This window comes from Myotis nattereri (assembly GCF_964212035.1).
Source record: "Myotis nattereri genome assembly, chromosome: 2".
Classification (NCBI taxonomy): Eukaryota; Metazoa; Chordata; class Mammalia; order Chiroptera; family Vespertilionidae; genus Myotis; species Myotis nattereri.
Genome location: NC_138076.1, coordinates 12,810,586 through 12,954,764, shown reverse-complemented (window position 1 = coordinate 12,954,764; position 144,179 = coordinate 12,810,586). Strand labels below are relative to the sequence as shown.

Sequence of the window (144,179 nt, the reverse complement as noted above, 5' to 3'; positions counted from 1 at the left end):
AAAAGAACAAATAATTATATTTTCAAAAGAAGCATTGAAGAACAGTCTAAAAGAAAAAAAAGAAATTATCTCAAAAATTCACAATTCAACTAACTTCCAAACACCTATGAGGCACATAATGTTCTTTAAAGTTTACTTGCCTATGAAAAACAAATTATAGTGTTGTTTTTAATGATATAAAAATATTGCAGATTCGAGTGGAGCAACATGCATATGTGCTTAAACACATTCACATTACACTTAGCAATTGCAGTAATAGATGCACTAGGCTTAGCAGTGCTTTATGTTAATACTAGAGGCCCAGTGCACGAAATTCATACATGGGGGAGGGGTCTCTCAGCCCAGCCTGTGCTCTCCCAAAGTCCAGGACCCCTCATGGGATGTCTGACTTCCAGCTGTGGCTGGATAGCCTTCTACTACTGCACAGCCTGCTGCTTGAGCTTCAGCAGGTGTTGCACGTGCACGGACTGGGCCACCACGGTCTGTCCTGCAGACACTATCGAGTGGGTGAGTCAAGCTTGGAGGCAGGCTCACCCTGAGTTCCCCGTGCTTCCCTGAGTCACTGAGTTGTTTAGACTGACTGCCTTCTACAGAGAATAGCACCGGGATTGGGCCTAAGCCTTCAGTTGGATATCCCTCTCTCAGTCTGAGACCCCTCAGGGGATGTAGCAGTGTGCCAGATGGCAGGCAGCCAGGGAGGAGCCCGAATCCGTGCTGGGCGCCACATGGCTCACACTCATCCTAGCCTGCTGCACCTGCTGTCGCCACTCGGTAGTGCTGTGCTCACCAGCCGTGAGCCCAGCTACTGGCTGAGCGGTGCTCCCCCTATGGGAGCGCACTGACCACCAGGGGGCAGCTCCTGTGTTGAGCGTCTGCCCCCTGGTGGTCAGTGCACATCATAGCGACTGGTCGTTCTGGTCATTCCGCCATAACCGTCACTTAGGCTTTTATTATATAGATGTAATGAAATTCATTAATAGGAGTTTGGATCTAAACTCTATAACAAAGACTGGAACCTGGCTAAATAACCATAATATGCTGGGTCAGCCGAAGGCAGTGTTTAAGATTAGGAAGAAATGCTTAACAGGGTGACCTGGATTAAGAAGTTACATGTCATCTTGACTAAAGTTACTATTTTTGTAACATTCATGATCATCAATTGACCTATTATAATAGAATTGATAGCCATACTGTGAAGGATACAAAAACAAAGTGGAAAAATAATTCAGGATATAAAGTAAGCTCCAATTAGGAGGGAATGCTGTGTTTAATAAAAAGTCGGAAGCAAACATTTATTAAGCCTCTATTGTAGGCAAGATACAATGTTTGTCAGTTTACAATTGTTAACTCACTTGAGCTCACCAGTACATCTTTGAATTAGGTTTATTTTCTCCATACTCTTCTGATACACTAAAAAGAGTAAAAATACTTGGAGGAATGGCCAAAACAAAATAACCACAAAAGTAATAGGAAAGCAAACCACACAGTAATATTTATCAGTAGAATCTTAGCACAGAGAATATAAGGGTAACAGTTTCTCACCCAGCCAAATTCTGCCCAAAATTATACACACAGTATTCACCAAAGCTGACACACTTGTTTTAAGAGAGTTAAAATTTTTTTAAAAAACCACAAAACTGAATTTTTGACATAATGCACACTTCCCATGTGCTTGACATGGACAATTTCATTCAATTATCACACCAACCTTTTTTTTTTTTCCCAGTGGTAAGATTTAAGATACAGTAAAACTTCAATAACTACACAGAATCCTTAAATAACTGCTCTTACTTTTCCTGAAATTTTGGGAGACAGTGGCCAATCTCACACTTGCGCGCGCACACACACACACACATACACTTCCAATTAAATTTAGTTAAAATATATCCTGGGCTCAGTATAAATTTAACCCCAAAACCTGTGAATCCTTTATATTCAGATTCATAAAAATCATCCAAAAGTAAAGCTAGCATGCAATAGATATAGCCTAATTTCTGGAGTCAGAGGCCAAGGTTTGAAACCTGGCTTTTCTGCTTGCTTGTTAAATTATTAGGCTTCAGTGTATTCATCTGTGGGAAATGGGAATAATCTACACTAATAAAAGACAAACATGCAAATTGACCATACCTTCACTACGCCTTAAGCCATGCCCACCAGTCAATCAGAGCAACTATATGCAAATTAACCCAACAAAGATGGCGGCCGGCAGCCACAGAGCTGGAGCAAGCAGGAGGTTTGGTTGCCCCAATGATGGAGGAAGCGAACTTTCCCGCCTGCTGCTGCGGGCTCTGAGCTCCACTCAAAGCAACAAAGTTTCAATTATAGAAGGTAAATAAACCCCAGATACCTGCTTTCAGCAGGCCATGGCCACGGAGCTGGAGCCTTGGGTTTCCCCTGGCGATGGAGGAAGCCAAGCTTCCCTCCCGGGTGGCTCTGAGCTCCACTCCAGGCTACAAAGTTTTAATTATAGAAGGTAAATAAATCCCAGAATAAAAAAAAAAAGAAAAGGAGGAGCTGGGAGCTTCCGTGACCGGGGGAGCTTGGACAGCCTGAAAATGGCCCTCAACCCCTCACCCAGACTGGCCAGGCACCCCAGTGGGGACCCCCACCCTGAAGGGGGCGTGACCAGCTGCAAACAGCCATCATCCCCTCATCCAGGCTGGCCAGGCACCCAAGCGGGACCCCCACCCTGAAGGGGGTGTGACCAGCTGCAAACAGCCATCATTCCCTCATCCAGGCTGGCCTGGCACACAAGCGGGACCCCCACCCTGATCCGGGACACCCTTCAGGGCAAACCAGCCAGCCTCCACCCATGCACTAGGCCTCTATCCTATATAGTAAACAGGTAATATGCAAACTGACCCTAACAGCAGAAGGACTGGGAATGACTGGTCACTATGACACACACTGACCACCAGGGGCCAGACGCTCAGTGCAGGAGCTGCCCCCTGGTGGTCAGTGTGTCCCACAGGGGGAGCTCTGCTCAGCCACAAGCCAGGCTGAGGGCTGCCAGCACAGTGGTGGTGGTGGGAGCCTCTCCTGCCTCCTCAGCAGCACTAAGGATGTCCGACTGCAGCTTAGGCCTGCTCCCCACTGGCAAGTGGACATCCCCTGAGGGCTCCCGGGCTGCCAGAGGGATGTCTGACTGCCAGCTTAGGCCCAACCCCCCGGGGAGTGGGCCTAAGCCAGCAGGTGGTCATTCCCCGAGGGCTCCCAGACTGCAAGAGGGTAAAGGGCAAAGGCCGGCCTGAGCCCCATCCCCCTCCCGAGTGCACAAATTTTTGTGCACCGGGCCTCTAGTGGGAATAATAATTACAGTATCTACTCCATAGGGTTGGTGTGATAATTGAATGAAATTGTCCATGTCAAGCACATGGGAAGTGTGCATTATAATGTCAACAATTCAATTGGTTTTTTAAAATTTTAACTCTCTTAAAACAAGTGTGTGTGTGTGTGTGTGTGTGTGTGTGTGTCTTAGAAATTTTTTGGTAATAAATGCAATCAAGCCAACACAGATTTTTTTTAATGAATGTACTCTAATCTGAAAATGTAATTAATTCCAAGACCATATTATACAATTCTCTTTTTCTTTAACATTTTTTTCTATACTGAGAAGCATATGTTATGGTAGAAAGAGCAGCCGTTTGAGAATCAGGTGGGTCTGGATTTAAATTTCATCTGTCACTTATTAGCTTGGTGACTGCAAGTTACTTAAAATTTTCTTATTTTAAATTTTATCTTACTTTGACTAATCCTTGATATAAAGATGAAAGGAGCTTGTTGATACAAAGTAGGTACTAAATAAATAGTAGCTCTTATCATATACAAATGTATGTGGTTCTTTACATGTAAATTTTTATTAGAGTACTAACTATTTAATTTTTGTCATAGACAAGGTTTAACATTAAAAACATGCAAAGGATATTTTAAAATCCTTTAATAAAATGTCTTCACCTTACTACCAGTTTTGGTGACTTAAAAGATCCTGGATTTAATTTGGAGAGACAAATGCTTTCTAGTTTGACAAATTATTGACATTTGTTGAGCTGTGTGGCCTTTATTCATAGGTGAGATAGAAGGAACATATGATACCTAGATGTTTAGGAAAATCAGTGTTGTCACAGGTTGGTACCGTGGAGCCCTAGCACCTTCCTGATACTTTTCCCACAAGATGCAAATGTAAGAGTTATTTTTCCATTTGAGTCATGTTCAGGCAAGAAAATAATTCAAAACATAGTAGATGTACTTTTCCACTGGATTGCAGAATAGCAATGACATATTTGGGCATAAGGAATATAAAATCAGCTCTGGCCAGTGTGGCTCAATCAGTTGGAGCATCATTTCGTACACCAAGAGGTGGCTGGTTTGATCCCTGGTTAAGGCACGTGCCCAGGTTGTGGGATTGATGTTTCTCTCTCTCCCTCCCTCCCTCCCTCCCCTCTCTCTCTGTAAGATCAATTAAAAATATTTTTTAAAGAATATAAAAATGATTATTATATTGTTTTTGGCTGTTTCAGAAAGAACCAAAAAGCCTGCAGTGAACTCCAGCAGTGATGGAGTTTTGAATCAACAGCTGGTTAACATTATCAGACTGAATCATGGCGCAGAAGTGACAGCTGGATGGGAGCCAGGTAGGCCAAGGCATACCAGAGATCATGCCTGTGTTTTAAAGGGAGATTTCCTTCAGTGCCTCTGACCTGGTGCTACATACATCTTAATTTAAAGTGACATGGTGTGATAAAAAACACAGCACAATTATAGCATAAACTCAAAGGACCTAAACAATTAGAAGTATCTTAAAGGTGGTATGTTTTCCAACTAGGGCCAAGCGTTCGCTTTGCTTAAGAGCTCCTGGCTAAACGCTAGAAATAATCTAGTGCCCTATTTAGAACCGTTTCATGTTTATTTTTTTTTTAAATAAGGAATAAACTGTATCTGTTTTTGTGGTCAAGTTAAAACAAGACTCCTACCTATAAGCTTGACAGGTAAAGCCACACCAATCTTTTCAGCTTTAAAACCAGTCAGGAAAAAAAAAAAATCTGTTTTATGCTCCTGAGACTAGACAACAAAGTTATGAGAGGGTTTCCCCTTCAGATTTAGTGTAGCTGTCCCCACCTGACACAGAAACGCCGAACTATCAAACAGGATGCTGCTGCTGTGTTCCACACCTGCGCCTTCAGAGCTGCCAACAAAGGGAGACGGGCCTTCTCCTGCCTCCACACCTGCTGGATGGGTGACGCCTTTGCCCCTGCTGCTCTGAAAGCCCCCCCGCCCCCCGCCCCAACCCAGGTGGAGAAATACAGTCTTCAAAGGCTGACACTGAGAGCAGGCGAGCGAGACTGCTCCATTACAGGTTTAAATGCTGATTACAGAATATGCCTGGCAGTGTGCTGGGGCGGGGCCATATATTAATAGGAAAAAATTAATTTGCTCCTAATGAATGCTCGAGATCGGGGGTGAGGGGAAGCGGGTTTCTAAAAACGCCAGAAGATAAACTATTTAAAGCAAACTAAACTTACGACATCTCGATAGGATTTATGGTAGCCAATTTTTGTGTTAGTATTAGGAAATGTATCAAGCAGAAAGACAGCCTATACATATTACTGAAAAAAATAGTTTTGAAAGACAAAGCGATCTCCCAAATGACAGACATGTAATTTATAGACTTTAAATGGTTGCATACTTAATCAGTGTAATGCCATATGCATTCACATTATTTACTTTTTAAGTGGTATATAATTGTTTTAGTCTAGTGAGTTGATAAGTAGATTAGCATGAAGAAATGAACAAATATAGCATTTGTTTGGGAAAATGTGTAACTCAATTACTTATTTTGAAGTAAGAGCAAAATTGTGTAACTTGAAGTATCACATTATAGAAAATCCAAAAGATTGGACTTTGCAGCACTGCTTAAAATGATAGTATACGTAAAAGATAATAAAGTATTGTGACTTTGTATATGTTAAAGCAATGAGGACTTAATCACATTTAAAAGTATTTTCAAACACTAGGTTAAACACCCATGTAATCAATCAAACAGCAAGATCTTTTAAATATCTCGATTTATACATAGTAAATATATATAGTAATTAAAAATTACTATATATGGTTTTTACAGAACAAGATTGTTGACAAGTTTTAATAGTTAATGGTTTGGATGCCCAGAAATAATTATTTTCACTGATAAAGAAGAAAAAACTCACACACAAAAACCAAAAAACGGGCATTCAGGTACACCACCCCCATTTGTAACTGCAATTTGTTTCAAGGCTTGAGTGGGGGGAGTGCAGAGGTCATGTGTGCGGAGCCTGTGTTAGATGTGGGCAGGAGCAGAATCCCTTTGGAGTTCCTGGAAGATGAAAGAATGAGCAACGTCCTCTCATGCTCTTTTCTCATCAGAGGAAAGTATTTGGGTAGGTGAAGCTCCCACCGACCCAAATACTAGTCTAAGTTCTGAAATTCTTTCCAAAAGTTATGAGTAGGTAAATTTTTAGTTCAATAGAGTAATTTAGTCATTAGTCTGATATCACCGTTCAAGAGAGCAAGTCTACATACCAAACCGGCACATCACTGCAACAACCCGCATTCCCGTGGCCGTCCTTCTCACCCAGGCTTGAACTTTGGCAGTAGTTAAAATTCAGATTGGATGGTCCACTCCCTATAAATGAAGCTAAAAAGTGCTGACAGAGTGAGGATAAGGTTCGAGCAAGCTAATGGTTTTAGTGTCTGAAACTTTTGATAATATGGCTTTAAGTGTCATGGGTCTTTCAAGGTGGATTCCATCTGTCCTGTAAAGTTATGTATTGAAACATAATGCACCCCTTTGATCTCCTTTGTGAAAACCCTATGAAGTCAACAAAATGCCTCCATCGACTCAGCAGCCAGATCCCCAACCTGTTGACATGAAAGATTTTCACACTTGTAAGTGTTAGTAAACAGTAAGTGAGCTGTGTGTTGAAAGCTTCTCAGGAAAATGATTCAGGGATGGGCTGAGTCTTGCACCAGCACAGGCTATCCCACTGATATTTTGTACCAAAATAAAACAAAAGAGCCCAGCTCAAGCCAGGATTAGGCCTGCAATGTCCATTGATATAAATTTTCAAAGTTATTTCCTAGTAAACCATTTATTTTTAAAAAGCATAATATATTTTATTCCCAAAGCACTTATGTTAGTGGGCAAAACTATTTCTACAACATTGGTGCATGCTATGGTAAAGAACATAAATAAGATATGAGTGTGTATATTCACTCATATATGTGTATTTATGTTTGTATTTATGTTTAGAGTTCCTGGAAGATGAAAGAATGAACAACTTCCTTTCATGCTCTTTTCTGGTCTATATATTTTTTGGTTTCTAATACTATGCATTTGTGTGTACATGTATATTGTATACTCAAGACAGGTGCATAGAGGCAACAGCATGCAACGCAAATTACATTGACTTTTGCAGTCAGGAAGATCCAGGTCCAAATACTGGCTATTAGTGTTGAGTGACCTTGAGCATTTTTCCTGTCTTTAAAATGAGTAAACAAAAGGAGACATATGTAATACTTTAAACAAAAAGGTAAAAAGGAAAAAAAGAAAGAATAAACACAGTGGCCTGGTAGCTCAGCTGGTTAGAGCATCATCCCAACACGCCAGAATTGAGGTTTTGATCCCTGTCAGGGCACATACAAGAACCAACCAATGAACGCATAAATGGAACAACAAATCTATGTTTCTCTTTCTCCCTTCCTCTTTCTCTTAAAAAAATAAGTAGTGCCTACGTTGTTGACTTTGGAATTAATTGAGACCAGCTATATTATGGACTTGGTAAATAGTAGCAATAAACAAATATTATTTCTCCTTTCTTTTCCCATATCAGCATTATAACCAGACTTAGGTCCAAGTTTTTAATGTAATTATAGGATTTATTTAGTCTGCTTCAGCATTAACATATGTCCTCAAATTTTTGAGTCATTGAACACAAACTCAGTCGGCTCTTTTTGAATAGCAAGGAAATGTGGTCTGTCTGAGGCCTGCAATTCCCTGTTGACATATCTCCTAACAAGGCAAAATCTTGTCCATCCTTCAACAGCCAGGTCAGATGTCACCTCCTCTGTGAAAACTCCCACAATGCTGCAGGGCAGCAATAATTAATTGTTCTTTTCACTGTTGTCCCAGAATTTGGCTCATGCTATTCTTGTAGTACTTATTAAATTGCATTATAATTAGTCCTTATCGTGTCTGCTTCCTCTTTGAGAAATTGAGTTTCATGAGGTCAGGATCTTTGTCTTTGTCTTCTGGCTACCCCCAGCATGTCGCATGCAGCCTGGCAGATATTGGCACATAACAGACAGGAACAGGGAAGCAGGAAAGGAACCCGGAGGTAATATTTGCCTACTTTCTTACATTGTGTCTTTGATCACGTACTCAGCAATGAGTGAGGCTTAACCAGAAATAAACAGTGGTCATGAACAGGAAAAAATAAAAAGCTGTGCTTTCCAATCTTGGGAATACCATTCTACATTATTTCAGCCTCTCATTCTTCAGCTGCCTTAAAATCTGCTAATTTCCTAACACCAACTAGCCAAGCTATGACAGATGGTTCTGAGATCCACACTGAATTTTTGTGTTGTGAACCAACAAATGTTCTATCTAGTGACATATGTGTACACATATTAACAATGTTAGATGCTTTGAGTTTGCAAACATCCCTGAGGAAATGTGAATTTGTATAAATACATAAGCCTTTTATTTAATTCAAAATTAGTACTTATTTATAGCTGCAATTTATAAGTTTATCCCCGTTTCTCATCTAGCTGGTCTTACTCAGCTTCCTTTCTGGGTATAGCTTTTTTCTAAGCATTTCCATTTACACACATGTGCAAGCACACGTGCACACACACACACACACCTATGTACATACATATGCATGAGTGCCACTTTTCTCAATCTTCTGCAATGATTGCCACCAAAGTGATATGCCTTAAGCTCAAATCTGAACATTTCACTTTCTTACCAGAGATTCTGTATCACCAATGATAACGTCTAAACTAAATATACATCAATTTTAAATATATTTTTATTGACTTCAGAGAGAGAGAGAGAGAGAAACATTAATGATGAGAGAGAATCATTGATCAGCTGTCTCCTGCACACCCCCTACTTAACTAAATATACACCAATTTTACCCAAACCATCTTCCCCTCATCAAACACACCATGCTTACTACTGTTACCAATTAGGGTTACCAGCTAGAACCTCAGTTCTTTTCATCAATAGAGAAAAGATTTTAAGGTCAACAAAAATAAAGCAAAATGGGGTTTATTGAAGATAAATTCCAAAGAGGAACAGGCCAGTCGAGAGAGACAATGGCTGGAGTCAAAGAAAAAAGGCCTTGGAGACAGGTTCAGGGAGTAAGCCTGGGATGAGCTGTAGCTGCCACTGCTCCCCTAGTTGCAAATCTCATGAGGTCCCTTAGAGGTTGGAGTATACGTGTCTGTGGGGGAAGGGAAGGGAAAAGGGAATGGCAAGGGCCTGCTTGCAGAGCATGTGGCCCCCAACTCCTGGGTTTAAAAGAGGGATTTTATTGGTGGAGACTTTTATTTGCATTCAAGGATGATTGACAGAAACTGTATTTCTTCTGGGCATGCCTTTACCCATAATGTATACAGAAAAACTCATGGGTGTGGGGTCAAGACTGAATTGCAAATTTTGTTATAATTAGTCCAGGGCCCTAGTAAGGTCACAATGGCATGAGGTCATGTTGTTTCCTTCTCAGCTTGTGCCAAGAACCGGCTGGCTCCGAACCTGCCTGCTGGCTGCCCGTAGAGAGGGGGTCTGAAGGCAGTGTTGGTCCGACCCCTGTCCAGGACCCCAGGGCAAGCCCCGCTCCAGCCACTCATGTCTAACTTCCTACCTAACATTTACGTTCCTCATTCCTATGCAAATATTATATCCTAATTCTAAAATGCCATTTTCGTGCTTCTCCTATTTTAAAAAAATATGTATTTCCTTTCCTCTTGGTTTTAGATCAGTTGTCAACTTTGCCGAAAATCTTTGCATCATAACACTTTCTCCCCTCAACCACTGAAGAGCTGGGTGCCCATTCACTGCCCCAGGACACTCCATGTAAATGTATGGACTATGACTCATACTAATGCATATACGTGTTTACACATACACTTGCCTCACAGTTCTTGAGAATAAGAACTAAGTTTTGTTCATTAATTGTATATTCATTACCTGGAACACAGCACATGCTTAATTATGTGTTAAACAAGTAAATTACTATATGGATATCGTCCATGAAGGATTCAGAGTAACTTCATATAAACATACAGGAAATTACAAAGTTTAAATAAAACACTGGGAAGTGTATTTGAAACCTTAGGGATCAGGACTGTAGAGGTTAGCAGATTAGAGAGGGATTGGAAATGATGTTTGAAATTGGATCAGGTTATTTTTATAAGTAAGATTGAATCATTTAGGAACCTTTACATATCCTTTTACTAAACAAGAATTTCCTGAGAGTTCCAGTTAATAGAAGACCCGCATGGCACACATTTTCATGGGGTGCATTTTTAAAAATGTTTTTATTGATTTCAGAGAGAGGGGATGGAGGCCACAACTGGACATGTGCCCTGAACGGGAATCAAACCATGACATCCTGGTTCACAGATTGATGCTCAACCACTGAGCCATGCCAGCCAGGCCATGGGGTGCATTTTTATCATCATAGCAATATTCAAATGCCATAACTCAGGGCAGCAAGACAATGGAATAAGCACAAGAGTAGAAGATAAAAGGTTGTCCCATGACTGGTCTGGGCCACTGCTGTCAGTGTCAGAAGAGCACAGCCTTCTCTGGCCTTCTGGGAAACCTGAAGCAGCAGCTCTCAGAGCAGTGGGTGTCCTGCAATGCACAGGGACAAAGGTTGGCACTAAACCATGCATCCCCTACTTCTGCCTAAGACACATTTTCTAGGTGTGGATGCATGCCATGAAGTTGTGTCAATCAGTCTTGGAATTACAGGATTAAAGGATTCACTGGATTGCTGTTTTGTCACAAGTTTATCATTTTTGCCTCCCCAAAAACTGATCAGCTAGACCAGAAGGGAAGTTAGGAACAGAGAGAGACAACCCAGGTAGCCAGCAGAGGAGCAAGACTGATTGGTTACTCCTAAGGTGTTGCATCTTTGGGGAGTGATAGAGAAAATAAATAAATGAAAACCAGGGCCAGTGAAAGATTATTCCCAGCATGGGATATAGAGTATAAAGTCCAGCATGCACCAGCAGGCTTGCTAACTGAAGTATCCCGGCTGGATTATCCTGGTGGCAGTGGAATTCTACATTGCTCATTCCGTCTATTCTTTTTTCTGAGTTTCCTAAATTCTCGTGTTTCCTAACTTTAAGTTTTTTATTGGATGTCAAGTTCTGTAAAATAGCCATCATCTCTAGTTGCCTTCCATTTCTGCAAAGGAAAACTCAGATCTCTGTGTCTGTGGTTATTGAAAGGTGTGTAGCCCACAATGATCTGTAAATAGTAAAAGGCTGTACATGTAGTTCAGCCACCTCATTTTCAGGTGAAGGAAGTGAAGCCCATGCAAGTTAATTTACTTGTTCTGTAGACCATTATATGCATTAAATAGGATAGATGGAACAATAGTCTAAGCCTGCTGATCATTTTCCATGACACCTTGCTTGTTCTGTGGGCACTACCAAATTAGCAATGTTGTTATGGTAAAAAGATTCTCTTTATTGTTCTAAACTAGTGGCCCGGTGCATGAAATTCATGCACATTAAAAGGGAATTAATTAGAGGAAATATTTTAATATTGCCATTTGCCCTTTCTCTATAATAGAAGTATCAGAAATGAAAGAAAATTAGTAAAATGTATATGAAAATCTTCCTCCCTGTCAGAGTCTGGGGCACGCCTCAGGACCCAGAGCCAAGTCCCCGCCCACCCGAGTGCACATCAGACCTGGCCGGCCTATTGGACAAGATCCAGACGCAGCTGGCCCCACCCTTGTCAAGCCCCACCAGGCAGGGGGCACAGCCTCAGGTCCCCCGGCCCAGCGGTGGTGGGGGTACAGCCTCAGGTTCCCTGACCCAGTGCCAGGCGAGGGACGCAGCCTCAGGTCTCCTAGCGCACCCTCAGGTCCCCCAGGCCAGTGCTGGGGCTGGGGGCACGACCTGAGGCCTGGTGCCTGGGTGAGGGGCACGGCCTGAGGTCCCCCATCAAGCCCCACCAGGCGGGAGGCACGGCCTCAGCTCCCCCAGCCTGGCACCAGAGCGGGGGACGCGACCTCAGGTCGCCCGTCAAGCCCCGCCAGGTGGGGGGGGGGGGCATGGCCTGAGGTCCCCTGTCAAGCCCCACTGGGCAGGGGGTGCAGCCTCAGGTCCCCCGCCCCGGCCTGGCATCATGTAGCCTCAGGTCCCTGCTGATCGCTCATTACAGCTTGTTATGGGAATCCCACCTCCGCTGTGGGCGCAGCCATCTTGTTACGGGAACCCTGCCTCCAATGTGGGCACAGCCATCTTGTGACTGCGTGATGGAGTGGGGGTCAATTTGCATATTACATCTTTATTATATAGGATTATTATAAGCAAAGAAGTACACCATTAGTTCTCTTGGAACATGTTCATACCCTTGTTACTTCACATCTGTATTATTTTCTGAAATGGAGTATGGAATGAGAGAATTCAGATTTGAACCTAAGCATTGCTCATCACTGGACTTCAGACATGTCTAGTTACACTACATTGTTCCACTGAATAAAGTGGTCTGGATTTCTTGCATAAAATAGTTTAAATAAATTAGTACTTCATTCCAAATACAAAGTCAGTCCTAACAACAGTGTAAGACACAACTCAGTTTCTACAAGCATAGTCAAGACTTTTGAATTACTTAGAGCAGTGTTTTCCCCATTCATATGACTTGCAGGTTCTTATAATTCTCAAAATCAGACTCCAGGCATGAGACAGGAAAAGAGTGATGAAGGTGAAAATAGAATTGAGCTTCAGGCATTTAAGTAGATAAAATAAATTATAGAGGAAGAAGGACCACTAGAGCAAAAATTTAGCCTTGTGGCTCTGTGGTAGAAACAGTAACCTCTGGGTTCATCATACCATGAGAATTACAATCAAAATGCCAAAGGATTTGGAATTACATCCAGATTTTTTCTTAGTAAATTCATTTGTAGATTCTTGATAAAAATATTTAGAAGAGAAGAGAATTATTTAAATGCATTGAAGTAGCCATTCCAGTATAAGGTTTGTTTTATCCAAGATGTTGATTTTCCACTTGGTATCTGATGCCACTAAAATTGTCAAGCAGAACACCACTGGATAAATCCTCTAAGCAAAAAATCAGCAAAGAAACATCAATCCTAAATGACTCACTAGATCAGATAGAATTGACATCTTCAGAACATTTCACCTCAAAGCCAAGGAATATACGTTTTTTTCAAGTGCTCAAAGATAGACCACATATTGGAGCACAGGCAAAGTCTCTTCAAATTCAAGAAGATAGAAATCATATCAAGCATCTTCTCAGATCACAATAGCATAAAATTAGAAAGCAACTAAAATAAAAACAATGAAAAAAATCTAACACCTGGAGGCTAAATAGCATGCTATTACACAATGATTGGGTTACCAAAGATCAAAGAAGAAATAAAAAGCATCATGGCAACAAATGACAATGAAAACACAACAATCCAAAGTCTATGAGACACAGTGAAGGCAGTGTTGAGAGGGAAGTTCATAGCTCTACAGGCCTACCTCAAAAGACAGGAAAATATGGTAATAAATAATCTAACCCTACAACTAAAAGAGTTAGAAAGAGAGCAACAGGAAAAGCCCAGCATAAGCGAAGGAAGGAAAATACATTCCTTCTTCTGATAAAGATCAGAGTGGAAATAAATGACATAGAGACCAAAAAAACAATACAAAAGATCAACAAAACCAAGAGCTGGTTCTTTGAAAGGATAAACAAGATTGATGAACCTCTAAGCCAGGCTTACCAAGAAGCAAAGAGAGAGGACCCAAATAAACAAAATCAGAAATGAAAGAGGTGAAGTAACAACAGATCCCACAGAAATACAAAGGATTATGAAAAATACTATGAACATCTCTATTACAACAAAATGGACAACCTAGATGAAATGGACATATTTTTAGAAAAATACAAGCTCCCAAAACTCAATCAGGAAGAATAAAGAACCTGAATAGGCTGATAACCACCGAAGAAATTGAAGCAGTCGTCAAAAATCTTCCAGCAAACAAAAGCCCTGGTCCGGACGGTTTTATAGAGGAGTTCTACCAAGCATTCAAAGAAGAACTAAAACCTGTTCTCCTCAGACTATTCCAAAAAATTCAAGAGGAAGGCACACTTCCAAGCTCTTTCTATAAAGCCAGCATTACCAATTCCATAACCTGATAAAGACATTACAAAAAAAAGAGAACTACAGGCCAATATCCTTGATGAACATAGATGCTAAAATCCTCAACAAAATTCTAGCAAATCAGATCCAGCATTACATTAGAAATATCATACAACATGACCAAGTGGGATTTATTCTGAGGATGCAAGGATGGCACAATATCCGCAAATCAATAAATGTGATACATCACATAAACAAATTGAGAGACAAAAATCACATAATCATATCAATCGAAGCAGAAAAAGCATTTGACAGAATCCAACACCCTTTCTTGATAAAAACTCTCAGCAAAGTGGGAATAGAGGGATCATACCTCAACATAATAAAAGCCTTATATGACAAACCTACAGCCAACATCATATTCAATGGGCAAAAACTAAACTCATTTCCCCTAAGAATGGGAACAAGACAGGATGCTCGCTTTCACCACTCCTGTCCCACATAGTACTGGAAATGCTAGCCACAGCGATCAGATAAGAAAAAGAAATAAAAGGCAACCACATTGGAAAAGAAGAAGTAAAACTGTCCTTATTTGCAGATGACATGATACTGTACATAGAAAACCCCAAAGACTCCATTAAAAAACTACTAGACCTAATAAATGAATTTGGCAATGTAGCAGGATACAAAATTAACACCCAGAAATCTATGGCCTTAAGAGCATACAAGGGAGTCAAGACAGTTCACCAATAATGAACTCATAGAAAGAGAAACTAAAAAAAAAAAAAAAAAATCCATTTACCATTGCACCAAAAAAAAAAAATAAGATACCTAGGAATAAACTAAAGAGGTAAAAGACCTGTGCTTGGAAAACTACAGGACATTGAAAAAAGAGATAGAGAAAGATATAAACAAATGCAAGAACATATCATGTTCATGGGTTGGTAGAATCAACATCATTAAAATGTCCATACTACCCAAAGCAATCTACAGATTCAGTGCAATCCCCATTAAAATACCAATGGTATATTTCAAAGATCTAGAACAAACTCTCCAAAAATTCATGTGGAATAAAAAAAAGACCCTGAATAGCCACAGCATCCTGAGAAAGAAGAACAAAATTGGAAGGATCACTACCAAATATCAAGCTATATTACCAAGCCACAGTTCTCAAAACTGCCTGGTACTGGCACAAGAACAGACATATAGACCAATGGAACAGAACAGAGAACCCAGAAATCGACCCAAACCACTTTGCTCAGTTAATATCTGACAAAGGAGGTAAGAGCATACAAGGGAGTCAAGACAGTCTCTTCAATAAATGGTGCTGGGAAATTTGGTCAGGTACATCCAAAAAAATGAAACTAGATCACCAACTTACACTATACACAAAAACCAACTCAAAATGGCTAAAGCACTTAATAAGAGGGGAAACCATAAAAATAGCAGACATATGTTGTAGCAATATCTTTACCAACACAGCTCCTAGGACAATGGAGACTAAAGAGAAAATAAACAAATGACACTACATCAAAATAAAAAGCTTCTGCACAGCAAAAGAAACCATCAACAAAACAACAAGAAAAGCCCACTGCATGGGAGAACATATTTGTCAGTGCTATTTCAGATAAGGGTTTAATCTCCAAAATTTACAGAGAACTCATACAACTTAACAAAAGGAAGATAAACGATCCAATCAAAAAATGGGCAAAGGACCTAAGTAGACACTTTTTGAAAGAGGACATACAGAAGGCCCAGAGACATATGGAAACATGCTCAAAGTCACTAAGCATCCAAGAGATGCAAATCAAAATAAAAATGAGGTACCATCTCACACCTGTCAGAATGGCTATCATCAACAAATCAACAAACAAGTGCTGGCAAGACTGCGGAGAAAAAGGAACCCTGGTGCACTGCTGGTGGGAATGCAGACTGGTGCAGCCACTGTGGAGAACAGTATGGTGTTTCCTCAAAAAGTTAATAATGGAACTCCCATTTGACCCAGTCATCCCACTTCTAGGAATATATCCCAAGAAAACAGAAACACCAATCAGAAAGGATATATGCACCCCTATGTTCATAGCAGCACAATTTACAATAGCTAAGATTTGGAAACAACCTAAGTGCCCATCAGCAGATGAGTGGATTAAAAAACGGTGGTACATCTACACAATGGAATACTACGCCGCTATAAAAAAGAAGGAACTTTTACTATTTGCAACAGCATGGATGGAACTGGAGAGCATTATGCTAAGCGAAATAAGCCAGTCAGAGAAAGAAAAATATAACATGATCTCATTCATCTGTGGGATATAATGATCGACATAATTTGATGAACAACAATAGATCCAGAGACAAATGGCAGGGAGTTGGGAAGAGGGGGTTAGAGAGCAACCAAAGGACTTGTATGCACGCATATTAGCATAGCCAATGGACACAGACACTGGGGCGGTGGGGACTTGTCCGGGGTGGGAATGGTTGGGGGTGGGGGGAGTCAATTGGGGAAAAAGGAGACATATGTAAAACTTTAGACAATAAAAATAAATAAATAAAATAAATAAAAATAGTCAAGCAGAGATATTTCTGTTAAACTAATTTTTAAGAATAAATGAGCCAATAAATAGTCTTAACATTGCAGATTATCATAATAAAAAATAATAATATGACCTTGTGGTCTATCAAATAAAGATGACTTTTTAAGATCCCAATTCTTATAAATGAGAAAATGTAAGATGTATATTCTATATATACATAGTTTAAGTAAGAAAAAAACTAAATAGAACAAACTCTTAGCAAACAAAAACCAAGGTTGAGAAACAACTTCCTGGGAGAGAAAAAATGTATGAACTAATATAGATAGCCAATATACTATGGAACATTTTCTAGTCCTCAGGAAATCCTTACATAGGCATAGCATGCATAAAATGACAAATATTGAATCCACAGTAATACTTTTTATATCCTATTTTTTAAGTTGTGAGGGGGTCTTCATTTAGTTGCCTCAGCATAATGTTACATAATCAGTCAAGATCATCGGATAGGTTTCTGTGCCTCAACATCTCCATTTGTTACAAAGTCCTTACAGCATAACCATGTCTATGGTCCTGTGAGATATTTCACGCAAGGTGGATTTTGAATGAAATCCATTGTGGTTCACTCCCAAAAAAATCCCAGCCCCAGGTGAGCTGTTCTTGAGTCCCAGGTGTAAAGAACAAAATATTGTCCTTGACTTGACACTCTCAAGTCGATTGCAAACTTTCCCTTTTAGCTTCATTATGGTAAAAAGAAAAATTACACATGATTTAGGTCGGTACAAGGTCAAACATGAGGTTTATTTTTGTAAATAAAAGTGTGACCCTTAAAATAATCTGTTTCATTTTCCTGTGCAAATGTTACTTGAAGTAAAGATAATACATTAGCAATTGATATATTTCCCTCTGCATCAGCTTTGAAAAAGCTTTAACAACAGTGGAAGAAAAGCAAATTTATGTAATTTATATTTACCTCATTAGATGGCAGCAAAACCTCCCAAACCAAAGTCTAACATTTTGGTGAGGAATAGATCTCTTAGAAGTTGTGAAGGAGAATGAAATGTATTGAACATAAGTATTACATGAGCTACCTCTATCATATCATGAAGGATTCATCTAAACTAAAAACTAAGTTTTGAAAACAGACTTAACATCACAAAACTACATGAACATTGATTAAGTTAAAAGATGTATTGAGCACCTATGCTAAGTGACAGGGACTATTCTAGATGCTTCGATTAAACATGTTCTAAACTAAAGGCTTCAGTTACACATTTGAATAAAAGAAAGACCTCTGCTTGCCCAGAGCTTACATTCCAAAAGAGGAGGGAAGGCATTTAATGGAAATGGAAATGATACATTAGTAAGTTATCTAGTTTAGAAAATTTACTAATTTTAGTAAGTTATCTATGTTAGAAATTTATTATGAAGGCCTGTAGAGAAAGTAATGTGGAGGAAGGTAAGGAGAGAATTAAGAGTGCTGGGTAGGAGGTCAGAATGTACCATGAAATAGGAAGATCAGTGTAGGTCTCACTGATAAAATGTCATTGAGCAAAGATTGGAGGAAGATGAGGAAAGCTGTCATGTAGAAACTGGAAGAGACTTTAAAACAGGAAATGGCTAATACAAACGGCCAGCATATTGCTGAAACAGACTGTAAATCGGTAAAGGAATCATAAATTAGATAAAAGAGATGAGCATGTAGAGAGAGGGAGCAAATAATATAAGGCCTTGTAAGTTATTAAAAGAACCATGTCTTTCATGAATAAAATGTGGATGTGTCGCAAGGTTTTGAATAGAGAAAAGACCGAATCTGAGTTAGATTTCCACAGCACCACTCTGGCTGCTGTACTGAGAATACATAGTGCAGCTAGGAGGTGGGGGCAAGTGTAGAAGCAGGGACACCAGTTAGGAGGCCAGTGTGCCATCCATTAACCAAAGGACAGTGACTCAGACCAGGAGTATAGCAGTGGAGCTGGTGAAGAGGAGTCAGATTTTAGATATAGCTTGAAGGTAGACCCAGCAGGATTCTGGACAGATTGGATGGAAGGTGTGAGAAAGTGCGGGGAGTCCAAAGTGAATACAGCGTGTTTAGCCTGAGTAACTGGAAGGATGGAATGGTCATTAAAGAAGAAGGCAAAGGCTGTGGGTAAATGTATTTTGTGGGAAAAAGGAATTTCGAACATGTTGAACTTAATATTTAAAAGGGAGTTACATGATTAGCCTGGAGTTCAGAGGGAAGATCCAGGCTGGAGATTTATGATTGGGAATAACCAACATATATGGATATTTAAAGCTGCAACAGCAGAAGCGATCATCAAGGGTGTGAGAGTAGAAATGGAAAAGAAGATAAATAAGGTCTTCACACTGGGGGCACTCTGCAATCAAAACGTTAGGGAGGAACCACCCTCAGGGCAGACTGAGGAGGAAGGATAAGTAAGGTTGGAGGGAACACAAGGGGGTAGGAGGTATTGATGTCAATGCAAGGAAGAAAATGTACTGTTAACTGGTGGGAGAAGCAGGATGAATGGAGTTTGTTGGTTGGGGTTTTAAGATGAGGAAATAACAGCATACTTGTGTGCCAGCTGGAGTGATTCAGTAGAGAGAGGAAATGATCATGCAGGAGAATGAGTCGAGAATTCCCAGAGCCATGTTCTTGAGCAGATGAGAGAAGATGAAATCTCATGCACCAGGGAAGACAGCAATGTGGAAAGTTCAAAAGGCAGAAAAGCAAAGAATTTAAGTGAAGATGCCAATAGGTGGAAAAGGTGTCTAAGAGAGTGTGGTAGCAAAGGCGCTAAGGAAGTATCATGTGATTGTCTGGCATTAGGAGACCACTTGAGATTTGTGATCACGATTCTAAAAGTAAGACAGTGCATTGGGGTATCTTTCTCTGGCCTCATTCTGCTTCACAGGTGTAGGTGGAAAGTAGGCAGGGTTGGTACCAAAGCGGTGATTTTGGCAAGTGAGTACACAGTAAACAAAGCAAGAGCAAGACAATGAAGTCATCATAGTACTTGGCCATGAAACTTAAGTCTCGGAGGAAGAGGCGTCAGCCTGCAGACTGCGAAGGAAATTACTGGGTCTTGGAGTCCCTGCTTTTCTGTGCTTATTTACTTGTCATTTGGTCTAAAAAACATTGCATCCTCCCATTTAAAGATTTCAGAACACAGGGCTTCTTTAAATGTTATCTTATTGACCCAGAACAGACCTCTGATTTTAACAACACTTTTAATCATCTGTTTTCAAAATGAGTGTGTAGCATATTAACTCATGATGCCTGACATTTTCACCTGGAAGCAACCTGATTTTCATGCATATACACTCTATTAAAACTTAAAGGTATGTGTCCTCTTCTCCCCAATTCCTTATAAATTTTTCTTGTTGAAGAAACTAGTTTTTACTTTTTCCTTTCCTATTGTTTTTAGATTAGAGCATGATCATTTTCTAGAAACTGTGTTTCTTCTTACACATAACATTATTATAAACTAGTTTGGAGGAAGTGCAGTATTGTCCATAGATAGAAGTATTATTTCCAAATGCAAAACCTCATTTCCTTTACCAGATATAATTTGGTTTGTTGCTATTTCATTAAATTTACATGAGCAAATAAACTGTTATTTTATTTCAATAAATTTGGACATACTTATATGTCTTCATGTGTACAAGCATTATACCTTTTCTATAAATGAATAATAGAATAATAAAATTTAAAATAGAGAATTAACTATGTCATTCTACCACTATGGAAAGGATTACAAAGAACTTTATATTGGGGCCCTAGCTGGTTTGGCTCAGTGGATAGAGCATCAGCCTGCTGACTGAAGGGTCCCAGGTTCGATTCCAGTCAAGGGCACATGCCCGGGTTGTGGGCTCGATCCCATGCAGAAGGCAGCCGATCAATGATCCTCTCACATCATTGATGTTTCTATCTCTCCCTTCCACTCTGAAATCAATACAAAAAGAATTATAGTGGAAAAGGCACGAGTCCAGTATGGTTTCCTGGAAGAGTCATACAGGAACCAAGTCCCTAAAGAGTGAGCTTACTGAAGAGAGGAGGGAAGACATTCCCTCTGCTTAGAGTTACTTGGATTCAATAGATTGTCAACACATCTGCATCATCTGGAGGCCATAAATTTGTTCTTAGAAACGTCACTCCAGAACTATCTGGAAAATAAGTAAATTGCAAAGAGGAGACAGAAGATAAAAAGACTGATGAATTGCTATATGTGAGAGATGAAAGGTCCTGTACTGAGACAAAAGCAACAGCGATCGAGTCATTTCCCTGGTGGAGCTGCCTCGGCTTTTGCCTCCACAGAACACTGAATCCTCATCCTGTCTTCAGTGGTCCTTCCAATTGCCTCATCTTATGAGCCTGCAGAGGCACAAACCAAAGAACTGAGGATGTCAAAACAGGAGTGGGGATGCAAACAAGTCAGGAGGGCTTGGTACCATCACACAGACTTCTTCTACTGTAGCTTTTCCCACTTGTTGCACATGGCACTGGTGCCTACCCTCTTACAGGGCTGTCCAAGGAACCTGGTTCCATGTGTGAAAACTAATACTCCGTCTTCTGGGCACGGGATGATATCCATGGCCATGACTGTCAGGGTATGCTAATGACTATAGTCAGGCGCAGCTTTCTTAACAGCTCAGCACATTGATACTGCATTGAAAGAGTCTAGATGTTGAAGAGGGAAAATGCAAGTAGCAATTTGCTTACAGTTGTACCCTTTATCATTAGTGACTACTTTAAGCAGCCTTGTCGATGAATGATATTATAATGTTTGCAAACTTACATAACAATAAATGTGGCATCTCCTGTAGACCAAAAGTGTCTGCCTACTAATCTAAGACCTACTAGATTTTTAATAAAGTTGTCTCCACCTTGTGTTATTTCTAAACCATATTTAGGCCTTGTATTTTATGTGTATTTTATTTATACTGGTGATCTGCAGCCTTTCTGAAGGAAATTTTTTGCTCCTTTATTCCTTTTGTTTTCTCTCTTAGTCCCTTTTTAGTGGTCTCAGAGTTTTTTGCATGTTTCCCCCAGTTAACAGCACAAATTAATACTTGGTATGTAATTTTTTATCATTGATATAAAAAAACTTTCAGAGATGCTTTGAGATTAAATAACCCCATAGATGTGAATTATTTGTTGAGCAGTTTTAATCCACATTTTAGTATAAGATTGATCATGTCATGAATTATTTGGAACACACGGGAGAATGAGAATGTGGCTTTGATGAGAATAAAGCTGTTTGTACACAACAGACTCCTCCTCACCATCTTCATGTTACTTCCAGGGAGTGAATCATTTTCAATTGCATCGTTGCAATAGGAGATGTTAAGTAACCTGTTAATGTTGAAGGATGGCTGGTCGAAGTTTTCAGTTACCATGTGATACTTGGTCATTTTAGGTTGCCCTACAGGGTCTGGTAACCCAAGGAAGACTTGAATTTCCTTGACCCTTGGGTTCTGTGTCAGGTTGAGTCTCTGAATTGATGACTTTCTGGGGTTAGAACAATAGAGTTTCTTTAGGAGGTTAACACTCCTCCCCTTTTTATTACCTTCCCCTACCCTAGTTTCAATTTCGCATCTGTCAGTTTTGTTTTCTCTGTGTGCTCTCTCGGGCCCCCTGCAAGTTTTCTCTGTGCCAGGCATGTAAGGTGGTCTACCCAGCAAGCTGTTAGTTTGACTTAGAGCTCTGTTAGAATGTTGTAAGGGAAGACACCAGTCAATACTGTTCTGTGCTTTGATGGTTCCCTAGCAATAATTCAACCCATAATCGCTTGACGTCATCACTACCCAAAAACATTCCTTGACATGAGTACACAGGTGAATTTATTTTTCAAATGTGTACCTAAAATAGCAAAATAGCTTGTGGAGTCTAGCAATATGCATGCAGATAAAATGTTTTTGTTTTGAGTTTTAAGGTTTTTTAAAGTAAGTTCCTTTGTTTCCTGAGTTTCTGATGAAACGCATATAAAGTTAAAATCTTATATATAAAAGGATTCTTCAAAACCTTTTGTGATTTGAAGAACACTAAAATTTTTTTTTTTCAGCCCAAATTAATTTTAGATTTGAGACCATTTTTGATGTGTCTTTGAGACTGGAACAGCATGTAGAATGATAATGTCAACTTAGATATATGCCTGAAAACACAACTAAACAGCACTCTACCATCTCTTCTAAGATATATTTTATTGTAGAAACTTTAACTTTTTCTTTTCTGATTTAACATTAGCAACTATAGTAATTATACTCCTTATAGAAAATGTGGAAAACAGACTAAAATTAAATGAAGGATAAGGGGAAAATATCATTGGTTGGTCTTCTGGAAAAGAGGTAATATGCCTGGCTAAAATTTGGGGTCTTATTAATAAGGAAGAAGAGAAAAAAAAATTAAGAAACAATTTGGAGTCTCTTTTACAGTAGAAAAACAAGTAAAAAGGTTGTCATAATTCAGTATGATCAGACAATTGAAATTACTATGTTAAAGGCTTACCATACACCAGACTCTAGGTTGGATAATTTACAGACATAAAATCATTTAATCCACAAAACGACCCATGAAATGATATGCTAGTTTCTTGGGGCTGCTGTCACAAAGTACCACAAGAACAATAGAAATGTATTATCTTACATATCTGAAGTCCAAAATCCAGGTGTCAGGAGGGCCCCACTTCCTCCAAAACCTAAGCAGGAGAATCCTTCCTTGCCTCTTTCTAGCTTCTGCTTGGTGTTCCTTTCATTCCTCACTAAAGAAGATAATGAGCTGGCAAGCTCTAAGCATATGAAAATATGCTCCACATCTTATGTCATGAGGGAGTCACAAATTAAAGCAGTGAGATACTGATGCACACCTATTAGAATGGCCAAAATCTAGAACACTAACGCCAAATGCTGGTGAGAGCACGGAGCAACAGAAACTCTCATTCACTGCTGGCAGGAATACAGTTTAGATGACAGTTCAGAGATTTCTGGCAAAACTAAACATATTTTTATATGATCAAACATGCCCCTTGGTAATTACCCAAAGGCGAAAAGCCTGGACATGATTGTTTTATAGCAACTTTATTTATAACTAGAGGCCTGGTGCATGAATTCATGCATGTGTGGGGTTCCTCGGCGATCAGGGCTGATCAGGCCCATCAGGGCCAGCTGGGGGGAGGGATTGAGGGAGGTTGACTGTGGGAGCACACTGACCACTAGGGGGCAGCTCCTGCATTAGCGTCTGGCCCCTGGTGGTCAGTGCACATCATAGTGACCAGTCATTCGGTCATTTGGTCGACAGGTCATAATGGTCGCTTAGGCTTTTATATATATAGATTACCGAAAGTTGGAAGCACCCTATTCAGTGGCAAAATCAGAACTCACAATAACATTTTTTACTCCCAAATCTGTGCTCTCTCTCTTTTTAAAATTTATTTCTTCATCACAGTTGGACATAAAGTATTATATTAGTTTCAGATTACAACATAGTGATTAAACATTTATATACCTAATGAAGTTACTACCACAATAAGTCTAGTGCCCACCTGACACTGTACATAGTTATTACAATACTAGAGGCCCAATACATGAAACAAGGGTAGGCCTTCTCAGCCCTGGCTGCCTCAGCCCTCACAGCCCCGGCTGTCTTGCAGCCCTGCAGCCCTGCCACCTACCCACTGGTTGTTCCAGAAGGTGGTTCCGCTGTCTGGTCTAATTAGCATATTTGCATATTAGCTCTTTATTATATAGGATTATTGACTGTAATCCCTATGCTGTACTTTACATCTTTAAGACTATCGGTATAGCTGGCAATTTAAAATAAAAAAGTTTTATTTTATTCTTTAAAGTATTACATATAGTATTACATATACTTCTTAATCATTTTCAGCGTTTATGCCCATCTTCTTAATCCCCCTCCCTCCTATAATCTGTAAGTGCACAAAGATTACAGAATACCTTGTCCAATGTCTAAATCTTTTCAGACAGCAAGTGCATTATAAACTAGGGAAATATACCTCCAAAAACTCATGTTAATTTTAAGCACATAGATTATGAGAAGGCAATCAATTTAAATATCTCAAGTTGCTTTAAGTTGAGTTCCAACTTAAAGAAAGTGGAAAATAGCCATAGCCCATTTGACTCAGCAGATAGAGCGTCAGCCTGTGGACTGAGGGGTCCCGGGTTTGATTCCAGTCAAGGACACATGCCTAGGTTGCGGGCTCAGTCCCCAATAGGGGGTGTGCGGGAAACAGCCAATCAGAGATTCTCTCTCATCACTAATATTTCTATCTCCCTCTTCCTCTCCCTTCCTCTCTGAAATCAATAAAAATATATTTTAGAAAAAAGTGGAAAATATATGCAAAGTTTTCAAAGGCTACTTTTATCATTCAAAGGGATTTTAGCATTAGACAGAGTAGAAACAAGGCACAGAGAGTTGTGTAGATAGCCCTGGTCATATTACTTAGTATTTCTGGTCTCTGTTTACTCATTTGTAAAACTGGTTACCTCATTGGTAGTAGTATTATTAAGTATCATAAAAGTGCATGCAGTTAACATAATGCCTGGCATGTAATAAGCACTCACACATGTTACCACTTATCACACTATGAACTCAAGTATTTGTTGGTTAAATTAGCAATGAAAATATAGAAAAAGAAAGCCTATGAAAAGTCACTTCTAAATAATTTTTAAAAGAAATGTGAGCAAAACTACAGGTATTTTAAGTCTTATAGATCACAGACAATTTTTAAAGCTTAGGCTCACTCTGATTTTTCTCATGTGGATTAGTACCATCTAAGTCTTTTTGCATAAAACAATCATTAGAATTCATTAGAATTTCTTGCCAAGAAGAGAAAACAAAGCACATGTATTCCCTTTCCTTCAATCGCCTTTTTTGTTATTGTTGTTGTTAATCTCCACCCGAGGATATTTTCCCATTGATTTTTAGAGAGAGTGGAAGAGAAACACATCAATTGGTTGCCTCCTGCACATGCCCTGACCAGGGCCTGAGCCAGGGAGGAACCTGCAACTGAGCTACATGCCCTTGACCGGAATCCAACCCAGGAATCAAACCCAGGACCCTTCAGTCCACAAGCTGATGCTCTATCCACTGAGCAAACCAGCTAGGGCTCCTTCAATATCCTTGTAAGTACTTCTTGTTTCTGTAAGTTAGTCCTACACTGTCTGGGGTTTTCTTTCTATTTGTTCACTACAACATCCTGAATTTAAATTTGGACTCTGCTACTTATTATCTATGTGTGCTTGGGCAAATTATATAAACCATAGATGAGGATAATAATATGCATATCGTAAGGTTGTTCTAAGGATTAAAAGTAATGTATTTTAAGCCTAGCACAGACACTAGTGCATTGAAACTTTAATTAACGTTAGTCTTTCTTTTTCTCTTAATATTTGAGACCAGAGTACACCTTCCACTATATTTTTTTCTCAAATTAAGGTATATAAAAATCACGTGGAGTTTGTGAAAAAGACAAATTTCTAGGCAAAAATCTCCTAAGATTTTGATGCCAAGATTATGAGGCCAAGAAATTTTCATTTTCAAGAAATCAACTTAGGTGATTTCATGAAGTATCATACTTTTTAATGTTAATTTAAAATATGATATATAACTCAGAAAACATAGTAAAAGAAGCAACATAGGAATTAACATGATAAACTAGAAAATATCTATTTAGAACAGAAACCAGTAATGAAGATATAAAGGGGGAAATAAGACATAAGAAGTATAGAAAATAGTAATATGGCAAGCATGAGTATTATCAGTAGTTATATTAAATGTAAATGAATAAAACATTCCAAACAAAGGTATCTATTGGCAGAATGGATTTTTTAAATCAATAAATATTAAATACCTGGCAGACAGATTTTTTTGTAAATGATCCAACTTTGTGCTGCCCATAAGGACACATCTTAGATTTAAAGGCACAAATGGGTTGAAAGTAAAAGGATGGAAAAAGTTATACCACTCAACAGTACTTAAAAGAGAGCTGCAGTGGCTATACTAATATCAGACCTAATGGATTTCAAGACTATAATTATTGTTAGCGACAAAAAAGGACATCACATTATGATAAAAAGATCAATGCATAAAGAAAACATAATAATTATAAGCATATATTAATGTACCTAATAAAAGAGCTCTCTTGCCTGGCCGGCATGGCTCAGTGGTTGAGGGTTGACCTATGAACCAGGAGGTCACGGTTAGATTCCCAGTCAGGGCACATGCCCCAGTTGCATGGTGGAGCCCCAGGGTAGGGCATGCAGGAGGCAGCCAATCTATGATACTTTCTCATCAGATGTTTCTATCTCTCCCTCCCGAGGATTGAAGGGTCCCGGGTTCAATCTGGTCAAGGGCAGGTACCTAGGTTGCAGGCTCATTCCAGGTCCTGGGAAGGCGGGGTGCATGCTGGAAGCAAGTAATCGATGTGTTTCACTCACAGCTCTCTCTCTCTCTCTCTCTCTCTCTCTCTCTCTCTCTCTCTCTCTCTCCCCACCCCAATCACTCTATCTAAAAATCAATGAAAAAATATCCTCAGGTGAGGATTGACAAAATAATAAAATAAAGGCATGCTCTAAAGCACTTTACAAATAAATAAATAAAAGAGCTCTCATATAAATGAAGCAAAATTAAAGGCAGATATTGACAATTCAACAATAATATTTGGAGACTTAAACCAAACTCCATAATTCCTCCCTTATGTAGTCAACATGAAAAGGCTCAAGAAACGAATTATCCCAAGTCAGGTCTGAGTTAGCTCCCTGAGCCCTTTGTACCAAGGTTGTCCCCATGTTTAAATCCAGAGTGTTCCCTCAAATATTATATGGTAGGTTACATCATCTCATTCACATCATTATTATTCATACTTTTAAAGGGGTAACTTTTAAAGATTAAAGATTTCAATGATAGGCATTTAGAAACCAATGTATTTTTTAAGCAGTTTTACACACACACACACACACACACACACACACACACACACACACACACCATCTAACAGCTGACATCTACTGTCTCTTTAAATTTTCTACTAACATTAGTCAATCAGATCCAGGAGCACTTCTAGGCTGTAACTATATTCAGTACAAAGAGTACTTATGATTCACACACTCTGCTCAGGCTGATCACTGTTAATTTCCAGCTGACCTTTCCTAGTATCTCAACCACTTAACTTTCTATTTCTGTATGAAATACTCAGTTATGAATTTACATCTGAAATATATCTATCACTTCAAACTTTTCTTTGAATTAAAATAATCTTCAGGCTAATCCTTTATACAAAGAAAAGTTTAAGGACAGTTTTTAGTTGTAACTATAAATCTTATTATCAATAGGTACAGATTATGCATTGTGTAGCTTATGCTGTGTGTGTATTTTTTATAATTTACCTTTTATTTCTATAGGTGTCTCTTTGGCATTATTCTCTCTCTCTGAATATCTTCTTTATTCTCTAGATGTTTCTGCTGCTTACCTTTTTAATATTAGGGTTTCTCTGAATTTCATCCTTGACGCACTTTTCTTTTTGTTTTGCCTTTCATTGCTAAGAAATCTAAGCCTCTCTTATAGCATTACAGATCTATAAGCCAATGATTCCTAAATCTCTGTTCCTTTCCTGAAAAGTTCTTCTGTTCCAATCGTTATTTCCACATTCTTACTGTATAGTTAATTTGCATGTCCCATAGGCATCAACTCGACATCTCGCCAAAATATTCAAATCCAATCTCCCTGGCCTCTTCCCAACAAATCTTCCTGTTCCATTCATTGCTTCAATTAATGCACCACTATTTACTCTGCCCTTGAGTCATCCTTGATCTTCCCTGTTTCTATTTCCCACATCTCAGGTCCCCCAAATACTATCGATTTTACCTCTAAAATTCCTCACATCATTTGTGATAGGTTAAACATGGACACAAATCATATGCCACTCCTCTCACCATAATTGGATTTTCCCTTGCAATTTGATTTGGCCAATTAAACATCAGCAAATATGACACAAACTAGGGGTTTAATAAGCATTTGTACCTTGGGACTTGTCCTCTTGGAACTCTGCTCTGAGACACACTGATGTACAGAAGTCAGCCTTGCTCAAGCATGAGAGCGCCTGTGGAGGAGAGAGAGGCCTTAGCCCGCTGTCAGCCCAACAGCCAGACATATGAGTGAGTCCATCCTGAACCAAGCGGGATATCCAATCATAATCTGATTGCAACCACAGGAATGTTCCCAGCAAGACCAGCAATAGAACCATCCACCCAACTCGTATATTGATAATAAATAATAAATCATTCTTTGTTGTAGCCACTGATTTTGAGGTGGATCACTAGGCAGCAATAGTTAACAGAAATATAACCCCTTCTTCTCTGTGTTGATGGCCCTACTATGTCTCTTCTGGATTTTAGAAGTAGCAAGTTAACTAAGCTCCCCAACTCCTGTATTTCCTCTCCCAATTTATCCAAAACCACAATCTGTATTACATTCGCATATAATGAAATTATTTCTATATTTAGAAACTTTCAATAATCACATTACTTGAATAATGGCCACACTCTTTAGAATCTTTAATCTTTAATGGCCTCATACTCTCCACCTAATTTACTATTCTAGCATCTATTTACAGGATCTTATATATTTAAGCATTTGTTGCAGCATCAGTAGTAACCATAGTGACCATAGTACCCTAAATACAATAAGAATTAATTTATTAGGTACTATGAATAAATGTTTCACCATGATCAAAAACTGGGTTTTGCTTTCTTTCATTTAAATTTGAATCTTGAAAACAAAGCAGTTCTATGTCCATTTTACTGATGAGGAGACAGGTTCAAAAAATGCTCAGGTCACAGAGTATTAGAACCTTTAACACTAGATTGCCCAAGGAAGTCATTTTGACTGCTTTTTAATTTCAATTAGAAAAACAATTATGTATATAAGGACACAATGTCTTAGAATTTTATGACTTTTTGTATGCCGGGAGCTGGTCCATCCTTGCTGTTTCAAGGGACCTGGCATATATGGCATACTGTTCTTAATATGTTTGCTCACCTTCTTGGCACTATGTGTTTTAACCAAGGTCACCTCTCTGAGAAAGGTTGTTTCCCCAGGTAGGGATTTTCCCCTGAAGTTAGGGAGGGAATAAAACCCCTTAACTAAGTGCCAGGCGGGTAATTAATCACTTTAAGTACGAACAATCATGCTTAAGCTACATAATTTTTACTCCCTGGAATGGAGATAAGAAATGCCCTAACCTTTGGAATAGAGATTGATAGGATTGGAATCAACTGGTATAAATACAGATGTAACAAGACAACAGGAGACAGAACTTAGAAGACAGAACCTACACACAGAACCTAGACACAGAACCTACACAGAACCTAGAGACAGAAGAACTTCACTGGAGAGAACATGGCAAAAGATCCTGGACAGAAACTGGCCACAGAACCTAGAGACAGAACCTAGCGAGAGAACCTGGCTGAAGAACCTAGAGACAGAACCTGGCTACAGAACCTGGATAGAACATGGCAAGAGAACCTGGCTAGAACCTGGTGACTGAACCTAGCTGGAGAACCTGGACAGAACCTGGCTGGAGAACCTAGCGAGGAACATGGCTACAGAACCTGGCTGGAGAACCTGGAGAACCTGGCTGGAGAACCTAGCAAGAGAACGTGGACACAGAACCTGGCTGGAGATCCTAACCAGAACTTTGCTGGAGATCCTGACCAGAACCTGGCTAGAGATCCTGGCTAGGCTGCTGATCAACTGAACGCTGCCTCTGTGTCGTTCCTTCTTCGCCGACTCTGTCCACACCTTTGGGGACCCCTGGGCCTGCTGGGGTTGGACCCCAGCATTTGTACAACATATAAATGCGTTTATTAATAATTGTAGTTACCTCCCCCCTCCTTCATTTCCGGTATATATGTGTGTTATACCTATATTGCCCAAAAGCAGTCATTTTGACTGCTTGGGGAAATTTTAAATAATCAAATGACTCTTATTATTGAATTGAGTAAATTTCTTATATGACCAGTTCGGCTCTATATTGAAATAACAGTTTTCATTTTTTTTCGATTCCCGTCACATGATAACATACAAGTACATGATAAATTGCCGATACTTGATAAGTTGCAGTTGCTTAATAAGCTAAACTAGTACTTGTTATTCGAATCTTTATGCAGTGATACTTGTTCTAATAAGTTGTTTATTTTATTTCTTTTGCGCCCTAAATTCATGAAAGAAATGTCGAATAGAAGTGAGTTATTGGAAAAGCTAAGGAACATAAGTGCAGAGTGCTCCGATATTATTCTTTCACAGTGCAGTCATTTTGACTGCTTTTGGGCAGTATAGGTATGTACTAAGTTTCAGTCTTTCTTGTGTTAATAAAAGTGTGGTTATCTGTTTCCTAGCAAAGAATATTTTGTACTAATTATATACTCTACATCTTCAAAAACACTATGAATTTGCATAATTTCAAAAAGAAAATTTAAATATTCTACCAAAGTCAGGCTCTCTGATAGTGCTGTATCATTTGGTATGATACTAGAGGCCGGATAAACGAAATTTGTGCAAGAGTAGGCCTTCCTTTCCCCAGCTGCTGGCACCGGCTTCCCTCCAGTAGCTCTGGCTTCATCCAAAAGATCATCTGGAAAGATGTCTGGTCTAATTAGCATATTATGCTTTTATTATTATATATTTCTTTGATTCCATGTTATAAATATACAGTGAATTCTGTTCCTTTCATCTAATGTCAAGTTGCATGATAAAATATTTAATTAATGCTTCTTATTATGGTCAGTACTTAAATAGCCCAATCCCTCCCCCAGTATTGTCAGCGAATGCTTATCATTTTAGTAGGGTCAGCCTGGTAAAGTCAACATATTTAATCTTCATGTGTAGTACTTGGCTGAACGCCAGTAGAATCAAAAAGGTAGGTCTGAACAAGGAAGAAAATTTGCAAGTGTAGACAAGGTAAAACATCCTTTCAATAGATGCAGTAGAAAGTGTGTTCTATTCTGTAGGAAATGAACAATTCTAATGGATTGAATACACCATTGGTTGCCTCTCCCACTTACCTGATTGTGAACTTGGACACTTAATTTCCTTGTCTTGATTTAACTTGTTTGAAAAATAAGAGTAATTATGCCTCACAAGTTGTTGGAAGCTTACCTAAAATAGTATACATAGAACACATTGCACAATGTTTGGCATAGAGCAAGAGAGAAATAAACTGTAATAATTACAACTGTTGTTATGTTAGATAATAAAAATGTTCATGATTTCTACTGGGGTGTTGAAAATTAAAGCTCTTTTCTTAACTGTGATAATATTTTATTTAGAATGTTAGTGTTGTCAGAAGATAAGACTGGGAAGAAGATATTGGTCAGAATGTAAAAAATGCTCATGGCTAACCCAATCACATGGCAAAGTGAATGAGACCACTATGGTTAATTTGGACAATATCAATTCACTCCCTTAAGGAACTTGCCCACTCAGATACCATTGAAAAAACTATTACAATTCTATTTGCGTTTGGAGAATTCTATTAGCATTGGGAAAATAGCTTCTGGGTAGCCAACCAAGGATGGCTACTGCAGTTGTCTCTCCCATCGTTTTTCCGCTTCCATCTCCCTTTCTTTCTTTTTTTTTTCTTTTTTTTTTTAATATATTTTATTGATTTTTTACAGAGAGAAAGGGAGAGAGATAGAGAGTCAGAAACATCGATGAGAGAGAAACATCGATCAGCTGACTCCTGCACCACCCCCTCCCCCCCCCCAGTGGGGATGTGCCCGCAACCCAGGTACATGCCCTTGACCGGAATCTGGGACCTTTCAGTCCGCAGGCCGACGCTCTATCCACTGAGCCAAACCGGTTTCAGCCCATCTCCCTTTCACTCTACAGTCCACTCCACTCTAACACCTGTCCCTCTTGTTCTTCCAGTCACCTCCTGAAGCAACTGTTGACTTCCACATTCTGAAATGTAAACAACATTTTTTTAGTTCTGATCTTACTTCATCTCTTAGTAACTCATGACACATTTGATTCTCCTCCTGGAAATGCTCTTTTCTTGGTTTAAGTAATGCAAACCTTTACTGACTTTCTTATTTAGTATCTCCCTCCCTCTCTGTAGAGGAGCTTTTGTCTTCCACTTGACCTGACATGACTCAGAACTTTCATTTTTTCTCAGTACATCTGTATGCCAATTACTCCTAAATTATATCTCTAGCTCACACTTCCAGTCCTACATGCGGAATTGCTTCTTTGACCCATTCACTTGATCACCTCACTGGCATCACAAGATTAACAATTCCAGAACTGAAGTTTTTTTTTTCTTATCCCAAGATTGTGTCTCCTCCAGATTCATATTTTTTAAACATATCTTTATTGATTTCAGAGAGGAAGGGAAAGGGAGATATAGATAGAAACATCAATTATGAGAGAGAATCATTGATTGGCTGCCTCCTGCACGCCCCAAACTAGGCATCGAGACTGAATGTGCCCTGACCATGACCTGCTGGTTCATAGGTTGATACTCAATCATTGAACCACGCTGGCCGGGCCAGATTCATATTGTTTTAATAAATAATACTATCATCCCTAAATCACCCACCCATCTGCTCAGGCCAAAAATCTGGGCACATCTTGACATCTTTCTCCTGTCTCCACATTTAATATATTTTTAAGACTCGGTGATCCTACCCTCACACTATCCTGAATTTATTTATTATTCTCCATTTTCACCACCAACACCCTAGTGCATGCTATTCCAGTTCTCACCTAGATTAATTAAATTGTCTACTTACAATGTCTATCTTCTTCCACTTCATTGCCCCAATCCAGTGCAATGTTCATATTGTAACCAATGTTGTTTTTTAAAGATATAGATGAAATTATGTCGCTCTCCTATTTAAAATCCTTCTGTGACTTCCCATTATACTAAAATATGACTCAAACCACTCAGTATGGCCCACAAGGCCCTGCCTTCTAGATGTGGATGTGGTCCATCCATGCCAACCTCTTCACTCTCATCTCATGTTCTGCTTGTCCTCACTAACTGTACTATGGCCATTTTGGCCTTTTAGTTTCTTTAACACCCTTTTCCAACTCCAAGAACTTGTTCATGTTCTTCCCCAGATTGCCTGTATTGCTGTCCATACACATCTCCCTCTCACACACAAACTGCACAAATTCTTTAACTCCTATTCATCCTTCACAAAGGCTTTTTCATGATTGCCTCAATTAAAGGCAGTGCCCTTGTGTTCTTTTTTATATCACCTTGCTCTTTTTATTCATAGTATATATCACATTCTGTAATTTTAAATTTTATTTTAATTTTACAAACAAATAACAAAGATGTAATTATTAAAGTTTATTTCATGCTTTTGCTGCCTGGTAGAAATTATGTTTACTTTAAAGTATTTCTTAATTTACCTACATATATATATTTTTAATAGATGTTTGGAACCCATATCCCATTTTAGGGACTACTATAAAGAAATATCAATATACACACAAGTGTGCAAACGTTTCTTTAGAACTCTGGGTGCTAATGAAATTCTAAAATTTGTACATACAAGTATTGAGTTCTAACTGCTATTTTAGCCCAATAAAATTCAGTCCTTGTTAAAATTTATTTCATTCTTGCACAATGTTAGATCCAAAAAAAGGAAAGAAAATATAAATTCAGTAAAATAGAGCTTCAAGATTTACTCTCAATAATGAATGATAAATCTCTTATCCAATGAAATCTAGTTTATTTTGATAAGTATATACCAAAAAATACCTCTATGTCTTTATAGACTACTGTCTTGTCCCTGATTTTAACTTATTACAGTGCATCAATTGCTCTATGTCAATTATTTGTGGGGGAAACATCAGTAATATTTTTTCTTTAACATTTCAAATAGGAAATCCCCATTAGTATAATAAATAATGTATTTGTCAAGGAATTGGCAAGCCATCTTAATCAGAAAACTTTCTGGCTGACAATCACACAAAATTGAAACCACAAAGCATATCTTAAATGTTTCAGCACTTGGATTTTCCTAAGTACTTCTTTTAAGTTCTTTCTGAACAACTTGTACAAAGATCAAAACATACTAATTTCATCATTGCTGCCCAAAATCATAAAAGAAACTTATAAAAGCTAATTTATACATTTACTAACTTATAAACAACAAAATGTTTCATGACTTTATTGAAAAGAGTCAGTATGATACAAGATATTTCTCACTTATAGAGACTGAAATAGTTGATAGCCAAAATATCTTCAAACTCTAAAAATACTAATTTTTTTACTCTTAGGCTAAATTGTACATATTTCCCTCTTTTCATAAGGAAAGGTAATAGTATATATGCTTCACCATTTCTATACTTCTACTTTATACTTATTAACTAGAGGCCTAGTGCACGAAATTCGTGCACTCATGGTGGAGGGGCCTCAGCCTGGCCTGTGCCCTCTCACAGTCCAGGAGCCCTTGGGGGATGTCCGACTGATGGCTTAGGCCTGCTCCCCCCAGCAGTCGGACATCCTTAGCACTGCCACAGAGGCCAGAGAGGCTCCTGCCACCGCCGCTGCGCTCACCAGCCGTGAGCCTGGCTTCTGGTTGAGCCGCACTCCCCCTGTGGGAGTGCACTGACCACCAGGGGGAAGCTCTTGTGTTGAGCATCTGCCCCCTTGTGGTCAGTGTGCTTCATAGTGACTGGTCGTCCTGCCATCGGGCTGAAACCGGCTCTCTGACATCCCCTAAAGCAGTGGTTCTCAACCTTCCTAATGCCATGACCCTTTAATACAGTTCCTCATGTTGTGGTGACCCCCAATTTCATTGTTACAAATTGAACATAATTAAAGCATAGTGATTAATCACAAAAACAATATGTAATTATATATGTGTTTTCTGATGGTCTTAAGCGACCCCTGTGAAAGGGTCATTCGACCCCCAAAGTGGTCGCGACCCACAGGTTGAGAAACACTGCCCTAAAGTGTCCTGGATTGCAAGAGGACACAGGCCAGGCCAAGGGACCCTACCCATGCATGATCGGGGCCAGGGAGGGACGCAAGAGGTTGGCCAGCTGGGGAGGGACCACAGGAAGGGCTCCAGGACATATCCAGCCTGTCTCACTTAGCCCGGATCGGCCAGACCCCAGCAGCAAGCTAATCTACTGGTTGGAACTTCTGCCCCCTGGTGGTCGGTGCATGTCATAGAGAGCAGTTGAGCAGCCTTAGAATTCATTAGCATATTACTCTTTGATTGGTTTAACAGACAACTGGACATTGGGACATTTAGCATATTAGGCTTTTATTATATAAGACCAGTCGACTGTCTGCCCCCTAGTGGTCAGTGCATGTCATAGTGAGCAGTTGAGTGGCCTTAGTGTATCATTAGCGTATTACGCTTTGATTGGTTGAACGGACGACTGGACACTTAGCATATTGCGCTTTTATTATATAGGATGTGTAGTGTACTGAACTGGTGTACTAGAGATCTGGGCTCAGTCTTGCCCCTCTGAGAAGTAGAAAAACAATAATAACTCATTACCACTTCTTTCCTTGAATAGACAGTTAATTTGGAGGATTTTCTGCCACCCCTCCACTCTCTCTTTCTATATCCTCCTTTTCTATTAAACACACATACATGCTGCCACCCCATCACCACTACCACCACTACCACCATGACCACCATCACTACCACCATCACCACCACTGCTACCAACAACATCACCACTGCCATCACTACTACCACTACCACCACCACTACCGCCACACCATCACCATCACCACCACCACCACCACCACCATCATGGTACCTTGCCACTTCAGCCAACAGATCTGCTTGTATCATAGGTATCAGGAGTAGGAAAAGATACTATGTGGAATGTATGAGAAGTCACAGTGGGAAAATCACAACATTGGCCCGTGAGGTACTAGAGCAAGGACATAAAATTTGCAATAGTGAATATATGTCTTTTGAATTGTAACTTCTGTCGTGGTACTGAGCTGTGGTAGAAATTGAAAGCTTGACTATGGGATACCAAGGGATCATATGGCTATAATTTCCCACATGAGCTGAGTTTTTCCTTATTCATCAATTCAGATAACTCAGACTCCTTTCCTGCACCATGGCTATACTGGCACCTTGTCCTCAGCTCAATCCTATGGCCCAAAAGGGGCATCTCTGAGTTTTAGCTAATGAAGCATGAAAATACCCAAGCTTGGTTTATAGATAAGTCTTCTCAGTATGTAGATCCAAGCCACTACAGCCTAACTCAGGGGAAATCTTCCTAATTGGGAAAGTTTGGGACAGTGTGTCTCATCATCTACATTTCATGATAAAAAGTTGCCTCAGATTAGAATATATAAGGATTCACGGGTAGTTTGGCTAGTTTGATCAAAATCCTAGAAGAAAAAATATTGAGATTAAAGACAAAGATGCCTGGCAGAAGCGAATATATATGAATAAATAGAAGTGGATATAAAGCATAAAGACCTTTGTATTGAAAGTCAACACCAATCCAAGAGCTCCCACCATGGAGGAGTTACTAATCAACCAAGTAGATAGAATGGCTCATCCATTTTGACAGCCAGCTATCATTGGCCAGTCCAACACTGGGACAATGGACATATTAAAAAGCAACAGTGATGACAGAGATAAAGGTTAGGCATGCCCAGCAGCTGGTGGGCACTCACTTTCCACAATGTATCTAGCTACTACTCCCTCTGAATGTTCAACCTGCCAGCAACAAAAAACAACACTGAGCGCTTATGTGCACCATTTCTTAAGGAGACTATCTGTCCACTTGATGGCAAGTTGTCTACCCTGAGCCCCTTCTACCCTGAAAAGCTCTGAGATTGAATCAGATAGGAAGAGACCTTCTAGACATGAATTGCCTGTACTGTCCATAGTGTCTCAGCAAACATCACTACCTAAGAGCTTGTTCTACCTGCACAAGATCTCAATACAGCAGAGTAGGCATGAGAGTAGGTCCATGACAAATGGATTCAACGGTCATATCATGTTCATGAAAATGTGGATCCAAGCAATGATGAGTGGATGGTTATGAACATGGAGATTCATTGTCTATACATCTTCGCAAGAAAGGATTTATGTCTCCAAATGGCCAGGTGCTGTCAGCCCCTTCAGGAATTTTCTCAGCTTCAGAAACCCCACTTCCTGTGGAAGTATACATTCAGCAACTGATCCAGGTATGAGTTAAAAGTTTCAGACAACTCATCACAATGAGTTAGGGCCATTTTAGCTCCAGAGCTCAATCAAGATGACCAAGTCTGGCATCACATATATATCACAGATCAATTTTCCCTGCCACACTTCATTGCCTTGCCTTTTCTTCTACAATTGTTCATCCCAAGGGCACTGCCTAATAAACATCTATGCTCTAAGCTCCACTTATATGGGTTCCTAGACTTGTCAAATTCTTAGAAAGATATGTAGAATGTTAGTTGCTAGGAGCTGGAAGGAGAGGGGAAAGAGGAATTAGTGTTTAATGGGTCAGAGTTTCAGTTGGGGGAAACAAAAAAGTTCTGGAGAGAAATGATAGTGATGGTTGCACCACAATGCAGATGTACTTAAATGACATAGAATTGTACATTTTAAAATATTATGTGTATTTTACCACAATAAAAAAGAGAGAGAGAGAGAGAGAGGTAGTGAATACAATATGTGAGGAGGAAAAGTGGAAATTTCTTTGAAATTAATGCTTTGTTTCTGTTGCGGAAACCAAGGTGGGCTGATTTGCAAGGAGTGGTGGAGCAACCCTAGTCATGGAAAACTGATAAACGGGATCCAGAGTTTAGAAAGGAAGAACATCTAATAACTATCATCCTGACCAACAGGATAGGAGAGCCCAAAGACCCAGATGATGATCTTTATGCTGAAATGCAAAGAGAAATAGGCATCTTCGGTCTCTCTCAAAAGGTTCTGTTTCTTCCTCCCAATAGCTTTTCATGGAAGCATGAATTTCATGGGAAATTGCTGGAGAACTGGCTAATGGAAAGGTTTGGATTTGGACTAGGCTGCTTGTCTGCGCAACAATGTCACTGTGGGCTAAGACAAAGGGTCATTAGATTGGCGAGAACTTTCCCCATTTCATAAGAGGAACACTGGCAAGTTGCTAAGATTCACAGGCAATCAATAGGACACAAGAATCAACTAAACTTGCTGGCACAGCAGCCATAGCAACAACCTTGGCAAACCCTCTGCACAGATAGCAACAAGCCACTTCAAAATCACTGGGAGCTGGGCCAAGAGAGAACACACTGAGACAAGGACTTTGTAAATCTTAAGGATAAACTCCCTACACATGAAAAACAAAGAACAACTTCCAAAGCGTTTTCTTTGATTTCTTTTGATCTCCTTTAATTTAAGAAGCCTGGCCCTAAAGTCTGGAGATCAGGCCCAGTCTTTCAAAGGGAAGGACAAATTGCCCCAAAGTCCTTAACATGCAAGCAGGTCCATTATAACGTGAGATCTGCCTGGAAAGTCCTGTTTTGAACAAAGGATAACATTCAAGAATCTCAGGGACCTTTAGATACAGGATCAAAAATAACGTTAATTCTGGGAAACTAGAATGTAAGTAGAGAAATCATTTTGACTATTGAAGGATATGGATGTGATAATTGCTGGATACAGAAGACCAAAGACGTTTTCCTGAAGTGATATCTCCTTCCCCTGAGTATGTAATTGCAAGTGATTTATTCCAATTCTAGGAATGGAAAGAACATTCAAAAGGTTAAAGGGTAGGACCCAAACATTTGGGCATACCAAACGGGACCCTCTAGAACAGCGGTTCTCAACCTGTGGGTCAAACAACCCTTTCACAGGGGTCACCTAAGACCATCCTGCATATCAGATATTTACATTACGATTCATAACAGTAGCAACATTACAGTGATGAAGTAGCAATGAAAATAATTTTATGGTTGGGTCACAACATGAGGAACTGTATTTAAAGGGCCAGAAGGTTGAGAATCACTGCTCTAGAACAACTATATATCACAGTTGCGAATATCAAATATTACCAAAGTGCATTAGGAGTCTACCAAATTACATAACAAGGGTGTTGAAGGAACTGAGAATAACCCCATATACCACTTACCCCAGATTTGACTAGTCTAAAATAGAGATGAACATTAAATCAACCTTTTAGTAATCCGTGGTCCCTGATGGAGCAAATGCATTTTTTAGATCCCTATTAACTTTGGTCACCAATCTAGTTTGACTTCATTTGGACAGAATCGTACCTTTATTGTCCTACTATAGGGATAAATTCTCTACCACTAGAGAAAATAGGAATTACTTTATCTTGAAGATTATTAAACCATCTTTACTACTTTTTACATTCAAGCAAATGTAATTTGGTAGTATTCAAGCATACTACCAAAAGGTTTTAAGCTGAAACATTTCTCTCTGTCTCTCTCAGCCTGAATACACTAAAGTAGACACACACACAACTCCCCCAACACATACACATTCCCATGTAGCTTTATTAAAGTTATATGTTAAACTTCCTACCCTCACCCCATATATCACCATTAATTTATTTAAGCAACTGGAGGATGAACAAATAGGAATAACACCAGAGCGTTAAAGCAACAGCCAGTCTTGCCACTCAAAGTGTGGTCCGTGGCCTAGCAGCACCAAGCAGCATCTGGGACAGTGTTAGAAATGCAAAATCTTATCTCCCTCTCCTCCTCCTGACATATAGATGAATGAATTTGTCCTTTAACAAGACCCTCCAGTTGATTTTGTGGGTCCTTTAAAGTTTGAGAAACACTACTCTACACTAGTGGTTCTCAGAATATGGCCTCCAGCCAATAGCATCATTATTACCTGAGAACCTGTTAAAATACAAAGTTTTGGGTCCAACCCAAGACCAACATACCAGAAACTCTTCAGCTTGGGGCCCAGCAATCTGTGTTTTACCAGGACTTGCAGCTTGAGACCAGGTGGCAGCTGCCACCATTATCATTACCATATCCCCAGTGATGATTGCTCACCTAACAGCAGTGACATTGACAACTGTTGCCAAAAGCGAACAGACCTCAGAAAGGCCCTTAAGAACCTACAGGATTTGTATCTGCATAGCTTTCTAAACTCATCTGTGCCGCTCTCCCAACTGATCACGAAGCTCCAGCCACAAAGCTCTTTCTTGCCTTTGGGACCCTGCACTCGCTGTCTCCCCTTCTAGTAGGATTCTTATTCTCCATTTCTGGTGTCTGGCTGTCTGGCTCTTTCTTACCCGTTAGGACCCATTGAAAATACCACCTGTTGAGAGAAGCTTTCTCTGGCTCATCCTATCAAAATGTGTTCTCTTCTCCCTGTGTCTGAACCTTGTTTTCCTCATAGAGCATGTCACAATTCACAATTATGGTATTTGTTAGCTTATTTATTCACCACCTATTTCCTTATTAGACATTAAACTCCATGATGCAGGGCCCATCTGCCTTGATCACCACATTGTGCCTAACAGTATCTTCTGTATAGCAGGCTTCAATGGATATTTACTGGATAAATTATTAAATAGGAGCTATTCCGGAAAAGATACCAGACGCAGATAAGTAGATGGAGCCTTACCATTGTTAGTGGTGGTACCACTAAGATCAATTCTTTCTGTGATCATAGTGGGAAAAGAAATGGTCTTTTCACACTGAATCAAGTAAATACGTCAGTTGTCCATAATGTTTGATAAATTTCAACATTACAAGTTCTCTAAGTACTGAAGGTTTTTTCTAGGGAACTTAAAATTTTGTCATTTAAATGATTATGTTATACAAGTAGAATAACTTTCACCTGAAAAGGAATGAGGCCAAAACATAAAAAAAAAAAATGTTTAATTTCCTTTCGAATGTGTGTTGAATTCAATACAAATTGTTAAAGCATTTTTCTAGGTCAAAAGAACCAATGTTACATTTAGAAGGCAAATGGCTGCAAAAAAATATAATCTATGCTCTACTTTATTTTTAAAAAGTAACTCAAGATCTTATTCTATGTTTAATTGTTGTAATAATGATGTCTTCTTTACAGACAAAGATACTACAACAAAATAATGGCACAATAAAGGAATTTCTGTTGTTGTTTTTTCTCTTTGTAATATCTTCATATACCAGTAAAAAATAAACTCTTTAATAAATAAATATATAATAAATATTTGAAAATTGAAAATGTATAAATAGGTCCATCCTTAAAAAAAAAAGTTCCATCTTGGTGTGGCATGTTTCATAGTCCACGTTACACCCAGGTTTTTTACATAGAATTTTTTACATAACCTGCAGAATCCTTCAAGGTCCTTAAAATATATGTAGCAGTAATCCTGGCCAACCATGTCAATCCATTTCTTCAACATGAAATATCTATTTTTAATGTAACTTTTAGAGTAAACATATTCCAGAGAGGTGAGGCACCAGAGCAGCAAACTAGGTAGGGTTCCCATTATCCACGTCTTAGAGATTTTCAGCTTCAATCTAGCATTAAGGACTGAGTCAGTGTACGTAAGGGAACTTAATCCACTTATAAAGAGAGATCTTGAGCTATGTCCAGCCAAAGTTTTTTTGTTTGTTCCTAATGTTCTTTCCAAATTCAGTCTCTGAGTGGAAAATAGGCTCTGAAACATTCTGAATGTCTTCCTGGGTTATTATTTTACTCTGGGAACTATAATAAGAAAAAAATGGTTGCAGTTTGGTTCTTCAGTAAAGACACGATCTAAGTGTATATTAGTATGTCCTTATACAATGCAGGAACTCTTTCTGGATCCACTGGTCTAGGCAGGAAATGCGTAAACTTCTGATGTCTTTTGGACCTGGCACCATCTCTTGGAGTTCCGTCTTTGTTAAGTGCCACAAAATACCTGCGGCCAGTGTCTCCGTGTTTATATATGTTGGATGAATAGGTATTATACCAGTTCTCTTCAAATTGCTCCCTAAAGATGCATTCAGAAGTCAGTTTCTCCTAAAAGAGAGAAGATAAACTGTCATTAAAAAAAAAGAAAAAAACCTTTGAAAATATTTTTTTAGAAAAATCTCAACTCTCTTTTTAGTTCTTTGCCTATAATTATATCCTTGCCAAGGAAGGAGAAAGATTGAATTGTTTTTACTTTATTTTGCTTTGGTTCTTATGTAACTTGGAATTCTTTCTCCCAGCAGTTAAATTCAAAGAACTTTGTTTCATGTCAATTCTCAATTTTATTTTCAAATACTTAAAAAAATATTCTGAACTTTCTCATGCTCCATTTAATTTCCCTCCTAATACTATCACCAACAAAGAGGCCTGTAGTTTATGTTGTTCCATCATTAGATGCCAAACTTCTACGTAGAAAATCTCTACTACATCTTGAAACACTTCAGGTTCTTGCTAACATCCAAATTCTTAATTTAAGATCATCACTCCAAACCATATATATTTGCTTTATGAATTTATTAATTTATTGTTTGTTGATACATTCCCCATGACTAACTTTGATCTGGATGTTACTTTTAGGTAAATGCAGGAAAAGCCCAGTAACTTCTTGTCTCTTCAAGATGGACTGTATATTATTCTAAGAGTTGATTTTTTTAATACAACATATACATGAAAAAGGGAAATTATGTGCATGCTTTTCTCCTTCAATTGTAATTCTACTCTTGTGATTATTACACATGTAGTATTTCTCTTCTGAACAGACAGCCTGGAAAGAGCAAGTTTTGCTCTTATGAAGGACAGAAATAAGTGGAATGCCACTCACTGAAATATTATAACCAATTTTTTCTGTGTATATGGAGTTTATAACTGTACATGTGGTCTCAGTTGAGATTTTAAGGGAAAAAAGGTACTAGACAGTGCCATCAGCTAAATCATAGCGTAAACTGTCTTTGTAACTTGTTAGAGACTTTGACTTTAAGAAGTGATTTTGGCTTGGCCAGTGTGCTCAATGGTTGAGCACCAACCATTGAGCCAGGAGGTCATGGTTTAATTCCTGGTCAGGGTACATGCCCACGCTGTGGGCTCCATTGCCAGTGGGGGACATGCCAAAGGCAGCCAATCAATGATTCTCTCATCATTGATGTTTCTCTCTCTCTCTCTCTCTCTCTCCCTCTCCCTTCCTCTCTGAAATCAATAAAAACATATTTTAAAAAACAAAACAAAGATAGCAAGTGATATATACTTAGCTATAGAGGACGATAATGAGTAGAAAATTTTTACATTAAATGAATGTAAAGGCAAAAAGAATCTAACATGGCAGAAAGAAAATGCTCTCATTTTCTTTATCTCTGGTGGGAATGACCAAAATATGAAGAAAAAGTAAAAAGACCTAAGATAATGGGCAGGAAAGCCTAGTGAGCTGAAAGCAATACGGGTTTAAGCTTTGGAAAATAAAACTGAGCTACTATACTATTGCTCAGACACATAGAAACATATCAGAACATAAAATTTGTACATAAATATATTTCTTCTAAATGCATTATTAGTAGATATTTTACTTACAAAATGGATAGTCATTATTTTATGAATTACATAATTTTTTAAAAATACGTACTGATCCATAGAGTTCTCCTTTGTCATTCATTCCAAGGTAGAGACCACTGTCCACACCTCTAATACTGACCAGTCCCACTGCCACACTGATGAATTCCAGGATACCTAAATTCATTAACAAAATAACAATTTGTATTTATTAATGAACATATGACTAATAAAAATCTTCCAAACAGCAGTAGACCAAAGTTGCTAACTATAAGTATACTGATGTACGTGATAGTCCTATGTAAACTGAAAAGTGCTGTACAACTGACTTATTCTGATGGCCCTCCCATTTTATAGATGGGAAAAAAACTAAAAAGAAAATAATCTCATCATTGTATAATGTTAAGGGTATAACACCTTAAACCAGACAGGCCTGGGTTTGAATGACAGTTCAGGAATTCACTGGCCATTTGAACTATGCAAATCATTTGTCTTCTTTGAGCTTCAGTTTCCTCATATGCAAATTAAGGGAAGAACTAGCACACACATTAGGCATTCTACAAGTGGAAGCTATTGTGATCATAAATTACTATATAATAGAGGTGTTCTTAGCTCTCTGTGATCTCATTAGTTAATTATAACCATGGTCTATTAATTATGCCTTTGTGGGGTTTTTATTGTTGTTTTTTGTTGTTGTTGTTTGCTTACCATGAGTCAAGTCAATCTTTTTCTAGCTGCAACCAGTATAACTTATACGGCTATGTTGGTATTTTATATTTTATTGAGAATCTTCTATTTACATTTTCTATCTGGTCCTCCAAAACAGTCCTCCAGCATAGGTATGGAGATATTATCACCCCATTTACATATAAAGAAACTGAGGCTCAAGGAGGTTTACTGACTTGCCTCAGGACAGGACATTTGTAATTAATAGACCCCATACTTGAACTCACACTTCTGAACCTTAATCCAATGCTTCTACCTGAGGACACTGTTTCTTGAATACAATACAGTAGTTTCAAACTTTATAGATCCTATAATATGCTATTTTCTGTCACATGATTTTTAAAAGTAAATTTTATAGTTCAAAGAACTATAATTCATTAAATGTGATAGCCAAATACCAAGAATTTAGCATGCAAATCAATTTTCTATTAATAACTTTCTAGAAATACTTTCATTTACCAGAAGGTAAACTAGTGTTAAAAACTCTCCACTTAATACACTAAAATACCATAGTAAAGAAAAACAACAACAAAACACCACAAAACTTAATGTTTATGTCTGCAACATGCTTTTTCTAACCTTTGGACTAATGTCTTTGTCTTGTTCTTCCTCTTAGATTTTGCAAGTATATAGACATACTTTCTGTACTTGGGACTTCCTTCCTCAATAGCTTTCTACCTTTACCCATTCACCCCCTCTTAAGCTCTACAAACAGTGTAAATGTGCACCATTTAGCCTGAGTCTTGCTTTTAAGTCATTTTTTTTATTATTGTGCAAGTTTCTATTTGGACACATGATATTCCCAAGTCCAAGGGAAAGTACAAAATCTAGTTATTTGCCTATACGGAGGGCTCTACTCTGTCCAGAGCCTACTTCATTCTTTGGCAAAAACGCAGATTCTTAAAAAAAAAAAAAAAAAAAAAAAAAAACGCAGATTCTTAAGCTTTAATGTAGATTCTTAAGAGCCCAAAATGAACGTTTTCAAACTATTAGAAGATCATGTGGAATACTAGAGCTATCAAGGATCTTACAGCAACAATACATTACTAAATAGTCTATAGTGGCTTAAAAGAGTCAGTGTCCCTAAGGCAGAGAGAAGAGAAGATACAGCAGGAAGACGCAGACTCCATAGAACAGCTATTATAATGACAACTTTAGAGGTAGGGAGTAAATGGCAATTAAATTTGCTGTCAGGCTCATTAATGATGGATTCATATTAGAAATAAAAATATCGGGCCAAATCATGTTGGTAGAAGTAGATACGTTAATGAAATTTCATCCAGGATACACTTACAAATGTGTAATTATTGAAGTTGTATTGAATGTTAAATTTACATTGAAAAGGATACTCTGGCTCACGTGTAACTTAATTTTCTTTAAGTGTCTGCTTTACATTAAGATGCTCCTGTCTTACAAAGAACAGGAACTGATTAACTGATTAGGATGCATAATAGAGCCAGTTTTCAAATCCAATAAAATGTTTTATTTGCATATAGACCAATTATATAACAGATCTTATATTCATTTTTCTTGCAAAACTAAAACCACCTATTCTTTAATTCTCATCTTAAGATATTACTATCTTGTCAAAAATATGAAATTGTGGAAAGATAAAAATTACACATATTCTTAGAATAATTCTATTAGATAGTTTCAACTTTATTAAATAACATCCAAAACTTCATACATAACCAGGTATAAATAATTTTGTAATGGCTCATAGGGTTGATGGGAAAAGGGATATGTGTGGGGGTTTTTTTGTGTGTTCCTCTTAAAGATTTTAGCCACACTTTTTAATTCTGATCCTTTTTCTCCTCAAGGAAATAGTATACCACCTAGTAATTTGTAGTCATTAGATGCTTAAATGAGATCTGACAAGTCTTTTTTAATTTATAATATGAGGTGCAACTAAGCTAATTCCTTCACAAAGAGTAGACATGAAAAACTTTCCTTAAGAGGTAATCGCAGATTTCAGATAGATTTTCTAATGCGCAGTGTCCCATAAAAAGACTTGGAGGTACTTTGTCTTTCTGGTATCATTTTCAAAGCCAGCCTTCTTTAAAATCATAATAAACAGGTGAGTCAACCCACAATGCAACCACATCAGACAAATCTATGGAAAATAGGGGAGAATAAAGGAAAAGCCTCTAAAGAAATATGTTTGATCTCAGTTAAGCTCTTTTTAAAGTAATGATTCCATGTTTAGGTATTAGGTAAACTCCTACTGTGCAGAGAAACTCTATTATAAGTATAGAGCTAACTCCAATAGGAAATTATTTTAACCTCACTGGGACCTTTCTGTCTATTGATGTGGTTTTGCAATTTTAAAATCCAGAATTCTGATTTTTTTACTTAATTGTGACCAAATCAGTATAAATTGTCAAACATGTTAATTTACTTTAACATCTGAAATATCCAATCTTAAGCTTTTTCAAAATTAGTTTTTTGATGACACAGAAATGAGTTTTTTTAAAAAGTAGCAAAATAATTTCATAATTAGGAATTAAAACCCTAGGAAAAGAAGGCAAGTAGCGAAAGAAACATATAAAATTATACATGCTAAACATAACTTCTCACCTACACTCCTTTGTAGTAAATTATGATGTCTTAGCTATCAGAGGCCACTAGGAGGCACTGTAATGCATTGTAGAGTCTGTTCATTCTAGGCTACCAGACCAATCTGGTTATCTTCTCTTTGTGACAGTAAATATTTTATTCTGATAAGTAGCCTCCCACCATAGAGTGACAAACAAGCACAAAAATCAGTCAAAGTCATATTTTTGCAATTACTAAACAATTACTCAAAAATTTAGCAAAAAAAATTACCCTAAGATAGTAATTCTGATATGCAATCTTCATTTATTAAGGAATGGATTTAAATACCAGTTTAATGAGTGTTATCAAGCCTACAAATATTTACTCAAAGAAGCAACTCTTGTCATTGGGGAGATTACATGAATTGTAAGTGTTCCCAAGGCTACATTATGTATGGGAGGGGGAAGTCTGAATATTACCTAAGCTTAGCTTCCACCTGATCTACTTATAAGCCTTTATACATGTGTTCATTTCTAAATCTCCTGGTAGCTGCAGGGTTTTTCTGTCATGAATGAAGTGCAACAATTCTTAGAGGGTGAGAGAGCTGAGCCACCGGGTGTCACCAAAGTTCGTGAGAATCAGAATCTCAGACTCTTCCATTTAGAACCCACTTTCCAAAAGTGACCCCAAGGTTGGCCACTAGGTCATGACACGTTTGACTCATAGTCACTGGGAATTCGGAAGAGATCAGCGGGAGCTGCAAACATACGGGTTTTAAAAAGTTCATTTTCTAGGCCTTGGAGTGCTACCAAATGACCACCCCATGCTCATTTCTACATTGAGAGTGACAAACCCCACTCAGCCCAAGATTTCCACTTCTCCAAAGTTTTAATGAGTACTAGGGCCAAGAAGGGAATGAGAGTAAAACAAGGAGATTAGAACAAGATAAGAGAAGGCCATTTAGAGAAGAGATTCTCAGAGAATCCTACAGTGCTGAGGAAGGTGAGGGAAACCTGATCCCGTGTTGGGCCCCTTCGCATTGCTGCTGACCAGTAAACGGTATCTTTGAGAGAGAAAACAACAGTGAATCTCTCCAATGATGTCCCAGATTTGATGATCAAACCCTTTGAGAGTGCTAGGCAGTTAACTCTAATATGATGAACAGTTCTGCAATGGGGGGAGAGATCCCGGGGTGTCAGAACCTGAAAGCGTCTTAAAGCGATCACCTATTCAATCCCATCCTTGTACAATCAAGAAAACCACGGCTCAAACTGGTGAGGGCACTTGCTGGTTGGGGAGGAATTAACAGCAGAGACGTTCTGATTTCCCAGGCTAGTGACTTCAGGACCTGCCTTCACAATCGCCCACTTGTTTCTTTCCCTTAACCCCTGCGGCTCCCAGCGCCGCGGAGGTATTCTGAAACCTGTCCCTAGGTGTTCCCACCCATATCTCCTTTCGCCTCCCCACTTCCTCTTCCGTGCGGTCAACTCCGAGATCTTTGCTTTGGGGTTTCGCAGTTTGTAAAGAGGAGCCTAGCGGAAGGACTGGGCATGCTCAGTAGCCATAGGCTCGCTCTCTCTCTCTCTCTCTCTCTCTCTCTCTCTCTCTCTCTCTCTCTCCCCCCCCCCCCCCCCAAATAGCACTTTTAAACGCGCAGAGGGCTGCTGCCAGGTGAGCCTGACAGGAGCGACGGTGCCCACGGAAAGTCCACCTGCTGCCTCTGCAGGTGGACGCTCGCTGTGCTCTCGGTGGGCAGGGGAATGCTCGCATCCCGCACAAGAGCAGAGCAGCCCTGAATGCTAACTGGAGGGTGTGTTTAAAGAAGCCAATGCTTCCTGTTACTACTTTTTGCTGATAAAACGGTGGTGGGGGGGGGGGGGGGACGTGACAGGAAGTGGGAGGAAATAGTGTGGGGATTTTAAAAACAAAAACAAACAACTGCCTGCGAGGTAGGCGGTGCGAGGGAGACCCAGGCAGCAGAAGGGCTGGGAGTAACGCGCGCGCGGAGCCCCCCCTTTTTCCCCTCCCGCCCCGGCTTCCGGAGCCGCGGGCCCGACCTCAGTTAGAGGACCAGCCCTCGGGGGTCCCCGCGCCGCTCGCTCGAGCGCCAGCCCCGTCTCCCTGCGCCGGCGAGGAGGGCGGCGGCCGGGTGCGCAGAGGAGCCGGGCGGGGGCGCAGGTACCTACCGAAGAGGCTGTGGTCCTGCCGGGTGCCCCGCACGCTGCCGTCGGGCAGGATCTGCAGGTGGAAGCCGGTGCGGCAGTAGAGCTGCCGGCGGCGCAGGATGCCGTGCAGGTGCGCCAGCTCCGCGCCCCCCGGCCCGCGGGCGCCCCGCTCCGCCGCGCCCCGCCGCTCGCCCAGCAGCGGCGGCCGCTCCCCGGCGGGGGGCAGCAGGAAGTGCGAGCCCACCTGCTGGCCCAGGCCCTCCAGGCCCCCCAAGAGGCCCCCCACTTCGGCTAAGGGAGCCATGGGCGGAGGGGTCAGAGGGAGAGGCGGAGGATCCGCCGAGCAAAAGACGCCCAATGAAAAGGACAGCTGGGGTGGGAGGGGAGTGAAGAAAAAAGAGAGCGAACGGAGCGCAGGAAGTTCGGACCGGCTACTCCTGCGGGGTCGCGGGATGAACTGGGCGCGGCGGGGGCTGGGAAGCGGCCGCCGTCTCGGCGCGATCCTCTCTCCGTGGGCAGGTGGGAGCGGGCTGCGGCTGCCGGCACTGGGGCAGGGGGCAGGGGCGCCCGCTCCGCAAGCCGATCAGAGCCGTCCTGTGTCCATACACGCCGAGTATATAAGCGGGTCCTCTTGACATATGCTAATCGAGTCCTTTCAAGCGCGCTGGGGAGGTTCTGTTTGAAATCTTAAACCGGCCTCCTCTCAACACGTTTTCGCTCTTCGGAAGTGACCAAAGGGGGCCCTGGACGCTTCTCTGTCCGTGCAATCGCCAAAAGCATTCCCACACGTGGCCAGAGCCGGCCAGCAGCTTCGGGGAGGCGCAGTCAAGGCCCCTCTTTGGGGCTGGCTGTCTTGGGAACAACCTTGATGCGGCTCCGCCGCTGCTGTGCAAGGGCCTTTGATGTGCGCTCCTCTGCAGTGATAGATGGCTGCTAAAAGGAGCCCAGCTTGGCAGGTATATAGGAGAAGGGGAAGTGGGGCGGGAGGGGAGGCCGGGAGGGGGAGGGGGAGGGGAAGCACAGGGAAAGGAGAGGAGAGGAGGCGAATTGGACTCCTCCGGAGCTGCTGGGAGAGCCTGCAGTGGACAGGTGCAAAGAAAGGTAAGAGAGGGAAAAGGGAAAAAGGGCGTTACCTGAGGCTTAGACCTGCCCAGACACACATGAAAGGAGAATCAAAGCTTTGACAGTTTAACTCGCTAATTTTAAAACACTAATAAAATGTACAAGCATTACTCTTTTCTTTTATCATTTAGATGGGGGATTTTCTTTACATAATCAGGGTTAGGTTAGAAACACACGGGCTCTCCCTTCCCAGGTCCTCTTTAATGTTAATCGTTACTCAGCACATGATATAACCAAGATTGTCTTATAGCTGGAAGTTTTACATTGTGTGCTAAGGTCATGAACTGTTAACCAATATAATATAATATAATAATATAATAAATCCTGAGTCTAGGGATTATGAGTAAATCCAAATAGGCGGGAAAAAGGTAGCGTTCATTCTTATATTTGCCACGAATAGAAAATGAGTATCGGTAATAGTGTCATATGTAATGAGTCGCCTCCCGGGCCCTTCCTAACCCAAGAGCACCCCCCTTTCTTCTTGGTTGCGTTTTCTTTAAGGTTAGATTTTTTTGTTTGCTTTTAATTATAAAAACAGAGTTGATTCTTGACATGTTTTTGAGATATGAAAAGTTACTGGCAAAAAAAAAAATGAAAGAATGCCTGTATGTATTTATTAAATAAAAAATCGTTGAAGTGAAGGAGTTGGATACATCTCCATTTGAACTTATAAACGCTCAGTTTGGACCACTAGTTAAATTCAAGATGTTTCCATTACTATTTTTTCAGTGGTAGAAGCATTGAGAATCCATCTTTTGGGGGATTTATGCTTCCCCTGAGCAAAAAGTTTTAGGGAATCACTAAAGATTAGTTTTCCAGTCGAGTTTCATAGTCTTTTCAGCAAAAGCCTAAACCAGGGAGCACAAGTGGATGGGGTCGCTTTATTTTATTTGGTCTAAAGGGTTGGGGGCTTTTTGCTAATTAATTGGCAGGTGCTTTAAAGCAGGTAAAGTTACACCTTTTCATCACTATGGCCCTAAGTACTGACCCTTGTGCCACCAAGTTATAAAAGAGTCCTTAAAACAAGTGATTTACTGTTGATAGATATGAAATAAAACAAAAACACTGGCTAAAAACAATAAACAGATAAATCACTTTAGAAATGTATACTGCCAAGTCTGTTTTAAAGGTTGTACCAGGTAAATGTCATATTATTTTACCTTTCAAACAGCAGCAGTCTGTCTTGTGGTAGGACCCCCAAATCCACCATAATCAAGATTTCAAAGGACATCTGTGTAAACATTATCACATCAGTGTAAAACACCAACCAATGAGCTTTTACTTTGAACCAAATCTTCTTAATTGCAGTGTTAAATCAAAGAAAGTTAGATCAAAGTTGTGTGAATCTCATAGGGGGATAACTAAAATAGCCAGTACATACATCGAACACTTTTAAAGAAGAGATACTTAAAGGTTTAAAACAAAGATCAAGTACCTTTTAATGAGGTTTGTTTTAAGGTCTAGGTTCTGCACAACATATAATACTATTAATTATTCCACGATGGATATATAACATCGTCACCTGTTCCTTGAGTACTAGTTTGGTACAAAATGAAATATTTTAATTCTATAAAACATTTCCTCACACTTGGAGTCTTGCTGTGCGAGTTATAGCTCTAAGACTGCTTAAGTCTTATATTATTTACATATGCAAAAATATGGGACATTTTATACATAGTCACCAAAACCCCAATACTTTAATAATGAAACTACCTTCTCTTTGTGCAGCGTTGGCATTTTCCAGTGCATTGTCTTACTAGTATTTGATCACCACAATAATCCTATGAGATAGGCACATTCCACATTATAAGGGGGAAAAAATTCTTCCGGATTCTAGTTCAGGGTTTAGTCCTACATCCCAGGGCAATGTCCTTAAGCTCTCTGAAGGCCTGTTGTCTCTTTTGTACAATAAGAACAATATAACTCCTGCCTAGTTCACTACATCTAGGATTGCTATGAGATTTCAATGTGAACTTGTTTAGGAAAGTGTTTTTAAAACTGAAATTTTCCATGCATACAAGATGTTAGACACCTTCAGTTGTTGGGGGGAAATCTGCTTTATAATTTAACAAATGCAATTCATTTGAAATACAAAATAAATCTTTTTTCCCCCAACCAAACCTGTAATGTGTAAGTTTTGAATAGTGCTTAATGCCATTTTATAAAGGGCCAGAATAGAAACAAAAAGATAAGGACTTCTTGTGTTTGCACTAGTCATGTGACAGGAAAAGATAACACTAAAGATTTTTTTGCACATGCTGTGATGATATCATGGGAAGTTAAATAATTTTGAAGAGTGTTTTACAAGAGTGCATTATTCAACTTTTAAGTATACACTGCAATCTAATCAACTCTACCTATACTTCCTAGAGACCACACTTGCCTTGCTGTTCTACAAATATGTGGTACAATTTCTACTTCCACAAATGTAGTTACAGTTTTCCAGACCATAGAATTTCCTGCTAGCTTTTCAGCAAGCATATTGCCGTGAATTTTTGTTTTACACATGAAAAAAGATGGGTTTTGATACTTCTACATGTGTTTAACTTAAGAAAAAGAAAAAGCTGATTTAAAAGTCATGACTTTTACCCCCATAAATAAAAGTACACTGGCTCACATATTTTTATTTGTAATTACAAAATATTGGCAACAACATAAATTTCCTTGCATAGGAAACTGATTGAGCACGTTATGATATTTTCACACAGTGGAGCATTATACAGCCGGGAAAAAATGACAAAGATGACTCTAAACTAATATGGAGTATTTCGAGGATATATTATTAAGTGAAAAGAGCAAAGCTTTAGCATACTTTATGTACAGTGTATTACCTTTTCTATAAGAAAGAAAAAATAATAAACTTCTACCTGTGTATGTTCATTTTTTCCCCAAAATAAACATAGATGGAAAAACCAGAAACTAATTGGTTAATTGACTACCTGGGTGAACGTAAGAAGAGAAAGGAAAGTGACACTTCTTTGAGAACAACTTTTTATAGAGTTTTGACTTTTCGAGAAATGGAAAGGTTATAATTTTTTTAAGTAGAATAAAATAAACAAGAATGAGGGGGAAATGGAATGGGACCAGAAGCAAATGAACCTAACTGAATTCAAATAAATAACATAACCACACAGAATGTAATAATAATATATATATTTTTAAAAACTAAGTAACTTTCAAATACAGTTCTTTGGCTATATAATTAAGGTCTAAAGAGAAAAACAAACACTGAATTTCAGTTACAAAGACTGATTTCCCCAGTGGTAGGGGTTAGATTAGTATATTGTAAGATTGAGCAAATAATGACATACATTGACAATAATGAAAGCTAGGTGTTTCAGTTTTAAAGAATGGAGCTATAGACATGAAAACAGGGTAAGATTAGAATGAATCTTATAGTTTGAATTGAAATTGCAGTTATTGGTATGAACACATAGGGGTGTGTGTGTGTGTGTGTGTGTGTGTGTGTGTGTGTGTTTCATCTTAGTTCTGTCCACTAAAGGGGCCTAGCATCAAGGATACACCACAGACAGCTGAGCACACCTAGTGTCTAGATCTTTAGTTTCTCAATTGAATCTACCATTAATATGACCCATAATTCCTGGAAAATATCTGGTTTCAGGACTGGAGCACCTTTTTCTTTTTAAGACTATTTTTAAGAGGAGTTTTAAGTTCACAGCAAATAAGAGGATACACACTTGCATAGCTTCCCCGTCCCCTACCAGGTTGGTACATTTGTCACAATTGATGAACCTACATTGACACATCATCACCCAAAGTCCATAGTTTACATGGGTTAACTCTTAGTGTTGTACAGTCTAGGGGTTGTGACAGATGTATAATGATACGTGTCCATCTTTATAGTATTCTTTCACTGCCTTGAAACCCTCTGTGCTCTGCCTATTCATCCTTCCCCCGACCAAACTCATGACACCACTTATCTCTTTACTGTCTCCAGAGTTTTGTCTTTTCCAGAATGTCACATAGTTGGAATCATTCTCTTCTTTCACTTAGCAATATGCATCTAACTTTTCTCCATGTCTTTTCATAGCTTAATAGCTAATCACGTTTTAGCACTCAATACTATTCTATTGTCCAGATGTACCACAGTTTACTTATTCACCTGCTGAAGGACATATTGGTTGCTTCCAAGTTTTAGTAATTATTAATAAAACTATAAATTTCCATGTGCAGGTTTTTGTGTAAAAAACTTGGAAGCAACCAAGCAGTGTGATTGCTGGATTGTATGGCAAGAGTATGTTTAGTTTTGCAATGAACTGCCAAATTATCTTCGAAAGTGGTTGTTCCATTTGCATTCTGACCAGCAATGAATGAGAGTTCCCATTGCTCCACATCCTCACCAGTATTTGGTGGTGTGGATATTGATGGTGTGTTTTGGATGTTGACCATACTAATATGTGTGGAGTAGTATCTCGTTTTAATGTGTGATTCCCTAATGACATATGATGTGGGCATCTTTTCACATGTTTATTTGCCATCTAGATATCTTCTTTGATGAAGCAGTTCTAAAGCTCTTTGAGCCATCTTTTAATTTGGGTAGTTTGCTTTCTTTTTGTTGAATTTTGAGTTATTGGTATAGTTTGGATAACAGTCCTTTATTACATGTGTCTTTTGCAAATATTTTTCCCCAATCTGTGGCTTGTCTTTTCATTCTCTTGACTTTGGCAGAGCAGAAGGTTTTAATATTAATGAATTCTAGCTTAGCAAATTATATACAGGGCGAGGCAAAAGTAGGTTTGCAGTTATCAGTACATGAAACAGAGTTTATTCTTGTATTATTTATTTATCATTGTATTTTTTTCAGTATGAACAACTGTAAACCTACTTTTGCCCCACCCTGTATTTCATGGATCATGTCTTTGGTGCTATATCTAAAAAGTCATCACCATGTTCAAAGTCATTTAGGTTTTCTCCCATGTTATCTTCTAGGAGTTTTATAATTTTGTATCTCACATTTAGGTGTATGTTTCATTTTGAGTTAATTTTTGTGAACATGTAAGATCTGTATCTATATTCATTTTTTGGTATGTGGATGTCCTATTATTCCAGCACCATTTATTGAAAAAGTATCCCATTGTTGCTCCGTTGACCTTTGATCCTTTGTCAATAATGAGTTGACTATATTTATATGGATCTATGTCTAGGATCTCTATTCTCTTCCATTGGTTTATCTGTCTATTCTTTCACTAATACCACAGTATCTTAATGCCGTAGCTTTATCGTAAGTCTTATGGTCAAGTATTGTCAGTCCTCCAACTTTATTCTTCTCATTCAGTATTGTACTGGCTAGTCTGGGCCTTTTTTAAAATATATATTTTTATTGATTTCAGAGGAGGGAGGGAGGGAGAGGGACAGACAGAAACATCAATGATGAGAGAGAATCATTGATTAACTGCCTCTTGCATGCCCCCCACTGGGGATCGAGCCTGCAACCAAAGCGTGTGCCCTGACCAGGACTTGCTCACGGTTCATAGGTCGATGCTCAACCACTGAGCCACGCCAGCTAGTCTGGGTCTTTTGCCTCTCCATATGAACTTTAGACTCAGTTTCTCCATTGCCATAAATAACTTTAATCAAAATAATAATAGGAGCAAGATATTCATAGAATAAAATAATAAACTATGAGTACAACTGTTCAAATAAATAACCAATCAAACAAATAAAAACAGTAAAGGAGAAGGGACCACTTTTCCTTATGGTAGATTCCTACTAATAAATACTGAAAGAATGATGCAATTAGGAAATGATGATTTTGCATCTATGATATAATCATTGCTAATCCAGCAAAGTCATTAATGCATGCTAAAACTATAAAACAAAAAAATAAAATAAATAAGAAAAAAGAAATAAAATAAAATGAATGGGTTAAAGTTTGATGAAGAAGAAGCTATTTGTAGTCTCCAATATTCCCTCCAAATTATTTCTTAATCACCAAGAGAAAATTATAACTTTACAGTGAATTAAATCTAGTAAATACTATCTTAACCAAATAATAAAAGTAACAACAATAATGGGATAAACCATGTGCCTCTTGATATCCTAGGAAGGATGCAATGTCAATTTTGTGTGTGTTCCTGTCCAAAATGCATAACCTGAATCCAATCATGAAAGATCATCAGTAAACCCCAATTGAAGGACATTCAGCAAAACAACTTGATTATAGTCTCACAAACTGTCAAAATCAAGAAAGACAAAAACAGAAAAAAAGTTAAGGCGCTGTTCTGGGTTAAAAGAAACTTAAGAGACATAAAAACCAAAGGTGATGCATGGTTCTGGCCTGAAGCCGAGCCAGGAAAATATAAACCGTGTAAGAGACGGCTATTGAAACCAGTGACAACATTTTAATACAGACTCTGAATTAAATAACAGCATTGTATCTATGTTAAATTTCCTAACTTTGACCATTTTACCATGAATATATAAGGAAAAGTCTTAGGAAATACAAAATAAAAATGTTTGGGTAAAGAGGCATGATTTCTATTAAATTATTCTCAAATGGTTAAAAAAAATGTATACACAGCCATATATAGAAAAAGAGAGGATAGATGATAAAGCAGATGGGGTGAGATGTTACCAATTGAAGAATGTGCTGGAAGGGCGTGTGGAGTTCTTTGTACTATTCTTATAATTTTTCTGTAAGTATAAAATTATATCAAAATAAAAGTTTTAATATGAAATGTTAAAGGTCACAACTTAGATATTAGAAATACTTTAATTATGGGAGAGAAAATCTAAATACAGCAGTTATTATATAAGGTAATTGAGCTAGATCAGAATTCCAGAATTTGAACTATGCATTTGCATAGGCGAGTTCCAGTATGCTTGAATCTCAAACCGGGACCAGAACAAGTTGTATATCCTCTGTGGACCGTATTGAACACATGTGGAAAAATGAATATTAATTGACCATAAAGACATATAAATTGGGGGACCAAAATCAGGCAGAAGGAAAATTTGACACAAATTGAACATAGTTGTTATTACCTTCTTATTTCAAGAATGTCAGCTAGCTGGGACCGGTTTGGCTCAGTGGATAGAGCGTCGGCCTGGGGACTGAAAGGTCCCAGGTTCGATTCCGGTCAAGGGCATGTACCTTGGTTGCGGGCACGTCCCCAGTGAGGGGTGTGCAGGAGGCAGCTGATCGATGTTTCTCTCTCATCGATGTTTCTAACTCTCTATCTCTCTCCTTTCCTCTCTGTAAAAAATCAATAAAATATAAAAAAAAAAGAATGTCAGCTACTCTAATGCAGTCCTTCTCCTAACTTTACCCACCACCAAGAGCAAGAAGAGTAATAAACAACACAGTTTGATTTTTGCCTTGTATTGTTTTCTTTCCTTGTTCATCTTACTAGATAAAAGCAAGGTATTGCCACACAGTAGGTATGAGACCTTGGGAAAACTACATTACCTCCTTGGAGTTCAGTTTTTCCTGTATAAAACTGGGATGAAGTAGTATTTGTATCCAACCTGCTGAAGTGTTGTAGGAATCATATGACTAAATATCTATGAAAATCCTTTAGTGCTATAGCATCTAAGATACTATTTCAGTGACAATAATCATTATCAATTTTCTCTGGGTTTTAGGCCACTTAAAATTCCACTCACGCTGGAGTGAGAAATGTTAGTTCATGGAAGTCAAGTGATGCATTTGTACGGTGAGTACCAGCTTGGGGCTAGTACCAGCTATGCAAGTGACGTATGTCAAGTCACCTGCAACTTGCCCGCAAGGCAGGTTAGAGATGATAAGACAAATGTCAACCACATTTCATTGTAGACGTTAAGAACAGGCATCAATAATGTAGCTCCTAATAGCACAGTTACTGAAATGTTACACGTGTACAGTAGCCTGGTTTGAATGTTATCCTAAGGAGAAACACGTTCTTTGGCGTAGTCCTCATACTCGAATGAATGCTCCATGAGGGCAGGGATCTTTGTCTGTTTTGTTCATGAATGTATATCAGGCACTGACAACAGCACCTGGCATATTTTTATACTTGATACATATTATTGGTTGATTGACATACACCTAAAGACTTTTCAGAAACCTGAGTACTTGCTTTGATTTTTTAAATTTATTTTTATATTTCCCCTAAGAATGGTTCTGGGTCATAGAATGTATATTCAAAGACTTACATTTAACTTGACTGTTAGAAAACACATGCACACTGGGCAAAATATCCTTCATCTTAAAAAATAAGAACTCCTGGGCATAAAATCCACGCACTGAGGGAAAGGACAGCCACTAGAGGACGGTGTGGGCACACCCGCTCCCAGACCCCTGAGAAAGCCAAGAGGGACCTTGATAGACGGGAAGGAATGCTGCCAAGTTTCACTTCTCCAGCTTCAAGTCATTGGTAAATTCCTCGTGCAAGTTTCACTTTCGAAAACAAAAACAGAATAACAGCCCAATGATAATGAGTAGGTCACTGGCAAAGATAAAAGTCGGGAAAACTGCAAAAATGTCAATAATCCCATGAGGAATGAAATACAGCTCAGCAGATTTTTGTGCAGCTGTCAGGACACCTTGAAAGTGTTGATGCTGGAAATACTTGACTCCAGCTATTCCTGTGAACTAGGCTATAAGTTTCTAGCTGGCAGTGAAGTTGTGAACTGCGTTCAAGGACAAGGAGCTAAGTCAAGTGCATGCAGTAGCAAGGAACTGGATTCGGAGTACTTTGTTGTCATACAAAACGAAGAGCAGTTCTTTGAGAAATGCATCACCCATAAAACAGCATGTACCAAAATCGGCAACAAAAAGACATGATCACAACAGCAAATAATCTCTTTGTGGATTTTTTAAAGAGAAGAAAGTTTCAGACAGCAACCTTTTAGGAGTGAGTTCAGTCAACTCAGATCCACTAGTACTTCCTCAAAGTTATCAATATAATAAATTACAAATATTTTCAATGAGCTGAAACTATTGAAAAAAAATACTTTTTCAGGGCAATCATTTTAACCTAGCAGTTTATTGGCTTGTGTTTCTGAATTTTGAACAATAATTCAATGCATCGCTTTATCCTTCTGAAGAAAGAACTTATACCCATGTTAAATTTACATTGATTCTCAGTCATTTTGTAAAAACATTACTTGTCTCTCAGTCAAAAAATATGTGACTTCTTATTGTAGAACAGGTGCTGTCTGTATTTGTTAAAAGGCAAAACACAATCTCTATCTTCTTGCTGCTTGCAGTCTAGTTGGCAAATACAAACAAGTAGAGAACATTATAGTGGTGGTGCTATGATGGGGAAGTTCAAAGTAATTTGTTAAAGCAGGTAGCAGGGTAAAGACTAAGCCAGCCTTGGAATGGTGTGAGCATTTTGGAAGACAGTTTCATCTAAGCCAGCGGTTCTCAACCTGGGGGTCGAACGACTCTTTCACAGGGGTCGCCTAAGACCATCCTGCATATCAGATATTTACATTATGATTCATAACAGTAGCAACATTACAGTTAGGAAGTAGCAACAAAAATAATTTTATGGTTGGGTCATAGCATGAGGAACTGTATTTAAAGGGCCAGAAGGTTGAGAACCACTGAAGCAGAGTCCCATTGGGAGTGAGTGCCAGGAGGGGAGGGAGAGCAGACAATAGCCAGGTCAGGACTGTCTCCTGGGAAGGACCATTCATTCACCTTCCTCTGCTCTAAGATGCAGGCCTCAGACTCAGTCATCTCCATGGTCCCATCCAGTCTAACATTTTATGATGTTCTATCCAAATTTCAAGGTAAAACTTAGTTGGAAAATAGAATTCAGTAACTTTGCTCTATAGACTAATTTTCACAAACCTGTGTCTTCAAATTATTTAAATTCTCCTTCCCTTAAAACCAGGACTTTAACAATGATAAGGAAGGTTCTAAGGATGACACTCAAATATTGATATTTTATAAAAGCAAATATATAAATAAAAATGTTTATGTATACATGAGCTTCCAACATCTGAAGTTCTCTTAAACATAACACAATATTTCTGTAGCTGTACCTGCAAGTTCCCATTATTATGTAAATGCTATATAATTTTTACTCTAACATAACCCACTTATAGCATATGTACTGGTAAACTATCTTTCAAAGTATGGTATTTTACTAATTTCACATAAAAGCCCAAATCAATTTCAATGTAAAGCCGCATAGTGGTCAGTTATCACCTTTAAGACCTCTGTCCCAAGCCTTTGTTTCACATCTCTGCCCTGTTGCCTCTTCCAGTAGAATGCATATCAGTCCTTCATAATTATCAGAGAGGGTTATAGGAACTTTTAATTTTCATCTCCAGACTGGAAATAAGAACAAAAGCACATTCACAGTGTTTTCTGAAATTCATCTCTCATTTGTTTCCACTTGTAAAAGACTTAAAATGACTAATTAATGTTTAGCTCCTCCTTCTTCATTTGCTTTATTTTCAGTCTGAGAGAGCCCCTGGTTTGGATAAAGATCTCAAATTTCAAATATTGGTTTTATCATTGCTCCGTGTTCCTCTTTATGTAAAAATCACTTTATGGACAAATTCTTCACGGGCACATTGGCAGGCACTAGAGGACTTGCTCAGTTCCTTAATAAGTAAGTCCATGTAATATATTTAGCCATAGCCAAGAGTTCAATGGTTAATTCTAGATATAGAACACAGGCTCCAGTACATAGATTTTGATCACAGCATATGCCCTGAAACAAATATCACAATCAGTAAAATCCCAATCAAACATGGTTCCTTGCCTAGCACTGCAAGGGTGAAGGAACAGACCGCCCTATTCTGGAACAATTTGTTCGAGGAGACCTGTGCACCTGCACGATGATGTTAGAGTAGCTCACTTAGTGGTTTTTTAAAAAGTCTTATCATCAGGGGAAGGTTCACTTCATTCCCCTTGATGTGGTGGTCTGAGGTTTACAGGTTCCTGAACATAAGATTTGAGACAATCTTGAAAAAAATTACAATCATTTCCAAAGTGCAGACGAGTTTTGATATGCTTCAGTTGCCAAGGAATTTATGAAAACCCATACTTCAGACTTTTCATTTTTAGATCAATCTCCCGTGTTTGAGGCAAGCTGATTTATTTTAACAGAAAAAAAATTGCATAGTGATCTAAATCACTTGATTTATCCCTTTGCCTTAAGAATGACTACTTTGCTGTGGACAAGATAAAACTTTTAAGTAATAAATTTCAGTATTGCTTAGATGTATTATATCATTGTATTGTAAATTTGAAATAATATATTTTAATCAAACTTAAAAGTCAACATTAGCATAAAGCAACACTTAATTAGCCTGCAATATCCAATGAGAGCTGGGTCCTGTTGGTTACCAGCTGGTAAAGGCACAGTTTTTAACTGGCTCACTGCAGACTCAGTTCAAGTCTCCACTGGCTCTGGATAGTCAGTTATTTCTGTCCAAGCCTGAGATGACTTTTTTAAACTCTAAGTCTTTGGAAAAACAAATATAATTATTTGGAAAGAGTAAAATTAATTAATATTAATGTCTGTATATAGGTTGATTGAAACCAATTAACCCCAGAAGGGACGGGATGTTGTTAAATTCCTTTCTTGATTAAAAGATAGGTAAATTTTTGCCATTTGTAGCTAAAGATTTCTTTCGACAGTTTTCACTAAAGACTCCCCACCCCACAAAAAACAAACAAAAAAACCTTTAAAAGGTTAAAATTTTTTCAGACTTAGCTATCTCTAAATTATTTTCTATTTTTACAGGGTAAATACAACATGTTCACATGTATACTACAGAAAATTTAAATGTTTTTTTAATTTATCTGTTCCTGCAATTATCTGCACTGTCTTCTCTAATTGAAGAGTTGCAAAAAAAAACAAAAATAAAAAAAAAAAACCTATGGTGGCTCAACAATGCAGCTCAGCTCAGTCTAATAGCCTGCTCTTAGCAGATATATTCATCCACCAAGGCATTTTCCTATGAATTCTGGACCCGATCTGAAAATTTTGCTCATCACAGTGTTCTGGGTAACCACTACTAATCAATTGAAGTTGGCAAGAAGCGATACTGGTTTGCCATCCTACTAAGCTTCATGCAGGATGTACACTGACTTACCTTATGCTATGCTTGATTTCTCCTCTTGGTGCTGAGCTGTCCATCTGCTTTGAAGACGGCCCTTCTGTTTGGTTATCTGTCCTTAAAGCAATTTCTCATCCAACACCTGACAGTCTGGGGTTAGAGCCAAAGACAGGGGTATATACTGGTTGCACTAGGCCTTACTACTAGGTACCTACTGGGTCTAGCCATATGGACCTTACAGGAGAACGTACTACAACTCAAAGAAGACAAGACACTAGGTAGTTGCTTAAAATATGACGTTCCTTTTGGCTTTTCCTTAATAAATAAGGAGAATAGCTAACGAGCATCTTCTTAGGGGTTTTTAGGTACCAAAAGACTTTTATGAAGGTGCTCCTTGGTTAAATCTTTCAAAGCTATAACAAGATTATCTACCTTTTCCATGAGTTTCCAACTCTTCAACTTTTCACTCTTAACTCTTCACAAGTTCTATACATTCCTTCTAAGTTGTACAGTTCAGAACTGAGCAAGTCCTCTAGTAAATAACACATTAGTATAAGAGCACTAGGAATAAATTCTATTTTTTATTTTATATAAGCTTTTTATTGAAGTATAACATACATGAAAAGGGATTGTGAGTTTTCCCAGAGTGAATACACTTGTCTAATTGGTACCTAGATCAAGAAACAGAACATGAACAGAACTCCAGAACCCTCCTTTCTCCCTTTCAGTCACTATCCTCTACCCCAGAAAAACACTATATTTCTGAAATATGTGTCATTTTGATTTTAAAAATATAATACAATTGGTTCTTTTGTGTTTGCCTTCTTTAACTCAATGTTCTGCTTGTGAAATTTACTCACAGGATTGCATGTAGCTGCACTTCAGTAATTTTCTTGCTGTAGAGCATTCAACTATATGAATGTACCATACACACACAGAAAATCCATACCAGTGTTGATGGACATGTGCATACTTTCTAGTTTGGGGCTAATTACAAATATTTCTCCGTGTCTTTTGGTGTGCATAAAGTAATCAATTTTTGATGAGTATTCACCGGGGAGTGAAATTGATGGGTCATATGGTATGTTTATGCTCAGTTCCAGCAGTTACATTTTTAGAAAGATTGTTTTGCTACCCTAATGCTATTCTTGCATAAAAGATGGTCATTGTATTACTCTGAAGCTATTCTCCACCAGAAAACTGCTTTGAATGGGCATAGACACTTGAATCACTATCAGGCAGGAAAAAAAGGACATAACAACTGAAAAAGGGCTCACTTGTTAGACAGGAAGCTGCACTAGTAGCAAATTTGAGCTGCTATTCCTTGTTTCCCAAATATGTAAGATAAGAGGTTCCTGCCTCTAAATGGAGGACAAAGACAACAGTAAGAATTAAACAGAGAGACACTGTCAGCAAAGGCCCTGGAAATTATATAAACTCAGAAGTTGTGGAAGTCAGACTGGACAGGTGTAATGGTCAGATTGTGACTGGTCTTGAGGTCAGATGGTTAAATGTACACAACTGGCAGCTTGGTGGTTGCCACTAGTGAGACGTGTAAGAACAAAAAGGGAGGGAGCTGTCAAGGTCAAGTCAGTGACCTTTGGCGGTGGATCATGCTGGCATTCCTCAGAGGCCCATAGGTGGAAGCCTATTGCTTCGAGGCTCTAGGTCCAGCAGGATCATGCCAAAGTACATGTAAGACTGGGCCCAAGTAACAGAATCACAAAACTTCTTCCTGCGTGAACCCATCTCCATGACCACACCCTCTGGTCCTTCCTTACCAACACCTCGGCTCTCTCCTTTCTGCCTCCCATGTGCATTCGTTTCATTTCCAGATGTGCTGCCTGCTTTATCATCTCCTTTAGTGGCCGATGAGCTACTTTACATTCGTTTCTCTCCTGATTTGCCATTTCTATCTTGGCCTCCCCCACACACATTAATAATAAATTCCTCTCTCCATTTAATAAACATTGAGGCCCCACTATGTGCCAGGAACGGGGCTAAATACTCAGTAGCTCTGACTTCTTGGAGCCTAGACACAGCTGTTTGAGGGAAAAGGGCAGGGTGCGAACCACCGTCAACCTGTCATTGGGAGCGGGAGACCATCAGATGGAAAACGGGTCCTCGGTGGCTGAGTCACTGGTTCCACAGCTCTGGATTCTGGAAGTTGAGTTCCAGACCCTGGTGTCCAGTGTCTCTCTCTCTCTCTCTCTCTCTCTCTCTCTCTCTCTCTCTCACACACACAAGTGACACTGACAGTGTAACAGACAAGTAGAACAAGAATGAAGATGGCACAATACACATCAGTTCTTTATTTTATATTTAAACCCAACAGCTTCCCTCCAAAAGTAAGGGTATTCTTCAAGACAGTTCTGATTTGTTTAATTAAGTGGCCTCGGGTATGGTAATGTTTTTAAATACATATATATATTCAAATGGTAACTAAAAAAGCTAAACAGCATTAGCTTTTCCCGATCCAAAGTCCAGGAGCTTTCATTGTGTAGTCAAACACCCTTCAATTTAATTTGCCGTTTGTATGGCTTGAGCCTAAGCTTCTGCCTCATTTCTGTTGGGCTCAAGACACAATACAAACGATTGGAGAGCTCGCGTGGGAAGATCGGGAGACCGTTAGGCGATGGGACCTCCTCGGAGGGGCGCTGCTAGCGACCGCAGACCACCCGGTACGGCAGGCGCGAGGGCGCGGTCGGCGGAGGGGCGCCCGGCACCCCGCACCCTGGGCTCCCCGGGCTCCGCTGACCTGGCCGCCGCGGGGCTGGCTCCCGCGACAGGTGTCGCCGGGGCAGGCGCAGTGCTGTCCGCGGGGTTGGCTGCGAGTGCGGGCGAAGGAGCAGCCGTCCGTCCCCGAGGCTCCCCCTGACCCCGACGGGAGACCCCGCGTCCTCGCCGCGGACACCGCCCCGGGGTCCCCCAGGCTGGCCTCGCGCTCGCAGGGGTCGCTCTCGCCCCGCGCGCCTCCACGCTCCGACTTCTCGCGAGATTTTCCCCCCAAACCGCCCCCCCCCCCGCCCCCTCCAGCTCGGGGCCGGCGGCTCCGCTATGGCTGCGCTGCGGAGGCTCCTGTGGCCGCCGCCCCGGCTCCCGCCGGCACCCTCCCCTCACCAGCCCTTCCCCGGGCCGTGGGGGCGGCCCGTGGGGACAGCCGCGGGCCCTCCCGGCCGGCCCTGCCCCTGCCGGGAGGAGGAGGACCGGGCTGTGGCGGAGGCGGCGTGGAGGCGGCGGCGGCGCTGGGGGGAGCTGAGCTTCGCGGCGGCGGCCGGCGGCGGGCTGGTCGGCCTCGTGTGCTACCAGCTGTACGGGGACCCCCGGCCCGACTCCGCGCGGGCGCCGGACCCCGGGCGCCCCTCCGAGGGCGCCGACTTGGAGCCGGAGGACCCGCCCCGCGGCCGGAGGCTGCTGCCCATCCCGGTCGCCGCTGCCAAGGAGACGGTAGGTGCGCGAGCGCGTGCGTCCGCCAGGTGTTCCCCCGAGTGCGGGGCGGGCCTGCGGGGTGCGGGCCCCGTGACCTCGTGACCCCGGCCGTGGGAGGTGGCGGCGGTGTGAGCCCTGCGGCCGCGGGCAGGGCCCTCCCGCCACCGAGACCGGCACCTTGGAGGCCGGCAGCCCCGGTGCGCATGCCGCTGCTGCCAAGGCTCGGAAGGTGCTGTCACTGCTGATGGAGAACCTCGGAGGTTGCTGCAGCGACCGCGTAGCAAGGGCAACCCCAAACCAGGACAGAACAAAACGAAAACCAAGGTCACGACCTGCAGAAAGCGGAGGGTGGCCTATGAGAGGAGGGACGCACAGGCCGGGCCGGGCGGCCACAGCGAGTGATCCAGGAGGCCCGGGCGGGGCGGGGCTGCGAGGTCTTAAAAGACATTATTGTTCATCAGTCGCAAAGGACCAAATGCCAACACTGTAGCTTCGGTATTTCAGGTCAGAAAGAATGAAGATGTCACCAGATAGGGAAAAAAAATACACACACAAAAAACCTAATCAGAGGAATCTAGCCCACCCACTCCACCCGTTTCCTACGGTAGAATCTCCTAAATAGGGGCAATAAGTGAGAAGATGGATGGACAGGACAGCGAAAGTAGGAGACTAAAGGAGGCTGACGCCTACAGAGGAATTCGCATGAACATGTCCCGGTATCGTTAGTACTTCACATAAGGTAAGGATGAGTAAAAGGGAAGAGTGAGTACAGGGACATGATGTTTTTGTTGCATCAGTATACTTAACAGGCACGTAAATGACTAGGAAAATCGTCTGGGAATGTTTTCCTTGCAGGACTAGAGGAGTGTGAAGGGCTCAGAAGACAATAATTTAGAAAAGAGGCAACTGTTTCTAATGAAATGTACGTACCCTTTATTCTTTGCACGAGATGCACAGTGGCGATCTGATGCTGTAGGTGTGTCATTTCTTTTGGTGGAGGTTGTTGAGGCGTTTAGGTAAAGGAATCTACTTAATTGTCCTTCTAGCAGCAAATCACAAATTCATAGCATAAAGTACTTTTATACAGTGAATATTTAAAACACTAGCAAATACTTCAACCTGCATCCTCCAAACCCCACACACATCTATATAATAATAAAAGCATAATATGCTAATTAGATGGGACAGCCGAAGGACCTTCCAGACAACCTTCTGGATGAAGCCGGGCCGCGAGGGCCGAGCCCCTTGCACCAATTTCGTGCACTGGGCCTCCAGTGTATATGTAATACATTAAACTTGTGTTCTGATGGACAAAGACAGAACTTTTCATCAACCACAGTTGATCTGGGAACAGAATAGGAATGTAGGAAACATCAAGTAGTCCTTTGTTTTCTTCTTTAAAAAAAAATAAATTTTACTTTTAAAGTTGAGAGACAGGATCATGCAGTTTTAATTTAAAAGACCATACTCAGAAAGCCAGGACTCTGAGTTCACGACTTACTGATTGTATCGTTACTCAACTTCTCAAAGCCTGTTTCCTCACCTGCAAAAGGAGGTTGATAGTGTCTTCCTCATACCATTATGAGAGTTAAATGAGATAATACATTTTAAAAAAGAATGGTGCCCCTAGCACATAGTGAGCATTCAGTCAATTTGTTTAATTTTTTTATTTGTTCATTTATTTACTTTATGGCTCTATTTATTTGCTATGTTACTGCTAGGAGCCCAGCACACGATTTGAAATCGCCCAGCACCACCCACTCCCTCTCCAGCCCTTGAAGCAGCCGTGGCCGCTGCTGATCAGGCCCTCCCCCAGCGCAAGTGTGCGGAGGCCCCTGCTGCCCTGCCCCCAACGCTGCACGTGCAACCTCTTCCTGTCCAGTCAACTGTTATTGCATCCCGGATAATTAGCATATTTCTCTATGTCTTGTTTATTGTTAATGAAAGTATCTATACATTGTTTTAGAAGTCAAATAATTACTAAAGTCTGTATCTTACCCTTCCCAAGTTTCCAATTGTACATTCTGATCATTATTACTTTGGTATTGGACCTTTTCCCCCCCCTCTGAAAACTTTTATAATCTTCTCTTTATCCTGGTGTTTAAACAATTCACAACAATAACCACTGGTGTGGACATTTTTTCATTTATTCATTTATTGTGCTAGTTACTTTAGGGCCCTTTCAGTTTGGAAATTCATGTCTGAAAGTTCTGTATACTTTTAAAAAAATAGATTTTTATTGATTTTCAGAGAGGAAGGGAGAAGGAGAGAAAGACATAAAAACATTAATGATGAGAGAGAACCATTGATTGGCTGCCTCCTGTGCGTTCCACACAGTGTCGAACCTGCAACCTGGGCATATATGGCCTGATCTGGAATCCATCCCTGACCTCTGGTGTATAGATTGATACTCAGCCACTGAGCCATGCGGCTGGGCCTATATATTTTTCTGTATTATTTCTTTGACAGTTTTCTCCATTTTCTGTTTTCTTTTTCTGAAACCTCTGTTAGTTTGAAGTTACGTCTTCTGACAGTTCCTGATCTAATTCTACTCTTTCGTTTGTTCCAACTACTTCATTTTTTTTGTTGGTTTGCTTTTGTGGGAGATATCTTTATCTCCAGAGATAACTTTATCTTCTAGCCTTCTGTTGAATGTTTTATCTCAGTTATCCTAATTTTTTAATTCAAAGAACTATTCTCTGTTCCCTGATGTTCTTGTGTTACAGTGATCTATTTTGTTTTATGGCTGCTCCATGTCTCTTTTTACTATAAGGATATGAATTATAGTTTTGTTTTTAAGTTGTCTTCTGCTCCATGCATTGTGTTATCTCTTCCAGGTCCTTTTTTATATTTTATTTTCAGTGCTTTCACTATCATTTTGAGGTTTTCTCCACATATCTGTGGTTGTTGCCTATCTATATTTGAGGCCTCTCAGAAGCTCTTTTTATAGGAACATGGCTTTTTACTTGGTGATCTGGGCTTTTTATTAGAGTGGCATCCACATCCCAGTATTTTATAAATATTTTTCTCTGGTCTCATTGAGCTTCTCCAAAGAATGGGAGCGGTGGGAGGAACAGTAACCTGGATGCACAGCACATTGCGTGTATGTGCGAGAACATGTGTGTTGGGGGAATATCCAGTGATGTACTTACATATTGTTACCCTCTGGTTTCAGCCTCACAGCTTTCTCTGCCAACACATTCCTTGTGTTCCCAAGGCCTTATCCTTTCTGAGATCTGTCACCCGAATTAGCTTGCTTCCGTTTGGTGTCCTCCTCCATGGTACCCAGGTTGTGCCTCTGCTCCTCTGGTCAATTACCTTCCCCCCATCTATTCAAGTTTGTAAAAAATTAATGAATTTTCTTGAGTGTCCTTTTCTCTTTCCTAGTTTTTGTATGTTTATACCTTTTAAGAAATATTTTATTGTGATTTTAATGTGGTTTTGGGAGGAAGAGGTTGAAAGAAACTCATAAGGTCAGTCTGCCATTTTTTCAGAAGTATTTTAAACCTGTGTTGCCACTTCATTTATTATGCTTATTTGATTTTCCTGAAGTGGTGGAAATGTTTCCTTTTGATGTTTAAAACTATAGCAAGAACACTTGATTTATAAAGCCTCTTTTAATTAAGCAGTATGTTATATTGAACATAGCCTAGCATATAAATTACCCTGTGTGTGTTATGAGACGAATTTAACTGATGGCAATATGCAGCAGTAACCTACAGACATGCAGCATGTTGTATTACCGTAGCCTTGAACATTTTTAAAGACATTGCCTCTGAACTTCCAGACAGCCTTCCCCAACTCTACCATATACTCCAAGATGATGACTTTTTGCAGTTATTTATTAATTGCCTGTCTTTTCTGCTTGTCTTCGCCCTTTAAGGAGAGATCTTGTGTTGGTCTTGATCACCTTTATATTATCATTGCCTGGTATGGGACATAGCCCTGATAGATATGCAATAAATGTTTGTCAAATGAATAAGTTTATATCAAATACTTGCATGGGACCTGCACATTGAAAAGGCGCAACCACAGTCTGTGAGAATTAATAGCTTAATATCTTGTTCAGCTATGGTCGTTATTTATAGCATTGGAATTGGGAAGACTTCAGTTAAGGTCAAAATTCCAGGCTTTGGGAAACCAAATCACGTGACACTATATTTATTTTAATTGTGCAAGTTTATCTTGCCAAAATTTTTTTAGTAAACATGGCCTTGAACTTTATTAATATTATAAAGAGATGTTGACAAGATTCTGTTTAGAACCTTTTAGTTTAGCCTTAAAGTATTATTTTTATTAATGGAAAAAAAGTTTTGTTCTATAACTGCCTTTTTGTTTCAGATCCAGAATTACTTTACTAGATTGCTTAACATACTTTAATCCAGTGTTTTACTTATTATACAGAACACATGATCTATTTTATGATTTGTTAATCTTAAGAAGCTCTAAGCAACTTACTTTTATTCTCAAGTAAAAAAGAGAACAGTATTTGTATCTTTCTTGTTTATTTCTATAATAATTGCCAGTAATCATTCATTTTTAAGTTTCTTTCACTTTATCTCTTTTCCAACTTCTTTTTAGGACAGCACATTTTGAGACAAGGTTATGCTTCTTCTTTCAGAATATTGAAGATTTTGCCAGATGTTTAAAATACAAACATTACAGAGTGAGGGAAGTCACATAGAAATTGAAGATAGGTTAAGTCTGTGTAAAATAACATTGTATAGGAAGCTAAATTAGGAAATCACCTCTTTTGGTTTTCTGAATCACTATGTCCTTCTAGTGCCCCGACCATGGTGTAAATTCACATACAACAATTTGTAGGGGGGTTTTTTTCCTAAGTAAATCACAGAATAAAATTTGAATGAATTTGGAAATAATATTCCTCCTCCGGCTATACAAAACCTGGAGTTATAGAAATGCATGCACCTGTTGTCTGGGTTGCAGTGAACGATAGTTACAGCATTTTATGGATATCCTTTTATTTAGATTCACATAGGGAATTAGGAAATGAAATTGTCATGACCTTGAATTTAAATTTAAAAAAATTTAACATCTGTAATTCTCTTCCAAGACTTAGAAATTGTCCAGAAATGCATATTAATCAGTTTGAGTGAAAGTGTATGTAATGGTCAATGTAATTTCCACATTCAAAATAAATAAATAAAAATACTGAATTGTATTTCAAATTGGAATTCAGGTAATACTATTGGGATTTAATGTAATTTCCAACTTGATTCTCATAGACCTGGGTCGGGGATTGAGCCTGCAACTGAGGTACGTGCTCTTGACTGGTAATCCTCGATCCTTTGTCTGTGGGCCACTGCTCTAATCACTGCACAAACCGACCAGGGTACTGTTACATCTTTTAATTTGCTTCTGTTTTGCATTTTCATGATTAAATAGGAGTTTTAAATGATAAAATGAATTTTTAGCTTACTTGTGAAATGTAGTTTTTCAATGAATATTTTTACATGGTCACAACTTCTGCTGTTCTAATTATTATGTTACTAGAGGCCCAGTGCACAAATTCATGCATGGGTGGGGTCCCTCTGGGTGGCCTGCAGGGATTGGATCGAAACCTGCAGTCCAATGCCGCCTGCAGCTCCTACCTGCCTCTCCTGCTCATCCCGGCCCCACCGTGCCTGCCGCGGGTTTGCACCCAATTCAGTCCCGATTGGGAGAGGCTCATGTTGCTGCAGCAGCACTGACCGGCAATGAACCCTGCATTTGGTGCCCTCCCAAGGGGAGTGGCCTGTGGCATCTGGCTGAAACCGGATCTGCAACATCCCCTGAGTGGTCCCAGATTGCGAGAGAGTGCAGGCCAGGCTGAGGACTCCGGTGGTGCATGATCGGGCCAGGAAGGGACCGGAGGAGGGCTCCAGGGCTTGTCCAGCCCATCTTGCTCAGTCCAATTGCCCGAACCCCAGCAGCAAGCTTAACTAACGGTCGGAGCATCTGTCCCCTGGTGGTCAGTGCACGTCATAGCAAGTGGTTGAGCAGCCTTAGCATATCATTAGCATATTACGCTTTGATTGGTTGGTTGGTTTTTCTGCCATTCAGTCTATTTGCATATTACCCTTTTATTATATAGAATTCCTTTTTTTGAGATGTATAACCCTTAGTAATATGATCTGATTAGTACTTTTTCCCCATAATATAATATTTAACTCACATAGGCAATATACAGACTTATACTACAGATTTTATTCTTTTGTGTAAACTTGATAGGCAAGTTTAAACTGTAGAATATTAGTTCTAACTGATCTTCTGTAATTGTGCCAAACACTGAGAATTTGAGTAACTTTATTTTGTGTAGTGTAAATACTCTTGTGTTAGAGAAAAATGTGTTTAAAAAAGTCAAGCAAGTTCTATTTATGGCTGTTTATCTAGCATTAAAGAAAATGCCTAGTCACTTGTGTACTAAGCAGGAATTTTGAAATATATTACTTTTTTACCTTACTCCTTTATTCTCTCAAGTGTTGATAGATTATATAAGCTAAGTAAAATGTGAAAGTTTAGTGCATTGTCATTCAGTTGACTAGCCTAGGACATTTGTTTGCTCATTTTCCCAAATTGGGAAAGTAGAATCCAAGTTTTCTGCTTTTTTCTCCATTCACTAAATTGTCTTTTAACTATTTCAACACTCAACTCAACCTCCAAAATTTAGGCATAGGAAGTGTATATAAAAGAATTTAAAATAATTCCATTTTTTTTCTGCCTCTGATAAAGATAATATCTATCCAATTGATACTATAAGTATTGACTAGGTGAAATATTTGGATTATTCCTTTCCCTGGAAGTAATATAGTAGATTATTCAAACTGCTTGCAATAATTCAAATGTGAATATTCCTAACAGGCTTACATCATGATCAGAAAGGCTGTCATAGATTAGACCCAGTTTAAGCTAGTTCCAGCCCATTAGTTCTGTACTTCTTCCAACCACTTTAAAGTTATTCTTACAACTTTAAAGATGAGATATGGTTTATAATTCTCTCTCTCTCTCTCTCTTTCTCTCTCTCTCTCTCTCTCTCTCTCTCTATATATATATATATATATATATATATATATATATATATATATATGAACATTCACTCATTATCCCCAGGAGATTAAGAAAGGTTTTGAGATATTGATACCACAGGATCAATGATGGGATCCTAAGGACAATAATAGGCAGCTTGTGGTCTAGGGTTTACAGTGAAAGTAAATCATTGTGACTCGAACTTTCACCAATCTTTGTTTTCTCATGGCTTCCTCCAGACCGTTTCCTGTACAAGTAAATGGGTCACAGCAGGATTTTATGTCCTAGTAAAGAATATAGTGTTAGTATTGTATAGCACAGACTTAGTCAAAGTCAAGACATACTATTTAGGGAGTAAGGTTAAAGTCTATACTTCTTATTTGGATCTAATGTTCTAAATATTATTGGTAAAAGTACAAATACTGGGTGCTATTGTGAACTAAATATTTATCAAAAATATTATACGTATATATCACCAAATAATAAAATTTAGATCTTAGCCTGAATTATTATAGTAGTTATTTTTTAATTTTTATAAAACTGTAGGGAGCAGGCCAACTTCTCAAAGTTGCTGCCATTTCCTGGCAAATTATAGGTGAGTAGCCCATTGTGTCTTTGGTCTTCTACTGCAACCATTACCCAAGAGAAGTTGGAACATGGCTACAGCCATAAATTGGGTTGAACATTAATCTTCAATAAAATGGTGAAAATTAGGAGGATATGGAGAAGTGAACGAGAGGGATTATCTGAATGTCAGCTATGTAAGAGCAGGAGTTACTCAGGGAGTAAAGATATATTGTTTGATTACAGGCAGATAAAGAAGTTCTAGAAACATCTCTCTTCCATTTTTTGGTGGTATATTTTATTCAGGAAGTTTTCCTAAGTGGCATTCTTTAATGTACTGTATGATACAAGTATCTGCAGTTATGCTTTCTTAATTGTAGAAGAGCATAGTGACTCCATAGGGACTTTAATTCCTTTGGAAAAACAAGGTACTGGGGCGGGGGGGAGGGGGGGAGAGCAGAAAGATCAGAGGTACCTAACCTGTATTATTTGGTTAAGACACTGTAGTATACCTACTGATTCATTCACCACACTACATCCTAGTCCAAAAGCAATTTTATCTTCACCTACTAGTAAATATTTAGCATATGCTTGGGAAAATATAGATCTTCCTCATATCCTTTCCCTCATGTCCTCCCTCTACAATGATCTCTTTGCCAATATCTACTTATGATTGCCCTCTACAATAGCTTTAAACTCAGTGATTAACATGATTTTGGAAATAATATAGTGAAATAGTGAAGCAGGGTACAATAAAGAGCTTTGCCTTTGTTATGGGTGCCTTATATAGCTGAGTCAGCACCTTTTAAATGGCCTTCCAGGAATTCTCAAAAAAGACTTTAATTTGCATTTCACTGACCAAAACTTAGTCTGTTGACCCAGTCTAATTGCAATAAAGCCTGAAAAGTGTAACCTTTATTCTTTGTGATATGTGACAAGCTAAAAGTCAGAGTTCTCTTTCTAAGAAAAACTGAAGAGCAGATAATATATTTATCAGTCTTTCTTAGTCTTACAGTTGTGTTGGGAAAATGGCTTTGAAATGAAATTAAAATGCTCATAAATAAATTATGGAATGCCCATTTAATAAAATAAATGGATTAGATTTCTGGTTCTACCAATACAGAATATTAGTCATAAAAATATTTTAAACATCCTTTTAAATACCCTGTTGTACTTACAATGAATTAAGGAAAATTGCCAGGGGCAGAAATAAAGAGGAAACTAACAATAGAACACTGTGAGGTGTTGAGGTGTCGCTTATTTGGGAGAGTGATGGGTCATCATTATTCATGGAATTCTAGGGACTACGCCTATGTGGGGACAGGAGATAAGACCTTTGGAAGTTAAAACTGAGACCTTTCCTTTCTAAAGCCATAGGACTTGTCAAAAGAATGAGCTAGAAAATAATCATCCATCTAGTAAAAGTTGATGACAAGGAAATCTGAAGATGTCTGTCTGAGCTCTAAGTAGAAAAAAAAGACGCTCCTGAGACTGTATAAACATGGTCCCATACTTACTACCTCATATGGATTCAGAGTTAAAACTTGTGTTACCCAAGCTGAGAAAAGCTGATGTTGCTGGAAGAATGAAATGCAAAACTTCTTTGGAAGGAAATGCCCTGAACACTGGCCATATCTAAATTCTATAAATAAGTTATACAAGAGGATAAGTTTATAATCCAAAAGTATAAAATATAAAGTTCTATAAGAAAGAGCCAGCTGATTAGATTCCTAACAACTTAATAGTAGAATAATTTGGTTGAGTCTCTAAGTTAAATATATGCAAAAAGATTAAATACACAATGAAAAATAATAAATAGATTATAATAAAGACTCAAATAGCACTAGAAATGTAAAATATGGTCATTGGAGGCTAGAAAGGTTAGGCAGGATATAAGATGTAACTGAAGAGGCAATTAGTAATCTGGAAGGTAATTTTAAGGAAACTACAGAGAATTTAATAGAGGAGATAGCAAATATTAAAGAGAGTTTATGAGAATGGAAAATAGACTGAGATGATCTACAATTTATCTAGCAGGGGTTACAGCTAGGAGAATAGAGAGAATGAGAGAAGCAATATTCTAAGAGATAATGAGTTCCTAAAACAAACAAAGACGTTGGGAAATATAAACAGTCCTGATGCAGGATAAATAAAAATTAATCTATATTTAGTTAGATTCTAGTGAAACTAAAATCAAAGATAAAGAGAGAGAGGGCAGATTTCCATAAAGGGATAGCTTTTGGCCTGATTATAGATCAGCCGTGGGCAAACTATGGCCCCCAGGCCGGATCCGGCCTGTTTGAAATGAATAAAACTAAAAAAAAAAAAAAAAAGACCGTACCCTTTTATGTAATGATGTTTACTTTGAATTTATATTAGTTCACACAAACACTCCATCCATGCTTTTGTTCTGGCCCTCCGGTCCAGTTTAAGAACCCATTGTGGCCCTCGAGTCAAAAAGTTTGTCCACCCCTGTTATAGATGAATCTATGGCAATGGGTAGAAGTCAGAAGACAGTAGACTATACCTTCAAAATGCTGAGATAAAATAACTGCCGACATAGATTTCCATACCTAGATAAATTATCATGTAGGAATGAGAACAAAACAAATTTATTTCCATAAGACTGAGAGAATTTACAAGTCTCAGATCATCATTAAAAGAACTATTAAAGGGTAAGTATCAGGAAGAAATGAACATAAAAAGAAAGATGAATTCAAGAAGTAATGATGAATGAAGAAATTGGTAAAAATGGAATAATTCTTAAACAGTGGCTATATATTACACCAATATTATTATTATTATTTTGAAAGGAGTTAAACTAAGGTGGTTCTTAAATATTGAACAATAATAATATACAAGACAGTAGGGCTTGATTAGAGTTAAATGCTATGAGGGAAATAAAAATAAAATTAGATGCCTACTTTATAACATAATAATCCAACTGGATTAGAGTTTTAAATGTGATAAGTGGAACTTTAAGGTATTTAGAAGACTATATATGAAAATAAAATTATGAACTTAAGAGGGGGAGGATTTTCAAAACAAGACAAGATTTTTAAAAAGCATGCCGAAACCGGTTTGGCTCAGTGGATAGAGCGTCGGCCTGCAGACTGAAAGGTCCCAGGTTCGATTCCGGTCAAGGACATGTACCTAGGTTGCAGGCATATCCCCAGTGGGAGATGTGCAGGAGGCAGCTGATCGATGTTTCTCTCTCATCGATGTTTCTAACTCTCTATCTCTCTCCCTTCCTCTCTGTGAAAAATCAATAAAATATATTTTAAAAAAAAGATTTTTAAAAAGCATAATCCAATGGTAAATATTGCTACATTTCACTTCATTAAAACAGAATCCTATCTAATAATAGACAAACATGGTAATTAACCGTACCTCTGACACGCTTCCCATTGGCTAATCAGGGCGATATGCAAATTAACTGCCAACCAAGATGGCGGCCGGCAGCCAGGCAGCTGAAGCGAACAGGAGGCTTGCTTGCTCCAGTAATGGAGGAAGCCAAGGTTCCCCGCCTGCCGCCGCCCTGCTCTGAGCTGCACTCTAAGCAACTATGTTGCAATTATAGAAGCTAAACAATCCCCAGAAGCCTGCTTTCAGCCAGCCGGGCCTCAGAGCTGGAGTTGCAACAGTGTTTCAATTATAGAAGCTAAACAAAGCCCAGATACCTGCTTTCAGCAGCTGAGGTTTCAGAGCTGGAGCCGAGCCTCAGAGCTAAAGCCAGCTCATAGCTCCAGTGACAGCCATAGAAGGTAAATAAATCCCAGAATTAAAAAAAAAAAAGAGAGAGAGAAAGGAGAAGTTGGGAGCTTCAGTCACCCGCCAGCCTGAAAATGGTCCTCAGCCCCTCACCCAGACTGGCCAGACACTCCAGTGGGGACCCCCACCCTGAAGGGGGTGTGACCAGCTTCAAACAGCCATCATCCCTTCATCCAGGCTGGCCAGGCACCCAAGCAGGACCCCTACCCTGATCCGGGACACCCTTCAGGGCAAACCAGCCGGCCCCCACCCATGTACCAGGCCTCTATCCTATATAGTAAAAGGGTAATATGCAAACTGACTCTCACAGCAGAAGGACTGGGAATGACTGGTCACTATGTCACACACTGACCACCAGGGGGAAGACATTCAATGTCAGGGCGCGCTCACATGGGAGGAGCTCTGCTCAGCCCCAAGCCAGGCTGACGGCTGCCAGTACAGCAGTGGTGGTGGGAGCCTCTCCTGCCTCCTCAGCAGCGCTAAGGATGTCCGACTGCAGTTTAGGCCTGCTCTCTGCTGGCAAGTGGACATCCCCTGAGGGCTGCCGGGCTGCCAGAGGGATGTCTGATTGGGCCTAAGCCAGCAGGTGGTCATCCCCTGAGAGGACCCAGACTGCGAGAGGGCACAGGCTGGGCTGAGGGACCCTTCCTCCCCCCCCGAGTGAACATATTTTTGTGCACCGGGCCTCTAGTATCTAATAAAATACAAAGAAGTCTTCGAATGGAAGAAGATAACTTATATTATACTAGAGGCCCAGTGCATGAAATTTGTGCACTTGGGGTGGGGGTGTCCCTCAGCCCAGCCTGCACCCTCTCCAAACTGGGACATCCCTTTCACAATCCAGGACTGCTGGCTCCCAACCGCTTCTGCCTGACAGCCTGATCACCCCCTAACCACTCCCCTGCCAGCCTGATTGAACCCTAACTGTTCCCCTGCTGGCCTTATCGCCCCCAACTGCCCTCCCCTGCTGGCCTGGTCACCCCCAACTGCCCGCCCCTGCCAGCCCCATCACCCCCAACTGCCCTCCCCTGCTGGCCTGATTCCCCACAACTGCCCTCCTCTGCAGGCCATCTTGTGGTGGCCATCTTTAACCACATGGGGGCGGCCATCTTGTGTGTTGGAGTGATGGTCAATTTGCATACTAGTTATTAATTAGCACAGCCGTGGGCAAACTACAGCCTGTGGGTCAGATCCGGCCCATTTGAAATGAATAAAACTAAAAAAAAAAAGACCACACCCTTTTATATAATGATGTTTACTTTGAATTTATATTAGTTCACACAAACACTCCATCCATGCTTTTGTTCTGGCCCTCCGGTCCAGTTTAAGAACCCATTGTGGCCCTCGAGTCAAAAAGTTTGCACACCCCTGAATTAGCATATCAGGGCTAAATAGTATATCCCTCTTTTATTGCATTGGAGGGATGGTCAATTTGCATACTGGTTGTGACTAATTAGCATATGGAGGCTAATTAGCATATATCTCTTTTATTATATAGGACTAGAGGCCTGGTGCACAAAAATTTGTGCATTCGGGGAGGGGGGGTGTCCCTCAGCCCAGCCTGTGCCCTCTCACAGTCTGGGACCCCACAGGGGATGACCACCTGCTGGCTAGGGCCCGCTCCCCGGAGGATTGGGCCTAAGATGGCAATCAGACATCCCTCTGGCAGCCCGGCAGCCCTCGGGGGATGTCCACTTGCCAGCGGGGAGCAGGCCTAAACTGCAGTCGGACATCCTTAGCACTGCTGAGGAGGCAGGAGAGGCTCCCACCACCACTGCTGTACTGGCAGCCGTCAGCCTGGCTTGTGGCTGAGCAGAGCTCCTCCCATGTGAGAGTGCCCTGACCACCAGAGGGCAGCTCCTGCATTGAGTGTCTGTCCCCTGATGGTCAGTGTGTGTCATAGTGACCAGTCATTCCCAGTCCTTCTGCTGTTAGGGTCAGTTTGCATATTACCTGTTTACTATATAGGATAGAGGCCTGGTGCATGTGTGGAGGCCGGCTGATTTGCCCTGAAGGGTGTCCCGGATCAGGGTGGGTGTCCCGCTTGGGTGCCTGGCCAGCCTGGATGAGGGGCTGAGGACCATTTTCAGGCTGGCGGGTGACTGAAGCTCCCAACCTCTCCTTTTTCTCTTTTTTTTTTTTTAATTCTGGGATTTATTTACCTTCTATGGCTGTCACTGGAGCTATGAGCCGGCTTTAGCTCTGAGGTTCGACTCCAGCTCTGAGACCTCAGCTGCTGAAAGCAGGTATCTGGGCTTTGTTTAGCTTCTATAATTGAAACACTGTTGCAACTCCAGCTCTGAGGCCCGGCTGGCTGAAAGCAGGTTTCTGGGATTGTTTAACTTCTATAATTGCAACATTGTTTCTTAGAGTGCAGCTTAGAGGCCGGCAGTGGCTGGTGGGGAACCTTGGCTTCCTCCATTACTGGAGCAAGCAAGCCTCCTGTTCGCTTCAGCTGCCTGGCTGCCGGCCGCCATCTTGGTTGGCAGTTAATTTGCATATCGCCCTGATTAGCCAGTGGGAAGCATGTCGGAGGTACGGTTAATTACCATGTTTGTCTATTATTAGATAGGATAGCACTTGCAAGGAATAAATATGCAGAATATATTATGATGATCTACAAATCAATAAGAAAATAAGACAGTATAACTGAAAAATAAGCAAAGGGTCTATACAGGCAACTCAATAGGAATATATTTTAAAAAAACCAGTAAACACATGAGAAGATGTTCAACATCACTAACTATAGGGAAATATTATGATAACCAGAGTAAAGCACCAATTGTTATTAATTAAATTGGTAAAATTAAAAATACAGTAATGTTGGCATTGATGTAGAACCACAAAAATTCTTATACTCTGGTGGTAGGGGTACAAATCTTTGGAAAATAAATGGACAATGTGTGTTAAATTGAGGATTCACATACCTCATAACTCCAAAATTCTATCTAGGTATTATATACTCTTGAGAAACTGAACTGTGTTCATAAAGACACATGTTTACCAATACTTTTTCATGTCCCTGATACCTCCATTTCTCATCCCACAAAAGCTATTCCAAAGTATTGTGTTCCGCTGTAACTGCAGCACACCCCACCTTGCCCCATCTCTGGTAAATGACCTCCATTTTGGATTTGATAGTAAATTAATAATATGTAAAACCTAGATGAGATCTTCAAAGAAGTAATTATAGATTAAAATAAGAGAGGAGGTTCATAGGACCCTGTGGGTGAGTGAAACCACCATAGGGCACTGTGTAGATGAGAAGTACCAGCAAAAGTATTGGGAAGGAAATTCCAGGGGAGTAGGACAAAAATCAGGAGTTCTCCCCTCTATCCCTCCACTAAAACTGTCAAGGTCATCGATGAGTTATCAACAGTGTCAGATGCTGTAAGATGAAAACTGAGAATTGACCTTTAGATTTAGAAACAAGGAGGTCATCGGTGACCTTGACAAGCTGTTTTAGTGGAGGGATAGAGGGGGGAACCAGCTGAAGTAGCGATATCAGAGACAGGAAATGTAGGCAGCTCTCTCCAGTAGCTTTGCTGTACAGAGCAGGAAAGAAATGGTGTGAAGAACCCTATCATGTAAGCTACTATTACAGTACAGTGGACACTTGAACATCATTAGTGATCGTTCTCCCCCCCCCCTGCCCCGCCCCCATTTTACAACTTTCTTTTTCTATTTGATCTCAGCCAGGGACATACTGTTGGCTGGTCGTCAGCTGTGTGTATTTCCACATAGATACATTTACTAAGCATCAAAACATTTCACCTAGAGTACTTAGGGATTTTCCCACACTGGGAATTTGATGTTTAACCTTTCGACCACCCAACAAGCAAAACAAATGTTACTCCTTTTATCTTCGTAGAAGCTTTTAAATAAGCCTGAAGCCATTAGAGAAAGCAAGTGTAATACTTCCATGAACATTTTTTTTAGCTAGAGTAAAAAATAGATGCGAATTGAGTCTCATATACATCTCATAGGTTTTTGCCCAGAAAATGTAAAATAAAAATCCACATTTAAGAGATATGTGCTTTGTAATGTTTCATAAAATTTTGGTACAGTTACCAATATCAGGGCATAAAATTCTAAACTTCCTACATATAATCAAGTAAACTTTCTAATCATTCATTTTAAAACATTAATACTGATTTAATTTAATATAAAACATGTTTTTAAAAAGAAAGTAATAAGGATGAATAATCTAAACAATTTTGGTTAATACAAATGGTTTTTATTTTTCCTTTTTCCATTCTTCATTTTCATGTCTGTTTCTTGGCTGCTAAGAGGTAATGCATTATACAGTGTTTAGATAATTGATATAATTGTCTCGAGTTACCTCTTTGGGATATTATCAGCTTGTAGGCATCAGTTTCTCTAATTGTCAAGTAGTGAATCCTTTATCTGGCATTTAATCTTGCCTCCCCGGGAAAACCAGACCTTACCACAGAGTAAATTTTCAAATTGCTGACCTGAAGTAACACGACACTATGCCTTGGCAGTGAACCTTTGCTTTCTGTTATTCTTAGGAGGAATAATGATATACTCTGTTGCCGGAAGGCCCTGGTGTCACTACCTTCAGAAGTAACATCTAAGTACAAGTTACAAAGATCTGAGTTTGGAAATTCCAGATAATATAATTGCATTGACACATATTTTTATTTCCTTTGGAAAGATGAGATAATTTTTAAAGTGTAATTTTTATCATTTCTACCACTTCTTAAGCCACTGCTCTTATGTCAGCATATCCACAAAGTACCTGAAAATGATCCCTACTCAATTTTATGAATAAATTGAGTGTGTTAGTTTACAGGTATGTTTAAAATTTTTATATCCATGAAATTCTCCATTTTTATAGGTAAGGAAACTGAGGTTAAAGAATTAGAATGCAGTTCACAATTTCTCAGTGTAACAAAAAAGATAGAGCTTTCTGGAGCTGGAAAGAAGATTTCCTAAACATTTGTTTAGCATACTTGAAAAGAATGTTAGTAAGTACCATAAAATAATTTCCTAGAATATGTAAAATATAATTTCCTAGAAGGAGTAAAAGAAAAAGACAAATTTAAATTCTCTTCTACCTCTAGAGTTCTGTGATTTCATTTTTCTGTTGTGTTTTCTTACACTTAGAATAAAGATAATTGATGTGCCAACTCTGAAACCCATGCTTGTATAGTTCTCAGTAGCAGTTTTGTGAGATCTTTTTGATATGAAAAATTCCATTTCCTCTATGAAATTTGCCACATATAAAAATATTGCAGTAGTACTTAAACTTAGGATGTCTGTATTCTCCTTTTCTCTGAAAATAACACCATAAAAATGTTCACATATCTAGTTAGAATATGCCCACATGAAGCCAAGAAATCATAATGTATTACATTGAATAAGATGATATTTGTTGAAATTACACTTATAATTTCATTTTTTAAAGTGTGATGATACTTTATTTTCAGAGTGAATTTTACTTTATTAATGAAAGAAATGAACTTGTTAGAATTTAAACAAGTTTATATATATAACTTTTGGGTAATTTTATATATTATTTGTTACTTAAATTTTAGAGTTTTTAGTTCTTTTATTTGGATAGTTTGAGTATAGCAGTCTGTCAATCAAATTTAGTTCAGGATCAACTGTTTTATAATCACATATCAAAATTTTAAAGGTCATCATCTTTTTACCTATAGACAGTTCAATTCAGTTTTTCTAAGTTAAACTTTTGGACAGTAGTTACTGTTCAGCCTCCCATAGATACTGTGGATACGTTTGTGAGATGGAGCACAAAACATCTATTTACACTCAACTTCTCTCAATATTCAAGGATGGAGGACCAGAACCAATGTTTTCTTAATCTCACTGATTTTGTTTAGTGAAAAGGTCAGAGTTATCAAAGCGTTTTGCCAAATTTGGAAAAACAAAGCTGGGAGAGTGCAAGTGCAAGCATTACATTTCAAGTGAGTAGTGGCTGTGTTTAAGACTTTGGGAAGGAATACAATAAGCGCAGGATAAAATGTGTGGAAGTGTCAATTTAAGGTGAATCACAGTAGTCTAGTATTTCCTAAAAAATTAATTAAGGTCATTTACAAGTCTTACCTCCCAAGAGGCTACAGATGTGGTTTGTTTTGGAACTGTATCTCTCCAAGTCTTTGTTAAACATACTATATATAATTCTAATGTTTTTTCCCCTAGTCTTTATATTTCATGAGCCCTTGATGTTGTCACCAGAAGTTAGTGTGACAGAAACTGCAAGCTGTTGACCATAATCTCTTCTCTTACCCCATAATAGTTAGAGCTGTGGATGCCGGATTCGTTATCCATTATCCTTTGCACTTAAGTGACTAACTTCTCTTCGATTGACCACTTCTAGGCCTGGCCTATAAAAGCTCCTCACATGAACTTCTTCCATGCTGCCCTGCCCCACCTTGGTTGATAAAGGTAGTCATCATCACCCTGGGTCTCTGAATGAATGTGTGAATCAGCTTCCCGCTCCACCCCACCCCCCTCAAACCGTCCCATCCTACCCTGCAGACCTAGCATGTCCTTTTTAGAAATGAACACATTTCTGTTGTGTTTGAGCAATTACATTTGAGGAATTTAGCCCACCCTTTCTAATATCCTAGATAAAGAAAGGATTATTTGGTGAAGGCCTCGAGTTTTGAGAAGGAAAATAATTGTTTTTTGTTTGTTTATAAAATTTTTTATTCAAGTAGTCACCATACAATGTTATATTAGTTTCAGTTGTACAACCTAGTGACTCAACATTATTATAGGTCTTACAATGTGATCACCACACTAAGTCTAGTAACCATCTGCCACCATGCAAAGTAATCACAATATTATTGACTGTGATCCCCTTCACTTTTTCATCCATCTCCTCACCCATCTTCCCTTTGGCAACCACCAGTTTGTTCTCTGTTTTTGTTTTGTTGTGTTTGTTCATTTGTGTGTGTGTTTTTTAAGATTATACATATAAGTGAAATACCTTCTAGGTTGATCCATATTGTCACAAATGGCAGGATTTCATTGTTTTTTGTTGCTGAATGATATCCCATTACATATATTACTAGAGGCCCGATGCACGAAATTCATGCAAGGAGCCCAGCCTTTGCAGCCCCAGCTGTCTCAGCTGGCCCTTGCAGCCCCGGCTTTGTCCAGAAGGTCACTCAGATGGTCGTCAGGACAGTCGTCCTGCTGTTCAGTCTAATTAGCATATTAGCTCTTTATTATATAGGATAATGTGTGTGTGTGTGTATGTGTGTGTGTGTATGCATGTATCACATCTTTATCCATTCATCTAATGATGGAGGAAAGTGATTGTTTTTTTATAATGATGAATTAAGTTTGTCAGCTGGACTGATCTGTATTCTCCTGGTATGAGAATTCAGCTGACCACCCACCTGTAAGTTTAACCTCTCCATAGACAGGCACTAAGACCAATAGGAGAATATAAGTTAAAGATTAATGGGCAATTGGTCACTTTTGACATTGTTAATGTAACTGATCCTATGATTTGGCCCCAGTCTTATGGATTCCTGTCTGATACCCCAGTGACTTTATGCCAATATCCAATGTACAACAGCTCTTTCTGAACTCAGGTTCCTCTTGATGTGGTCTATTCATCTCTTCTTTGAATAATGGATTTAAGCCAATTTGCCTGTTGCTTGAACCTCTGTGTATCCCCTGTATCCCTGGCTGAGGTCTATAGTTTGAGTCTTGTACTTGGTTCAGGATTGAGTCAAATAAATCATATGCTACCTCTTCTATACCTTTCTGTTCTGGCTTCTGTCCATTGCTGCCCTTCCTGAAATTTTCCTTGTAGCCAAAAGAATAATCTACCGAATTTGAGCTTCTTACAAATTATGTTTGTGTTTGCCTTTTTCTCCAAGAATAACCAAGGACCTTTTCTGTTTTAACTCTCAGTCTTCATTCAAATTTGAAGTATGTATTCGCCTCTTTCTGGCTTTCCCTAGTTCATACAATTATAAGATTCTCACCAGGTGCATTTATTCTTGTTATTCCTGTAGTCAAAAGTTAGAAGGACTTATGAATTTCATTCATGTTTTTTTAAAGATATTATAGAAGCAAAAATTACTCTTTATTGTTGAAAAGAATAGGTAATGTCAACCTATAGAAATTAAGAATTTTTCTTAATGAACATGATTTCTATAGCTTCTGTCAGTCTCTTCCCTGTGGTTCACAAATTGTACTTTATTGCTTTGAAAAGGCTTATTTTTTAAGCACATGATATTGAATCTATCTACTAGTATATAAAAGGCTAATATGCAAACTATCCCCTTGGGAGTTCTACCAGGAAACCAGGAGTTTGATCGCTCGTTATGACATGCGCTGACCACCAGGGGGCATCGTGGAACATGGCGGGTGACCAGTGGCGGTGGCAGGGTGCTGAGGGAGAGAGGGAAGGAAGAGGCGGGGGGGGGGGGGGACAGGGAACTTGATCGGCCCTGATTGCCGGCCAGGCATAGGTACCCTACCTGTACATGAATTTCGTGCACCGGGCCTTTAGTTTATAATAGACTTTCATTTTATCAATTAATGTTTTAACAACTACATGGATATAATTCAGGTTTTTTACTTTCAGGTTAACTTTCCCATTCACTTTAGATACATTATACTTACTGATGAGTTTTTATTGGCAATTTGTGATGAAAAAAGTATCATTTACTGAGACAGTATATACTATTGAAAGATAGTTAGGTTAATTTTATGCTTCAAAAATTAAAATATATAATGGATTTAAGTAAGCAAAAAAAGGTATTAAAGTAGATCAGCCAGTGAATATAGGTGTACTTAACCTGCTCCTTATAATATAAGGATTATACCCACATATTCATGCCAGTGTGCTCAAGGTAAATGGCTGTGCATACATTTTTTTTAAAGCCTCAGAACATTGATGTGATATAAGATCATTGTCATGTGTAGGTAAGCAAAACTGCCAAGAGGTGGTTCATAAACTGGTTTGAATATCATTTTCCACCTTTATTGATTGATTATTGGTTTCTGAATGTTCATAACAGTGATGTTAACACTTCAGAAGGTTTAGATTTATTCAAACTTTGGAAAATTCAAAGGTATATCTGAAGCTTTGAAAGGTCTGAGTTTCTCCTGACATTTGGTAGACTGCTGATCTGATGCTGTCTCCTTCCTCAAAGATTCTAGTATTTCAGGTTAGATATTCTCAGCTGAACTTCATGGACTGCTGCTCCATGTCTGCCTCCTAAAAAAGTTTAACTTGATTAGAACTCTACCACAGTAAAAAAATGTATCAAATTCATCATTTGTGCTTTTATATCATTAGTTAAGAAAATAGTCTATTCATGAACTATAGGGAACGAAGCATGTAAACTATGGAAAGGTTTGAAATTAGTTAGAAGTGATTAAACCAAGCTTACTTATTGATATTTTTCCCTAAAACAGTTTTCGATAAAGAAGTAATCTTCCAATTGACTATTTTATAATTGATTTATTTGTTTTAAGTAGGCACACTATATTCATTCATTCAACCAAATATCTGTTGAATGAATGAATAAAATCACATTAGTTCATTAGTTGAAATTCATATTGGAAACTAATAATAGTCCAAAGTTAATGTAATTAATAGAGTTTTGTCCACTAACTTTTGAGTTTTTCTTTGGGAATTTCTGTTTATGCTTCTACTTGCCCAACACATTTTAATTTTGGTTTGAAGACTCTATTCTGGTTTAAAGGTAAAGAAACAAGAGGACCAAATGATCTCTATGAACAATTCTAACTCTAAACTCGTTTATTTTTGGTGAACAAAGGAGACTAAGTAAACACCCATTCCTAATTTAAGGTAGAAGATAATTATCAAAACCAATAGCAAACATTGTATTTAGTGGCAATTCATTGGAAGCATTCTTTTCAAAACATGGAACAAGATAAGCATGCTTACTATTACTGATGCTATTCAACATCATTTTGAGAGACCTAGACCGTTAAGTAGGTGTGGCAATGAAAATGAGATATAAATATTATAAAGGATAAGCTACATGTCTGTCACTATTTTGAAAGAACTTATGATTCTCTACTTAGAAAATCCAAGAAGAAAGTCATTAAATTACTGAAGGAATTTAGTCACGATAGTTGGATACAGAGCAAATATACCAAAGTCAGTTGCTTCGCCATGGAACCTTTTTCCAGTGAAACCTTTTATTCCTATTACATTTCAGTTGGTTAGAGGAAGAACAACTGAAGTGTAATAGTAATAAAAGCTTCCGTTCCCAAGTCACAATTACACAGAAACTATACAAGATATAAGAGTAAATCTACAACAAATATCTAAAACTTGTGAAGAAAACTGAAAAACTTTACTGAAAGACATAGTTGAAGACCTGAATACGTGGACTTCCACGTTCCCGATTTGGAAAAATCAAGTCTTCCTAAATTATACCAAAATTCAGTGTCATTCCACAGAGAACAATGTTTTTTTAAAATTTGACACATTGATTTTGAAGTGTACTTTGAAGAAAAAATGCATTTCAATCATCATAAATATTTTAAAAGGATTGACAATAAGATGGCATTTTGCTTTACTAATGTCAAATATATAACCAAAAGCTGTATTCATTTAAAACATTATAGCCCAGCCAGTGTGGCTTAATGGTTGAGCATCAGACCCATGAGCCAGGAGGTCACAATTCGATTCCCAGTCAGGGCACATGCTTGGATGGCGGCCTTAATCCCCTGTAGGGTGCGTGCAGGAGGGAGCTGATCAATGATTCTCTCTTATCATTGATGTTTCTATCCCTCCTCTCTCTCTGAAATCAATAAAAACATATTTAAAAAACAATAACACTATGACATTTGAGTAGGAAGAGACAAATAAGTAAGTGGAAGAGAATAGAGAACATAAAAACCTACCCAAGTATTGATTTCCTGTTATGCTCTTTATCCCATCCATTCTCCCACCAAGTAAGCCAGATTATCCTACAAGATGATAACTAGATTGATCTAGGATCAGGCGAGTTTAATGGGATTTCATGAGAAAATTGATTTTTACTTTTTACCAAACCCGGTTTCATTTCAGCAGTGCCAATGAGTGTTATTACACTACTAGAGGCCCAGTGCATGAATTCATGCACGGGTGGGGTCCCGAGGACGCTATTGGCCCTCTGAGCAGGCAGTGGGATGCCCTTACAGGCCCAGGATCTGGATCCCTCCCGCTGACATTCGCACTGGTTGTCAGGAGCCACCTGGTGGCCGCTTTTATATCCTTTCTTCCTTGCGGAGTGTCTAGGGAGGGGAAGCTGTCGTGGTGCACAAGGCCAACTTCCAGGAGGCCATCAGTGCCTGGCCCATTCTCTGGAGATTGGACATGCAGGACTACTGAGGGAGTAAGTGGCTGCTGCCGGGTTGGTGGGCCACTGGGATGGGTCTGTCAGCTGAGCTGCGCTCCCTCTGTGGGAGCGCACTGACCACTAGGGCACAGCTCCTGCATTGAGTGTCTGCCCTTCTGGTGGTCAGCGCATGTCATAGCGACTGGTCCACTGTCTGCCCCCTGGTGGTCAGTGCACGTCATAGCGAGTGGTTGAGAAGCCTTAGAATATCATCAGCATATTACACTTTGATTGGTTGAACGGACGACTGGATGACCGGACACTTAGCATAATAGGCTTTTATTATATAGGATCATATGCTTCCCCTTTTAATCTGGGAAACATTTAATTAAGGTGGTGCTAAATTGACTTGTGGTCACTTAATGCTGTTATCAAAAATGATGGTTACTTTTGCTGAGGCCATAGTGTAGAATTTATATGAAAACCTTTAACTCTACTTGGTAGATTTCTTCTGATACTCATTCTCAGGTAGTTAAAGAATACAAAATTATTCTACAGTTCTGCCCATTTTCTCTTACTTTCTCTTACTATAGGATGGGTTAGAGGCAAACATCACAGGCCATTACTGTAAAATTTTAGGGAAGAAGAGCGTGTTTGAAAAGGTAGTGGGCATGACTGTATGTGAAACATTAGCAGTGGTTCTCAACCCTTCTAATGCCACGACCCTTTAATACAGTTCCTCATGTTGTGGTGACCCCCAACCATAAAATTAATTTCATTGCTACTTCATAACTGTAATTTTGCTACTGTTATGAATCATAATGTAAATATCTGATATGCTATATGTATTTTCCGATGGTCACGACCCACAGGTTGAGAACCGCTGCATTAGAGGGAGGACAACAGGATTTGCTAATTGATTGTTAGAAGTGAAGGAGGAGGAGGAGTTGCCTGCATTAGCTCATAGAAGGGGGATCACATTACCAGTTGCAGTGGTCCAGCAGGTTTGGCGTGCTGGGACACATGATCGACTGAGCCTAAGGAAGGGCAGCTCAGTGAGAAAACAGGCACTTGTGAGCACCAAAAGTCACAGATCAAGCCCATATTAGGCCATAGCAAACAGAAGATATAGGCAAAAATTGTGATTCAGGATGTTAGACTGAGGCATGGCTTCAGATGCTGGTGCAAAAGCAGCTTCACAGGGAGCGGTCCTCTAGGAAATTCACTGGAGAAGAGGTGTCTGGCGCCACGGAGGCCTAAGGAAAGGGCCAGCAAGCAGAAGCAGGAATGTAATTTGTGGTCACAGACGAGATTGGGCTCCCTGCCCTGGGATATAAGTGTAAAAGGGGCTTAGGATAGTAGACTGATCCCTGAGGAGTGTTCAGGGAGATTACTGCCCATTCTTGATACTGAGTTGTTCATTGTCTCACTTCTCACCCTTGGCAGAGCAAAAATAATTTCCTAATTCCTATGGCTCACCTGAGCATTGTTATTAATATACTGCTGAGCTACTTGCCTCTGGTACCAGGTTGCTTTATCTCTCTGAAGCACTATTTTAAGAATCTCCCTAAAGCCATTTGTTTTCTGTCAGATTAAATTCCAGTGCTTTACTCTAGAACTCAGAGATTATTGTCAATTTACCTATCTTTTTCTATGAATGCAAATCCTATGCTCCAGGAAGATTATTACTACAAACATTTACTATGAAGTAGTATACACTTATTAAAAATGATCTACTGAACTATTTAGTGACTTGGGAAAATGGCCCTGAACTATAATAATAGAAGTATAATATGGTAATTAGACCAGACAGCCAAATGACCTTCCAGACGACCTTCCAGACAAAACTGGGGCTGTGAGGGCTGAGGCAAGCTGCCGCAGCTGCGAGGGCCAAGCCCCCTTGCATGAATTTCATGCATCGGGCCTCTTGTATAGTAATAAGTTAAGAAGATCAGATTGCTGAACAGTATAGTATAATCCCCTTTTTTTAAATATATATTTTATTGATTTTTTACAGAGAGGAAGGGAGAGGGATAGAGAGCTAGAAACATCGATGAGAGAAAAACATCGATCAGCTTCCTCTTACACACCCCACACTGGGGATGTGACCGCAACCAAGGCACATGCCCCCGACTGGAATCGAACCTGGGACCCTTCAGTCCGCAGGCTGATGCTCTATCCACTGAGCCAGATCAGTCAGGGCAGTATAATCCCCCCTTTTTTTTTTTTGCCAAAAAAGAAAACAAAAAATTTATATCTATAAATTTCTGAAGTTCTGTCTTCTAAATTATATACAATAATTATCTCACTTTTATAATCAGGAAAATAATCCTTCTGTTAAAAAATTAATTTGTTGCCAGAACCGGTTTGGCTCAGTGGATAGAGCGTTGGCCTGCAGACTCAAGGGTCCCAGGTTCGATTCCGGTCAAGGGCATGTACCTTGGTTGCAGGCACATCCCCAGTGGGGGGCGTGCAAGAGGCAGCTGATCAATGTTTCTCTCTCATTGATTTTCTGGCTCTCTATCCCTCTCCCTTCCTCTCTGTAAAAAATCAATAAAATATATTTGAAAAAAAAATTAATTTGTTATAGTTAGTTCAGAGAGAAAATAAATAACAGTGGACAATTATTTATATACAGGGTAAAGACTGCAAATTAAGGAAAACAGAAGAGACTTCCTTCTCCTGCTACGCACACTTCTAATTCTGTTCATCTTAACCCTAGAGAGAATTCAGAATGACTGTTGGTAGTAACTGTACTATAGTGATCTAGAGTTAGCAACTTTAGATGGTGTTACCACTAAATGGTGTCTTTAGTGGTAGTCATGAACACCCTATTAGGGTTTCACTTTTTAAAGAAAATTAATAACTACAATGAATAAGTTTCTAATTAAATAAATATGCCTATATAAAGAGTGCATAGTAGGCATTCTACCTTTAGAATAGTGATTTTCAACCAATGTGCTGCAAGAATTTTTAAAACATGCAATATCTGACCTCTTTTCCCTTAGATTGTCACATGAAAAAAATGATGACAGCTCAACAATAGCCATCTGGTGTGAATGAATCAAAATTATACCTTTTTTTTGTCAGATTGGCAAAAAATATATTTTTTGGTGTGCCACAGATTTTAGTAACTAGTTTATGTGTACCATGAGATGAAAAAAGTTGAAAATCTCTGCTCTAGAGAAACTACTAGCTCAGAAATTTAATGTTCTTTAAGACTAAAACTGAAGAAATAAATTACACGTCCTTCAAAGTTCCAGTTTAAAATCTTCAGACTGTTAATAACATTCATTGTAGAATCTTTGAAGTATTAATTCATTGTACTTATGTGGACAGTCTATAATAATAAAAGGGTAACATGCTAATTAGACCAGACGTCCAGACGTCCTTCCTGACAAAGTCAGGGCTGCAGGGAAGCCAGCCCAGGTCCAGGGGTCCACAGGCGGCCGAGGAGGGAAGCCAGCCCAGTCCTGGCAGCCTGTGCGCGGCCAGAGGAGGGAAGCCTGGTCCTGGGTGCTGGAGGGAAGCTGGTGCCAGCAGCCCAGGGAAGGAAGGCCTACTCTTGCATGAGTTTTCATGCATTGGGCCTCTATTTAATTTATAAAATGATTCAGTTCTTCAAAAGACAATATTTTCAAATTTTCATTTACTCTGTTAATTCACTTTTAGCACAATTAAAAGCATTTACAATCTAAAAGGAGATGTTATTTCACATAGTTGAAATTCTTTTACTTTCTTTAGGTAGCAATTGGCAGAACAGACATTGAAGACTTAGACCTCTATGCTACATCTCGGGAAAGGCGGTTTCGTTTGTTTGCCTCTATAGAATGTGAAGGGCAGTTATTCATGACTCCGTATGATTTTATTTTGGCTGTTACAACAGATGAGCCCAAACGTAAGTATATTTTTAAAAATACCTTAATAATTTTATAAGATTGTTTAATCCCTAGTGTGGAGCAGTATAAGTTTTTCAGAACAACTAACCAAGCAATGTATTTCAGAAGACATTATGCTATACGGTGTTACCAGACTAATAGTTCTTACAAACTCCTATTGGTATCTCTTTTCTTTTCAGAATTTTTCAGTTGTTCCCTTTCTCAGTACATTAAGCTTAAACACCACCTTCACTCTTAAAATGCTTTATAACTTCATATTCTTTAAACTTATATTCTGCCTAGTCAATTTTTACATCCAGCCTAAACAGAGTAATTCAGAGGACTGGCTTTGAAGTTAGACCTGGGCAAGAATTCTGCCTATATCTTTTATATTTGTCATGGCTCCTGCAGTATAAGTATAGGCTGATTGTTTTTCACCTTTCCATGTGCTGGGCAGTGGCTCTCAAACTTTTTGGCAATATATACATTTTTGCAGACTTCTTTAATATCTGACTTAATAAAGGATAGTTGGATTCTCATATCTGCTTTTGTATTCAATATGTTGCAATATGCTGTTTTTCATGAAGTATGTGAGCAAAATCTGCCTCACAGATATAAAAGTAGCAAAAGTATATTGAAATTAGACTGACTAGTGTTTAAACTTTGGCATTCATTTAGTAGATTTGAGAACTTGGTTAACGTATTCAATCTTCTGTTTCCTTGTTTAAAAAGCTAAAAATAAAAATAGCCTTGTGAGGGTTTTTGAGGATTAAATATATCAGTTGTACTTAGTGTAATACCTGACACACAATAATCCTATATAATAAAAGCGTAATATGCAAATCAACCGAAAGGTGGAACAACCAGTTGGTGGGGGGCAGGGCCAGCAAGCAGGCAGCGCCAGGCCAGACAAGTGGGCAGAGAGAGGGGCTGGCGATGGGGGGGTCGGCGACCAGCGATGGCAGAGGGGTGATTAGGGGGGACGGGGACGGCCACTCACTGGCTGGTGCCGTCCCCTGATCAGCCCGCTGATCGCCTCCCACAGAGGGAGGCCAGGCTTAGGCCTCCTCCGGGCCTCTAGTTGCTTAATAAATATTAGTAGATATTATCATCATCATTATCGCTTGAATTTGTAACCATGATTTAAACACTTTTTTAAAATATATTTTACTGATTTTTTACAGAGAAGAAGGAAGAGGGATAGAGAGCTAGAAACATCGATGAGAGAGAAACATCAATCAGCTGCCTCCCACACACCTCCTCCTGGGGATGTGCCCGCAACCAAGGTATATGCCCTTGACCAGAATTGAACCTGGGACCTTTCAGTCTGCAGGCCAACGCTCTATCCACTGAGCCAAACTGGTTAGGCTAAACATTTTTTTATATATAATTTTATGGTGATATCAATAGGAAAAAAAAGGTATCCTATGTAAACATTTGCTCAATAATTATAGCACAAAGTAAATATCAATTGAGGTATACATCTGATTGTTGTTGATTATAACTTTGTGTTTGAAATTGAGAAAATTTCTTATTTTACCTACTTAAATGGAACCTAAAAGGTGAATGTCCCTTCTAGAACTAAAATAAGTAATTATTTTTCTCATATAGCTTCAAATATTATTTTAATTTTAGTTTTAAAAGATGTATTATTAAAAAATTAGACATACATAAAAATATTAAAAATACAATGAATATCAACCTATAGCTTTAAGAAATAAAATATATCCAATAGAATTGAAGTCCCTTTTCACCCAAGTTATATATATATATATATATATATATATATATATATATATATATATTAACTACATATTAAATAAGGAGTTTAGAAAATCAGAAAATCCTTTGAAGAACAATCTTAATAGCTCTTTAGTCTTTATAAGAAAAAGCTAATAATATTGGACATGGTGACATATCCGGCAGAATGAATATGTCTTTTGTGAATAATTTACCCTGGAGATCTCATAAACCCTACAAAACTCAAGAGTGTTTCTAACTTCCTCTTTTGATAAATAGCTTCTGAACATTACATCAGAGCATGTGCATGTACTTTTGTGCCATTTATTTTTCTTCTTTTTTTTTGTTATATTTCAAAAGCAACAGAGTATTATTTACATTGTTCTGCTTATTATGAAAAGGAGGATGTCTTTTAAAGTGAATGTATATAGTATCATAATTAAGGTTAACTGCTGAATTCAACTTTATAGGCCTATGATTTTAATCACTTGATTATGTTTGTATAAACTATCTTGAGTAAAGAAAGGATGTTGTTTCTACATAGAGAAGAAATCTATCTTCCTAAAAATCAGATTGCTAAATTTTAGAACATACTTCCTTTGTATTTTAAGATGATGTATTGACTAAGAAAAAGAAAGTTATGTAGCAAAAAAAAAAAAAAAAGCCTTTCTTATAATCTTGAATTTGATATATTGTTTACATTAACTATGGTTAATTATATAGAAATAACAACATCGCCATGTAGGGATATTATTGGTTGTCATTATTGTAATGTAGTTAGGATACTTAATATTTACCAGTTCCTAATTAAGCTGTTTAATAGGAATTAATCCCATATAAACATGAGGTTAGTCATTAGATATTCACAGTGTTCAAATCTGAGCAAAGGAAACAGCAGTATGACTCACATTTATTTCAATATTATAAGATTCATAGTTTTTGATATCTTCAGGAGTGTGAAGAGGAATCAGAAAAAGAAAGTGATCACTGGTATTTTATTCAACTACTAGAGGCCCAGTACACGAATTTGTGCACCAGTGGGGTCCCTCAGCCTGGCCTGCGGGATTGGTCCGAAACTGGTTCGCCAACATCCCCCAAGGGGTCTTGGATTGTGAGAAGGCACAGGCCAGGCTGAGGGACCCCACTGGTGCACGCTCGGGGCTGGGGAGGGACACCGGAGGTTGGCCAGCCACAAAGGGACTGTGGAGGGCTCCAGGGCATGTCTGGCCCATCTCACTCAGTCCCTATCAGCTGGAACCCAGCAGCAAGCTAACCTACTGGTCAGAGTATCTGCCCCCTGGTGGTCAGTGCACGTCATAGCGACTGGTAAACCAGTCAACTGTCTGCCCCCTGGTGGTCAGTGCACGTCATAGTGAGCAATTGAGCAGCCTTAGCATATCATTAGCATATTACAGTTTGATTGGTTGAACAGCCAACCAGATACCTTAGCATATTATGCTTTTATTATATAGGATAATATTTTTAGTGGAGAAGAATGGAAAACAGGATGAGACTCCCTACCTCACATTACTTGCTCTCTCCTTCATCTCTTTTACCTTTGTCCCTATCCTTCCCATTCACCATAGAGAGACCTGACCTTTTAATTATAATCAGCAATAGTAACATAGTAGACAGCATGGGTAATGCCTTAAAATTACAGTTTATGTTAATATTTTATATTCTATGAATATTTAATACCATTATTTGTGTTTTTAAGACCATAGGATGTTTAACATTAAGTTAACTTATTTTATAAATCTAGAAATACACAAAGTTAGATAATAATTATGGAAAATGTGTTTCCTATTCAAATTATTTATTATAGTTTATAGTACATGAAACAAAACATACCATAAATAAAATACCTTGGATCCAAATTTTGAGAAACATTGCCTTTTAGATATAAAGCTGGGTTTTAGGAGTTATGGTTGTTGATAGTTACTGAATTTAGATCTATATGACATTAAGTATTATCTAATTCTTATATATTTGTTTATTATAGTTGCTAAAACATGGAAGTCACTTTCCAAACCGGTAAGTTAAAGCTCTTGGTATACATACATATTCATTCAGTCTCTCTCTCTCTCTCTCTCTCTCTCTCTCTCTCTCTCTCTCTCTCTCTCTCTTTCTCTGTCACACACACACACACACACACACACACACACTCTCTCTCTCTCTCTCTCTCTCTCTCTCTCTCTCTCACACACACACACACACATACAATTTGGTATATATATTTTCTAGAAATTAAATCACATCCAGGAACCATTTGAAGATGTGGATCAGTGGTAACTCTCATGTGTGAATGTAAGTTGGCATACCCACTTTGGAAAAACAGTTTGGCAGTATCTACTAAAACTAAAGATCCACATATTCTATACCTTGCAGTTCTACTCCTGGGCTTAAGTTCTACAACTGTGCATGCATATATATACCTAGTAAGCTTACACTTGAATATGCCCTATGATCCAATAATTTCACACCAGTGTATGTATCCAGAAAAACTTCCATATATGCAGGAAAGATTGATAGGAACGGCCATAGATTGTTCATGTTGGCCGACAAGACTGTGATACAATATCAACAGTAGAATTGACAAATGAGTTTTGATATAGTCATACAGTAAATACTATATTAACAGTGAAAACAAATGAACTACAGCAATGCTTTTACTAGCTGAATCTCAGAAACCATGACAAAGTAAGCAATTCAAAAATACATAAAGTATAATTCCATTTGTATAAATTTCAAAACTGGGGAAATGAAACCATACTGTAAAGGATACATTCATAGGTGGGAAAATACCTACCTGAGGAATGATAAACTTAAAATTAAAGACAATATTTATCTCTGGGAGAGACGGAGGGAATATTATAAGTGAGGGATGCAGAGAGGCTACTTTGAAATTTTAGAAATATTTTCTGTAAAGTTAGATATAATGCAAATATGTGTCCTATCACAACTACTACTTACTGACTACCGGTGTAAGCTAATGCAGTGCGTTACTTTGCTAAGGCTGCCATAACAAATACCACAGTCTGGGTGGCTTAAACAGCAGAAATTTATTTTCTCATAGTTCAGGAGGTTGGAAGTTTAAGATCAAGATGTTGGCAGGCTTGTTTTCTCTTGAGGCCTCTCTCCTTGGCGTGTAGATGGCCATCTCCCTCTGCCATCTTCACATCTTCCCTCCTTGTGTGCCTGTGCTAATCCCTGCTCATAGGGGACCAGTCACATTGCATCAGAGCCCGCCGTAATGACCTCATTTAATCATGTTTACTCCTCTTTAAAGGTTCATCTCCAAACCCGATCATATTCTGAAGTGCTGACAGTTAGGACTTCAGATGTGAATCTGAGGTAGACACAACTTAGCCTATAACTTATCGTATGACCAAAAAAAAAAAAGGCTCTAAGGATTGGAACTGTAGCAAACAATATTATTGAGAGAAACATATAAAAATACATAGATTTCAAATTTATTCATATTTAGTACAAGTTTAATAAGGTTGCTGCTGCATGTAACATTCTTGAACCAAAGTGAATAAAATATTTCTGCACCAGCAATAGCAACTGTATTATCAAATAAGATACATTTTACCATAGCGAGAAAAACTATTAGATACTTAGTGTACCTAACAGAGGTACAGATGGATATATATACAAATAAATGCATTGAGGTGAGATTGGTTAGTAAGGTTATATAGGTTTCACGTGTACGTTTCTATGATACATGATTGTATATTGCATTGTGTGCCCACCACCCAAAGTCAGATCAACTTTCGTCACCATATACTTGCCCCCTTTACCCTTTACTACTCCCTACACCCCCTTCCCTCTGGTAACCATCATACTGTTGTCTGTGTCTATGAGTTTAAGTTTTATATCCCACATATGAGTGAAATCATATGATTCTTAGCTTCTTCTGACTGACTGACTTTGCTTAGCATAATTTTCTCAAGATCCATGCATGTTGTTGAAAATAGCAGTATTTCTTCTTTTCTTATGGCTGAGTTGTATTCCATTATGTGTATGTACCACATCTTCTTTATCCAATCCTCTATTGAAGGACACTTGGGTTGTTTCCATGTCTTGGCCACCGTGAATAATGCTGCAATGAGCATGGGGGTGCATATATCTTTACGAATAAAAGTTTTCAAAAATTTTAGGGTAGATACCCAGAAGAGGGATTGCTGGGTCATATGGTAATAACTCTGTTCTTAATTTTTTGAGGAACCTCCATACTGTTTTCCATAGTGGCTATACCAGTTTACATTCCCACCAGTGAATGAGGGTTCCTTTTCTCCACAACCTTTCAACACTTCTTATTACTTGTATTGTTGATAATAGCCATTCTAACAGGTGTGAGGTGGTATTCCATTGTAGTTTTGATTTTCATTTTCCTAATAGCTGGTGAAGTTGAGCATATTTTCATTTATCTGTTGGCCATTTATATGTCTTCTTAGGAGAAGTCTTTGTTCAGGTCCTCTGCCCATTTATAAATTGGATTGTTTGTTTTTATTTTGTTGAGTTGTATGAGTTGTTTATATATTTTAGGTATTAAACCCTTGTCATGGCTGTTGTTTGCAGACATCATCTCTGATTTGGATGGTTGGCTTTTTGCTTTGTTGTCACTTTCTTTTGCTCTACAGAAGCTTTTTAGTTCAATATAGTCCCGTTTATTTACTTTTGCCTTTACTTACTAATTTTCATGTAATGTATGTATAGTAACTGTATAATAAGACAAAATTATACTCATTTAAGAAAATTATATGAATCCTTTAAAAAGCAACTATAGTTCTAGCTAACTGAGTTCAATCCATCAAGTATTTATTTTGTTCCTATTTGCAATGCTGCAATATAATTCTGACACTAACTACCCGGAGTTCTTGTCAGACTCAACAGGTTTAAGGACCCAGCCCCCAATAAGACTGCCTTCATTTCAGATGCCAGCTGCAAATTCAAGGTTCCCAGGCCACGCATACTTCTGACCAATTGGCTACAAGTCCATGCAGTTCCCACAACTCACCTTAAGTTCAGTAATTTGCTAGTCTGCCTCATTAGGACTGTGGAATCTTCTACACTTAAAATTACAGTTTATAATTATTATAAGGGACACAAATAAGGACCAGCCAAATGATGATCACATAGGGCAAGGTATGGGAGGGCCTCAAACACAGAATTTCTGTGCCCTCTCCCCATAGTCTCAGGTATGTCACCCTCATGTCACATCAGTGTATTCATCAACCTGAAAGCTACACTGAGCTTGGGAGTTTCATTGCATAAGTATGATTGATTGGATCATTGGCCACATGATTAAACTCAGTCTCCAGTCCCTCTCCCTCCCCCTCAGAGGTTGCCTAGCTTAAAGCCCCAACGCTCTAATCACATGGTTCTTTCTGGTGATCAGCATCTTAGCCTAAACTCAGGTGTGACGCATGGATATAGAGTCTCCCTCCCAGGAATCTGGGACAAAGGCATCAACTTCTTTATTATACAACACTACTGCATATAAGAGACTAAGATAGGTACCAGAGAGGGGAGAGAGATTCCCAGCCTGAACGGAAAATAGATTTTAATAAAATTTAACAGTGTTTAAATTTAACAGAAGACAAAAAATGAGTGTGTCCGTTGGATGATCTATATCAGAAGAAATTAAATTATTACTAAAATAAACTGCTTAAAGTCAGTCAGGATCTGCCAGTCATTTACTAGTTGTGTGATCTCGGGTGAGTTACTTGTGTTTTTTAAGACTCAGTAAAATACACAAAATGAGGATTGTCTTTTAAAATTAAATGAGATATTGTAATAGCCCCATTGAGGGCACTCAGTGACAGGTAGCTATGCTTTTGTGGTCTTAAACGCTGGCCATATTTGGAAACAGTTAAAATGAAAGAGAAGTTAATATATAATAGAGATGATAAAAAAAAGTAAGTGTAGAAAATGCATTTAAAATGTTTTTAAATCTCTTGCTCTAACAAAAATATTTGTTTAGTGTTGTGTAAACAGTAAATACCCCAGCTTTTCATCATTATTCATACCTGAATTTTTACCTCTCTGCCATTGCTACCCATTACGTGCAGTGCAGAGACCACACCATGAAGGAAAGGAAAGCCAGGATTCACAGGCGGACTTCAGAGAGTCCCTAAAGCCCCTAAAAATACCTCTCCTGTCTTTGGCATCCAGGGATTTCTTATTTGCATGCTAACTCCACTTTGTAATGAAAAGGATGATTTCTAAATGTCACAGAACATTTTCAGGTAAAATTACATCAGGAAGGGTTTGTCCAAAGTGCTTCTAAACTCAAATATGCATAAAAGTCTCCTGGGCATCGTGTTGAAAACACAGATTCTGTTCAGCAGGCCTGAGAGGGAACTGAGCGTCTGCATCTCTAACAACCCCCGTAATGCGTGGGCTACTGGACTTCGAGGAGCAAGAATCAGACCTAGAAACAGAAGTGGTTTCTAGTGTTTTCTTCAGTGTATTATTTAGCAGACTAATTTTTAAATTTCAAATTATTTTAAGTTATCTCTACAAATCCTTTAATAATTTTTCTTCACATTTAACCAAACTATATTTTCACTTAGTTGTTTTCAACACAGCATATAAATACATTCAAAATTGTTTTAGTATACAAAGAGTGATTCAAATGTTTAAATTTTCCAAAATAGTTTTCCCCCCACCAGCTGTGATAGTTTGATTTTAAAAAAACAAACAAACAAAAAAAACCCAATTGAAGTCTGTGTTCTTTATTGACTAAGGTAAAATTAGAAAAAAATTGAAAGTGTACACAATAATTTAATGTCCTTGTCCCCTAACTTCATCTAATGTCATAATTCTTTGAGTCACTATTAAAATATTCTTCATTCCTTCCTGATATAAACCTTTGTCCATTTACTTCTACCACAAAGCACCCTAAATACAAGAGGCCTACAGAGAACAGTATGTGAAGCCAGGGGATCACCTCTGACCTTAATTAGGAAGTCCACCTTTTTCAATGGCTTCCATGAAAATGTACTTTTCTAACTGGCTCCACAACTTACTGTTTTATCTTAATTTGATTACCATATATACATTAATCTAATTATTAAATTTATTTACAATTTTTGGTAGCTCTAATTGAGCTACCAATTGTAGCATCTTTATCATTTATTTTAAACTCTGGGCAAATGTTGGCTTTTGTGGTTGAATGAACTATGGGTAGAGAATAGGATAAATATAGCCATGTCTCAGATCTTCTAAGTGAAGAATTCTTTTTACATAAGCATTTAAATATTTTTTATCTTGTTTAGAATTAATTTACCTATTAATCAGCATTATGATACCTTATGTCATAGGAATTAAATCAAATGCTCTCAGAAACACCACCAGTTTGGAAAGGATCATCAAAGCTATTTCGAAACCTTAAAGAAAGAGGTAAGTTAACTTTAGTATTTATATATTTGAATATTGACACAATATTGACACACTGTATATATACACAGATTTTTCTCATACTTCAAGTAATTTTACAGCTATGTGTACATTGAGAAAACACTGAAGAGAAAAACACAGAAATATAATAATGGTTATTTTAGAGGCCTGGTGCTCAAAAATTTATGCACTGGCCGGGGGGCTGGGGGGCCGGTGGGCAGCGGTTGTCCCTCAGCCTGACCTATGCTCTCTCACAGTCTGGGACCCCTCTGGAGATAATGACCTCCTGGCTTAGGCCTGCTCCCCGGTTGGCAGATGGCAGGCCCGATCCTGGGGTTGGGGTGGGCGGCGGATGGCACGGCCCTGCCTCGCAGCCCTGGGTCACACAGGGCAGGCCCGATCCCTGGGTTGGGTTGGGTGGCGGATGGCGCTGCCCCGCCCTGCCCGCCTGCAGTATGCAAATTTAACGGCCATTTTTGTTGGGTTAATTTGCATACTCTTCTGATTAGCTCATGGGTATAGCGAAGGTACAGTCAATTAGCATCTTTGTCTTTTATTAGTGTAGATTATATTTTCTAAATTTTTACAACAAAATGAACTTTCACAGGTTTAAAAAAACATTTTTAACCATAATGAAAAGTGTAGGTTATATTTGCCTATAGAAAGTATTTTTCAAAAATACTGATTTTTAAATGTCTATTACTTCCAGGGAATAATAGATTTTCTTAAGTTTAATCAATATGAAAAAAATTATTGAATCTATGGTTGGCCACTCAATTTGAACATGTCTCTTTTAAAAACAACACTTCCCACAAAATTCACTTATTTCAACTTACACTGTTACCCATATCTGTGTATCTAACTTAACTCACTAATTCATACATACAGTCAAATTATATAGTTTTTATTGCAATTTTTGCAATGTAATTTTTGTACATATTTATGCAAAAACTAATAAAATCTTTAAGATTAATTAGTCTTAAAAAAGAATGTTTTTTGAAATATTCTCAACAATGAAAGTATATGATATAAAAATATTAAAGAAATGACATAAAATTACCTTTTTCTTTTTTATCATTTTTAACCAATACTGGTTGGAAAATGTATTTACTCTAGTATGAAGACAAATAGTTTAAAGGAGTAGTTATAATCCATATATTTTGTCTAGTAGAATTAGAAATTCATACTGCTTCCACCTGGTTCTCATGGAATCTGAAAGGAGGAACACTGTACCTTTTATTTTAGGCCTTTCATAATGTAGGATTTTTACCTCTTCGCAAAATCTGGCCCAAGGTATCTTTAAAGCTCTTAGAAATTTTTTCCTGGAAGTTGTCTTAAAGATTGCTGTTCAGATCTTAGGGTGGGATGATAAGGTCAGGAAATGTATTCCCCTAGATCAATTTGAACAACAGTCAGTAAGATGGGACTGTGGAGACAGCCCGTTTCCTGATCCCATTTCCTTTTTCCCCTTCTGCATTTATTCTTTCTTTTTCACTTTTTGTTTTTTTGAGGGATCCCTATGGAATCTAGGTATTGTATCTTTATATACATTGACCATTCCAGAATCTTTCTCCCATAGCATTCATGGCAATCAACCAGAACTATGTCTATAGGTCACAATATTCTAGTATAAACAAAAGAGGGGAATGCTTTCAGGGCCTCCTGGCTCAGTCCCTTCATGTCTTCTGACAAACTGCCTGACAGTGACTCCTCTTCTCTTTGTTCTATAACAAAGAGGGTAGCTTCAGAGAACATCAGGTAAAATGGAGGTTTAAAGTTCACAGTCTGATTGTGTAAGGATTTTTTATACTCTTTAACCAAACATCAGGACTATCTGATAGCTGATTGTTATTGGCTTATTCCCGACTTTTTCTCAGGATCTACTTAGAAAGTAAATTAATGCATTAATTCTAGTTTGGGGTATTATAGTCTAAAAGAAAGAATTTGAGTAACAGGATGTATATTTTTATTTACCCCACACTAACTCCTTTTAAAGTTTGTGATTCTGGGATTACAGAGAACTCATGCTTCAGTATACAGAAAGTATAAGCCATTTAATTAAAATATAAACTTCTTAGATTACATTTAATAGAAGCATTAAGTTTACAAATGATAACTTATGTCAGCAAAAGAATAACTATAGAGTTTTGTTTTTTGAATGTAGTACAAAAATCAAAATTCTAAGCAAGAATTGTTTTATAAACTGCTACTAAGAACTAAGCACTTTACAATGTTAACCATTTCCAACCTTTTTGTTTTATGTTTGATTCATACACTGAAAATTAGCCATAAGTTTAAAAGTTGCAGCATAAGTAAACATTATAATAATTATTTTTATTGCCAATATATCTGGAAGCATTATGGTAATTTTATATGGGTTTCTTTAGAGACATGAAACAATGAAAGTAAAATTAATTTTGCTGCTTTTTTGGGCTGTGATTTAATAATAATAGTTTAGTCTCATTTAAAACAATATTTAGCATCTTCTTTAAAATTGTAAGTTCTTTATTAATATTACTTATTGCTATATAAGAATATTTTACTTGATAAATATGAAGAAAACATAATATTTTTATAGAGCATAACTAGTACTGTTTTTCTTCTAGGTGTGATTTCTTACACAGAATATCTTTTTCTCTTGTGTATTTTAACAAGTAAGTGTACTCATTAAATTTATTTCTGGATGCAATTTTTTAAAATTAGAATTTGTAGAAAACAAATCTTCCTTTGATTCTCTTAGGTTCTCTTAAAATACTTTAAGTATGTCTGTGCTGTTTTGCAAAATTCATGTCAAAATAGCCACGGAAAATGCTAAGAATGGTATATCAAGGGTCAAAATCATAAATATTATTATAGCTTATAATATATTAGTAAAATGTTCATAAATTGTAAACTAATATCCTATATCAATCCCTGTATTTTAGTCTACATGGGAGCCTAAAGGTAGGACATGTAATGATTTGTAAATTTCCTGCTACACTTATTTGAATCACATTTTCTGCAAGACTAATGTGAAAGAATGTCTATCAGAATGTACATCATGCTTCCTGAAACAGCTTCATTTTTTTCTTCCTCTTATGTGCAGCAATTCTTATGAAATATATGAAGGGTCTACTAAGGTTTTCAGTTAAATTTCATTGCATTTAATGGTGGAACTATACTCCAGCCACCTGACCTTTCTGTTCCTTTATTCCCATCTCAGGAATTTGTACTTTCTGCTCCCTCTACCCTCAGTGCTTTTCTTCAAGATCCTCATGATAATAAGCATTATTCAGGTTTCCTTTGGAATGTGAAGACTTGGAGAATTCTTACTTGACCATCCTTTCTAAAATTCCTTGTATTTCTAAAATAGCTCCCTCTCTCATCTCTTCCTTTTTATCCCTTTACAGTGTTTTATTTTCTTCATAGCACTTAAATTATTTGAAAGTACTTGTTTATTGGTTTACATATTCTTGTCTGTCTTGCCGCACTTGAATGCAAGGTCCATGATGGTAAAGATTTTATCTTTTTTGTCCATTTCTATATTAAGAACAGTGTTTAACATGTGGTAGCCTTTTAAATCATAGTTGGTGAATGAATGAAGACAGGCATGAATGAAAGAATATTGGTGGTGGAATTTCCCATTGTGGGGATTTGTGGAGATATATGGAAACAAGAACTCTCATGATTTAAGTTCAGTCAATAATGAATGCTACCATGAAAATTACAGGAGGGGTGCCAAAGAGTATTTCAAAGACTTGTTAAAAAGTTATCTTGTTGCCAAAACCGGTTTGGCTCAGTGGATAGAGCGTCGGCTTGCGGACTGAAAGGTCCCAGGTTCGATTCCGGTCAAGGGCATGTACCTGGGTTGCGGGCACAATCCCCGGTGGGAGATGTGCAGGAGGCAGCTGATCGATGTTTCTCTCTCATCGATGTTTCTAACTCTCTATCTCTCTCCCTTCCTCTCTGTAAAAAATCAATAAAATATATTTTAAAAAAAAAGTTATCTTGTTATCCAGAATATATTCTGCAGATGCAGAATTTGAAGTTAATATGTACCTAAACCAGTAGAGAAAAACTAAAACAGAACTAGTTAAGAAAGCCATGTGTTGAAATGGGACAAGATATGGTTTAAGGGTGTTGGAAAAAACACATATGGTGGGTTTTGCTTACTATGGGAAGATAAAGACCTTTGGGTGCCGTAACTCTTCTTTTGCAATTCAGGACCCCTCTTAGAAACTTTTAGGAGTTTGAATTTTAAATTATGGATATTGTTTAGGTTAGAACCAAGAAAAATGTGAAAAGAGGTCTAGCAGGATGTAGGTTAGATCACCTATTACCTATCTATAGTTTTCTTCTCTTTACTTTTTATTAATTTAACTTTATTTTCCCTTCCAAATAATGCTTGTAAGGATTTCCTTTTTACATATATTTTTATGATCTTTTTAAAGCTTAAAACCTGGTTATCAGAGATGGTGTAGCTTTTTATTTCTTTCTCAAGTGGATAATAATGAAAGTGTAAGTTTAGATTCCTAAAATACATGCAAGAAATGAAGTTGCATAAAAGATGGCTTCCTTTTCCTTTATTTTCAGAGATAGCTATTACCAGTTAAGAAAGTAGGTCTCTGTACTTCTCCTTTGCTAGATTCAAAATTTCACAACAGCTAGTGGCAAGTGTAGCTGTGGGAGGTCCCTTTTTAAACTTCTTGCCAGTCATCTCAAAAGTGTAGGTCAAATGTTTTGGAAAATGCATGTACACTGAGCTCTTTTAATGACATGTTCAAGTTTTCTTGTGTCCACGTTTTCTTGTTTATGCTTTAGAAGTGAAAAGAGAAAAAGGATTGAACCTCATTGTAGGGTTCATAAAATTAAAGCAGTTCATAGTGTGCTAAAACCTGTCTTTTTCAGAAAATTAATTATTCTTTGTATTTTGGGGACAATTGAGAATTAATTATGTAAGCCTCTTATTTTATATTTCTGTTTTTGAAGTTTAAACTCTAAAAGTTTCAACCCAAATTGCAATCTCTCAAGCTTGACTTATATTTTTATAGGTCATTTCCATTATAATTTCCTCCAGAATTTGGATTACTTTATTGTGTCATATTTATTTTTGGAAGGAAGATAGTGGCATTTTACTATCAGTGCCATGCAGCCAGTATCACACAATATTTGTAAAGTATATTATCAATTCTGTTACTAAATATGCTAATATATGAAGCAGAAAGATGTGTATTTCTATACAGCTTTTATTATATTTAATAGCAACATGTTGATTTAATTTATTGCTTAAAGAAGTTATTTCTGTACTGAATATAAATAACTGTTTATAACTAATATGTACTATGTACTTTAAAGCCATTTCCCATTTCAAAAATACTCCTCTGTCTTTTCTGGCAGAGCCTCATGCAGGGTTTAGAATAGCTTTCAACATGTTCGACACTGATGGCAACGAGATGGTGGACAGAAAGGAGTTTTTGGTGGTATGTATATTATTTGCTGAATTTTTATCAATGATTAAATATTAATTCCTTATATTTTTATGTTTTGCATTATTTGAAATAACATCGTAGAAGCAAGAGTGAAAATTTTATGCTTTCATGTATATTCTGATATTCTTTGAGTAATTTTTACATTGTAAAAATAAATTACATTCCATGTATAAAGATGGTTACAGTTGTTGACACATTTTTTGGAAGTTTGAAATAAACATTTTCTTTTGAATGGATGCCCAGTGAGTGCTCATTCCCCAACTTATCGGCCAACCAGTCACAGTTCTGCCGGAGGAACTTCCTTCTCATTACAGGATGTACAATCATTGTTCTTCCTGTTCTCTTTCATTCACTTCTGCCTTGTATTCCAGTCTTGTCCCCATTTTCCTGTTCTGTTCTCCTGCCTTTGACCAAAGGCTGATCTAAAGAGGAAGGAGAAAGATTGCTTTTTAGATATTTGTCCTTTGATCTTTCTCACCTGACTGGTCCTGTGTTGTTGCTGGTCTAGCAACATCATTTCATCACCCCATGCTGCTTCCGAAATTTTTAAATTTCTTTTTACCCATGTGTTTCTGCTCCTACTTCTGTGGCAAAATGGCTGTTACATATTTTTTCTCCAAAATAGAGATTAACATTAATTTATTCCTTACATTAACAAGGTCTACTCTTAGCTTTTATGTTCAAGTCTATATTTACCTATATTTTCCTAGTAAAAAATGACATATACATATATATATAGCCATTTTATTTTCGATTTTTCCTTTGTAACAAGCCATTAAAAATTCCTCAGGAAACCTCTGTACTATTTTCTTCGGAGGCTGGAACATGGAAGAGAAACCATGAAATCATTTTTTTCCATGGTAGGAAAGACAAGAGATAAAAATCCTCATCAAAAGCTAATTAGTAACCATTCGAAAGGAAGCAAGCAGAATAATTGTTGGTATCTATCAAAATGCTTAATCTAATGCCCATGTAGTCCACACTCCTGAGTACAGTTCCTGAGCCACACCTTTGGAGCTGGAGCCATACAAGACCCCTCATTTTCAGGATGGTAGGGCAGTGAGAGTTTTCAATATCATCGCAAACACAGAGCTATGTTCTTAACATCCTCAAATGGACAGATTTCGTTTTAAATATAGTTTTGTTATGATAGTGTACAACTGTATTTTAGGATTTTCCTAATGGGCCTAGTAATCTAAATAACTATCATTAGGCTTTCTGTGGCAACACTGCCAGGTTCCACCCCACTGACTTAAAGATTGACTTTTAGAACTCAGTCCATTGGAAGTTGCCTATATAGGTGTCTTTTGGAATACTATCCATGTGGAGATGGGAGGTAAAAACATTTATGTAGAACTTCTGTTTGCACTCTAGACTCATTAAAGCTGCCGTCTCTTTAAAGCTGTGGTTTACTCTTTGCAGTGGCGGTACTTCTTCCTCATGTATGATGTTTGTTTGCAAACAGCAAGAGTTCTGAAAGCAGAAGGTGGAGGTTGGCTGTTATTTATAGAGGCTTAAAGTCTGATTCCCGTGCCTATTTACAAAGTGATTATTAACCTTTGCTAAAAAACAAAAAAACAACAACAACACTTTTCACTAAGAAAAAGTGTGAAAATGAATTTATATGTTAATAAATTATATTTTGTACTGTGTTTTTATTTCATATTTTGGAAGGTAATACATTTTATTTGACTTTCAACTATTGCCATACAAAATGAAATGGAGAGTTAAGATAGCTGTGTACATTACAGAGACAAGAACAATAACCTTACCAGAAAACTTAGGCTTCCATTTATAAAATAGGATTTTAGAGAAGAAATAATATTTATAATAATAGCTAACACTTAGAGTTACTGTGTGACAGGCAATGTGCTAAGTAATTACTTAAAAATATTTACTCTGCACACCATTCATATAAGACCTGTCAATTATACCTCCATAAAGCCAGAGGAGAAAAATTTCCCATAAGGTACAGCATTATCTCTGTTCCTGATGTGGAAAACAAGCCTTAAATAACGAGAGTAACTTTTTCAAGGATTATACTTGCAGAGCCCATGCTCCCATCACAATGCTCAGTTACCTGAAAAAACCTTAGAGGTCATCTAGTCCATCTTAATTTGACATATGAGCAAATTGGAGCCCTGCGAGGGTTGAGTGGCTTGTCCACCACCTTAGAATTGGTGTATGACAGAAGGTGGGCTCAAAACCAGAGACCCTGTGTTCTACTCCAGTGTTCTTTATACCCCAGTGGGCTTCCTCTCTTTTTATGTTTGTGCCATAAATTCCATGTCTTTGTGCCTTAGAGATAAAATAAAACTATAATTTTGTACATTTTACTAACTGTGGGTTGCTGGTACCAAAGGTTGTATTTTCGTTGGTATCAGCAACCCACAGATAAGTAGGTAGGTACCCAGAAACTCTTGTTTGATATTGATTGGTTTTCTTTTCAGCTTCAAGAGATATTCAGGAAGAAAAATGAAAAGAGAGAAACTAAAGGAGATGAAGAAAAGCGTGCAATGCTGGTAAGAATAATTTATAGTAGTTTCAGAGAGGGTTCTAGATAATTACTTATGTTGAAAACAATAAAGTCTATAACTTTGAGGCTGTTCCATTCTTCAAAACTTTTTAAAGTTCTTATATAGAAAAATTGCTGTAGTATTATATGTATTGATACCAACATTTATATCCAATATTGTTATTACATTTCTGTAGCCATAATTACATTCATTAAATAATTTTATTCATATTGTGGTATTCCATGAGATTCATTAACAGGTTAATATAAATCATTATGCATATACAATTTAAAGGAGAATTGCAAAGATTTCATTACCCATATAGAATTTAATGGTACTATAACAATATGAATGTTGAAGTAAAAACAAGGAAATAATATGTTATTTTGCATTCTTAGAAGTATATATTATAGATTTTTCTTCTGGGATGATGTTTTCATCTTACTCCGAAGGTAGAGTTAAGCAACATTTCACTCCATTTTCCTACCAGTTTTCTTTTGCTTGCCATAAGTATTTCAACCTGACAACATCCCAGGTCCACATAATAAAAAATAACAGGTACTGCATCCTTATTACCAGGCACCATACTAGATGCTTTGCCTGCATTTTCTCATTTAATCTACCCAGCAGTTCTCTTATAGATGTACTTATAGATGTGGAAACTGATTGTTGAAATGATTAAATATCTTGTCCAAAATTATATAGCTACTAGAGGCCCAGTGCACAAAAATTTGTGCACGGGTTGGGGGGGGGGGCGGGGGGGTCCCCTCAGCCCAGCCTGTGCCCTCTCGCAGTCTGGGACCCCTCAGGGGATGACCACCTGCTGGCTTAGGCCCGATCCCCAGGGGATTGGCAATCAGACATCCCTCTGTCAGCCCGGCAGCCCTCGGGGGATGTCCACTTGCCAGCGGGGAGCAGGCCTAAACTGCAGTTGGACATCCTTAGCACTGCTGAGAAGGCAGGAGAGGCTCCCACCACCACCGCTGTACTGGCAGCCATCAGCCTGGCTTGTGGCTGAGCAGAGCTCCTCCCATGTGAGAGTGCCCTGGCCACCAAAGGGCAGCTTCTGCATTGAGCGTCTGCCCCCTGGTGGTCAGTGTGTGTCATAGTGACCAGTCATTCCCAGTCCTTCTGCTGTTAGGGTCAGTTTGCATATTACCCTTTTACTATATAGGATAGAGGCCTAGTGCATGGGTTGGGGCCGGCTGGTTTGCCCTGAAGGGTGTCCTAGATCAGGGTGGGGGTCCCGCTTGGGTGCCTGGCCAGCCTGGATGAGGGGATGATGGCTGTTTGCAGCTGGTCACACCCCCTTCAGGGTGGGGGTCCCCACTGGGGTGCCTGGCCAGCCTGGATGATGGGATGATGGCTGTTTGCAGCTGGTCACACCCCTTTCAGGGTGGGGGTCCTCACTGGGGTGCCTGGCCAGTCTGGGTGAGGGGCTGAGGGCTGTTTTCAGACTGGTGGGTGACTGAAGCTCCCAGCATCTCCTTTTTTCTTTTTCTTTTTTATTCTGGGATTTATTTACCTTCTATAGCTGTCACTGGAGCTGAGAGCCGGCTCTAGCTCTGAGGCCATTGCCGGCTGAAAGCAGGTATCTGGGTTTGTTTAGATTCTATAATTGAAACTCTGTTGCCATCACTGGCCGCTCTAAGCTCTGAGGCCGCACTGGCTGAAAGCAGGTTTCTGGGGTTTGTTTAGGTTCTATAATTGCAACATTGTTGCATCCAGAGCTCAGAGCCCAGCAGCGGCAGGCGGGGAACCTTGGCTTCCTCCATCACTGGAGCAAGCAAGCCTCCTGTTCGCTTCAGCTGCCTGGCTGCTGGCCGCCATCTTGGTTGGCAGTTAATTTGCATATCTCGCTGATTAGCCAATGGGAAGGGTAGCGAAGTTACGGTTAATTACCATGTTTGTCTATTATTAGATAGGATTAAATGACAATTCCAAGATTTGAACCCATGGCTGACCAGCTCCAAAATCTAAACTTTTACCCACTGTAGCATATTTCTTCATCTAGTACTTAGAGAGCAGAAACATAGTGAGTTTTGTTGGCATGTAAATGGCAATTGTTTCATTTGCAAATTAGTGATTTGCATTGGTCTACCAGGAATTCAAATAATTAACATACATCATTTAATTAGTGCTCCTGAAATCTCATTTACCTAATTTAGCTATCAGGCTATTTCTTAAAACAGCCTCAGCATTCTATGATAATACAGTGGGGCCTTGACTTACAAGTGTCCCAACTAACGAGTTTTTTGAGATACCAGCTGTCTCTCGGCCGATTTTTTGCATTGAGTTGATAGAGTAATTTGAGTTAACAAGCTCCTTAATGAGCAACTTAATGAGCTCGGTCTCGGAACGAATTAAACTCGTAAGTCAAGGTCCCACTGTATAGCTCTCTACAAATGTTTAATTAGTGGTAACTTATTGTTAATAGCCATCATATTTTAAATAATGCAAATATGAACTGATGAGATTTTTGAGTTTTGAAGCTATTAGAATTTAGTTGAAAGTGAAAATATATGGATTAAATTAGAGAGATAGCATAGCACAGGCTTTGAATATCAGCTCTGTCCTTAATACCTGGGTGACCTTGAATAAGGTCCTTAACATCCCTGTGGCTCAGTTTCTTCATTTTTACAAAGAGGACAAGAGGACATGTGATTCTTATGGGGTTTAAATGAGCTAAAACATGTAGCCACTTAACAGTATGTAAAATAAACACTCAAAAAGGAATTAGTAGAACCATATAGTTACTATGGTCACAGTTACTTAAACCTGAATATTTATATACCCAAATAAAAATTAAATCAAAATCAAATCTAAAAATATTTACATGCCAAATAAGATTAACTTTATTCAAAAGGAGAGAGGAAAATGAACATAACATTCTTGAGACACATTATTTGCTAAGCTCTGTGCTATAGCTGTTATAAATTTTACTTCCATTTAGTCCTCATTATGTGTCTCCCAGGTAAGTACCATACCTGTTTTACAGATGAGAAAACAATCATAAAGGGATTCATTAACATGCCTAAGGTCATGGCAATATAAGAGCAGAACAAGATTCCATCACAGGTCTCTCATACCATTTCTACTGCCATGATGCTACATTTAGATTTCCCCCTGTCGCATATAGAATTACTGAAGCATCCTCTCTAATAAAGAGGTAACATGCAAATTGACCATCACTCCAACACACAAGATGGCCACCCCATGTGGACACAAGATAGCCGCCAGGGCAGTTGTGGGCAATTAGGCCAGCAGGGGAAGACAGTTGCGGGGGACCCAGGCCTGCAGGGGAGGTCAGTTGGGAGGGACCAGGCTTGCAGGGGAGCGCCATTGTGGGTGACCAGGCCTGCAGGGGAGGGCAATTGGGGGGGGACCAGGCCAGCAGGGTAGGGCAGTTGGGAGCAACCAGGCCAGAAGGAGAGGGCAGTTGGAGGTGACCAGGCCTGCAGGGGAGGGCAGATGGAAACGACCAGGCCTGCAGGGGAGGACAGTTGGGGAGGACCAGGCCTACAGGGGAGGGCAGTTGGGGGCAACCAGGCTTGCAGGGGAGGGTAGTTAGGGGGGACCAGGCCTATAGGGGAGAGCCATTGTGGGTGACCAGGCCTGCAGGGGAGGGCAGTTGGGGGCAATTGGGCCGGCAAGGGAGAAGTTAGGCATCAGGCTGGCAGGGGAGTGGTTAGGGCAGCAGTTCTCAACCTGTGGGTTGCGACCCCTTTGGTGGTCGAACGACCCTTTCACAGGGGTCGCCTAAGACCATCCTGCATATCAGATATTTACATTACGATTCCTAACAGTAGCAACATTACAGTTATGAAGTAGCAACAAAAATAATTTTATGGTTGGGTCACAACATGAGGAACTGTATTTAAAGGGACAGAAGGTTGAGAACCACTTGGTTAGGGGGTGATCAGCCTGGCAGGTAGAAACGGTTAGGGGCAATCAGGCAGGCAGGCAAGCAGTTGGAAGTCAGGATTATGCAGTCCCGGATTATGAGAGGGATCCTAGATTGGAGAGGTTGAAGGCTGGGCTGAAGGACACATACACCACCACCACCATCACCATGCCTCCACCCCCCCCCCCTCCCCGTGCACAAATTTCGTGCACCTGGCCTCTAGTCTATCTAATAATAAGATAATATGCGAATTGGTCAGGACACCGACACTTAATGACCAATCAGCAGGCTGTGTCCCTGCCCCCTGTGCCAGCCTGGAGACATGAGGCTCGCATCCCCGACCCCGGCAACAAGCCTGGGATGTGAGGCTCATGTCCTTTCCTATGTGCCGGCCCGGAGACATCAGGCTTGCGTTCCCGACCCTGGCAACAGACCCTGGGACGTGAGGCTCACGTCTGTGCCCCCTGCACCGGCCCAGGGGTCCACAGGCACGCGGAGGTCCTCAGGCCTCCACCACACCCATCCCAAGGGCGGGGCCATGGTGGGGCCTCTGTGCACCTGTGCCAGAGGTCCGCAGGCCTCCGCCTCCGCTGGCTTTGGCCTACCTCTTTGGGGCAATCCATTGAGGAGCCCCGGATGGGTGGGCAGGGCCTACCTCTTTGGGGCGATAGATCATGGGGCTCCCACACTGCACTGGGCCACTGGTGTCTAAATAAAGTCACATACTTTGGAGGAACAAGTTTTACTCAAAGCAATAGCTCCATCAGAAAGTTACAATTGAAATGGTTGAAATGAGCACATTATAAATAATGTTTAATTATATGAGATTTTTTTAAACTTTGCTACTCATCTTTAGCATTTATCCCACTTGTGTGTATGCACTGTATATAGAATGTAGCATAATGATTTGCCCTTCCTAATTGATTATTTTGTCATCTTTTTCTTTTTTTCTTTTGCTGTACTTGGGTTCATTCTGAAATGTGACACTTCATTTGGCCCTTTGTGCTCTATGTCAGCGTCTTCAACTGTATGGATACCATTCACCTACTGATAGTGTATGTACAATACTTTAAATATTCTTTATGTGAATATCCCTCCCCTGTTATACTTGATAATGTTATTTTGTTATCTAAAACTATATCTGCTACTGAAATGTTTAGGAATTTATTGAATATGATAAGATGCAACCAAGCCAAAAATTTTTTTTATTTCCTTCCTATATTTATGAGAAGACTAAAATTTACAGAGTAATTGTATAACTAACTTTAGATTGAAATAAAGAAAAGATGAGTGAACAACAACCAGCAACTCTGGTAAACAATTGAAATTTTAAAATTTTCAGCAGTTTTTGAAGAGTTAAATACAAATTATGGAGCAGATTTTCAGACTATGCTCCTGCAAACACAGGCATTTTAAGAATTAGGTCTATGTATCTGACATACATTATTTTCTCAATTCTAATACAGAGGTATGTTAATGGATAGACTTTTCTTAGTTTTCAGTATTTCTCCCAATTTTTTTTTCTAAAACCTTTGATACCTGCCTATCACCTATGTTCTATACAAAAGTCTGGTATAAGATGACATTAGATATGTTTAATCTGTCAATGTATCATGTTATTTCTCAAAGAGGATTATGATTTTCAGACTCTTCTTTTCCTGATGAAGTTAGGAGTTCTGTAAATGATCTTCCAATATACTCTTCTTATGCTAAGCTTTCTTCTTTGCTTTCTCCTGGAAAGTTGAGCTTGTTGGTTAGCCCAGTTACTAAATAACTAAGAATAGGCCATGCCCCTTTTAAATGTAAACATGCAGGATTCATTTAATTTCCCCAAGGTTAGAAGGATCCCTCAAATTACATAAGTTCCACCTGAGAGTAGGCCTTTGAATTCAGGGTGATGGACTCAGTATAATGCAGGTCAGAGAGTTCAGTTATAGTGTGCAACTCTGTAAGCACCTGTGCTGCCTCCTGTGTTGGACAATCAAAAGTTCAAGGCACAAAACCTGACTCTGTTCTAGATTTGAACATATGCTGGAGGCCGATTCTACATAACATAAACCTCAGATACCTTGCCAAAGTCGCAGGGAGTGGACCTAGAATGGGTTGGCAAACAAGCCAAGTCCATGGGACCCTTAGGACGGACTAGTTATTTTGATTCTTTACAAGATACTTAAATTTTTTCTACAAAATTCATGACTGTTTGTCTTTAAATATGGTCTATCATTTTCTTAAAATTTTGAAAAGATTCCTCTATTAATCATTTCAAAAATTGGTAAGAATATGAAAGATAAATATCTTATAGTTTATAATACTGTATGTCTTGTGAAACTTAATAAATGTTAATACTTATATCTTTATTATTTATTTTTCTAATCTAATATGTCATTGCATGAGCCATTTTCCAACTATGGCAATTTATAGTTTTCCTTTAAATTCATAATAATTTTTTTAATAAAATGCAAGCAAACAAGAAAAATGTATTTAAAATTAGAAAAATTCAGATAGCCTGAAAGTTTATATGAAATATGATTGGTGTATGTATTGCACAAATATATTATTATAATATTATGAATTAACTGGTAATTATCTGCTAGTTTCCAGAGCTGTAGATGAACCGGAATGATCAAGTAGATAATTTGAGTACAGTTCATGGAGCTGAATATAACCTAAGATTCTACCCTTAGGAAGAAGTTCCTCAGTAAAGGCAAAGCCCTCCTGACTTGACTATAGAGACAGATTCTGTGTCCTCTGTTGGACCCTGTCCCAAAACTTAATTGCTCCTGCAGTAGGTTCTACCTGTATTCTGCCAAGTTACTGTTTACTTCGTTTCTTGCTTCAGTATTTAGGAGGATCATTACCTATACCTTTCTGTTCCAAACAACCCTGATTCTTTTCATATTTCTGATATAGCCAACTCTTGATTATCTGACCACTGTAATGAAAAGATATATTAAAAATTCAAAAAAATAAATAATGCAAAAGTGAAGTATATTTGATTTTGGTATGCCTTATGTGACTTTTTAAAGTACTTAAAGATTATCTTAATTACCCTATATCCATTGTAGTAAAAAAATGTACTAGCTTTTATACAATTTTTTGACACATGTTGAGATGTGTTTTATGGACTAAAACAATGTTAATATTTACAAATGATCTGTGTTTGAAAAAAAATGTGTATGTTCTAATTTGGGGTATAGGGTTATATTTTTAAGATAGATAATATATCAATACATATTAGAACAAACTTATTAATTAAATGTTTTAAATCTGTTATTTCTAATGTTTTTGTCTGCTTAATCTTTCAGTTAGTATGTTAAATTATATGTTACAATGATAGACTTGTCAATTTCTACTTATAATTATGTTATTTTTTATTTTATATACTTTTGAAACATTGTTATTGCCTATTTAAGAATATAAATTACTTATGTCTTTTTAATGAATTGACTCTTCTATAATATAGTAGCCCTAGATATCTAGAAATGTTTTTTTCTTAAAATATATTTTATTGTTAAAATAAATATACCACCTTTATTTTTATTAATATTTTATTATTTTTGCATTTTGTGTTTTTTATTTTCTATTTTTCCCTCTAATGATGATGAAGCTTTTCCTGATTTTTAAAATATATTTTTAGTTCAGAAATTTACTGTAAATAAAAATAAATAATAATAAAAGTTTGACCACAATATAGCTAAAAAATAAACTTGCCATGCCCCCAAAAGCTCCTTATATTGTCTCTCTAATGATGATTCTTTCCTCTTCTCCAAAAGATAACTACAGAAATGACTTTTATGTAAACCACTTCTTTGGCTTTGCAGTTTTACCACCTACTTATGTATGCATCATAAATCATATAATTTAGTTTTACCCATTTTAGAACTCATATAAATGGGATCATATTATATGAGTTTTTCATGTTTCTTCTTTGACTCAACATCATGATTGTCCATTTCATTTTCATTGTTGTATCTAGATCTAGTTCATTCACTGTTACTGCTGTAAGCAGCAGTTTTCAAACATTTTGGTCTCAGAACCCCTTTACATTGTTGAAAATTATTGAGGACCCAAAAGAGCTTTTGTTTGTAATGGTTATATCTATCTATATTTACTAGTATTTACCATATTAGAAGTTACAACTGAGAAATTTAAAAATATTTATTATCCTTTTAAAATAAACACTCACATGTTAACGAACATTTTAATGAAAAATAACTCCAAAAATGTAGTGAGGATAGTGGCATTTTACATTCTTTGCAAATCTATTTAATATCTGGCTTCATAGAAGACAGCTGGTTTCTCATAGATGCTTCTGCAAGTCAAGCTGTTGCAGTATGTTATTTTGGCAGCAAATACTCTCAATTGCTTCCCTTGGAGTGACAGGCTCACTTGGTTCACTTAAAAAAAAAAAATGTCTGCCAGATACCAAAGTCTAAACAACCATAGTTTGTCTATCAGTTATTCTTTCAAGTAAAAATGATTGTTCATGAAAAAAAGTGGCTACTTTTCTTTGCAACACAAACCGTCACACACGTTTCTTTTCTGAAGACAATCATATGACTTTAGTAGGCAGAAGTGCTTTACGCATGCTTCCAGGCTCACTACACCAAATATTGAAAAGATGTATGCTCAAAGATCAGTTTAACAAAATTGTAAGTTTATTCTTCAGCAAGTACATTCTTTTTTTTCTTTCTTTTGAAATTAAAACTTTTTAATTTAAATTCTTTATTGTTTAAAGTATTACATAAGTCCCCTTTTCCCCCCATTGACCTCACCCCAGCCACCCCCACCCCCACCCCCAGCTTATGCCCTCATCCCCCCCCCCCCTCAGTGTCCATTGGTTAGGCTTATATGCATGCGTACAAGTCCTTTGGTTGATCTCTCCCCCTTATTCCCACCCTCCCCTACCTTCCCTCTGAGGTTTGAGCATCTGATTGATGCTTCTCTGTCTCTGGATCTGTTTTTGTTCATCAGTTTTGTTCATCAGTTTCTCTGACTGACTAATTTCGCTTAGCATAATGCTCTCCTGCTCCGTCCATGCTGTTGCAAATGGTAGGAGTTCCTTCCTTTTTAACCACCTTCTCCTACTGCCCATTCCTTCCCCACCTCAGGAACCACTCATCTGTTAGGTTTCTATGATTTCGGGGTGGTTTTTTTCTGATTTTTAATTGAGGTATGATTGACATATAACATATTGGTTTCAGGTATACAACATAATGATTCAATATATGTATATATGCCCTTATTTTGAACGATAATTTTACTAGGTATATTGTTATAGGTTGACACTTATTCTCAGCAAATTATGATATCATTCCAGTCTTCTGGCTTCTATTATTGACATTGAAAAGTCAGTTCTAAGTCTAATTATTATTCTTTTGTAGATAGTCTGTTTTCTTTCTTGCTACTTTTAAGATTTTCTTTTGCCTTTGGTGTTCTACAATTCTATAACATCCTTTTTTACTATTACCTGTTACAAAATTTATTGAACCTCTCAAATATGAAGATTGTTTACTTTTATTCTTTTTTTTAATATATTTTTATTGATTTTTTACAGAGAGGAAGGGAGAGAGATAGAGAGTTAGAAACATCGATGAGAGAGAAACATCGACCAGCTGCCTCCTGCACATCTCCCACTGGGGATGTGCCCGCAACCCAGGTACATGCCCTTGACCGGAATCGAACCTGGGACCTTTGAGTCCGCAGGCCGACACTCTATCCACTGAGCCAAACTGGTTTCGGCTACTTTTATTCTTTAATATTCACTGAACTATCTGTCTTTTACCTCTTTTAATAAAGGTGTAGACCTACCTTACACTCTGGTAAGGAGGCCTAAAGCTCACAGAGTCATCAGAGACACTAAGACTGAAGAAATTCTTTGCCAGTTTTTCTACTATTTGCATATCAAAACATTATAATACCTGTTTTATAATCACAGCACACAGTTATATTTGGGCATATTCCCCTATCAGTCTTTCCTTAGCCTGCATGTGTTTGTTCTGATTTTGTGTTTGCTTTGCATTTCTTGCTATTAAAATCTATTCTAATTTTTATGGCTACCTTAAGTTTATTTTAAATATTCTATTATATTTTTCTGGTATTAAAAATTTCTACTAGTTTTGCATGTTCTGAAAATTTACTCTTAATTACATCATCCAAGCCATTAATTAAATAATAAAATATTGGCTCCTGAACAGACACACATATAAGAATCTATGACTGTGCCAGGAAAACCACTGATATATTAGCCATATTTCCCTGCAATTGCATGCCATATATTTATTTAACATAAGGCATGACAGTAGTTGCTGTGAGAACATTGTCCCTTCCCTCAGAAACTTTATAATTTAAAACACTCTTTAATGCAGCCATTCCGTTGTATATTCTAGCAAAATTTAATCTGAAGCTAAATAAAAAGTGGGGAAGCTTTCTGCAGGAGGTGACTATTAAGCTGTTATGTTCTAAATAAGACTTTTATTTTGTTTTAAAAAGTGATATATATTATCTTCGCTCTAACCGGTTTGACTCAGTGGATGGAGCTTTGGCCTGTGAACTGAAGGGTCCCAGGTTCGAGTCCGGTCAAGGGCATGCACCTTGGTTGTGGGCACATCCCCAGTGCGGGGGGTGCAGGAGGCAGCTGATGGATGTTTCTCTCTCATGGATGTTTCTAACTCTATCCCTCTCCCTTCCTCTCTAAAAAATCAATAAAATGTATTTTTTAAAAAGTGATATATTATCCTGATAGGTAAATACACATTCTTATTTTAAAATACAGCAACACGAAAAGGAGAAAATAAAAAATATTCTAATGCCACCATTCAGAGGTAATCAGTATATTGGAGTATACTTACCTCTTTTCTATGCGCAGGAAATATGTTTTTTTCGATAGAGATCCATGTCAGTAAAGTTTATCAAATTGATTTCATCCCTTAACAGGTTGTAAATATTTTTCTAATGTCATCAGAATGTGTGTGTGTGTGTATGTGTGTGTGTGTGATGTTGACAAGTGTTTGGAAGTAGGAAAGAGGCTTCACAAAGCAAGTCATTCCTTTAACCCTCCTAAGAATAATATAGTAAGTCTTATTTTCTAGCTTGATAGATTTAATCATCCTTTTCTTTATCATATATTAACCTTCTAAGTTACAATTTAAAAGTATATCCATGTTCAAAATGTTTAGATAATATTTGCACACTATTTAATCTGGCTACCATTTATTGAGGTTCTACCATACCTATATAAAAGAAAGTGAACTGTGTTAGTTCTATATTCAGCTCATTTTACTTATTTAGCTTATAATTTTAGTTAAAGCTTGTTTAGTTGCTAAAGGGGGTGATGAGCAAAATGTCATATGGCTAAACTTACACTTATGGTAATAAATATGTCCATGTTATATACGTGACTCCTGCTGAATAATACATATTTAAAGATTTTATTCAAATACGGGCAATAGACAGTGCTTTCAAGTTAATAATGAATTGAAACTTGGATCTTTGAAATAATTCTCAGATGCGTTATAATTTTATTAGCGGCATCAGACTTTTAAAAATTAACACACACACACACACACACACACACACACACACACACACAAATAAAAGTGCTCTCGTCATCAGCTGCTACTCCTAAGTGTACCGTGCTGCATTTTCTTCCCACAATAATCAAAGAGTCCCAAGCCCAAGAACCTGGGAAGCCTTCCCTGATAAATCTGGACAGAAACTTACATTTAATTATTTTTGAGTCTTTATAAACTCTTAACGCTTGTAGTTCTGCATTTTCATGTGAAGATTAGACTACACTTCTTAGTCTAGATATCCTCTTCTTCAAACTAGCCAATACTGAGGTAGAAGCTAGTGTTCTCTCCTTATGGTAAATAGCAAGTACCTTATATGTAGTATATATCATAGATATATGTAGTATATATCTACAGACACACCTATCAAATCCCTGAAGAGCTTTGAGTAAACTGGCTTATTTCTTTTTGACAAATTTCAGATTAGTTTAAATTTTGTTTCTCTAAAGTGTGGATACGGTCATTTTGATTCTTTGATGCACTAACACAATGTATGCCAGCCAATAATAATTCATTTTTAAATTAATCATGGTTTTTATTGGTTGCTACAAAATTCCCCAGATCCTCTACAAATGAATTGACTTCACATCAGGCATGAATAAAATTTTTATTTCACACTTTCTTAGAAGTTACACATGTTTCAGTAGAAGGGCTTGGGGGAGGGGTGAAGAATATGATTCTTTTTGACAAAGCCACATTGTACTTAGAAAGAGTGGTTATATACCATTACACCTTTGAAAATACCCAGGGTTTACCGGCAATGTAATATAATACTGTTGTGTGCAGCAGAAAACAAAAGAAGGTAAGCTAATGTGTTTTCTTTTCAAGGTTGGGTGAAAAGACTTAAAGTGTATAAATTGTCATTCTTTGTGACTACCTTTTAGATTTCAGTTGTGCTTCTTATAACTTCTACAGGTACTTAAACCAGATGCTGAGGAACTTGTCTCCAGAAGCTACTGGGATACATTGAGACGTAATACAAGCCAAGCACTGTTTTCAGACCTCGCAGAGGTATAATTAAACCTCAACCAGGTCGTTGTATTATTTGCCATTTTGTTAATCTCGGCCTTGTTTTATTTTAGAGTCATAATGATGGAGCCAAAGATATATTTTATCTTTTTCCTTTCCTCCAATAAAGCAGTAATTTCTATGTGTAAGTGGTGTATTTGAGTATGTCAGCTATGCTGGCAGAGACTGCAAGGTCACCTATATCTATGTTAAATCAACTTGCTTGTTGTAGAAAACATGACTTTCCAACTTAATTAAAAGGAAGTATTGTTATTTTTAACTTAAGAAAATTTGAAAATGCTGTTTCATAGTTTCACAGATTCTTCTAACCTTATAACTTGCAATATTTCATGAAATGATGAAACTTAACTTTGGTAAAAGATAGCTAATTGCTAAAGTTACGGAAGATTTAAACAATTAAGTTTCCTAATATCAATAGAGAGTAGCTTAGTGTGGGGCAGGTGTGGTAGGAGCAGTCAAGGAAGGGAGAACATTTCCTCTTGACATTGTTTAGTGCGTGGAAAATAAAAAGCACACCAACTGTTATTCATGCTGGTTTTGAATTTTATTGAGACACACACCTTATTGCTGCACTCAGACTGCTCCAGCACCCTGCTCTGATTATGCCGCTGTTCATAGGGATTTGTCATTTTAAAAGATGGGCTGTGTCTTGTGGATTAAACACTAATTTATGTTTTTTAAATAATCTTTTTTTTGTTGACTTGAGAGACAGAAACATCAGTTTGTTGTCCCACTTATTTATGCATTTATTGGTTCATACATGTTTGTGCCCTGATCAGTGATTAAACCTACAACCTTGGTTCGATCAGGACGTTGCTCTAACCAACTGAGCTACCTGGCCAGGAGTTATTTTATGGTTTCTATTGAGATTTTTTTAAGAACTTTAGAGATGGCTATCATCTTACAACAAAGGACTTTTCAGTAAATACTAACAGATATATCTCTCATTAGCTTTTTCTTTGTAAAGTTGATTTCTCATTTCTTTTTCTAAAGTTTGACTTTTAAAAGTTACACCTAAAAATATCTAGAGAAGTAAACTGGATTAGGTGTAATTTCTGTTATTTATATATACAGTGTTACTCAAATGATACCTTTAGACTAGGGCAAACACTTAGAAATGTTCGTTTTTTGTGAGTTATGTTCCATTTTAAAGTCCCAAAAGAAATAAAGCTTTCCCCCTATCTCTAAACTGTGTTTGATATATCAATATGGTATAATTATGGTGAGCAATTACTCTTTTAAATTACCTTTTAAATTCGAACTATTTTTAGGCATGAAGTGGTAATAGACGTTCCACTTATAGATAATTTAGATGTACTTAGTTCTAATCATCTGTGCAGACACACATTGGAAGTGCTTAATTCTGTGATCATTTGTGCAGGCACAAAGCGAAGGCACTACTGTGAGCCTTTACTTTCCAGAGCCTAAAAGTAAGAGCCACTTGGGACACCAACCCTTTGAGCCTCTGTGAGCCACTGTGGCCTCGCTTCTAGTCAAGTCTAGTCAAGTCACTGTTGTCCCTCCCCGTTCTAGTCTGACCATCTCTCAGCCTCCAGCCTATCTTTAATCTCATTTAACTCTTTTAGAAAATCTCAATTCAACACAATCTGTGCATTAGATGTTGAATTTAATTTATATCCTGGAGGTTTAGTATCAGAAGACCAGGAAACTCTTACGTACACTCAAAGATTGTAAGTGATTATAGGTTCTTTTGAAGGTGTTTATCACTCTGGCAGAGGTGTGCTGGAGCTGGTTTTTTGGCTTCCCACAGCTAGTTCTGCACAGCTCTTCCTAACTCATCATCCTGTTAAATCTCATTGGTACCTTGAAAATGCCCATGATGGGAGTATTAATACCATAGAAATGGGCAAACACCACCCATTGGGCTTTTTGTCCAGGAGCACCAGTTTACTAGCACACTGTTGGCTGTGGCCAATCCACACTATAATCAGCTTATGCTAAATTAATGAATGAATTTATTCAAGCATCATGAAAGTAAATCTTATGGAGAAGAGAAAGTAGAAAACAAAACAAAACAAGCTATATTCCAAAGGAAAATAATTATTTGGGGATTGTCTGTTACCACCTTCCCACATTAGAGAGGATAACAGAATTAACTATGTTAAGTTACAACTCACTCTAATTCCTTATAGGTGACTACTGATGCTGGTGTAACACTGACTTGTTTATAATATCAGTATTTCAGGATTCAAATTGGTTCAGAAAGAAAGCTTAGAAATCTATTTTTATTTCTTTGTTTCTTGTATATTTAAAATGTAAATCTTGAGATCAGCATTTTTCTTCAAATATTGTAGGTAAATTTGAGATTAGCCTTTCATATTCTTATGCCAGAGCTGTTTCTAACAAGAGATGATTTTTCAATTATAGTAAAACCATATTATAATGAAAATTTAATATGCCACAGCTAACACTACTTTCTAACCAAAATAATAGATAATACATTTACGTAAGCCTCTCAAACAACTGTTGAGTACAGTTTGAATACCAAATTATAAAAACTATTTTGAGTTTTATAGATGAAATTAAAAATTTTTTGTTTGCTTTAAACTTTACTCGTCCTTACTAAATTTCAGTAGGTTATTCAGAACCTCTGCCAACAATCCCTCCAGCCCTGGGATAGAGCTTGATAAGATTATCACATTGGAATCAGTAAAAATATGTTGAAATGATATCCTTAAAACTCTTTCTTTTAATAGTTTGATATTTTTATTTCATGCAAATTTATTAATTTATTTCATTTTTTATGAAACCATTTAAAGTAAGTTTTCATCAAAACAAAGTTAGATAATGGCCTTTCATGTAAATGACCCCTGGGGTTCTTTTGTGGCAGTTTCTTGCTTTCTTATGAAAACACCTGAATTCATTTTAGTTTAACAATGAGCACAAGAATCAAAGGGATGAAGTCTCTATTTTTGTCCCAGCCCTCCTGTGATGCAAGTTATATAACATTGTTAGGATACCAAGGACTCTGGTGTAGTTTTCAGTGACTCCCAACAGTACTCCGTTTCATTGAAGGGGGGCAGTTTTCACCATTCCCATTTTCTAATTTTTCTCTCTAATGTCAAACTTTTACTTATGCCTCTGTGGCTCTGGATTATCTGGATAAGTGCAACCTAAGTCTAATAAGATTTTCATGATGAAAGACTGTAAATGAAGATCCGCTGTGCTCTGTGGGCATGAGAAAAACTGGCTGAATGAGGTCATTATTTAAACCTGTGTAAAACAAAGCCATCTTATTCCCGTGTGTTAGGTCTCGAGGTAAAGGACAGCACGGCACTACAGAAAGCATTCCATAATGTGTTATCTGAGTTCACTAACTTTGGATCTTTCTGTAATCTCTCATTTTAAGGCATCTTTTTTTCAGATCTATATAATATTATATGTGTAGTTTCAATAACAAGTTAAAGTGTACCACGTAAAAATCTTTGTTTTTAAATTAAGCTTCAACATTATTATCTTTTCTATCTAAACTTCTAAAAATACATGGATTTGACCAAAATAATAATAGCTAACACTTATTGGGCCTTTACAATATGCCAGTTAAAGTGCTAAATGATTTACATGTGTTATCTAATACAATAATCCTTTATAGTAGACTGGAGGCTCAGTGCACAAAATCCATGCACTGATAGGGTCCCTAGCGGCTGCCAGCCAGGACCTCCCTCCCTTCCCCCAGCCACCTCCTGGTTTAACTCCCAGACGAACTCCCGGTCGAGGGGACAATTTGCATACTACGCTTTTATCATATAGGATACTTTGTTATTCCTGAGGATAATATCCTCAGAGAGACTGACTTCACCATAGTCACTTAAACTAATAAAGAAAAAAGTCAGGACTCAAAGCCAGACTCTGACTCCTGCGCTTCATCATATTTGCTCACCACACTACTGCTTATTTGTGAAGTAAACAGCTTTCTAAAACACCAACCCTCCTCCTCTGACCTATTTTGTCCTTCCACATTCTGTTCTTTTAGCTGCTAGATGGCTACCCCAGTTCTTCATGCTGACTTCTGATTGGCTAGGTCTTTCACTCTTATGCTCCTTTTAGGCATGCCTTCTCAAATATTTCCTTCTCCTACTAATTTAAGCTGTTCTGTGGGTAATAAACTGATTAGACTTGATTGTATACTATCACAAAAAAATGTCTATAATAAACATGAGATATCTTTCCTGCCACTCCCTTCAAGGTCTTATGCTTTTTCTCAAAGCATCTTACGGCTGCCAATCAGAATCTTTGTATATTTCTTTTAAACACATACTCTAATTTTATCCTCAGAATTGTTATTATAGATAGGGTTATTCCCATTTCACAGAAAAGGTAGTTGAAAGTCAGAAAGTCAGTGAACCCAGGTCATCTGATTTTAAATCCTGCTGTTTCCATTCCAGCAGTCTGCGTTCTCAACCTACAGCTACTGGTGAAGCAGTAGTCCCTTTTGAGCAGTACTCAAAATTACACTAATCTGCCATATATGGAGCCCTGAAAAGCTGGCGTCACTAATCCTATATAATAAAGAGGTAATATGCAAATTAACCCTCACACCCTCACAAGATGGCTGCCTACGACCAGGACGGCAGGGGGTTAGTGAGGGATGACAAAACGACTGAACAGCAGGCTGCATGGGGCGACCAGGCCGGCAGGAGGGTCATGAGGCGCAACCAGGCTGGCAGGGGGGGGAGCAGCTGGGGGCACCCAGGTCAGCAGGGGGAGTAGTTGGGGGCAACCAGGCAGGCAGGCAGGTGAGCGATTAGGAGCCAATGGTCCAGGATTGTGAAAGGGATGTTCAGGATCAGGCCTAAACCAGCAGTTGGACATCCCCCAAGGGTTCTTGGATTGGAGAGGGTGCAGGCTGGGCTGAGGGGACCCCCCCCCCCGCATGAATTTCGTGCACCAGGCCTCTAGTATGGTATATTCAAAAGGTGGTATATGACACCTGTTTTTTGGGCTGTGTTATTTTCCCTCTAGCAATCAGATCTTCAGAGAGGTTGGTTGTACTGTAGGGAACTTCTTGATTATTCCAACTCCTGAGAATACTTGGGACTACTTCTCAGCAAACTAAGCCAAGAAATAGTAGAGAGCTTCTATACCAATTAATAAGGAGTTATATGCTAGAGATCATTTTGAAAAATTCAAACTAAATTACTTAAATACAAATAGATTAGATTACTGAGAATGTCAACAATTTTAGTTCATATAAAGCTGAAGATATCCTACATGTTGGAGTTTTTAGAGAGAGAGGAGTAATCAGTGTAGCAGAGAAATCACTTTAGAAAAGGTGTCATGGATTCAAAGCGGGCATGCTGGAGGGAAGAGTATAACCCCATACTAGTCTTTAGAAAAGAATAATATTTGGTTTAGGGAGAAATGAAATAAAGATCCTATACTAGTAAATGTTATGTAGGATAAAATAGCCATCTTCATGAAAGAGGGCTATAAAGAATCAAAGAATTACCAAAATTTAGAATGTGGAAGAAGAGAAAAGGACTGATCCTTTGTAAAAGAGTATATGCTTTCTGTTTCCTATGTGTGTGTTTTTTATGGAGTACTTATTGTCAGGGTTCTGGCCGAGAAGTAATACATTTCAAATATGTCCCTTTTAATAGAGAAAATGGTAGTTATTATATAACTCTTAATTTGCAGTATAATATATGGGAAAGGTACAGTTATGTGAAATTTATCATTTTTTACCTGAATTTCTAAGATAGGTATGAGTTAATGGCCAAATGAAGAAGGAAGGGAAGAAAAAGAAAGGACTGGAACAGAAATGGAAGGTGGGAGGAAAGGAGGGATGGTGGGAGGGAAGCAGGGGAAAGAAAGGAAAAGCCTATAAAGCTACATAAAAGGAAATAATGAAGATTTTCCACAAGCCATTGAACTTTATAAGGACTATAATTAAGCTATTTTAAGAATACACTTGTTGGAACTTGGTTTATCAAGTTGAATGGGAAAGGAAATACCCTCTGAAATTTTTCAAAAAATGTAAGACTTTTCTTTGAAAAAACTGTAGATGATGTAAATTTCAGAGTATTACTAGTGTAGTTTCTATTCCAAATTATAGTATCTTCTACCTAAATTACCATAAATATGGAATACAGTAAAGTATTATAGTCTAAGTTCTTTTGTAAAGCTTGAGACCATTTCTTTGTCAGCCCCATATGTTCTATACATCTGAAGACTGTATCTATTTTGAACATCCTAAAAAAAAGGATTTTCATGTTGATTAAGAAAATTCCACTATAAATTACTTAAGTACAAATAAAATATTTAGATGATTACTAAAAGAGTTCAACTAGTTTAAATAATTTAAAATATAGGTACCTTTTTTGCATAATTTGAGGTAGGAAACTTCCTAAAATATATAATCATGTCTTTAAAAATTTTTTAGGATAAAGATAGGTTTTGTTCATATTTCTATTTTCTAATTTTGAACTTCATTTTAACTGTAATGGCATTTATTAATACAGTCTTACACTTTTCATTCTAATGTTAATATACTTATATCCTGGATATTTATATGTTGATAAAATTCTTTGAGAGATATTGGGTATCTTCTGTTTGCTCATTACAGCTAACCTTTAAATTATGATTTTTTTTTAAGCGTGCTGATGACATTATGAGTTTGGTAACAGATACCACACTTCTTGTACACTTTTTTGGAAAGAAAGGAAAAGCTGAGCTCAACTTTGAAGATTTTTATAGGTGAGCTTAATTTTTATATTTGTGTTGAAAAACAATGTTAACATGCTAAAGTCAGAAACACCTAGTGCAGTGATACCTTTTCTCTGCTTTCATCTTAACTTGAGGTACTATGTCTAACAAATAGCCACTTCTGTGAGTACCTTTATACCAGTGGTTTTATTGATAAGAATAATAGGAAATTACTGAATAATAAAAAAAATGTGTGGATATCTGGATTGTTATTTCCTATACATTCAGAAGTACTGCAGTCAACACTACACATCACACATTAACTCCTTTAAGTCTCATCACTACCCGGCAAGGTTTTTTGTTATCCCCATTTTACTGATGCGGAAGCCAAAGCTCTGAGAGGCTGAGTGCCATGTTCCCATCAACACTCTTCGTTTATCTTATCCATTCTTTATCCATTCTTGTCATAGATTCATGGATAACCTCCAAACAGAAGTTTTAGAAATAGAATTCCTTTCCTACTCTAATGGAATGAATACCATCAGTGAAGAAGATTTTGCTCATATTCTTTTACGATATACAAATGTGGAAAATACATCCGTATTTTTGGAAAATGTGCGTTACAGTATAGCTGAAGAAAAGGTATCTAATACCCTATTTTTACTTAATACATGTGCTACTATCTTGTAATTATGTAAGTCTATAAATATATTGTTCTTTGTTAGTTCTTTTGCTCTGTGAATTAATAGATACTTTGGATATTCTTTTCCTATGTGTCCTAAGTTTTCTGGCTAAATTTTAAAAATGGCTTAATTTAAAATTCTGGGTAGGTATTCATATTTTTCTTAGATATGCTAAAAACCCATAAGGTTGTTAACAATTATTTTATTCAAATTATGAATATCATTTTTCAAGAGAATTCTGCTGAACTACAGGCTGTGACTACTATATAAACATCACCTCATACAAAGCAGTTTATATTGACATCAGTCACACCTGATTCATTTCTATAACATCCTTAGTAAAAGGTCATTTGAAGATGGCCATTGGTGAGTGAATGATCTTATCAGCAGTTGAAGTGAGGTTTTTCAAAGAGTTTGGATGGCATGAATGGTTAAGGACCTGGAACAACTGATTGTCTATTTGTTTAGCAGCAAGTGTTTTGTCAGCAATTCTGTGCAGTTGTGCATTATCTAGTGGTATTTGAATGCATCGTTGCAACCAAATAGAACTGGTGTTACAAGCACCCCGTCAAGCATGGGATGTTTTGGATATATTGCCTTCTATTTGTGTTTGTAGAAGGATCAAGGTAATCTATCCAAGAAAGACTTGCAAATAGTTTGACTTTGTATAAAATGGATACCTGGTGACAGTGCTAACAATTCTCCAGGAGAAAAAAAGGACTCGATGTATTTGGCCATTAGTTTTACATAATCTCTCAGTTAGGGGTCTTTTATCAGTTTTACATGTTAAACTGATTTTTTTTTGATTCATAGACACTTCCCTAAAAATAAATATTGAAATTGTATTATGTCAAATTACTAGGGTATTTTTAGGGTCTTAAAGAATCCTACAGTGCTGAGGAAGGTAAGGGAAACCTGATCCTGTGTTGGGCCCCTTCGCATTGCTGCTGACCAGTAAATGGTATCTTTGAGAAAAAAAAGAAAAAAAAAAGAAAAACAGTGAATCTCTCCAATGATGTCCCAAATTTGATGATCAAACCCTTTGAGAGTGCTAGGCAGTTAACTCTAATATGATGAACAGTTCTGCAATGGGGGGAAAGATCCCAGGGTGTCAGAACCTGAAAGCATCTTAAAGCGATCACCTATTCAATCCCATCCTTGTACAGTCAAGAAAACCACGGCTCAAACTGGTGAGGGCACTTGCTAGTTGGGGAGGAATTAACAGCAGAGACGTTATGATTTCCCAGTCTAGTGACTTAAGGACCTGCTTTAACAATCACTGCACCAGGCCTCTAGTAATGTATATATTGATACACATTATATGGTGTCCCCAGATTCCTTAGGCTCTGTGCATTTTTCTTCATGCTTTTTTCTTTCTGCTCTTCAGATTGAATAATTTCAATTGTCCTGTCTTTAAGTTCATTGTCTCTTTCTTCTACTCACTCAAATCTACTTTTGAACCTCTAGTGAGTTTTTCATTTCTGTTACTATACTTTTCAGCTCCAGAATTTTTTTTTTGGTTTCTTGTTTTACAATTTCTGTTTAATTGTTTTGTTAATACATAGTTTTCCTGATTTCCTTTAGTTCTTTGTTCATGGTTTCCTTTAGCTCTTTTGAGCATATTTAAGACAATTTGTTCAAAGTCTTTTTGTTTTTAGTCCAGTGTCTGAGCTTCCTCAGGGATGGTTTCTGTTGACATATTTTTTCTATTTCTTTATACTCATTGTAATTTTTGCTAAAAACTAAACATTTGAATATTATAACGTAGTAACTCTGGAAATCAGATTCTCTTCCACAGTTCATTTGTATTCTTTGTCATGTACAGTTGCTAATGATTATGTTCCATTATCTTAGTGGTTAGCCAGAGAACTGATAGAAATTTTCTTAAATGCCCAAAGCCAGGAAGAAAATAGATAGTATTCTCCCTGAAAGTATTGACATTTATATTTACAATTTGCTTAAAATATCCCATCCTCCTGTTTTTCACTTTTACTAGCAATTAACATGTCACCCTGAGACAGAGACTGTTGCTGTGGCACTGGTCGCAGCATTCACTGATTCAGAGCCCGAACAGTGACCAGTTTCCCTGGCAACAAGCTCTCCACAGCAGGACAAACCCCTTCTGGCTCCATCTCCCTAATTGATTCGAATGGTCCTCTCTGGAAAACATGACAGGTGGGATTGGGTCACAAAGCAGAATTCAGGTTTGGAACAGCCGGCCCTGAATGTAAGAAAAGAGAAAGAGAAAAATGTGAAAAGACAGTGAGGATTCTCCTTGCAAATAAAGAGGGATTGTAATTAAAGTGGAAATAATGTATATAAAACTTTGATAAGAAACTTATAATAAATATTATTTTGATAATAAACCACTTAATCAGTAGTTGGCTTGCATGAAAATAGGCTCGTCTGGTTTTTTCTCTAGCTTTCCAGTGCAGCCTTCTTACTGTGCCTCCCCTACATTCAGGTCAGAATTGGTTAAGCCTAAGCTCTTGGCCCTCGCTCTTTTCACTTTACTTTTTCTTTCAATCACAGTAATTTACTGAGTAGAACACTTAATTAAATGCAGCTCTTGATGCCCAAATTTGTATTATCTGAAATATGTGGTACTTATTTTAAATAACTTCCCTATGTAATTCAAGTAATAGTAGTGGCAATAATTGTAGCTTATGTAAATGACATTCCAGAGTCCTGTCCATGATCACACACCAAGCCCTGCATCAGGCCTCCCTGAGCTGTACGTACAATCACTGTGCTGGCCATGCTCTCGCAGCAGGAGCAAGTAAAAATACACTACTGTTGGCTTATTTTCATTTTTCATTGTCATTATAAAGATATTGATGATCATCATACAATGTTAAATTATATTTAATGAGTATATGTACAGTGGAAATTTTTTTTAGGTGTCTTTTTAAAACTATTCTTTTTTCCTTCATCATCATATTTACTTTCAGGGTTTAAAAAATTCAGGCCTGCTATGCAGAGTTTTTGAAATTGAAGCTTTTCTATCCATTTTCATTGTAGCAATTTTTTGGAACTTTGTGCTGATATGAGAGTATTTTTAAAATATTTTCACCTAACATTGCTAGTGGTAGCAACACTGCCAAGTTAAAAAAAAAAAATCTGAGTGAATTTTACATTCCATCTGGAGAAAGGTTTCAGAATGTGCCCTAGAAATGTTGACTTGCAAGTTATATTGCACATGCTTAGTCTCTTTCTTTCTAGTAAGTGTAGGTATTTATTTTAATAAATTTGGCCACACTAAAATCTATTTACATATATTTTCTCAATATAGGGCATCACATTTGATGAATTCAGGTCATTTTTCCAGTTTTTGAACAACCTAGAAGATTTTGCAATAGCCTTGAATATGTATAACTTTGCAAGTCGTTCTATAGGGCAAGGTAAGTAATAATCTTTCAAAAATTAAAAGCAAAAAATAGCCCTACATTGTTTCTAGGGACTTTGACAGCAAATTAATTAGATATAATAGCATATTAGCCATCAGTTGCCTGAAAGTTTGTTGTGTTCTTCAATGGGAAATCTGTTTTCTCTAAGCAGAGTTTAGGGAAATAGGCTAAATATTTGTATAACAGTATGCAATATGCAGATGATGTATTATGGAATTATACACCTAAAATCTATATAATTTTATTATCACCCCAATAAGTTCAATAAATAAATAAAAATGTTATTGCCCTTCATTTCTTACTCTGGGGGGAAGCTAATGTTTGTAAAAGTTCAGAGAGAAAAACACCTCATGCCTGCTTGGTAACATTGAAGGATGTGTGTCTACTTATAGAAGAGCCAGCTAGTCATGCCTCAGCCATCATCACAGGATGATGCATGTAACCCACAATCCCTGTGGCTCAGAAACCTGAATTTTGTCAACAAAGGCCCCCTCTTAGCTATGGACTCACAGTAACCATGTTTTAAGAATGGTATGTAAAATTGAATGTCAATTTTGCTTAATTTTACAAAGAAATACAACTGTCATAGAATCCAGTGCTCTTGACCTCAGAACCAGCTCTTTCTTTCCCTGTAGGTAGACCAACAAGTCAAATCCTTTTCTAGAATTCTATGGCCATAACTACTCTCCTTTCTTCCCTCATAGCAATATCCTTTTTAAATATTCTTGCCATACAAGGACTTTCTGATTTGACCTGTGTCTGCCATAATCCATTTTCCAAATGTAACCTAAGGGGACAGAACTTACTGTTTTATTGCCAAGCTCCAGGGAGAGGCCAAACTGCAGCCCGTGAGCACTAATAATAATTCTCTCCCAAAGCATGGAGAGTGAGTCCCTCATGTGGCTCCACTCATTTATTCACTGAGGAAGAGAAACCTGAAAATTTGTCATTTTACCTTTGGTTTATTCTAGATGTTCAAATAGGGCATCTTCTCAATTCAACCCATTTTCGTGAAGGAACCCAGCCATTCCAGACTAGCGTTTACTACCATGATAAAACTATTAATCAACCACAAGAGAAAAAAAAGTCTGGTTCAGAATGGACAGTTACGGTTTCACTTTGTGGAACTGGGAAATGGAAAAAATCGATTGTGTACTTTTGCAGGTGCTAGGAATATATCTATCTCTTTATTTTCTGTTGTCACTGCTAGCACCTTAATTCAGGTTATTATTACCTCTTAAAAGGATCTGGTATTCCTGCCAATACCCACATCCCTCTCCAATATTTCCTAGACAACTCAGAGAATAATCTTTCGAAAACACTGATTAGCCTTTCTACATGCCTGCTATGGCTAAAAATCCACTTTAGTTCCCCAGCTGCCTGTTGAAGAATATACAGGTTCCTCACCTCAAAGTCCCTGTACAGAGCTTCTCCAGCTCTTATATGTCCAGACTGCTCCTTGTTTTCTGAATGTGTTTTATACCCTCCTGAACCCTCCATGCCTTTGTGCATGTCATCTCATCTGCCATTTCTCATCTCTACAAGCTGAAATCTTCTATCCTTGGGGCTCAGCTCAGATACAAAATTGCAGCTTTTTCTATTCACTGCTCTTCTCTCTCCTTTCCCTACTCCACGCTACAGACAGAAGTAATCACTCATTTCCAAATTCTCATAGTGCTTTGTTGGTATTTTGTGTGGTCCTGTGTATGGTTATTTGGGCAGATGTCTCATCTCCTATTGGAACTGTAAGAGAACTAAAGTATCTGTCACTGATAGTAGGTGCTCATTAAACATTCATTGAATATGAATGCATATTAAACTAAAATACAGTTATTCTTGGCCCTTTAAATTAAAACTACGAAAGCTGGATAAAAAAAGACGTGGTACTTTTACACCATGGAATGCTATGCAGCTGTAAAAAAGAAGGCTCTCTTACCCTTTGAGACAGCATGGAGGGACATGGAGAGTATTATGCTAAGCAAAATAAGCCAGTCAGAGAAAGACTAGTATCACCTGATCTCACTCATACATGGAATCTAATGAATAAAATAAAATGATGAACAGAATAGATCCAGAGACACAGAAGCATGGAACAGACCAACGAATCTCAGAGGGAAGGTGGGGGTGGGGGTGGGTGGGAAGAGATTAACCAAAGAATTTACATGCATGTATGCATAACCCATGGACACAGACAATAGTGTGGTGAAGGCCTATGCAGTGGGGGAAACGGTGGGGAGGGGGTCAGTGGGGTGGGCACATCTAATACTTTCAATAATAAATAAATTTTAAAAACTACAAAAAGTTTTTGTCTCCTAAAAGATAGCATAATTAATGAAAAGTCATGTTACATAAGATCATGACCCATGTGTTTAGAAAAAAAATGTATTTTATAACCTTTTTAGTAATTAATACATATTATAAAAATAATAATGGCTTACTCCTTTTCTGTAACATTTATCTAGATGAATTTAAGCGTGCCGTCTATGTGGCTACTGGTCTCAAGCTTTCACCACATTTAGTGAACACAGTCTTCAAGATTTTTGATGTTGACAAAGATGATCAATTAAGTTATAAAGAATTTATTGGAATTATGAAAGACAGACTCCATAGAGGATTCCGGGTAAACCTATATATTTCTACCCTATTGATATTATTTTTTTTAACTGAAAGGGAAAAATCCACCTAAGTTTTAGAAACAATTTATATACATTTTTTATAAAATCTTATACTTGAAAAGAAAAATATAAGGCCCTACCTACTTTCAGAAACAATTTGAAGTGATAAAAGACAATGCTTTTTTAAATATGAAATCAGTTTGAATATTAATAACTTAATTTCATAATCAAGTAGTTCAATGTCTTCGTCCCAATTTGTGGGGGCAAAAGTTGCCAAATATTTTTATTAATTAACCTGCACACTTACTATCAAACTTGTTAGTATACAAAGGAATACCACTATTTCTCATTTTACATGATGCAGATTTCCACTAGGCAACTGAGATGCTTAAGTCACCGTATATTCAGCACTTTTCATATAGAAAATAAAGTAAAAACATTTTTTGTCTGCTGATTCTTCCTATTAACAACTTACACTGTAAAGTAATATGAAAAATTCAGAGATTTTTATTCTCAAGTATGTTTTAAAGAATGAAATATAGCATGATCAATAAATGTTTAGATATGTAGCATATTTGTAGGTGGTGCCAAAAATGGGAAAGAAAAAATATTTCTATTAACAGCTAGACTATGCAGTTATCCCTCTTCGGTAGGAATACCCCTAAGTATTATACATTTAAAAAGAGAAAAAGTTATATATGCAATAAAATCAAGATTCATCATAGACAATGTTTTTAAACATTTTTAATGATTTTTTAAAATCCAAGCTGTTTTGGTAACGATACTGTGTACTTAACTGCCACCTAGCGGCCAGTCATTAACATTTGAAATTATGGCACAAGTACCTAAAAGGGCATGTATTGAAAATTATTTATTTATTTATTTATTTATTTATTTATTTATTTTTAAATATATATTTTATTGATTTTTTACAGAGAGGAAGGGAGAAGGATAGAGAGTTAGAAACATCGATGAGAGGGAAACATCCATCAGCTGCCTCCTGCACACTCCCTACTGGGGATGTGCCCGCCCTCAAGGTACATGCCCTTGACCGGAATCGAACCTGGGACCTTTCAGTCCACAGGCCAACGCTCTATCCACTGAGCCAAACCGGTTAGGGCTGAAAATTATTTATTCTTCCTCAGAAATTTTAGAGTAGCGATATCAAATTAAAGTATAAACTATGCTATAAACCTCTGATGCTGCATTTTTCTCTTAGATGTTGTGTGTTTTATTTTTTGCTTTATTTATTGCATATTTGTGGCCCCGTAACATTTCATTGACTTTTACATTTTTTAATCCTCTGTTCCACAGGGTTATAAAACAGTTCAGAAGTATCCCACTTTCAAATCCTGTCTGAAGAAAGAACTGCATAGCAGATAAGTATGTTAGCTTTTCTGTCTAAATTGTTCAATAACAATAAAGGAAGGGCCATAATTTATTTTTCTGCTGTGACATTTAGGAAATAACTAAGAGAAATACATTTTATTTTTAATTTTTAGGTCACTAATTCAAACTAAGAATTACTCTGTTAATGATTTTATTTTAGTAACTTTATTTTATTTAGTAATTCAGTTGATTAATTAATCATTATAACAAAGAACTACTTTGCCTCTATTAAGGTGTGAAATAAGCTGGATTTAAATACTCATCCAATTGCTATTCTCTTGAAATGTCTTGATTGAAAATGATTCTGTTTAACCTGCAACTTTGTATCTGAGTAGACATAAAATAATAACTTCGTATTCAACTATTATAATGTAGAATCATTAACATCTAAGGAATATTTTTTACTATTTTTTAGGATCATGATTCCCAATGTCTGCTACAATAATAGAAGCTAATCTTTGTAGAGTTATTTTAGATGCTTGGCACTATATTAGGTATTCTTCCACCTGTAGACTCTCATTTAATCCTCACAGATATCCCGTTTAACAGCCGAGAAAATAGAAGCTTAATGAGTCATTTGCCCAAGATAACATGCGCTAATAAGTCGCAAACTCGGGTTTGAACCTCATTCCGTCTGATGGCAAAGACATCTTATTATTTTCTAAACTATCCCTGTAGAATGCCATAGATGAGGAAGATACAGGAGGCTCATTCAGTTTGTTCAATCCAAAGAAATGTCTCATACTTGTTGCAGATCTCCAAAATGAGCGATTTGTTTTTCCTTTTCTCTTCTATAAGTCGCCTATAACTATAAAATGTTGGTCGATTATGGGTTCCAATTAGGTAGGTCTCTAATTGCAAAAATACATTTATTGCTGTTTTTTCAAGCTGGAAACATTTATATTTGTTATAGCAGTATTACCAAAATTATTCCAAGCGATATTGGTGCATATTATTTTAAAAGTTTAGTTAAATAAGTTAGAGAAATATAATAAACATAGTTAAATAGGTTCCTTCCTCCTTAGAACTTATGGGATTTGTTATGCATTTGTGTCTCTAAAAGAAAACGGCAGTATTCTGTATTTCGCAAAGCAGCTTTGAGGCCTAATGTTTTATGGAGCCCATCCTGGGAAATGCTGGTCTAAACTGTTTAGTGGCAAATAGGCTAATCATTCATCTGAGGTGATAACTGTTGTGACTGAGCTAACAAACCATCTTCCTAATCTCTGTTTTAAAAAACTTGATACTGCCCTGTAAGAACTTAAACTGAACATTAGAAAACGTAGGACCATACATACCATGTATATGTTCATAGAGGGAGTGTACTCAACTAATTTGTCATAGTGTCACTCTGACGCTGTTGATTCTATGCTGTAGTTCATAGAACCATAGATAAAAAGGACTACATTTTTTCTAGACCTTGAAAGGACTGAGAACTAGACAAGTTACTAAACAAAACACTGAACTTTTAAATTAAAAGAAATGTTTTATGATTAAGTCTTTTGATCCTTGTATTTTCTGTTCGGTGTTTTTATTATGTGCCTTACTGTTTCATATTATTATCATAATAATATTTGATTAATGTCATCACCTCTGAATTTCATGCTAAATAAATATTGCTTATATTTTTTAATTAGGTTCTTGTAAAGCAAAGTTTAAAGAATTTATCTACATAACAAATGCAAGAAGCAGTAATTTCAGAAAACAGAAATGAAGGAAAAGGTGAAATGCTAATTATATTTTTTCTTGAACTGAATTCTTGAATATAAGACAGATAAAATGCATCTTCATACTAACTACAAATGCTGTATGTTATCTGGCTAAGCTTTTGCCTTGATTTACTGAACTTTGCACTTTTTCATTCCTTTCAGAAGTACATAGATACTTCCACTGACTATATAAGAATGTATTTTAAATATTTTAAAATTTATTAGAAATTTGCCTCGCCTCAAAATAATGTATGACTCCTGGAATCTAGATCACTTAAAAATGAACAGTGACATATTTTTTTGGTTTTAGACTGTGAACTTATTTCAAGAAAATGAATATTCCTTAAGATTTAGCTTAGGGCCTTAGAATTGTTGATAAATCCCTATTATTTATCTAATGTTCAGTTACATTGAAAGTGTTCTGAAAAACAAATAGAAATTAAAATACTATACAACATGATGATTTACACTGTACTTTTATCTTTTAAAACTACTAAATTAACAAGGTATTGTTTGAGTCATATAAAGTTTTTTTTGAAGTTTTTATTCATTTATCAAAGTCAACAGAATGTCTAGTATTCTTTTATGTATACAGTAAAGAAATTTAAAATGTAGATTTTTTTTCTCAAAAATCGTCCTATGTTGGTGGTAGAATGGTGGTAGTTGTAGCATCAGTCACCGTCATTGTCATTATTGTTTTAACATGATGCTGCTCCTGATTACAGATGGTGTACGTTAATAGCACTAGTGAAAATCATATCTTTTTTTTCTTTTTTTTATCTTAAGTTTTACATATGTCTTCTTTTTCCCCAATTGACATGCCCCCCCGGCCCTTTCTCCCGCTCCCCCCCCCCAACCATTCCCACCACGGGCAAGTCCCCACCGCCCTAGTGTCTGTGTCCATTGGTTATGCTAATATGCGTGCATACAAGTCCTTTGGTTGCTCTCTAACCCCCCTTCCCACCTCCCCTGCCATTTGTCTCTGGATCTATTTTTGTTCATCTAAAAATCATATCTTACAATTTGTAACTTATTGCACATTGTTAATAAATGTCTATAGCATCCAAATGAGTACTGTAAAAGACTAATATAAAATGGTTTAAGGACTTATGTAAATATTAGGTAGAAGTTAATATTGTTTCTTGCAAAAGGACCACCTGCAAAAGCAATAACAAATAGTAATAATGAATAATTTAATGTACTTCATTATTTCAGAATATGTCTTAAAAGATAAAAGAAAAACTGTTTAAGAAATAGCAACATTAGACTTTCACATGGAGAAAATTTGATAGTACTTAATGGAAATCTGTTCAATTGAAAAGTTTCATTTATAAAAGATTACTATACAACAAAAGTAGAACAATAAATTTAAATTAATATGTTAATGTATTATATGTAGAAGATATATACGTTTATCTTCTTTTCCAAGATGTATTTGATGTCATTTGTACACACTCCAGCTATTACCTTGCTTTTGCATATGAAAACAGGAAATACTGACTTTGTTTTTATAAGTTATTAAATGTGAAATTGATAGCTGTGCATCAGCCTATTTATAAAAGTAATGTTATTTCCAAGAAAATGTTATTAGCATTGGCTATGTATTTGACTTTTTACATTCTTTATCTGATATTATTTATTACGTTGATGTAGCAATGTGATTCATGAATGTGAGAATTCTATGTAGTATAATAATTTAATTTCACCTTCTTTCAAGTTTGATTCAGTTGATTGACTAAATGAAAATGCCTGTTCACTCATTTAACATACCCTGGTCTATGTTACCTTACCTGAATGTTCTCAACATTATTTGCTATCTAAAATAATTGAAAAATGCAGTTTACTTTTATCTTTGACTATAAGTTATATTATCTTGCATACATGGAAAAATTGCCATTTAGGAAAGTCCTATAATGCACATTAAAAACTAAATTAGCTCATTAAAATTATTTATAATTCTGTCATTCTCCCAAGGAATACTACATTGTGATCTTTATTCATAATTGCTTATCAGAGTGAATGGATATTCATTTGTTTATAAGACTGTAGCATAATATTAAAATTGGAATAAATGAAATATTCTGGTCAATTAAAATGGAAAAGAATAGTAAATTACAATGATTCCCTATATATTATCACTCATGAACTTTAACCCTCTAATTAAAATGAGAGATAAAAAGAACTCTTTGGATTGTTGTCTATATCAAATGAAAAATTTTAAGCACTTTGAAAATAGTAGTATACTAAATACATTTATGCTAGTATTCTCAGAATTTCCTTCTACAAATTATTCTTTGGAAAGGTGAAGTTATACATAAAATTTTAGTATTATCCTCTTTACAGAGAGTCTACATGATGAAAGATTTGTGGTACCTCTCAGAATCATTTAATATTAAGAAAATCATTTAACTTAAGTTCCAATTTATCGTTCTTATTATAAAATATAGCTGTAAAGCAACCTTACATTCTTATATTATCTGAAAATAAATATACCTGCTCTTGAATCAAGAAACTTAGTACCTTGCTTTTATGTTTATCTGTGGAGTAATGTCTTTTTAAAAAATTGTCACCTCCAAACTTCGGAACTGTTTATTGGTTACCAAACCTCCATTGGTCTCATACCCTCTGCTATCATGCTACATGCCAATGAAATTAATCACAACACGTCTGTAGGTAAACAAATCACAGAGCCATAAAGCCTCTCAAAATGTACAATAGGCATTGATACTGTGTATAATGTGGTCATGGTACTGAGAAGCTTTCAGAAAGTTTACATGTGACTTAATGGAGTATCAGTTTTGCTCTACAGAAGTGATTGCTTAAATGGCTTAAAATAATTAAACCAACACAGCCCCTTTGGTACTAATTTTGGTTCTTTCGTAGGCATCATCTTAAGAAGATGACTCTTAGAAATTTACCAGTTTTCAAAATACACTCATTATCCTACTCTTTATAGCCATACAATAAATTAACATTTTTACATACTGCTTTTACTTCCAAAGGATGTAAAAATACCAATTGTGTAATAGTCAATAAGTATACAATAAAAATTTTAGCGATAAGAAAGCATAGTTTTTTTCTTTTCTTTGTAAGTAAGTCATAAAATAATGGTATGTCTTGCAATGAGTCACATCTTAAATTCTGTGAAATATTGTAAGATGAAACTCACTGCAAAGATATAATTCTCTTTACTTTGTATATCTTTATAATTCTCTTTATATCACAATCAGTATTTTTGACACACGTCTTAAACTGGGGAATATATCTAAAATTGTGACTTAATGAATATTAATATACAGTGCTCAGAGAAAGTACAAACATTATTATAAAAGTTTTCTGGAAAAGATAAGTTTTATCAGTCTTGTAAAGGAAGAGAAGGACACGTGTTTATGAACACAAGAAAAGAGAAAAGAAAAAGAGGATGGAGAAGGGATCTGAATGAATATAGATTTTCTTTTAATTGGGATTTAGTAGACAGTTTTTAGAAAAATAAATGTTTAAAAATGCAATAAAGCAATAATGACAATACATCCTTTCATTTACCAGGTTGAAAAGACAGTGGTTCTATAGTATACAGTGTTGGTAAGTGTGTGAGGCAAGTGCTGACAAAGCTATACATGTTCAGAGGGAAACAGAAATATCTCAGAGTTTTGATCTAGAACTTTACTTCTGGAATAGTAATATCCCAATACATATATTTATAAATTTGCATGTCAAAAATATACCTAGTAAATGAAATAGTATATAACTGAGAAAAAATAAAGTTCATTTATCATGCTGATATGAGATGCTTCTACAAGATACTTTTATGGGAACACATCAAGGTATAGAAGAGGGTACGATATGCTTCTGTCTGTGTTAAAACACACTTTTCTTGCAAAGAATTATATTTTAATATATCTTTATCAAAGTTATGTGTACAATTTGTTAAAAGTCAAAGAGCTCCAAAGGGTTTATGTAAAACACAGCATTCCTCTTTCCTCGTTTCTGCTCCTCAGAGGCGATCGCTTTCTAATCTTTTCGCAGTTCCTTTTGGCACCTGCCTTCATATTTCAAGATAACATGCTTATACCAGTATTTCTTGATTGAATTTATTTTTAGTACATTACTGTTGACTTCCTACAATGGAGATGAGAATTTGGCTCTATTATACAAACCCCTTTTAAGACACAAACACACTGTCTCTTCCTTTTCCCCATCCTTTCAGTATAGTTAGAGCATAATTTTATAAATCAATTAGTGCAACATCAGTTACTGTATTTCCTTCCTTAAACATCTTACTTTCCCCAGAGTTCATAATTTTCCCCTTTCAGTCTGCTTAATTTTTGTGTAGTTCTCCTTTACCTATTATCAATTCATCCCAGACTCACCTCCAGGACTAAATACATATTGTTAACACATTGTAACACGTGAAGTAATGTGTAAATTTTTTATACTTTTAGAAATGCCTCCTGGAGCTCTCTGTCTTAGGATCCCATCTCGAATGGTTGTTACCTAGTCCTAATGCAGAACAACGTGGAAGCTCTGTGTGCACGGAATGAACTTTGACTGATAGGTTTCCCTCGTTGCTGTTCTGACTGGGCCCTTTCCTCTGAGGGACTGTGACTAGTAGTATTGAGAGGTCTTTTCTCTATGGCGGACTTCTGCTGCCTGGTAACTCAAGCCCTGGCTGCTACTTGGTACAGAGGTCTTCTGAAGATGGGGCCATAGGCATGAAGAGCGCTATACGGTCATGTAGTCAACAAGTGGCATTGCACTGTTTTGAGTGTTTTTACCATGTCTTAGTTTACTTTTTCAAAAAAGCACATTTTTACAATGTAGGATATCAGTCTGGAAAATGTGGGAATAAATCATGAGGGTCATGTGTGGGGTAGATTTATTCACTAAATCTAGAGGTAGGTTACTTCTTGAAGCAGATACAGTTTTAAGAAAAAATGAAAGTATAATAGTGATTGTGAATTTATGGCACTACCACATGGTGTGAGCTGGATGTAGGGATGGAACTACCACATGGTGTGAGCTGGATGGTAGGGGTGGAACTATCTCATGGTGTGAGCTGGATGGTAGGGGTGGAACTATCTCATGGTGTGAGCTGGATGTAGGGATGGGAACTACCACATGGTGTGAGCTGGATGTAGGGATGGGAACTACCACATGGTGTGAG

At 38.0% G+C, this 144,179-nt stretch overlaps 2 protein-coding genes across 2 annotated transcripts; one reads left to right on the top strand and one right to left on the bottom strand.

Moving 5' to 3' along the window:
* Positions 1-42,619: 42,619 nt before the first annotated feature.
* Positions 42,620-50,086, bottom strand: FGF20 (fibroblast growth factor 20; the record flags this gene model as incomplete). Its single annotated transcript, XM_081084152.1, has 3 exons — positions 42,620-42,865; positions 44,430-44,533; positions 49,804-50,086. 3 exons carry the CDS (start codon positions 50,084-50,086, stop codon positions 42,620-42,622), a joined length of 633 nt encoding a protein of 210 aa, XP_080940278.1.
* A 15,902-nt stretch (positions 50,087-65,988) lies between these two features.
* On the top strand, positions 65,989-140,240 carry MICU3 (mitochondrial calcium uptake family member 3; the record flags this gene model as incomplete). Its single annotated transcript, XM_081084738.1, has 15 exons — positions 65,989-66,382; positions 92,782-92,931; positions 96,654-96,685; positions 101,983-102,061; positions 104,665-104,712; positions 107,435-107,517; positions 109,977-110,048; positions 114,963-115,001; positions 122,433-122,528; positions 129,163-129,263; positions 129,683-129,854; positions 133,188-133,296; positions 135,765-135,922; positions 137,232-137,300; positions 138,944-140,240. 14 exons carry the CDS (start codon positions 65,989-65,991, stop codon positions 137,298-137,300), a joined length of 1,602 nt encoding a protein of 533 aa, XP_080940864.1. The 3' UTR covers positions 138,944-140,240.
* Between the last annotated feature and the right edge of the window lie 3,939 nt (positions 140,241-144,179).